At 36.6% G+C, this 121,896-nt stretch overlaps 12 protein-coding genes and 1 pseudogene across 18 annotated transcripts in view; 7 read left to right on the top strand and 6 right to left on the bottom strand.

Annotated features, from left to right (window-relative positions):
* The window catches only part of tom1l2b (target of myb1 like 2 membrane trafficking protein b), a 15,202-nt gene extending 11,485 nt beyond the window's left edge, over positions 1 to 3,717 (bottom strand). For 2 of the 3 annotated variants that reach the window (XM_079397800.1, XM_079397798.1), the window contains exons 1-8: positions 3,618 to 3,717; positions 2,944 to 3,028; positions 2,462 to 2,540; positions 2,220 to 2,369; positions 759 to 893; positions 429 to 599; positions 215 to 331; positions 1 to 77 (exon numbers count right to left, since the gene is read on the bottom strand). The exon at positions 1 to 77 is cut by the window's left edge and continues 57 nt beyond it. In XM_079397800.1, the coding sequence (XP_079253926.1) occupies positions 1 to 77; positions 215 to 331; positions 429 to 599; positions 759 to 893; positions 2,220 to 2,369; positions 2,462 to 2,540; positions 2,944 to 3,028; positions 3,618 to 3,669 (866 nt within the window). In that variant the 5' untranslated portion in view covers positions 3,670 to 3,717. The remainder of the gene's footprint in view (positions 78 to 214; positions 332 to 428; positions 600 to 758; positions 894 to 2,219; positions 2,370 to 2,461; positions 2,541 to 2,943; positions 3,029 to 3,617) is intronic. The other variant, XM_079397799.1, reaches the window with a different exon arrangement.
* Positions 3,718 to 5,877: 2,160 nt separating this feature from the next.
* Positions 5,878 to 8,155, bottom strand: LOC306857742 (ATP synthase mitochondrial F1 complex assembly factor 2-like). Its single transcript, XM_079397866.1, has 8 exons — positions 7,884 to 8,155; positions 7,750 to 7,794; positions 7,492 to 7,640; positions 7,078 to 7,175; positions 6,846 to 6,926; positions 6,637 to 6,749; positions 6,409 to 6,524; positions 5,878 to 6,314 (listed from the first exon to the last, which is right to left on the bottom strand). The coding sequence occupies exons 1-8, from the start codon at positions 8,017 to 8,019 to the stop codon at positions 6,177 to 6,179; spliced, it is 876 nt and encodes a 291-aa protein (XP_079253992.1). The 5' UTR covers positions 8,020 to 8,155; the 3' UTR covers positions 5,878 to 6,176.
* Positions 8,156 to 26,057: 17,902 nt separating this feature from the next.
* On the top strand, positions 26,058 to 29,988 carry noxo1b (NADPH oxidase organizer 1b). Of its 2 annotated transcripts, none has more exons than XM_079397817.1 (8): positions 26,058 to 26,192; positions 26,278 to 26,358; positions 26,436 to 26,508; positions 26,886 to 27,069; positions 27,265 to 27,473; positions 27,568 to 27,684; positions 27,771 to 27,888; positions 28,519 to 29,988. In XM_079397817.1, the coding sequence occupies exons 1-8, from the start codon at positions 26,127 to 26,129 to the stop codon at positions 29,084 to 29,086; spliced, it is 1,416 nt and encodes a 471-aa protein (XP_079253943.1). In that variant the 5' UTR covers positions 26,058 to 26,126; the 3' UTR covers positions 29,087 to 29,988. The 2 variants fall into 2 exon arrangements, with proteins under 2 accessions (XP_079253943.1, XP_079253944.1); XM_079397818.1 differs by having other exon boundaries at positions 27,616 to 27,684; positions 28,519 to 29,420.
* rnf151 (ring finger protein 151) lies at positions 29,865 to 32,731 on the top strand (the record flags this gene model as incomplete). The annotated part of the gene is made up of 4 exons (XM_079398524.1): positions 29,865 to 29,870; positions 31,300 to 31,445; positions 32,042 to 32,138; positions 32,231 to 32,731. The coding sequence occupies 4 exons, from the start codon at positions 29,865 to 29,867 to the stop codon at positions 32,729 to 32,731; spliced, it is 750 nt and encodes a 249-aa protein (XP_079254650.1).
* Positions 32,732 to 32,781: 50 nt separating this feature from the next.
* LOC306857682 (testis-expressed protein 2-like) lies at positions 32,782 to 43,443 on the bottom strand (the record flags this gene model as incomplete). The annotated part of the gene is made up of 11 exons (XM_079397733.1): positions 32,782 to 34,048; positions 34,287 to 34,407; positions 35,531 to 35,743; positions 36,297 to 36,431; positions 37,038 to 37,170; positions 37,962 to 38,061; positions 38,248 to 38,388; positions 39,653 to 39,885; positions 40,586 to 40,874; positions 41,047 to 41,247; positions 42,148 to 43,443. The coding sequence occupies 11 exons, from the start codon at positions 43,441 to 43,443 to the stop codon at positions 33,884 to 33,886; spliced, it is 3,027 nt and encodes a 1,008-aa protein (XP_079253859.1). The 3' UTR covers positions 32,782 to 33,883.
* A 4,827-nt stretch (positions 43,444 to 48,270) lies between these two features.
* LOC306857744 (neuralized-like protein 2) lies at positions 48,271 to 51,121 on the top strand. The gene is made up of 3 exons (XM_079397869.1): positions 48,271 to 48,453; positions 48,558 to 49,281; positions 49,387 to 51,121. Exons 2-3 carry the CDS (start codon positions 48,570 to 48,572, stop codon positions 49,500 to 49,502), a joined length of 828 nt encoding a protein of 275 aa, XP_079253995.1. The 5' UTR covers positions 48,271 to 48,453; positions 48,558 to 48,569; the 3' UTR covers positions 49,503 to 51,121.
* A 255-nt stretch (positions 51,122 to 51,376) lies between these two features.
* Positions 51,377 to 52,666, top strand: LOC306857766 (methionine-R-sulfoxide reductase B1-A-like; annotated as a pseudogene). The gene is made up of 4 exons: positions 51,377 to 51,505; positions 51,685 to 51,827; positions 51,910 to 52,024; positions 52,139 to 52,666. The product of its transcript is annotated as a methionine-R-sulfoxide reductase B1-A-like (transcript).
* Positions 52,667 to 53,799: 1,133 nt separating this feature from the next.
* LOC306857712 (meiosis-specific with OB domain-containing protein-like) lies at positions 53,800 to 58,069 on the top strand. 2 transcript variants are annotated; one of them, XM_079397815.1, is made up of 14 exons: positions 53,800 to 53,913; positions 54,155 to 54,228; positions 54,472 to 54,529; positions 54,628 to 54,759; positions 54,885 to 54,957; positions 55,048 to 55,243; positions 55,377 to 55,477; positions 55,585 to 55,637; positions 55,719 to 55,814; positions 55,938 to 56,036; positions 57,026 to 57,170; positions 57,252 to 57,438; positions 57,523 to 57,609; positions 57,692 to 58,069. In XM_079397815.1, exons 2-14 carry the CDS (start codon positions 54,157 to 54,159, stop codon positions 57,797 to 57,799), a joined length of 1,407 nt encoding a protein of 468 aa, XP_079253941.1. In that variant the 5' UTR covers positions 53,800 to 53,913; positions 54,155 to 54,156; the 3' UTR covers positions 57,800 to 58,069. The 2 variants fall into 2 exon arrangements, with proteins under 2 accessions (XP_079253941.1, XP_079253942.1); XM_079397816.1 differs by having other exon boundaries at positions 53,850 to 53,913; positions 55,938 to 56,021.
* A 30-nt stretch (positions 58,070 to 58,099) lies between these two features.
* Positions 58,100 to 61,551, top strand: LOC306857735 (target of rapamycin complex subunit lst8). Of its 2 annotated transcripts, XM_079397852.1 has the most exons (9): positions 58,100 to 58,230; positions 58,320 to 58,478; positions 59,200 to 59,251; positions 59,346 to 59,508; positions 59,582 to 59,657; positions 59,751 to 59,903; positions 60,030 to 60,154; positions 60,268 to 60,431; positions 61,296 to 61,551. In XM_079397852.1, the coding sequence occupies exons 2-9, from the start codon at positions 58,350 to 58,352 to the stop codon at positions 61,412 to 61,414; spliced, it is 981 nt and encodes a 326-aa protein (XP_079253978.1). In that variant the 5' UTR covers positions 58,100 to 58,230; positions 58,320 to 58,349; the 3' UTR covers positions 61,415 to 61,551. The 2 variants fall into 2 exon arrangements, with proteins under 2 accessions (XP_079253978.1, XP_079253979.1); XM_079397853.1 differs by having other exon boundaries at positions 58,100 to 58,478.
* Positions 61,552 to 62,037: 486 nt separating this feature from the next.
* LOC306857772 (BRICHOS domain-containing protein 5-like) lies at positions 62,038 to 66,411 on the bottom strand (the record flags this gene model as incomplete). The annotated part of the gene is made up of 6 exons (XM_079397904.1): positions 66,180 to 66,411; positions 65,863 to 65,991; positions 65,191 to 65,337; positions 65,006 to 65,113; positions 63,313 to 63,466; positions 62,038 to 62,132 (listed from the first exon to the last, which is right to left on the bottom strand). Exons 1-6 carry the CDS (start codon positions 66,231 to 66,233, stop codon positions 62,038 to 62,040), a joined length of 687 nt encoding a protein of 228 aa, XP_079254030.1. The 5' UTR covers positions 66,234 to 66,411.
* A 21-nt stretch (positions 66,412 to 66,432) lies between these two features.
* LOC306857740 (glycerol-3-phosphate phosphatase-like) lies at positions 66,433 to 68,942 on the bottom strand. The gene is made up of 2 exons (XM_079397863.1): positions 68,166 to 68,942; positions 66,433 to 68,077 (listed from the first exon to the last, which is right to left on the bottom strand). The coding sequence occupies exons 1-2, from the start codon at positions 68,758 to 68,760 to the stop codon at positions 67,752 to 67,754; spliced, it is 921 nt and encodes a 306-aa protein (XP_079253989.1). The 5' UTR covers positions 68,761 to 68,942; the 3' UTR covers positions 66,433 to 67,751.
* Positions 68,943 to 88,182: 19,240 nt separating this feature from the next.
* On the bottom strand, positions 88,183 to 91,076 carry LOC306857730 (palmitoyltransferase ZDHHC4-like; the record flags this gene model as incomplete). Its single annotated transcript, XM_079397845.1, is given in 8 exon segments — positions 88,183 to 88,473; positions 88,579 to 88,662; positions 88,664 to 88,824; positions 89,667 to 89,792; positions 89,873 to 90,051; positions 90,554 to 90,627; positions 90,705 to 90,852; positions 91,021 to 91,076. Coding segments are annotated over 7 exon segments (1,038 nt in total). The 5' UTR covers positions 90,828 to 90,852; positions 91,021 to 91,076.
* A 2,139-nt stretch (positions 91,077 to 93,215) lies between these two features.
* On the top strand, positions 93,216 to 121,129 carry LOC306857676 (delphilin-like; the record flags this gene model as incomplete). The annotated part of the gene is made up of 23 exons (XM_079397719.1): positions 93,216 to 93,300; positions 93,919 to 94,172; positions 95,322 to 95,654; positions 95,733 to 95,887; positions 103,670 to 103,939; positions 107,945 to 108,030; positions 108,837 to 108,906; positions 110,114 to 110,407; positions 111,812 to 111,957; positions 112,044 to 112,169; positions 113,315 to 113,397; positions 113,496 to 113,640; positions 115,067 to 115,380; positions 115,880 to 116,635; positions 116,726 to 116,813; positions 118,258 to 118,347; positions 118,497 to 118,693; positions 118,784 to 118,939; positions 119,091 to 119,177; positions 119,540 to 119,669; positions 120,149 to 120,267; positions 120,374 to 120,538; positions 121,058 to 121,129. 23 exons carry the CDS (start codon positions 93,216 to 93,218, stop codon positions 121,127 to 121,129), a joined length of 4,221 nt encoding a protein of 1,406 aa, XP_079253845.1.
* Positions 121,130 to 121,896: the final 767 nt, after the last annotated feature.

Here is a 121,896-nt window from a genome sequence, read left to right on the forward strand (position 1 = left end):
GTGACTTCCTCATTGGTCACACGTGAGATGAGCTCAACTATCCTCTGCTGCATGGCCCTGCACGTTCTGTTTAACTCCTTAAAAACAAAGGAAGCAAACCATGTAACGCTGAATATTAAAAATGGTCAACATAATGCTGCACCAACACTCCCTCTAGTGGCCTTCAGTAGCTCTTTCAAGCAAGTAAACAAAAAAAAAAATCTGAATGAGAAACCTGCAGAAGCTCATGATCGGAAGGATCCTCTTGACCAGGAACCATCTCGGTCAACATCTCCGACATCACCTTAGTGTTCCCACGCACAATGTCAAGCTCACTGCGCAGCTTGCAAATCTAATCAATGATATTTTAGTAAATCATTATGCAATCTATGAAAACAAATGTTGATCTATACCATATAAAAGAATGGAGGAAAAAGGTTCTACAGTACCTGTTCAGGGGAAGGGTTGATGGGCCCAGACATGTGCAGATTGGGCATCTGTGGGGAAGTGTGAGTCACAGGGGCAGAGAAAGGAGGAGCGGAGGCAGGGTGAGGCTGTGGCTTGGGCTGGACTGGGGCGTTAGATTTCTGCTGGTCCAACTCTGGTCCAACACTTTGCTGCTATTATCAACAGAGCAAGACAATGAACGAAAGTGCAGAGATAAAGAGGGAAGGTAAAGCGATAAAGTTAAGTAAATGACAAGGGGCATAATATTTTAATGGGAGCTGCAATAACCTGTGTGATAAACAAACCATAATATATCTGACATCAACACCTACCCGTTGTGGTGTGTGAATGGGGGACAAGGTCTCCAAGTCAGATTGAGGAAACTCTATACCCTTCCTCTTCATTTCTTCGTAGACGTGGACTACTCCAGTCAAATCTGGACTACTCCTGAAGGCATCTGCCCATGCCTGATGTATAGAGTACATGCCATATGCTTTGAAATCTTGTAATTTAAGATGCATTAGAATAGCTATTAAAGCACACTGCACTACATATGAAAAATATAGATTAAAAAAAATTGTAGCTGCTGACTTTCATAGTATGGCATACCAAATACAAAAAATACTACCCACATTCTTTCAAATGTGACCCTGGACCACAAAACCAGTCTTAACTAGCACAGGTATATTTGTAGCAATAGCCAAAAATACGTTGGGTCAAAATTATTAAAAAAAAATTATGCCAAAAATAATTAGGATGTTAAGTAAAGATCATGTTCCATGAAGATATTTTGTGCATTTTCTACTGTAAATATATCAAAACGTTTTTTGATTAGTAATATGCATTGCTAAGGACTTCTTTTAAACAGCTTTAAAGGGAATTTCTCAATATTTAGATTTTTTTGCCACCTCAGATTTTCAAATAGTTGTAGCTTGCCCAAATATTGGCCTATCCTAACAAACCATACATCAATGGAAAGCTTACTTATTTAGCTTTAAGATGACTTATAAATCTCAATTTTGAAAAATGGACCCGTAAGACTGGTTTTGTGGTTCATTTGTGTTTAACAGAATAAAGAAATTCGTTGAGGCTCCAAACAACCTTAGGGTTTGAGTTGCAAGATTTTTTATGATAATTTGAAAGTGTCTCTCACCAAAGCTGCATTTATTTAGTCACAAATACAGTAAAACCTTACTATTGTGAAATATCATTACAATATAAAATAACTGTTATACGTTCATATTTTAACATGTAATTTCTTCCTGTGATGGCAAAGCTCTTTTATTAACAGCTATTACATAATGTATCATTCTAAAACACTGCTTTGACGCTCAAGACACATTTTGACTTTTAAAAGGTAGTGTTGGTACTACAATAAGGTGACTGTTTTAAATAATGTTGTTTGAATGTCAAACAAAAATGCAAAGCACAAACTCTACTTGCCTAGTGACAAAGCCATTCTAGACATGTTAATAATTTCATAATGAAAAATTTCTAGCATCACATTAGATGCAAGACCAAGCAAATTGAAGTCACCCTTGGTCATCTGAGCCAAACCTAGTAACCTGAGCAACTAGGTTGTAATGAGCTCAACTTCAGTGCCAACGAAACAGTCGGATCTCCTTGACTACAGAGCATCAGGTAACCCGCCTCATGATGCACCTCCTAACCCTCTTTATCATGCCCTTCTTTTTGAAATGCCTCATGTCATAAGTTTCCTTCCCTCATATTGTGTTAAAACCACAAAACAACATTATTTCCTTAAATGAACAATCAAAACATCCAGTCCATACCTGTATCAATGCTAGCACTTTGTCCTGCACTATGGCAGGTGGGGTATTTTTAGGAGATATGATTTTCACCAAAATGCCATCAATGAAGTCCCGGGTGGTGATGAGCGCATGGAACCGGTACCCACAGTTCTTTACACATGACTCAAGAACCTGAACACATTATGGAAAATCAAAATGAACAGGACAATCTAAAAATGTTAGTAAGACTGCAAAGAGAATTGTTCCCACTGCACGCCTCTCACCGTCAGCGTAAGCATCACCTCCCTGTAGTTTTTATTCCCATTAAGCCTCTTCTTCACAGCTCTTATAGCATCCTTAGGCCTATAAATCAGACAAATAATTAAATAACACATCTATGCTGCTAAAAAAGCAATCTATTATGAAGTTTCAATGACAAGGTCAAGTGAATGAATCACTTTCTGCAAGCAAGCATTGCCTGGTTCCATTAATAACACATTGTCATGACTATTCAATTTATGTAACGCCCTGGACTTGCAATGGATTTGAATGGCCACAGAATGACTTGTGGCATGATCATTCAGCCATAAATTAAACATAATTAACATGAAAACATGTGAAACTTTAACAATGACAGCATCTTCTGGATTTGTACAATGTTTGTAGGTTTCTGTACAATGTTTGAAGGTTGATGGAATATGTCAGAACAGAGATTACTTAATCCAACCTGTTAAATGCAATAAATCATCCATCTTTCATGTCTCACCCATCTTCTGTTTCATTGATTATGTCACATATTTCCATATTCAAGGCCCAGTCTTCACTTTGTAGTGAGCCATCTGTGGCCCTTTCTGGGAAAGATATAAAAAAACTGATAAGATAGTCGATTACTGCCTTTCACTAACAAGAGAATCTGATACAACATCGGCACTGATGACATTACACTGAACTGCAAACCGCTGCGCAGTATGTGCATGCTGGTTATCTTCCAAAGCAAGCCGTCAGTTTCCTTTTATAAGTCAGTGTCCATTTATAAGAGTTGAACAATAGTATGAATCATTTACACTCATTAACGTTACCTCAATCTTTTGCTATGAAACTGGGTGTGAGAGATAAACGCAGTGTCCACTGGCTAGCAGGCTAATACCAGCTGGTAAGTGAAAGTAGTATTTCAGCTTACTTAAAAGCGCTTCGCCTCCCTTTAATCGGACATTTAATTCATTAAGTAAATTACTATTTTAAGACGCACATATTGAGAGGTAACTGTAAGTTAGACCAGCTAGCATGAATGAGCATTAACGTTAGCTGTTAGCCAGCTAACTGATAGGCTTTCCATATGTTGAGTTTCTACACAGCGGCTTAGCTAAATGCATCGCTTTAGGCGTTAACTTGTTACTACAGAATTTTTAAGCATCATATAATTTCTAAAAAAAAACATACCAATGCACAGTCCCACCGGAGTACTATATGGGTTTCCCAGCAAGAACTCCATCTTGTCAACATACCCAACGACTAACAGTCAATGAGACAGTAAACACTCAAGCCCCGCCCATGGACGACTCCTATTGGTCGCGTGATTCAGCGCAGCAAAGCTATTGGTCGAACCTGCAGTCAGTTATTGAAATGACACGCCAGCTAATTAAAGGGACAGCAGTGATTCCACTGACGTGACTGTTTTATAGAAAAAGTCTAAATATATTTGAGCCATACATGTGCTCCTAGAATCCGCGTTTTCATTGTTATATGGTAAGGGCGAAGAAACCAAAACAACAGATGCGTCCACGTGTAATCTAACATTATCATCTGACATAAAACAGAATCAAAACTGTGTAACATTATGGAATAAAATGTCAACCAATGAAAAGGTAATAATGACTGTCAAGCTTTGGGGTGTTGATCGACTCCATCTATTTTTTTTATTATCATTCTGAATCCAATTCACAGTTTTTTTTCAGCTTTTTGTTCAATAAGTTGTTTATTAGTTTATTTTTTTATTTATGAAACTTACCCATAATCAAGTTTTTAAAAAAAGAATGCATGAAGCTAGAATAAAATGTGTTTGTTTACAAGCAGAGACCCTGCTCTTTCTTTTGATGTTTTGTATGTTCAGATATTCATATAACAAAATATATACAAATTAATAAATAGGGACATAGTAGTATACTTAAAGTATGATGTAAAGTTCACTTAAAGAAAACCTATGAGTATACTTACCATATAAAACTACGAAACTGGTAGTTTATTGAGACTATACTTCAAAGTGTACTAAAAACGCTACTACAAGTATTTAATGAGTAAACTATCAGTATACCTATAAGTTCACTTTTAGTATAATTACAGTACAAGCTAAAAACTTTGATGTAAACTAGTTGTGTACTCAAAGTTTACTACTGGTATGCTTAAAGTATACTTAAAATTATATTTTATATAAAAGTGGGCCAATTTAGTCCCAATGAGTATTGAAATAGTACACTTACGAGTATACTACTAGTGCACTGCTATTTGCATACTTACTACATAGAGTATACTTAAAAATATACTTGAACTTTACTTAAGTATACTTAATAAAATAAACTTGAAGTATACTACTTTTTTGGTAAGGGCCATTAGGGTCTTCTTGAAATGGTCTCAGTGGTCGTGTAAAACAACACCCTTTTTACCTTGTCAAAAACACAGTGACTCGTTTCGGTGCATATCTCTTTACATGCTAATGAGCACTGCTCATCCTGCCCCTCTCTTCTGTGGAAGTGATCCATGCTTGAGTTTTAACTTTTTAACAAAACCTGCCTTGAATTGTCCATCGTTCAGAAAACAGTCTGGAGTAAAATGATTTGCACAGCCAGGTATAAACGAATTTAATGAAAGTGAAGTGATGTGTGGCCGAGTATGGTGATCCATACTCGGAATTTGTGCTCTGCATTTAACCCGTCCAAGTGCGCACACACTGCAGTGAACACACACCATACACGCACACCCAGAGCAATGTCTCCTTTAAAATTTAAATATTATAATCTTAAAGGGGTCCTATTATGCTTTTTCACTTTTTGAATTTTAGTCATTGTGTAGTGTGTATGTTTGGGCATAAAACGATCTACAAAGTTACAAATCTCAAAGTCCACTCCAAAGGGAGATATTTCATTTTTAAAAATCCTTTTTCAAGAACTACAACGAACGGCTCGTTTGGACTACAAAATTGCTTTCCTGTATTTATGACATCAGAAATTGTAAATCCTGCCTACAGAAATTTGAATGGTTGAGGGGTGGGGGTGTTCGAGCTCTATAGCATAATAGGACCCCTTTAATTCAAGCGATGAAAGATTTAGAAAGTCTGACAGTAATCAGTGTTAAGCACTAATGTAAGGTTAACCCTGCCTGCTTAACATGCTTGAAAATGATTAACAGTTGAAAACATTAGAAATTTAGAAAAGTAGTCAAATGTAATCAGTTACATTACTTCAATAAAGTAATTGAAAAGTTACACTACTTATTACATTTTAAGTAGGGTAACTTGTAATCTGTAACCTATTACATTTCCAAAGTAACCTTCCCAACACTGTATATTACTAATGGTTATGTATCAGATTGCCCTTTCGTACTATGCACTTAAAAACATATGTTTTTTTAATGTGTGATTTTGACTTTAAGGGAACTGCTTGGAAAAACATGAGACTGGGTTAGTAAAAATAAATGAGATGATCAGACATGTGCACATGATTACAATTTATCAATTTATTTTTTTTGTTTCCAACATTTTAGCTAAACAGTTTCACAGCTTTGACATTAAATACTGGGATTTCGTATTTACAGTCTTTCCGTTTGGCAGCTGTTGAAATTAATAATACATATCATGACCTTAGACATCTATATTATTGCTAAAAACATAGCTAAACAGCAACAGCATTGTAACTGGTGTCACTGCAGCTTGCTGTAAAAAGAAAATAGGACGGATATAACAAAAATCACATTTTTTCAGTCTCAAACGGTGCCTTTTTGGCCTTATCAGTCCTGTAAAATTTTTCTCTTGACAGCTGTGCTTTCAGAAGACAGATGCACAAACATTGCACCAGCAGCTGTCCGTGCTCGCAACTCATACAAGTCATAATCATGGACCCATTCCACATTTCCCCATTGCTGGATCTAAGACAGAACAGAACATAAAGAACAGTAAATATTAATATGGGCAAAAAGCTGTAATTACTAAACAGCTGGTACAAACTAAAAACTACCAAACCTGGTATTCTTCCTCAAGTCTGGACAGAAGAACCACTTGTTCCACGCTTAGGTGTCTGTCAATCAGCCCAAAGGACAAGACCAGTGATTTCAGCTGAGTGATCACATACTCAAGTCCTGCAGAAACAAAAAACCTGGACTGTTCAAACAGGCCTATTCTCATAAGATGCAAAATCCTATGTAAAAATGTCAATTTACATAAGATGCAAAAGCACCACAGTATCTTTACCTGTCAGAGACCACAAATTGTAGGACTTAAGGTGTTGACAAAATGTCTCCTTAGTCTCCTCTGGGATTTGAGGTCCCATTATACTGGTGGATGAGCCAATTACTACATTGTACCTAAAAATCACAAGACGTTCATATACGTCATTCATTATTTTTATGGCTATTACATATTCTAGTTAAAAAGCGATAAATTAATCTAGCCAAAATTACCTTTGTTCTATCCAGTTCATTACAGGGTCCCATTCATTTCTCTGAAGTTCTACAAGACCTGGAGGTTCTTCTACTCTGTAGCTACAACAAAGGTATCCGATTTAACGAAAACACACTATGAACAGATGTATTTAGGAAATGTAATACCATTCACCTTTACTGCCTTTACAAGATAATGTTATATAAATCTTGGTTTAATTAATTAAATGCCATCAAGTGAACCTCAAAATACCAGATTGTGTCAGTCTCCAAAAACTTTAGAGCAGCTGAGATAATTTGTTCCTTCGTCCTTTGCATTGGGTTGTCAAGCGCTGTGTTGCAAAGGGTGGTCTGTATGGACAGAAATAAGTCATATTAGCATATGTACAATTTGAGTCAAATCATGTAATTTTTATACATATAAGACTTTACATAAAATCAGGATGTTAATGTTTGTAATATCTTGACACCTTATAGTCACATTAAGCAGAATAGAGCTGGATGATATTATAGTTCACATTTTATGACTGTATAAGCAATTAAAACAGTTGATATTTGAGATGTGGTAGGCATCGCTTGCTGCATGTATGCAGATAATGTTGGATGCATATATTTACTATACTATATCACAAAATGTAAGGACTCTTTATTTAACCATAATGCCTACTAAGTGCATGGTGTAAAACTTCAGCGTGTCCTTCTGAACGTCCCACTCTGTTGCAACAGCTATGGCAAGAGCTTCATTGGGCACTGTGAACAGCTTTCCACTTGGAGTCTTCAGCTTTCGTTTGTCTAGGTTTATTTCATACAACCCCCCTGTAGACAACACAAAAACTATTTTCAAACAGACATAACTTTTTCTTGTTTCTTTTTGAAGTTGCAGATATGTGCTGCTATATGGGCATCAACACTGAATGATGCTCACCTTCACCTTGAGATATCGAGACGTTCTCATAGAACTTCTTTCTCTCTGCAAAATGTGATTTAAGGAACAAGAGATCAAGCATCAATACATTAGATTTGTCCTTCTACAACGTTACTCTTCTGTAATGATCTTACCTGTTGTGGCACTGGCATATCTTGCCTTTTGTAGGCGTGTTGATAAACTGGGAACATGCTGCCCTTGAGGAAGAGAAAATGGCCAAATGACCTGACCAAACTGCCCGTGATACCTACAGATATTCCGTAACATCATATACTTAGAACGCTATGTATTCCTAAAAATGTAAGAGTACTGAAGCATTTAGTCAAGGTTAGAAAGCGGGATCAGGCTTTACAGCTAACTTGACAAATCATCGTTCATGTTACAGTAAGAATACGAAAACACAAGTATTAAGTATAAACAAGGGTAACTCAAATATCTAGGAGCAAATAAATACTCTGACAAGAGATGTCACAGCATGCAGCAACGTGAAACCAAAGCGTGAATCTGATGACTGTGACCTACACAAGGATCGTAAAGGACAATTCATAATAAAAGTCCTAACAGCTTCACCTGTAAACTACTGGAATTTCAAACGTTTGCCTACTTTGATACAAATACACATATATAAAAATATTTTGTCCCTTTCCATATAATCGAATTTAGTGACTTTTTGTCACTCTTTTTATTTATGTTTTCTCATTTGTTTCTTTTTTTTATTGACTTGTAATACTGTTTGTTTTAGATTACCTTAGAATTTAATAGATTGCCTTTTAAAGATACAAATTTATGATGTTAGGTTACTCTTATTGAGTAATAGAAAACACTACACGTTGGTGACCCCTGCTGGTCATAAATGCAACATAAACTCTGGCTGAACGTGCATAAAAACCCATTCCAAATGTTTTATCAAATTAAGTTAATATATTAAGTGAAATTAACAAATCATCAAATACAAATAAATAGGTAGTGTTAGTATAATATGTGTTATTTTATTAAGTTTGTTTTATGAGGCTTTTCTAAACATGCATACAATAGAATTTTAAAACTACTACTCTTCATTTTAATTAGACAAATGTCTCATTAAAATGTCTACAAATGTATAAAACTGATACGAGATCAGATCAGGTAAGCCATAAAGACACAGGTTAACGTTAACTGAGGAAATAGCGTATTTCCTCAGTTAACGTTAGCTGCATTAGCTACCCTTGACGTTAAACCACGATATTACAGGTATGTAATATTCTTAAATATTGTTAAATGTAATGTTTACAGTATGTAAAGTTAGACGTAATCTCTCATGGTGTTTGAGGTCTTTTTACTCTTCCTCTATTTTAGTGAATGCTTTTGTTGCTTTAATCAGGACACAAGAGGTTTATCCAGGTTAATAGTAAGTTAGAGAGGCCATGTAAAGTGTTCTTTATATGTTACTGTTAGAAATAATTTGTATTTGAGATTGATGAATAATAGGCAGATCACTGGATTTCTAGGCTGGCATACTGTATGGTTTTGCTAGCTTTTAACCCAGTTTTCATCCTTATTTTATGAAATAGTAATGTTAAAGGTTTATTTCTGATGTCTTTGTCGAAAGTCAAGGCGATATTACAGGAGCTGCCCCACATTGAACACATTGTTTTCTGTGAGTGTACACAGCAGCAGCACCTCTGCCAGAACATCACTAACATCTACATATTCCTAATAAATTACATTATTTTTGTCTCAGGAATCATTCATGTAGGCTGACTTAAGTCACACTTCAGCCATGCCATTGTCACTCGGTCTGCCTGTGTCATTTGTTTCTGATCCAATCTATTTAAATCCAATCCGATCCAAGCTATTTAAAGGAATGAAGACATTTTCACAGGAAAAATGTTTCAATATGTGATTTTGATTTTGAGATCAGTTTCACAGCTTACACTGTATTATTCTTATGGTTTAGATGCTAAAAGGGAGAGTGCTTTCAAAGTCCTGCCCACTCTGCTTCCCCAATCAATATACAAGAACGGAGGAAAGGTCTTCAGACCCACAACCACAGAATCCTGGAAGTCATTCATTTGATGCACAACCTGTAAGTTTTTTTTTTACTTTTTCTACTCTTTACACAGTACTGTGCAAAAGTTTTAGGCCATTAGTATTTTTAACAGTTAAAATGGTTTTAAGTCAGTTATTTCTATCTTTTTGCTGTAGTGTGTCAGTAGGAAATATCAGTTTACATTTCCAAACATTCATTTTGCCATTAATTGTAATAATCCAGTAATAATTTAGTGCTCCACACAGAGATCTGATCATCAGAGATCTGAGACAGACTAAATCCAGAAGAACTGTGGAAACATCTCCAAGATGCTTCAAGAAACTTACCTGCAAAGTTACAGTGCTGTTAAAAGTTTTAGACACTTGTGAAAAAATGCTTTAAAATGAGGATGCTGTCAAAAATAATGTCATAAATAGATTTTCTTTATCACAGCTTTAAAGCAGCTTTTGCCGTCGGTGCAGAGTTTTTCATGAGCTTTGCAGGGAGGCTTCTTGAAGCATTTTGGAGACGTTGCCACAGTTCTTCTGGAATTAGTCTGTCTCAGTTTATTCTGTTTCTTCATGTCATTCCAGACAGACTGGATGATTATCAGATCAGAACTCTGTGTGGAGCACTGGCTGTTTTCAGACTCTTTGTGCAAACAAAAATCTCACTGGATTATTATATGGCAAAATTAATGTTTGGAAATGTAAACTGATATTTCCTACAGACACATGACAACAAAAATTGAAAACTGACTCAAAACTCTATTATTTAGCTGACTAAAATATTAGTGGCCTAAAACTTTTGCACAGTTCTGTGTATATATAGATATATAATAAATATATATAGGGGGCTTTGAATACCCGTAATTTATTCCATGTTGGTTGGATGAAATTTAGGTAGACAATCAAGAAGTGCCAGTAAGCAGAAAGAAACCTAAATCATTAACACAATAAATATTTAGTTTGAGCAACCTTTACCAGACCCAGTTCACAGGAAAACCCTGATGGTGTGGCTGGCACAATGTTTGGACTGATTCTCATGTGGCAATAATCAATTTCTTAGTGTTATAATACTGCAATGTTGACAAAGAATAGGACTCTACAGTGCCTAGTTTACAAAGTTTTTGTGTTGTGATCTACAAAAACCGTTGTTTTATTTGTGTCTGTAGGGGTTGGATGTAATGTGTAACAGTAGCACCCATTCAAAAATTGTTTTAAAAAGAAATGTGAAAACTCAAATTGATATTTACAGTTGCATTTTTTTGTGTTGTGTAATTGTATTACAGAAAATTAATAATTTTACTTTCCTTTGTGATTGTTATTTTATATGATAATTTATTAAAAATGTAGCCTATAACAATAGTTTTAACATTTTTATGCTTCCCTTACAAAAACATTAAATGGTAATCATAGTTCCCTAAAAACAGTTATTCCTACTACAGTTATTATTAAAACAACAAAACCAAAGGGAAAAGGAAAAAGGAAAAAATACACCATTCAAATGTTTTGGATCAATAACATTTTTATTTTTGAAGGAAAATAAGTATTTTTCAGCAAGGACGTATTAAATTGACCAAAAGTGACAGTAAAGACTTCCATTATTTCAACTTGTGTATTTTTGTTTTATCAAATTATCTTGATAAAAATGTTTCATAGTTTCTACAAAAATATTAAGCACCACAACTCTAATAAGAAATATTTGTTGTGTGTCAGATCAGCATGATGATTTCTGAATGACCTTTAAGACTAGAGTAATGGCTTCTGAAAATTCCGATTTGCCATTACAGTAAAAAAAAAAATAATAATAAAATAAATAAATAAATCACATTTTAAAATATATAAAAATAGAAGTCAGTTGTTTAAAATTGCAATAATGTCATAATACTACCGTTTTTATTGTTTTTGTTTTTTTAATCAAATGCAGCCTTGGTGAGCATAAGTGACTTCTCTCAAAAACAAAATGTTTTCTCCAACCCAAAACTTTTGAACCATAGTGTATACATTTATTTGACAAATAAAGAAAATATTAAAAAATAAAATAAAAATAAATACTTTTTTTTTTTTTAGAGTGATTTATTGTTCTGCTGAACTAGTCATATTTCAGCATGAGGTCTCCTATGTGAACACCGGATGATCAAATGTTTGGCAGAGGTAAGAAACTTACCACATTGTCATTTAGAAAGTAAAAACCGGTCATGTTTGACAGATTTTAAAAAGCCAACACACTCCCTTTACAGGAATATCCAACAATAACAACATTCTTTAATGTGAATTACGAAATAAGAAAATAGGATACCTACGAAGATACTAATGGCACTGGCTGGGTAAGGCTTTATTCTTAAAATACAATACTTCACCTGATAGTAGAACGAAATCAGGGCATGTTCTCATTTGCAGAAGATACATAAGTCTTTAGGAATGTTTTCTTTGTTTGCTATAGTAGGTCTGGATTAAGGTTCAAATCAATAAAGCACTATTTAACATTTCTGGAGCACGTCAAAATGATCCCAGTTTGCAGTTTAGACAAGCAGGTTTCTCACTTTTAAGCTGTGCTGTGTAGGAATGAGACGTGAGGTGCACACGGAAATGATTCATCACAGCTATTTTTGTAATTAGAAGTTCCTGTAACATTCTTGTCAAACGCTGTTGTCCTGTTCCTTGAACTAGACATCATTAATAAATAGCCTGCATTGTGTTTATGCTTATGGTATTTTTTTTTTTTTTTTCTTGGCGGTGCCTGGATTCTACATTTGCATTCAGAGATCCACAGCATGTAGAAGCTTTGAATTGTACTGGCTAGTTGGGTTTAAATGGAAAATTGTATATCCTAAATATGTAATATGTGGAACAATTGTTAATTATTTATATATAAAGTGACATGAATTCAGGTGACCTCAAGGCATTCTGAGGAGAGAGCAATGCAAAGACTGCTGGAATGACATGAACACTGAAAACATCTGTAAAAATAGGGCACAGTGTGTATTTATTATATAAAATAATTTTCCGCATTGCTTTTTTTATTTTACTTGTATTTTGAATGTTGCACTTTTACATATTTGCATTGTGGATGATGATTTTCCCCTTAGTCTGAGTAAACAGCCTCGCCAAAAACACTTTCAAATACTCACGATTCTATTTTACTATTCTATTTGAAGAATAATTTTTTGTTATTTCTGACATTTACTTATTAAACAGTATGTGAGGTTCTGTAGCGTTTTATATAATACAGATTCCCATTAATAAACAGGATAATAACAGTTTTAAATGTCGCAAAATTCAACAATTGTGAAATCAAATTCAATTTCAGCTGTAAAGCAGCTCCATGTTATTCAGCTCAATTTAGTGTTATTTTAGTTCAGTTTAATAACTGTGTGGCAAAGTTAATCAATTATGAAACTAGTTCATTACATTTTTAAGAAGCTGTATACAAGGCATTCATGTTATTATTTAGCTCCAGTCAGTTCAATGTTGATTCAGTTTAGTTCAATAACCGTGTCAATGTTAGTCAAAGTAAATTGTCCAGCTCAATTTAGTTAAAACTTTTGCTTTCATCCTATAAATGTCAGCACAGTTAAATCAATAATATTACTGAATACAGGCTATATTAGTCTTTTAAACCCAAACCGAGCTAGTCACAGTTGACAGTTGTGAGGAACCAAAACTTCAGGTGACAGTATTGGAGAAAAAGCTTGGTTCAGTCATGTATTGCCATAAGCTAACACATATGGATATGGAGGACCAAACCTGCATAAATTAAATATGGATAAATGAATGAACGATTAAATAAATAAATATATTAATGAATAAATAAATAAACGTGATGATAGGAAAATGAATAAACGACTTGATAAAATAAATGATTAATTTGTAATAAAATTCACCCCCCCCCCCTTATTTATTTTCTGCTTTTATACATTTATAAATTTTTAAAAAAAATTTGATACTTATTTTTTCACTAATTCTTTATTGTATTTTTATGTTATTTATACATTTATTTTTTAGATTTATTTATATATTTATGCATTCATTTGTTTTTAATGATTTATTCCCACATGTATTTATTTTTAGATTTATTTATTCATTTATTTGTACTTTTCCGTGTGTAACATGGAAATGAGGAAGGTGGTCCTTATGTAGCTTCAGTGCATCATTGGTTGAGAGCTCACGTGTCGAATTGTCAGGCCAGCTAAGTGATAGAGATCTCCCACAGCATCATCGTCATCGAGTCTGGAACCGTCGACGTCAGACCCTAGGGTGATGACACCCCGAGTCAGACACCCAGTGGATGGTTGGTTTCTAGTCTAATAACTATTCTGTAATCACATTGCCATTTTTTCCCAGTCTCTTTCTTATGGTGGAGTCATGAACACTGACCTTAACTGAGGCAAGTGAGGTCTGCAGTTCTTTAGATGTTGTTGTGGGGTCTTTTGTGACCTCTTGGATGAGTCGTCGCTGTGCTCTTGGGGTAATTTTGGTCGGCCGGCCACTCCTGGGAAGGTTCACCACTGTTCCATGTTTTCGCCATTTGTGGATAATGGATCTCACTGTGGTTCACTGGAGTCCCAAAGCTTTAGAAATGGCTTTATAACCTTTTCCAGACTGATAGATCTCAATTACTTTCTTTCTCATTTGTTCCTGAATTTCTTTGGATCTCAACATGATGTGTAGCTTTTGAGGATCTTTTGGTCTACTTCACTTTGTCAGGCAGGTCCTATTTAAGTGATTTCTTAATTGTGAACAGGTGTGGCAGTAATCAGGCCTGGGTGTGGCTAAAGAAGCTGAACTCAGGTGTGATAAACCACAGTTATGTTTTAAGTATTATGTTTTAATACTTTAAATTTGTTTAAAGATCTGAAACATTAAAGTGTGCCAAACATGCAATAAAAAAAAAAATCAGGAAGGGGGCCAACACTTTTTCACACCACTGTAAATCTAAAAGTAAATGTATAAATAATATAAAAATACATTAAAAAAGAATTAGTGAAAAAATAAAAGTTAAAAAAGTGTTTATAAATGTATAAAATGTATGAATTTTATTACAAATTAATCATATTTATTTTATCAAGTTGTTTATTCATTTAGTTATTTTCCTATTATCACATTTATTTATCTATTTATTCATTAATATATTTATTTATTCATTTATTCATTTATTCATATTTCATTTATGCAGGTTTGGTCCTCCATAAACACACTGCCAAAAAGGAAATACAAAAGAAAACAACAACAAAAGATGTTTTAATTTCTGAAATAACTATCAGTGAGTCATGTGTTGGAAATGTTTGTGAACGTGCACCACAGATCAATGAAGGGTGTTAACCAGACATTTAACAACAACAAAAATAAACAGCAAAATCCCCAGTGTTAAAATCCTGGTGTTGAGGACTTTTGAAGTTAAGTGTTAAAGTTGTGGTGTTGAATTTTAGAGGATTAACACTAACTGTAAACAGCACCCTCTGGCCGGTGTAAAAACAGAGAGTCATCCCTAAAATCGCACTAGGTTACGTATGTAACCCAGGTTCCCTGAAGGGAACGAGAGCTGTGTCCGAAAACGCTATGGGAACGCCTTCAGCGTGACCACGCTCTGAATATCATCTGTAATCAGTCAAAATAGAAGGGCGAGGCGTCACGGGCGGGGTGACGTCATGACCAGGAAGTATATAAGCACGTGAGGCGGAGCCGGCGTCAGCTTCAAATCATGAAGCAAGCGCTGGCAGGGATGCCGGAAGTGTGGCTACGAGACGCAGCTCTCGTTCTCTTCAGGGAACCGGGATTACATACGTAACCTAGTACGTTCCCTTCCAGGAACTTCGAGCTGCGTCCGAAAACGCTATGGGAACGAGATACCAACGCCGCCAGACTGACAAGTCCCTGCCTGGTGTCAGGATGAAAGGACGGAGGAGTCTGGAGTGGCTCGGACGTCAAGGTATAGAACCTGGCGAATGTCAGGGGCGTGGACCACCCAGCAGCGTTGCAGATAGTCCTGCATGGAGACACCTGCCAAGAAGGCCTTGGAGGCCGCCACACCTCGAGTTGAGTGCGCTCTGACTCCCGACAGCGGGGGACGCTCAGAGGCCTCGTATGCCAGATGGATGGCATCCACTATCCACCTACTAAGAGTGGGCTTCGTAGCAGGAAGACCTATACAGTTGTGCCTTTCCTGGTCTGGCTCCCTGAAGGGAGGAGGACAGAAGGCCTGGAGTACGACAGGCTGTGGTACGACCGCTGGTACCTTCGGTACGTACCCCGCACGGGGGTAGAGAAAGACTTTCGCCGAACCGGGCGCAAAGTCAATACACGAAGGGGCCGTAGACAGGGCCTGAAGGTCACCCACCCTCCTCAGAGAAGTGATGGCCAACAAGAAAACGGTCTTAATGGTGAGGAGTCTGCTCCGAGATCTCCTCAATAGGCTCAAATGGTGCCACGCACAAAGCCTCCAGTAGCACAGCCAGGTCCCACGTGGGGACACATGATCGTACAGGCCTCAGCCTCAGCGCAACACGGAGGAAACGTGTAACTAGGGGGTGTCTACCCACTGACTGGCCTTAGTAGTGGAGTGGGTTAACCCTGCGGAAAAACGGGCCTGCAGGAACTCCAGAACTGCGCGAATCGGGCAGTTGACTGGGTCGAGCTGGCGGTCCCCGCACCAAGAAGTGAAGAGTTTCCACTTCAAGGCGTACAGTTTCCTCGTGGAGGGAGCTCTGGATTGGAGGATGGTCTCGACAACCTCGGTTGACAGACCGGAAGCTATGAGTTGTGCCCCCTCAGGGGCCATACCCACAGCTTCCACAACTCCGGGCAAGGGTGCACTATAGTGCCCCTGGCCTGTGAGAGGATATCTCTCCTGATCGGCACCGGCGACGGGGTGCCGTCGGGAAGAGAAATCAGGTCCGAGAACCATACTCGGCCCAGCCAGAACGGCGCTACCAACGGTAGACTGACCTCATCCCGGCGCACTCTCGCCAGAACTCCCGGGAGCAGAGCGATCGGGGGGAGAGACGTACAGACGAGGCCTCAGCCAGGTCTGTACCATAGTATCCAGTCCCGGAGGAGCTGGAGGGGCTACAAGAACCAGAGGGGACATTGTGCTGACTCTCGAGTCGCAAAGCGGTCCACCTGTGCCTGGCCGAAAACTCTCCAAATCTGCTTCACCACCTTCACTCACCTGAGACAAGAACCAAGGATCCCTCCACATGTCTAAGGCACGGACAGCGGCGTGACACTTTGACAGCGTGGAGCGAGTTTCCCCTCAGGGAGACCCCCTTGGTCTTGAGCCACCACTGTAGGGGCCTCATGTACAGCGGGTCGAACGGATCACGTTGGACGCAGCTGCCATGAGCCCAAGCAACCTCAACTGCTTGACAGTGAGTGACTGGCCCTCTCGCACTCTCATGACAATCACACACCACGCCTAGATAAGTGTTTCTCTGAGCTGGAGAAAGCACACTTTTCCTGGCGTTTAGTCTTAACCCCAAGTCTTTCATGTGGGCGAGAACGACATCTCGATGCCGAATCGCCAACCGCTCTGATTGAGCGAGGATCAACCAATCGTCTATATAATTGAGTATGCAGATGCCCTGCAGTCGCAACGGGACCAGTGCCGCATCCACACACTTGGTGAAAGTGCGGGGTGAGAGTGCTAGGCCGAAGGGAAGAACCCGATACTGGTACACTTTGCCCCCGTAAGCGAACCTCAGGAACTTCCTGTGAGAAGGAAGGATGGAGACATGGAAATAGGCGTCTTTGAGGTCTATCGTGACAAACCAGTCCTCGGACCTGATTTGCGACACGACCTGCTTGACAGTGATCATTTTGAACTTCAGCTTTCTGGCTGAGCGGTTCAACAGATGCAAGTCCAGTATGGGCCTCAGCCCCCCATCCTTCTTTGGAACAATGAAGTACCGGCTGTAGAAGCCGGTGTGAACTTCGTGAGGAGGAACCAACTCGATGGCTTCCTTCCTCAGCAAAGTATCGACTTCCTGTTCCAGCACCAGAGCCTGCTCGGGGCGGACCTCAGTCACAACAACCCCGTTGAACGGTGGAGGTGGCCCATCGAACTGGATGCAATAGCCATTCTCTACCGTGTGCAGGACCCAAGGAGACACATTCGGCAGTCGCTGCCAGGCTGCCAAATGATCTACTAGGGGAATCAGTCGCTCGAGACTGACCTAATAGAAGCGGCCAGACCACTGTCTCGATGCGGCGCACCGGAAGGAAACGCGCGATCTGGCGGCTAAGGCGAGTCTCTCAGGCCCGCTGTATTCACAGGCAGAAACCTGAGAGAAATACTCGCTGGGACCCGCTGCGCCCAATGGACAATGGCAGGGTTGGCAGACAAGTCCCTGAAGGGCACTGAGGTGAGACGGTCACCGTGTACCGCGGTGTAAGCCGCTCCACCCCAGTAGGGGTCGCCCTCCACGGTCCTGGGGCTCGCCCGTCAGGACATTTTGCGCGAGGAGCTGGTATGCGGAGGAGGCTGCGCCCGCCCAGCAGCCACCTGAGTTTAGAGAGCGCGCATACCCTCTGCCCATCAAAGATGTTATAAGCAGAGCAGGAGCCTTCAAAGACGATGCCATAGAGGGAGACAGATAGCTTGCAAGCGTCTGCACAACCCGCGGCACCGCCCTGTACCCGCGCTCATTCAGTTCCCACGGGAACGAATAGCCGGGACGAAAGATTTCACCCGCGATCTCGACAACTCGGTGTGGAGATCGGGGGAAAAACGGAAGGCTCCTGTGTAGAAGTGGCTCCTCAAACTGGGGCGAAAGAGGCGGCGAAACCTCGTGAACGCTCGTCACATCAACCTCCTCGGAGGAAGAAAGACGCAGCATCAAGCCCTCGTCTCGGGTGGAAGAGTACCGCTTCCAAACCGAGAGACGGGGCATCAGATCTGGCGGATACGGGAGGAGATAGGGACATGCCCGTCTGACTCTCGCCAACCAGATCAGCCTTTTTTTTTATTTTCTGCGAGCCCTGCGAGCGCAGCCGCCGCTCTGCCTTTTTTTCTCTCTCTTTTTTACGGCAGAAGCGGGACCGGCTTTATTTTTCTCTTATGCTTGTGCAAACACTGCAGCTTACAAAGCTAGGAAGACAAGCGGGACGTCAAGCCCTCTCTCTGGGGGAAGAAACGCGGCTTCCGAACACAGAGAGCGGGCGCTGGATCTGATGATCCATGTGCGAGCCCCATGAGTGCAGCCACCGCTCCGCCTCGGCAGCGCGGGGCCAGCACCGTGAGGAACACTCGCAAAGGCTCCCTCCTCGAAGAGAGCCCTCTGGGTGCGGAGTGTGCGCAGCGAGAGCTGCTCACAGTGCGGGCAATCGGCTCCCTCGAGAGCCGACGCCGCATGCTCCGCACCCAGGCAGACCACGCACAGATTGTGTGTGTCCCCACTCGTGATGTAGCGAGGGCAGGGACTAACACACAACCTGAAACGCGATCTGGGATCGCCCATCGTCTTGGCCTTGGAATTAGGCATCTTTTAGGACAGACAACACTAAATAAGACTCACAAGACACAAAACGGACTGACAACATACAGAGCGCTTGCTGAATGACAGAAAGCTGACGCCGGCTCCGCCGCACGTGCTTATATACTTCCTGGTCGTGACGTCACCCCGCCCGTGATGCCTCGCCCTTCTATTTTGACTGATTACAGGTGATATTCAGAGTGTGGTCACGCTGAAGGCATTCCCATAGTGTTTTCGGACGCAGCTCGAAGTTCCTGGAAGGGAACACCCTTAAAGTCAGCCTAAAAATAGTTCCCGGCTAGGAAACTAGTTGTGATATAGCTGGGGACTACTTTCAGGCGCTGCGTAATATCATTGCGCCAGCTGCACCCATGGTACGGCAGCAAAGTTCCTTGATTATTACGCCGGAATGAGAGTATAGTTCCTAGCCGTATCAGCCTAGAAAATCGCAACTTTTCATTTTCCGTCAGTCTTAGTACACGATGTAACTACAGAATAGTCAAGTTTTAAATAAGAAAATTATCGAAACTCTTTGGTCATTTTTGAGCGAGATGCTAACGGTCTAATCCGATTCAATGATCTATGCTAAACTAAGCTAAAAGTGCTACCGCCAGACTCGGAGATACAACTAAACTGAAGAGTTTTTAAGGCCTTAGACAGTTTTAAATGTTAAATGGTATAAGAAATAATTTTTCAAATTGCCTTAAATAGATTTTTAAGAATTCTGCAGATACCTTGTAAATAGTCAAATAAAACTCTTTCCTTGATATTCATTGATATTTGTGTATTGAAAATGTTTTTGATTGACATTTATGGTCTTTATTTTATTTGGGCTAGTTAAATTAATTTCCGGGCTACCAAAATCTGAAGAGTACCTGCCCGAAGGGCTACCAGGGATTTAGAAATTTTGCGAGCCCTGATACTATTGAACAAATATCTTGACTTGATTGTTGGTCTGTTGAATATGACATAAAAAAAACAATGCATAGAAATCCCCCAAAGAGTATCTGTGTACTTTCTTCACTGAGTTGAATCTTTTTCACCGACTCTGGACCAGAGCTTCGGTTGTCATGTCAGTCAAAATGACAGCTGACAGATGAACGTGATAACTTCCTGTTGCAACGAGCACAGCAGATATATTTACCTCAGAGAAAAAAGCACATAAATTGTATTTCATGTTATGTTTTTATTAGTCTTAATTGTTCACAACTTGTGTACTTTTCCTGGTTGAGTTAGACTGAACTGCTTTGCTAATAGAGTCTCATGAACGCGCATTCATGCACAGAGACCAACAGTCAGGTCAGGATATTCTGCAAATAATATGTTCAGTTTGTTCACCTGAATTGTTGTTCACTTATACTCATGCCGTTCCACATGTATGCCATACAGGTTTGGAATCACATGAGGATAAAAAAAAAGGATGACAGAATTTTTGGGTAAATATTTTGAATAATAAACTATTATTGTAATTGATATTTGTCTCTGATATTTCACCTGTTAATAGTTTTGATATGATTCTGCCCCCCCCCCCTCCCCCTCCAATTTTACAGGAGCAATTTTTGTGATGCTGTAAGTGGGAGTGGATTTTTTGCTTGGCTGAAAACTGCAGAGAACTACATCTTGTCGTGCTGAAAAAAAGAAAGAGACTACTCCAAGGAGGTCCAAATGCCACTGGCACAGACTTTGTTCAGTGAGCATTAACATACATTCAGCGTTGATGGTAATGAATGAGATGCTGTTGTTTAAGCAGATAACTGTAAGCACTATAAACCCAATGGCATTTAGAATACATATGGACCAATAAAGAATATGTATTTTGTGCCTTTGCATTGATTTGCTGACATTACGTTTTAATTGTTGTAAGAACATATTCTTTACATGTATTGAAAACTGAATGTGAAGATATTATGGTGTAGGGAAAAAGATTTGCAATGTTTCAATTAAAATAAATAAATGTAAATATGCATTGTTTCGTGGATAATTTTTTAAATATTTGTTTTGAACTCAGACCACACAATGAACAATGAACTCAATTCAAGTCAAATTTAACACTCCTGAAATGTATATATGACTCCCTCCATTTTGGAGTTAAAATAACACTTGCATACATATATTTCAGGAGTGTTAAATTTGACTCGAATTGAGTTAAATGTACACTGGCTGCTTTTGCTGTAAATGAATGTCGAGTACAAGGAGAGTTGCTGTTACAACCTACCCCACTACAAAAAAGGATAAACTAATAATAATTATAATTATATAACATCTCTAAAAAGGCATTTTGGTGGAAGTTTTGTGTTAAACAAGAGACATGAAATCAACTCTGTGAGTGAATGGAACATTCCTGTTAATTCAGTGAATACAAAAAGGTTCTAACATGTAGGTAATAAAACAAATGCAATGTCCAATCACTGATCTAAGATATAGCCTTAATATAAGAATTTGTCTTAGCTACAGAAAACTGTATAGTTGTAAGACATGCAGAGTTCAAAAGGGTCACTCTGGATAACATCATACCTCAGATCTCAGAAGCCCTCAAATGCCTCCTATCTCATTCACGAGAGTTTATGAGTCAAAATAACACTCAAGCTGTCAAGGCTGATTATTTACTGGTGAAAATGAACCAGGAAGAAGCTTTCCACAATGGTTTCTCTTATATGAGGTACTACGTGCAAACTTTCATTCTCCTGGGCAAGCATTGATATTACATCCATCCTTCCTTATAGAGTCTATGAGAGTTATTATTGGCCCTATCTGTGTCAGCTGCCAGACAGTTGTGTTCTAACATTTCACAAACAACATTGCCTATTGGGCGTATCTTTAAAGAAAGTGCAACTTGGATGGGTTTGGACAATGGCCTTATGTGCATCCAGACTATGGAACCTTGATTTATTTAATATAAAATACTTCATTATCCAGCTTCCTTGGTAAGAAATGCTCAAACACTGTAATGCTTGGTGCTAAGACCACGTTTCATTCTATTAATAAAATTTCTGCGTTGTCTTTTAGAATCCATTTATTAAAAAAGCCTAAAAACAAAGAAACATGTTTACTTGTCAGTATGATTTATTATTCACGATATTCTCTTTTGTCCATTATGTAAATGTAAGGGAAAGAACTGGAAAGTTTGCTTCTCTGCATGTGTTATTTGAGCAGCATTTCTTTGTGTGATTACAGTAATTGTGACCAATGCAGTGAAAGCAAGCCACCTAAAGGACCCAAATGCATGTTACAGGCATGCTCACTCTCAATAATTAACTTATTACAAAATTACAGTATAACATGGTTATTCAAAGACTAATTCTTGAAGATACGTCACAATTCAAAAGAGGATTTTATTGTCTAGCTGTAAAATATCTGGATGATTGCTTGAATATGTATTCGTCCATGTGCACATGTGCAGTATTGCATGTTTACAAACAGACCTCTGTCGCAGGTTTACCATTGGGGTGGGTTTTTGAAAAACAGGTCGTAAACATGGAGTCATTTCTTGGATATGACAAAAGTCCTTCCTGTAACAAGAAATATGATTTACTCTTTTTCCTTGTTTGAGTGTCATAAAGTTTACTTCTCCGGTTAATCACCACTCCGAGAAGCACTTATTTTTATCTCTTATGACAGAAGTCATAAATATTCATCTAATGATACGTTTCTGTGGAATCAATTTATTTGTTTGCACATGCTTTGAGAGTCTTGCATGTAACAAGGGATTATTGCTGCAGTCGTTAATGTACTCAAAAAAGTTGTTTTACTGCTCTGATATCAATTCATTCAAAGGTGTGGAGATTTTCCAATGTATTTGTTAAAGGCAGTTCTCGGTGTCATGGAAAGTCATGGACTTTCTTGAATGACACATGTTTAATTTATCAAGGTTACTGTCAAGTATTGGGCCACACTTTTGTCAAAAATAATCATCTACTTTTGTGCACTACTGTATGGTGCACAGGTGTTTCATGCATAACTGTTACTTACAATGCTGTATTAAGGAACTATTCTATAAACATCATTGTAGAGGTATTTTACTTAATACAGAGTTCAGGCCCAGTCACACCAAGAACAACAACTATAACAATAAACTATTCTCATATAGGCCTAATTAGAATGATTTTTAAAACCTTACCATTATAGTTATAGGTCATTAGTGAGCAGCCCTTGTATTGATATGCAAAAATGGACTTTGGCGCACATATGATACGACCGTATTTGGCGTGCATATAAACCCAGTTTTCGCGTGCATATGATACGAAATTTGTTGGCGTGCATATGATAAGCATCTACCCCACAACCTTAATCCTATCCATCGCGTAGCATATACACGCCAAAGTCTATTTTTGCGTAGCAATAGCACAAGTTTTCGTTTTTATTTGGCGTACTATTTAAATGCACGTTCATGAGATCGGGTACTTTTTTTTAGGTGCGACGACTACAGGGGATGGAAGTGTATGACTCGCATTTTGGCCACAAATGACAGTTTAAAGTCAAATTGCCTTAATGATGGTTTTGTTTCTTATTAAACACACAGCTTTTCACTTTACAAGTCTTTAATTGGTGGACTGGAGTCATGCAGATTACTTATTATTAGCTTTTTGGACTCTTTTTGGATCATTCTGATGGCACTGCAGAGGATCCATTGGTGAGCAAGTAACATAATGATACATTTCTCCAAATTTGTTTAGATGAAGAAACAAACTCATCTAAATCTTGGATGACCTGAGGGTCAGTACATTTTAAGTACATTTAATTTTCATTTTTGGGTGAATTATTTCTCTGTAGAGCTTTTTCTACTTGATGTAATCCATATTGTGTTTTGTTGGTATAAATGAATATAATTACTTGATTGATTGATTTTTTATAATATTTTTGACTTGAAATGATAAATAAAAAGTTTGACTGAATGAACTGATATGGCAGTAAGGTACCAAAAGTAACGATGAAAGTTAGACGTGTAATTCCTGGCCCTTATTAATGCCTTAGTTGCACAACTGTTTTTATCCTCTGATGACTAATTGTAGAAGATATACGTGTAGCTGTCAATCAGTTTTATTTCCCTGGTATGTTCACTTTCAATACATATCTGTTACAGGAAATAAAAAGAGTTTCAATGAATACGTTTGTCATAACATGGACACTAAATACACAGAAATGTTACTTCCCTAACCCCTCCCAAACAGCTGTTTTAAGAGGGCAATTGGCTTCACATCTGGTTTATTAATTTATTACCTGTTTTGTTTCATTGTTGCTATATATATAGGTTGTGTACACATTTTATTTTCTTGACTACAGCATACCACTGAAAGAAGATAATTCATTCAATTGACATGACCATTATTTGCCAGTATTCATACAAAGTGCATGCTCATTTTCTGTTGAATTCTGTTGAGATTTTGAGGACTTTCTTTGGGGTATTTTCCAAGAGGTCATGATTTTGTTCATTACTGCAGCTGGCTCTAGATCAAGTCTGTGGGCACATATTTTCTCCTGGACTGTCCTGGTTGAGTGGGTGGTGCGCGAAAAGCACGTGTTTTGGGCCTTCACCCAGATAGCCAAAACGTGTGTCTGGGGTCCTTTCCCAGGTGATGCTGTTGGCATGCAGGAGGCATGACAAACCCTCACTGTTGATGACCTTGAGCTGATTCTGCAGAGGAGTTTTGGCGGTTCTTCACAGGCCGCTGTGACGCCAGCAGCTTCAGATCAATGTTCTAGCTGTCTGTCCTCTCATCACCCTCAGTTTGAAGACACACCTGTGAGCCTCTCATAGCTTGTCCACCCCCAAAAAACCAACCAGGTCATCATGGAAAAATTACAAAAGGATGACAGCCATGAATGGACTGCTCACGTTGGTTATTTTGATGAAAAGTCATTATCCCTTATGGGAAAAGTCCCGGTTTAAACTCTTGTAGCTGGCCCTGACACAGCAAAATGTCAAAAAGCCGACCAGATACTGTAGATAGATAGATTCAAAATTGTAGCTTGTCAGATAGGTGACTAGTCACGCAGATATACAAATATTGTATACAGGCTATCTATAGGCCTACTATATTGTAGAGGTGTTAGACACTAAATATATAATATTTAGATAAATAATTAATGTCTATATTGCCAGGTACAGTGGTAGCCATTGACACAGATAGATAGATAGATAGATAGATAGATAGATAGATAGATAGATAGATAGATAGATAGATAGATAGATAGATAGATAGATAGATAGATAGATAGATAGATAGATAGATAGATAGATAGATAGATAGATGGATGGATGGATGGATGGATGGATGGATGGATGGATGGATGGATGGATAGATAATTACAGATACTATACAGGCTAAATACTATATTGTATATGGTGACAGACACTAAATAGCCTATATAATATATAGATAAATAATTCATGTTTATATTGCCAGGGACAGTAGTAGTAGTTGGCTGTATAGTCTAGATAGATAGATAGATAGATAGATAGATAGATAGATAGATAGATAGATAGATAGATAGATAGATAGATAGATAGATAGATAGATAGATAGATAGATAGATAGATAGATAGATAGATAGATAGTGTTGTTTGCATCTAAACTGCTATGGTTTGAAGACAACACTGATGTTTATCAGTGACATATTGTGTCATAACTTATCTCAGCTTGGTTTGACGTTTCATAACTGATAAATAATATAAGTATTGTGTAATATCATCTCCCTCCTGGCGCTCAGTTCGCACGTGGGCGCAGCCGCGGTTTGTTTTCGCTCAACTTTCTGTAAGGGTTCACGTGAGATAAACAGCACGCCCAGGTCTGGAAGGCTATAAATGAGGATGAGGATGCTGGTGATGCTGAGAGAGAACCAGGAAGAATAGAGTTCACAGTCACACCGTGATCTCGTTCATCTGAAACCGCTTCAGCTATGAGTGTCCCGCGCTTTCCTGTCGACGTCCGACTTATCGGAGTAATGAAGAAAGACAAGGACAAAGTATGAATATGTTGTATATTCGTAGGATAACATTGAGTATTGGTAAAATAATTTGTTAATTTGTTTGTTTGCTTGTTTGTTACAGAAGTTCATGACATCAGTGCTATGGTCAGACAACACTGAGTTAATTGTGTACAGATCCTTCCGTGACTTCAAAACGCTACATGTAGGTAATTTATATAGCACAAATGGTTACTATAAGTGTAAAAGTCACCTGCTAACGTGATTTTCTTGTTTTAACAGAGGCAACTGAAAAAGAAGTTTCCTGTGGAGAACCATTTTCGTAAAGAAGACAGAGTGCTTCCCAGATTTGGAGGTATGATTGGCAGTTTTTATGTGATTAAAATGTACATAATTTTGTAACATTTAAATATACGCATTTAACTCAAGTAAAAAATAGCCTGTTATTGTAAATATATTGTTTTAAGTCTATAATAGCATGCATAAAGTAACATTAATGCGTTTACGTGATGCTCATTGCTCACATCGCAAGGGCTTTCAAATAATCATGAATGATTATTATTGTTACATAATGTATTATTTTAATACATTTTTATTTTGAAAGAAAACATACAGCTGAACTTTAGTTGCAACTCTGGCCATCAACCCTCTGGTGGGACCTGTTAATCGTGTTTTATCCAAACTGTTGGCTATTTGTTTTATTGTTCAAATATCATTTCTGTTTTTTTGCAGCCCAATTCGTGGTGACTTCATTTCAGCTGAAAGGGTTGGATAAGTCAGTGTCTCGTCTAAGGTATCTGGAGAAATACTGTTCCGACCTGTTGCAGTGTGACACAACTGTGTCACATTCCACAGAAGTTATTCAATTCTTCTTGCCAATTGAGCAGGAGCTTCGGCCAGATTATACCCATAACAGGTATGTAGATTATTCCCCTGCAGCAGATAAGAACAGTTTAAGCTTGCCAAACACATGTATAGTACGCACAGTTGTTCAGTTCATATTTATAACTTGTTCTGTTTATCGTTATGCCAGAGTTTAATGCTAATATGAACCAGCTGGAAAGTGTTTGTGCAGTAAATGTCTGTTAAAGCTGCTCTCCTCTCCCTGCAGTGTGATGATTCTGCAATCAGACAACATCAACACTGTCAGGGGAGGACCTGACTTGGCGAATAAACATCTGAGCAATGGCAACGTGACCCAGCCTTTTGTATCCAAGACATATCGATGTGTGGCTCCATATGAGACCAAAGATACAAAGAACAGGCCATTTAAAGTAGCTGTGGATGAAAGACTGGATGTGCTGATCAAAGACAAAGCAGGTATGTATCTTGTACTATAAACAAGTGAAACGAAAGTGAATAGTAATGTTCTTTACAGTCAATTCATTTTTTTGTGTGGGCGTTGGTTGAACAGGTTGGTGGCTTGTTGAGAATGAGGATAAATGTCTAGCTTGGTTTCCAGCTCCCTACTTGGAGTTATGTGATGAGGAAGAGGATGAGGAAGGGGAGTTGGATTTAGCAACGTTTGAAAGTAAGACACGTTTGTTACATAAACTTTCTGTTGTAATGAATCTCCAAAGATAACCTTGCTTACCAAACATTTTCTTTCTCTACTAGGTTCTCTGTACTGCGCTACAAGAAGTTACACCTCAAAAAAAGAGGATGAGCTCTCTCTGAGCATCGGCGCTGTTGTGGAGGTGTTACAGAGGTCTGATAATGGCTGGTGGCTTATTAGGTAATTAAAGTTGTTAACCCCCCCCCCCCCCCCCCCCCCATTATAAAACAGTATGCAATAATATCATAATTAATATTTTTATAAAAATTACTAAATGGATTGGGACAATAAAGCCCTCCCTACAAAACCCTACCCCTAACCCTACCCGATAAACACCCATAAGGCACTTTATTTTGCACTTTTCAATTATTTCCTGAATTATTTTTACTGAAAATAAATGCTTTTCTGATGTGATATGTGAAAAGGGAAAAGAACGAGTTTGGCAAAAGGTGGATTTGAACTCGGGTCGATCGCACCAGAAAGCTTACGCTACACACTTTACTATACGCCACTGGACCTGCCATATGACAGCCGTCTTTTGTATTGTTGTCTAGTGGGTGGAGTTAGTGTAAATAGCCTATCAATTTTATATGTATTTATTTAAAATAGAAACATAAAATGATTACTGTATTTTTGATCAATTAAATGCTGCCTTGTCAGCATAAGAGACTTCTTATGAAATGTAGTGTATTTCTATATATGAGGGAGAGAAAGGGAGAGGGAGGGAGAAATTAATAATTACTTCTACATGTACATTAAGTTTTTCCCATACAAAACATACTGTAACCTAAATCTTTATTCCTTCTACAGATATAACAGAAAGGCAGGCTATGTGCCCTCCATGTACCTGAAGCTCTACAGCAGCCCCAGCTTTGGCCTTCAGACACTTCAGAGGAAACTTCATGGCTCCACTATCAATCTGTCTGCCAGCAACTCTTTCAAATTGGAGCCTCAGGTCCACTCACGAAACAGAATGAATAGTTTCCTTAAATCAAACTCACTGGAAATGCTGTCAGAGCCGGTACAGCATGAGGAAGCTGGCAGCTTCAGCGATGATGGAACCGACTTCAGCTTCAGTTCCTCAGACACCACCTCCATGAGCCCAAGCATGTCCAGCTCAGAGGGGGAAGAGGGCCTGAGACAGCATTATAGAGAGAGAGACAGCAATGATAGTGGTATGTCCAGTGATCAGTCCAGCCCCACCTGCTCAGACACTGACTACCCAATGAAAGGAGTCGGAGCTCCCAGGGTGCCACCCAGACCACAAACTCAGGAGATCCTACGTCGCTGCACGACCTACACCCGAAAAGTTGCTCTGGCGACCTCTGCACGCCTGGCCCCTGAAAGAGAAGTCATGGTAGATGAAAGGAGAGCATGAAAGGGGTGCATATGACAATGAGAGACTCTTTCCTTTTATACCTTCTTTTTGATCGCCTTTGAGTATGATACAACAATATTAATCTGGGTTCTTTGTAATCACTTTGTAATCCTTGGTATAAATATTGAATTAATCAAATATATTATACGTAACCTGTTTTTTAGTAACCTGTAGTTACAGTGTACATATCTAAAGTTTTATTTTTTCATTAACGTTGTATTCAGACTGTTATCTTTCATCCTGGAGCTAATGGTTTTCCATACTGGAAAAGAAAAAAAAAATATTTGGACTTTGTATATAGATCTGCATAAGTTTCAATAAATGTTTTAACTTCATTTTAATGCTTTTTATGTAATCATGAAATTTATCTAATCATGACTTTTTTCATGGAAACTGGTAATTTAATATATACAGGCACATATTTGCACGCACACATAAAGCATATTAGCACACTTGTATATCAACATATTTAGAATGATTTCTGAAGAACCATGTGATACTGAATTATTCTAAACAACTATACATATGTATAACATAAATATCGATCAAAAAGATGAACCAAGTTCTTGAATAGGCTAACTGAATACAGAAGCAAGCAATCCAGATAATGAAACACTGATAACAACAGAGACCGTCAGTGTAGACCACCTTACGCATAAAACAAACTAAATGATTCAACTCATTGTTACTATACTTTTGGGGTTATTTTAAGAATATAAATGTAATTGTTATCATCATCAAAGAATTGAGTTTGTTTTTGTGAATGTTCCCCTGAATCATGTCAGTAAGATGAAACATCAGCTACCGCTAATAACCTTTAAACATTAACAGAAGGAGTGACTGAGATTTATTTATAGCAAGCTGTATTTACTTATATGAAAAATAAAACCAGACATTCTCAGAAACACTATGTCACCCTTTAATTGCTTGTTTGTTGATTATTAGTAGTCATTTTAGAGTATTCTGCCCGTATTAAAGGATAATGTATCCAAAGTCCTCACAAAATCCCCTTATGTCAACATGGCATAATACAGTATTGAATGCGACAGATAAATAACTTTACAGCCTATCAACATTCGCTCACTACAGTGATTATTCCACTTCCAGTTGTTCTTGTATTCTGGAAATTACAGTGGTTTTGGTTTCATCTAGATTCATTTTTCTGAATTCTGTAATCCACATTAAAATTCCAGTACAATCACACACTGTATATGCTAAATCTGTAAACAAGTGAGTGCCAAAATATACAATGAAAAACATTAAGACAATTGTGTACTCTGTATTTTATACCCACTACCCACTGACAGATCTTACACCATTATGAATGGTGACATAGCAAACTGGTGTTTTCTTTATTGTAAAAAACCTTTTTAGCTTTTGCTTAAGTTTTTCAAATAACATAGTTATTTAGTTTAACTGTTAAATTGTGGGACAGACATACATTCAGTTTAAGTGTATGACACTGTTTATTAACACATTTTTTTCACATATAATGATTTATGATAATATGATAATATATTATATTGTGCAGAGAATGCTGCTGTGTGTTCATTGGCCATTCAGACCTGTGTGTTTAGAGAATAGGGCTTGTAGCCTCTAGAGCAGGCAGTCATTGAAGTTCACTGGTTTCCATAGCAATGCCTTTGTCTAATACAAGTAAAACCTAGATGGTACCAAAACAGGGTCCCAGTGGTTAGTGTAAAAAAAAGTTGTCAGGTGCTAACCACATTCGTGACTTGTGCTAGAATGGAAAAGAAGAGAAAATGGGACATATGTAATGCATTTCTGAATGATCCAGGGTCAAGTGATCTCCTTTGGGATGTTTTGCTGCGTGTTGTTTTGACAGATGCCTGCCTTTTTGCCTCTACAAATTATTCAACATATACGGCATCTGTATGAGCTGTGCCCTGGTATCATAAGTCAAAATGGTGAGTTTTTCCTTTTTTTAATTACATTATAGAAAAATAGATATTTGTGGAATAAAAACATGTACAGTATATGCTGTATTTATATTTTACAAGCTTAAACTTACAGTATTACATAAAAAGTCTGATAATATGCAACATGAACAATTTATAATTAAAAATGGTTTGAAATAGTTTTATTTAATTTGAGTAAATTTAGTTATTATATCAGTTATAATACTAGTATCTATATGACATTAAAATACAAATGAAATGATTTTATATTACTGTATTTTATTTTGGTTTTAGACTGGAGGTTATGAAGTGGAGCAGTTTGTGGATACCCCAGATGATAATTTGATTTGTGTCATCTGTAGAGCAGTTCTACGCTGTCCTGTACGACTTAAATGCAACCATGTCTTCTGCAAGGAATGCATTTTACAGTGGATGAAAAGGTAACAACTTAATATTTGATCAAATAAACCAGATCAAGGGGAAAATAAGGGGGCAAAAAGTAACATTTCCTGTCTACGTTATAATTTGTGACTTAATTGGCATAACCGGTATCATCTGAATTAGCAGGTTCTCTTGTATCTTATATCTTAATTTGATGTATATCATAGATCCTGATGGGAAACCTTTCATCTGCATGTTTTTGAAAAAAGTATCTTATGCTCGCCAAGGCTGCATTAATTTGATCAAATACAGTAAAACCAATATAGTTAAATATTATTACAAATTACAAAAGGTTTATTTTTTAAAAAATCATTAATTCTTGTGATTTTAAGCAGCCGTTACTCCAGTATTCAATGTCACGTGAGCTGATTTGGTGTTCAAGAAAAATTCTGAAAACACTTCTATTTCTGAAGAAACAGAATTTCTTTTTCTTTTTTTCTGGTTCGTTGATAAACAGCATTCGTTTGAAATATAATTTTTTGATTGCATTGAAAATGTTTTTACTGGCACTTTTGATCATTTTACTTAATCTTACTTCTGTTTTGAAGTAGCTCATTGGATGTTTGAGCAAATGTTAAAGTCAGTGTTGTCTCAGACAGGTGAAATGCCCATGTTGTAGGCAGCCTATCGACCAGAACCAAATGCTGGTTTTGTTTAAGCTGAGTAAATCCATTGGCCGTTTATCAATCAAGGTAGGCAAAAAATACCAAGTCTAAAATGCAGTATAGTTAAAGTTCTATTACTTAAACTGTGAATTTGAAACAACTCCATATTGTGTTCTTAGTGTCGAAATGCACAGCAGGGCTGCAGGGCCACTTTCCCGCTTTCTAACGAGTACCTCCACATCTCCAGCTGTCCGTATGAGTGGCAGCTCTGTCCCCATGAGGGCTGTGGGCAGCAGGTGCTGAGGAAGGACGCGCAGGCGCACGATCAGAGCTGCAGCCACTGGCGACAGCTGTGTCCCATGGGCTGTGGGACACTGCTCGTCCGAGAGAATCAGGCCCAACATAACTGCTACCGAGAACTGCAGCAGCGCTATGTAGCCGAGCGGCGGAAGCAAAGGGCCATTGCAGCCAACCTGCGCAGGAAGATGCAGCGCATGCAGAGCCGGATGGCACAAATAAAGAGGCAGATAAACCTGATGTGTGAGAGCCTGGAGGTTGGAGATCTGGAAATTGAAGCAGGGGAGGGAACCAGTGCTTGGACTGATGCTAATGCTGCCAGTCCGAGCGGCAGCAGACGCCGTCACACCAACAGCAGCAGTTCAAGAGTCAGATTTATATAGCGTAAATACCCTTCAGGATTCAAAGAGAGCATTCAAGTTGTTTTTTTTTTCTGTGTGCGTGTTTTATTAAATGTGTCTTTCCTTTTATAATCATCTTAAAGGGATAGTTCCCCCCAAAATTAAAGTTACTGGCATCTTTATTTACTCACTTTGATGCTGTTCCAAACCTATATAACTTACCGTACTTTCTTCTGTGACACATAAAAGAAAATTTTTTGAAGAATGTTTCAACTGTGCATACATACAAGTAAAGTCAAATGGGGTCCAAAACAACATTGTATGGACCCAAAAATCAAAACAAAAGACATCCGTGTGCTCCACCGAGGAAAGAAAATCATGAGTAAATGACAATAAAAAGTTTGTTTTTTGGGTCAACTATCCCTTTAAGGGCAGCACAACACACAATTTTATGGATTTACTGAGAAAAGAGAAAAGCATGATGATAAACAAAATAGTGAAGATTTGCTTTGCACATTCCTTCTACAGCTTTAAGAGGTTAATAAAGTGAGACATTGATGCTAATGCATAAATATTAAAAAGAAAAACAATTTCTGTAACATTCAAATGCCTGCTTAAGTTCAGATATTACAATCTTGAAGTGACACTTGACAAGAAAATGTGAAATCGTACAAAAACGGTCTTTGATATTAAATAATAATTTATGATGTAAAAAGCAAACACTTCTGAAACATGTATTTAAGACTTGTAAGAGTTGTAAGAGTTAAGAGTTGTATTTCATTCTAAATATACATTTTTAAATAAATTCATTATTATTTGATATTTATTGATTATTACTAATGCATATATGTCTAATTTAAGCCATTGTGGAAGTTCAGCAAATAATCAGTTGTCTTCAGGACAATAAAGTAATAAAATGGTTTATTCATACATTAAGCCACTGGTATGATAAAAATAACTGACCTGGATTTCCAGGATTATAGGAATTTTACCAACAGTGCCTTGTAATGACTGTATAAGGAGATGTCTGATACATTTAGAGAGAATATGTATGAGAGCTACTGGCATTTTGCTCTGTGCTGTGATGTTTAAATGAAGCTGAATGAATTAAGCTTACACTACTAGGAGTTTGTTGAAGTTAAATGAGCAAGTTCTGTTACTGGTGTATTGTCATGTCTGTACCACAAGGAGGCACTACTGTAGTTCTGCAGTATGTTCCAGATCACACCTGTCAGTGGAGGCCATAGAGGAATGCTGGGAGAGCTTTGCAGGGTTTTGTGCGAAAGCTGGCGGGTTGTCCATCCCAGAGTGCATCAGCGGCAGGTAAATGTCATCCATGTTGGGCAAAACAAAAACTTTCTGGAAAAATAATTGGACAAGATTTGTTGTGGATCTGACAGTAATGTCGCTTATTCTAAATTCTGATGTTTTTTCATGTAAAACTCTTGATAACATTATAAGTGGACCTCAGAGAACAGTACATAATAATAAATAAAGGCAGTTCATGACCTCTTTAAATTAAATTAGCTGCCATATGCTTAACATGTTCACCAATTGATGGTGAAGCTCCAGACATCATAATATCATCGAAACAAACCTGAAACTCATCCTGCAGCTTTTTTTCAATCCATTCAGTTACATGACAGAAAGTCACTTCTCGCTCTCCCAGTTTGGGTCTGACTCTTAGATCAAGCTTCGGGGGTCCGCAGAAACTGTACCTGAGAGAGAACCAACAAAACACTAATAAATCTGGGGCATGTATCCAAAGACATGTCTGCAAACCTGAATGCACATAATGATTTATAGGCAAAGAGTGGGCCGCTTTCCCACTCTTAAAGTGCACTTATTCTAAAAGCACATGTAAAATACTTGATTAGAATTTTATCTGTTGTGTGTTATTCAATATTACATTAAAGTTAATATATTTGAAATGCACAAAATTGCTTAATCAATAAACTTTATCATTGCAAATGTGTAAGTACAAATGTATCTAAATAAATAATATACAAGTTTCAATAGAATGATGATTAAAGTATGTATTAGTTTGCCAGGGGTTCTTGTTAGTACATTGGGCAGTACACTTTAAACATATTTCAAAGACAACAGAAGTAATTATAAAATTACATAAAAAAGATGTACTAAAGTCTTAATAAGAGTTATAACTCAAAAGTTCAGCTATTTGCATTTAATATACATTTAAACTATAATATTCAGTTTGCACTTAAATGTATTCTTTTAAAGTACACTATTTCCATAGTAAGTAGTATTTTGGTAACACTTTATTTTAAGAACCAATTTTCACTATTAACTAGTTGCTTATCGTGCATGCATATTACTAGCATATTGGCTGTTTATTAGTACTTACATAGCAGATATTAATGCCTTATTCTGCATGACCATATTTTAGATCCCTTTAATCCATACCTAAACATAACAACTACCTTGCTAGCTATTAATAAGCAGCAAATTAGGAGTTTATTGAGGGAAAACCCTTGGTTAATAGTGAATATGTGTTCCCTAATCTGAAGTGTTACCAGTATTTGTATTATTTTACTATTAAATACATATTTTTGCTCCAAAATTCTGCTTCTCATAATTGCACCTGAAACATCAAATATCTTCTGTCTGGCTGCGACTGTGTTACACTTGTCTGTAACCCATAAACCTCAAATTTAAATTTAATTACAACAAAGTCAAACCTTCAAGAGTGAATGACGCCAAACTTTAAGAAGCATGATTGCTCTAGATAATCTCTGCAGATGCTGTTTAAGCTTAAGCAAAGCTTCAGTCCCTAATGCAACATTAACAGCATGTGTTCAGCTGAGTGAGAACGGCTCGTACCATATTCTGTCGGTGGGGGGAGGAGGAATGTTGACAGCAAGTGTTCCAGAGAGCTCTTGAACTTCCACTGCAAGCAGTAGAGGGGTGTTGGACATTTCTTCAATCTTTTTTTTAATGTACTCATTTTCTGTGGCCTTCTGGAAATACTTTGACTTGGCAATCTTGTCGACAAATCTCAAAATCCGCCTACTAGTGCTGCCTCCAGCTGCAGCCCTGTGGGAAGTAAAGAATTTTTTTCATCAGGTGGCCTTGATTTATTTTAAGCTGCATTTATTGTCAAAGAACTCAAACAGATGATGTTTCATTGGCATAATTCACCAAAAAATAATGTAACTGGAAAACCAAAGAAGGTATTTAGCAAAATCCCCAAGCTGCTCTGTTCCATACAATGAAATATGGATCTGTTTTTGCTTGGATATTTTTTTGGAGTTTTTTTGGAAAACAGTTCAGTTTAATAGTGAATGTGTGCTATGTTTTTATTCCTTTTTGTTTTCCTCATCAGCAGCATCAGAACAACTTGAGGGTGAGAATTGATTTTCATCATTTTTTGCATTTTGGGTGAACCACCCCTTTTAAGGACATAATAGAGGACCTCATGAGTGGTGTCAGCAAGACACATACATCTTGATGTTTAATTTACAATAACAGCATTTCTGACATATATACATACTATCCGAATTATAAAGAGTTTCAACTTCCAAACTTTGAGATCTCAGAGAACAATAGTTTAATGAATAATATGAATGGTTCATTCAATAATAATTACCCCTCAACACCAGGTACAGCCTTTTCAGTCAGACTTCCTTGAGTGTCAGCAGATGAAACTTCCTCCTCATCAGAGGATCCTGCACTTGAGGATTCCTCATCACTGTCAGCCAGCACAGAGAGCCTGGACCTGCTACTGCAGAACACATCCGGACAGGACCTCATCATAATGAGATATCATAATAAAACATCACTAGGATGGTACTGAGTCTAAGGAACAACACTGCAGCATACAGTGGGCTCCAAAGTCAATGAAAATGTTTTGATTTTAAAATTGATTTTCTAAATAAATGCAAATGTAAAAAAAAAAAAAAAAAAAAAAAACAAGCATAACATGCTACAGTATAAAATGAATACACTGTCATTCAACAGTTTTGGGTATGATTTTTTTTTCCTTTTGCTCACAAAGGCTGTATTTATTTGACTAAAATACAGTAAAAGAAAAAAAAACATTAATAATGTGTAATAGTTAAATAAATGTTTTCTATTTATATATATTTTAAAAATGTAGTTTATTCCTGTGATGGCATATCTCAATTTTCAGCAACAATAACTTGGTCACATGATGGTGATTTAGTGCTCAAGAAATATTTCTTATTATTATCAGTGTTTTATCAGTGTCTTTAACTAAACCAAATCCAAGCTTTTGTATGGCAGTATAGGTTACATAATAGAGTTTGCAGAGTCTATGCTGTGTTGAGATATGATGACAGTTTTTTTCTCAGAAAATACAAAAACTTACAACACATTAATGGTCTCCAACTCTGTCTCTGCCTCGGGGACTCCCTCCTTCCCAAGTTTGGAGAGGTTGATTTTGGTCTCTAGAGTCATCTGTAGCGCTCCTGTGTACTCCACCTCCAAATGCAACCAAAGGCCTGACACACAAAGACAAGACAAGTTTCTATTTCTCTGTAATGTAATAATAGCAAAAGTTACCTGTTGTTGTTCCAACTGTTTTAACAAAAACTTTTACATTCAGTAATAACTGTTTATTTAAAGAAATTCATGATTTTTTGTGATAACTAGATATAAGATATATATATATATATATATATATATATATGTATATAACATTATATTTTTTCAACTAATCTCATATACATTCATTCACTATTTTAATAATTTAATTAACAATAATGTGAAATCTAAATGTATGTATGTATGTATAGTAGCAGTATTCATTCTGTTTATGAATTAAATGTAAAATAATTATAGTGCAATAAAACGCCCACATATCTACTAACTCACTTTACAAATCCATCAATGGGATGAGACCTGAGCAAGGGAGCCAGACTCTGTCGAAAGCCATTACGTGTTACATAACACCCAGAGATCATGAGGCGGAGAGAAAAAGACGCACGCTGTGCCCCACACAATAATAACTTCACTTCTCATGGGGATAATACATCCCGCATATGCTTTGCAGTGAGCATTAATACAGCTGAGTGCGTGAACAGACACGTGCACATGCTCGCAGGCATGCTGCTATTCGCTGAGGAGAATGATGTGATGTTATGTGCTTCTTTGATCCCTGATATTGCAGAAGGATAATAACATTTCATCTACTGCTCAGTGCAGGAACATAATAACACACACTCAAAACAGTCCTGATGGATGAATGACCTAATCGGCTCTTTTATAAGAGGCTCTTAGGAGCCCCAATCACCTCTGCTGTTGACCTGTGGTAGAGATGTGTCTGTTATCTGGGGCATGCTGGAGCCCATGGCCAGTTCGGTGAGGGTCAATTCATCCATGAAGTAAGGCAACTGTGGAAAAAAAGGGTAAACTCACACAGAAGCACATGCACACAGGGTAGGAACAGGTATATCACAAGCTATTTATTCCACTTTTTCGAAACCATGCTTGAGGAAGATTTAAAAAAAAAAAGAGCATTGCCTCCTCATATTTTATCCAGTTAAAGAACATCCAGTAATTCCTGTGTGTTCTCTTACCCGAATTTTGCTCAGCTTTCGCTGAATCTTCTGTTGGACTTTATCAGTCCAGTACTTCTCATTGAGGACGTCCCAAAAGATCCGACCAATAAGTGCATTCAACCAGTCAGGTTTTGTTTCATCCTCATGGCAACAAAAGGTCTGTCCCAAAAGGAGTAATGGAAGAAAAAACATTGGAGTAATAGACTGAAGATACACTGTGCCACTTTTCAAATAAACTGTACTTTAAGCAAGGATAAATGAGATACGAGAGGTAAAATATTACTACTTAATATATTTCAAGATAATTTCCATTAACTGAACTGAATTGCACCATGTTAGGTGTAAACTGTGCCATGTCAAGAGATATATTATTGGGAAACTTGTGATATATTTGCATTACATTAATACGCTTGCTATATGCTGAATTGTTGGGCACTATGTTAAAGGGATAGTTCACCCAAAAACTGAAAATTCCCTCAATTTGTTCCAAACCTGTAAGACCTTCATTCATCTTCGGAAGATATTTTTGAAGAAATCCGAGAGCTTTCTGACATTGACAGCAATGCAACTGACACATTCAAGGCCCAGAAAGGTAGTAAAGACATTGTTAAAATAGTCCATGTGAAATCAGTGGTTCAAACTTAATTTTACGAAGCTACGAGAATACTTTTTGTGCGCAAAGAAAACAAAAATAACATATATTCAACCATTTCTTCTCTGTGTCAGTCTTCGCCACGCGTTCACGAGAGTACCACAACACATGCGTGTGGCGCTACTGACGCAGGAGACGGGTGAGTAATTAATGACAGAATTTTCCTTTTTGGGTGAATTATCCCTTTAAATTTTTGCATTTTAAAAAGAAAATATGAACAATGAAAAATAAGCAGATTTATAAATCCCATTCCTAACTTTGATGTTTTATAACTTAAATGTTATAAAATAAATGTTTTAATTACATTATAAAAATGTGCTACAAAATAAAATTTTGGAATGGGGTTAATAAATTAGCTTATTTCTCTACTATCCAGGAAAAGCTTAATGTTTTAGAAAATTTAAAAGCAGTAAAATATTTATAAAAATTTTGTAATAGTATTTCCTGCATTTGGAGGTTAAACCCTCTGTCATTTTTAGCCGCTGTCTCTAAGCATCTGACACACTTCTCACACCCCAGAGGAAAAAGCAGCATTTAATAATTCATGGCTGATCTTAGGCCAAATATTTTACCTAGTTTTACACATTAGCAATTCACCAACATGTAAAGCCACCCTTGATAAATGCGCTTTGACATAACTGCCATGTAGAAGATTTATTCTAACATGCTTTGGTAACATTTTTAGCATTAAAAAACACTTTCATCTGCATATCACAGGCTTTTTTACATGGCCATGTGACAAAAATGACACAAAGCCTCTTTGAAGCTCACCTGCTCTTTTTCAGTAGGACTGCCCTGGGTGCTGCTTTGGCAGGGGCTTTGCAGAGGACTGGCCTGCGCTGAGAAGATGAGACTGGTCATGTAAGAAGTATAGTCCGGTAAAATGTTCTCTTTTACTCTGCCAACCAGATCACTATGGAACACATCTTCACTGCTGTCCTTGACTGAGCTTTCACCACCATGTGACAGACCCAAAGGGTTCTCCTCATGCACTGCAGGTTTATCTACAGAGCAAAAGAAAATTCAGAAATAATGTTTTTGTTATAACTTAATGTTGCTTGTGTATCAATATACTTATTGGTATTATTGGTATATTAAAGGGATAGTTCACCCAAAAATGGAAATTATTTCATCAATTACTCACCCACATGTCGTTCCAAACCTGTAAGACCTTTGTTCGTCTTCAGAACATAAATTAAGATATTTTTGATGCATTCTGAGAGCTCTCTGACCCTCCCATAGACAGCAAGGATCCTTACACGATCAAGGCTCAGAAATCTAGCAAGGAGATCATTTAAATAATGGTTCAACTGTAATGTTATAAAGCTACTTTTTGTGTGCAAAGAAAACAAATATAACGTCTCCTCATCCTCCTCCACCATATAACGCCATTTTGGAAAGTATGCAAACAATACTGTTCTGTGTCAGCAGCACCGTACGCAGATATGCTGTTTACGTTGTTTACGCTTTGACCTGAACGCGCACATACGTTGCATACATTGCATAACAATCTCCTTGCTACTTTCTGAGCCTTGATCGTGTAAGGATCCTTGCTGTCTATGGGAGGATCAGAGAGCTCTTGGACTTCATCAAAAATATCTTAATTTGTGTTCCGAAGATGAACGAAGGTCTTACAGGTTTGGACCGACATGAGGATGAGTAATTAATGACAGAATTTTCATTTTCAACTAATTTCAACTTTACTACCAGATATAGATTCAGAATGGTCCTCTTCATTGTGAATGGATGCGGAAAACAGTCGATGAAACCATTCCTCTTTCTCCCGTCCTGTTCGTCCAAAGAGGTATAGTGTGACAGATTGGGACACATTCATCGTAGGGCCAGGGTGTTTTTCTACTTTCTGAGCCTCCCCCTGACCTTCTGCCATCTCGTCTTCCTCCACAGCTCTTTCTCCTTCAGCCAGACTTATGCAGATCGGATACTTCCTGTTCCACACTCTCTTGTGTGCCAAAGCCAGTGGCAGAAGAAATACCTGTTACCAAGACAACAACTTCATTATAATTACGTGACATCTATGCAACATTCTGCCACATTAAAATTCGAGCCATTTGGGTTCAGAGACCATACGCAGAACTGAGTCACACTACCACTGAAGGGCAATGCACGTCTTTCTACTAAGGTGTTAAAATCAGTGGTACACTAACCTTGCTGCCAGTGAGTCGAAATATCCGTGAGTAGGTGAAATGCTTTTCGTAACAGGGCTCGTCAAAAGTAGCCCAGCGGGGAATATTGTTACGTGGGTAGTCAAGCCGCAAACAGGGTCCGTCCAATGTGACATACACAGTGTGCATGAGGGATGGATGGTAGGTCTCTGGATCATATGCGTACATTTCATTCATCCAGCCCTAGAATGCAGAAACATTCAACTCAACTCTGAATTCTCAAAACAAAGTTTTAGGACAGAGACAGACCAACTAAAAAAGTGGGGCATCGGGATAAGCTCTGTAGCTGGCTGTGACAAGCAGTGGGTGTGTGTTATTCTGCATCAGACACTGAAGAGCAGAATTAATCACAGAAGTGAGTGGTAATGAGGGTTTTGCTCAGTCTTTGGAGGCTTACTTTAGACAATGTGACATTCACTGCAGTGTGTAAAAAAAAAAACTGATTCCCGAAGGACATGAGCTTTGACACATTGAAGTGCAGGTTTTGGTTTAATAGCAGTCTGCAAGGCTGTTGTTACCTGCAGTGCTGTTCTATTGCTTTTCTTAGCATTTAACCCTATAATGGAAACCCAACTACATGTCTTCTGCACCCTGGTGGATAATCCATGCTCTTTAGGAAGTAGAATAAATTGGCTGCATCCAAAATTGCATACTCTCATAAGTAGGTACTTGTTTTGAATAAGTAAACACTTTACTATCACTAAAAAAGTATGTTATATTTAGTTATAATGTATTTAGTATGCATTGAATCTGGATGTACTACATTTGCCATGTTGTCATTATTATGTGATCTACCAGGGTCAGTTGCGTCAATTCACTGCCATTCACAAATCCTCTCCTGTGGCCTCATGGGATAGCAGTGTCCATTGTATGCACACAGAATCACAGTAGGTCATCCAGGTATTTTTTGCCTACTCTTTCATGAGCAATGTGAATTCAGATATATTTTTTTTATCACATATTCTTTTTCACGTAGTATATAGTAGGGAAGTATGCAATGCAAGTACAGTAACTTGCAAGTACAGATTATCACGCCAATTATTTTTTACAAAATATATATATTGTAAAACGCATCAAACTCACCTTGAGAGACAGTACGTTGCTCTGTAGAGCTTCAGAGAGAATATTATTACAGGAGGTCCCATGTAGTCTGTGTTGTTGCCTGGTGGGCAAGTGTTTCATGGAGCCCCATCGGATCAGCACAAGCCCCAAAATTAATCCAAACACTAAACCAAGGAACAGGCCAGACCAATACGCTGACAAAGGAAAGATAAAGTAGCAGTATGACAGAAATGCTACATAGGCAAGACCCACTCCTGGCACTGGAGAGGAGCATTGTTCTGTCACATCTTCTGCCAAACCATCTTGATCAGGTCTATTCATATCTGTGCTCTGGAATGCACTGCCATGAGTGCTGGATTCCGTCACAGGCCCAGTGTCTACCTGTCTGCTATGGTGCTCATGGGAAAGCAAGGATTTCTGCAAACACCGTTTGTGATGTCTCACAGGCCAGTTGCACTCTGGTAGAATCTCACTTTCTGCTTTCCTAGCACTTTTAGGAGATTCAGATACAGTCAAGTCAGTGGTCGTTTTCCCAATTCCAAAGCCTTTGTAGCTTGGAGAGTCCACTGATCCTGTGCTCCTTTGGTGCTTGGGGCTTCCAACACTATCTTCACGCATGATCTTACTGAACATGCTCAAAGGTTCCTGCATGGCCTCTGACAGCTTGCGCCGGGTGTCCTCTAGCTCCATTTTGAAGAAGCTGGCTTTGGGCTCTGTGGGGGACAAGTTGACTGGAGATGGAGGGGCGGTGCGGGAGTCTCCGTTGCGGCTTTTGGGCTGGGTGAATTGTGACAACAGATGCAAATTGAGCTTGGAATCAGACCTGGATTGAGACACCTCTGGCTCACTGCGAGAAAGCTCGGTGGAAATTGACTTCACGAGGCTGAGGAGTGGTCTGGGCTTTAGAGAAGACTCTTTCAGCTCCAGTTCTGTAGATAATGACTTCACTAAGCTGGCCAGGGGCCGGTGAGTGGGCGAGAGGAAGCCAGACCCCGGGGGAAAAGAGTTTCTCAAGGAGCCCGGAGAAGATGGGGAGAGAGGAACGTTGAATGCAGGTGAGCTGAGACCCCATTCCCCCTCTGTCTGAATGTCGACTGAACATGGTCTTTGGTTTCGGAGGGAGCTGAGTGACTTTTTGCCATCACAGTCCAAGGTGAATATGAGGTCAGTGTCATCAAGATTGTCCCATTCTCCCTCGGTGTCCGTCAGTTGGATTACTATGCCTCTCTGGTCTGTGTCCTGCTTCAGCTGTAAACCTGGCCTCTGGGTCCCACTGGCCAATTTGTGAGTTCCTTCATTTCCTGTCATCCCTGCCATGATTTATCTCTACAGGGCACAAGTAAAAATCTTTGAGTCAGCAAAAAAGACAATTTAAATATTTTGCCTCAAGATATATGGACAACACAGTAATTTTGCTTCAACTTCCATCAGCAGTTTTTAGAGCATTACAGAGTATTATGACCATGAGGAAGCGCCTTTCATTGGCAATGCTCGTTTTGGACAAAACATTGACTGGATCAGTTTTGTGGTACAACAAAGTAACTCTTCTCCCTCAGCAGCGGTTCTTAACAAAGCTTCTGAAAGAAGGCCCTATACTATACGATGGCTCAAAATTATTTTAATTAATTGTAATAAGATAATAAATCTTAATTAAATGTTTTAAAAACAAACAAAATCATTTTTTATTTTTTCCCTTTGATAGCTAATTATTTTGTTTTTATTCAAGAATGTATACGATTCTTGAAACTTCTGGATTCACAAAATGAATCATGTTTAATTCATTTATTTCAACAGTCACAGATTTTATTAATAAAAAAGTTTGAAAACACTTAGCCTATGAAGGAGCCTTCAAACATCCCGTTGGGCTTTTGAGTCAAAATCTCTATAGGTGACCCCCCTTGAACAATGTCTAGAGTCTATAAATATTACGTAATGCATAAGTAGGGTTTGGGAGAGCTACCTACTCTGAAATTCTATAAAAAAGGGAAGCTCCAACACTATGTTATATAATGATTTAAGAAAGATTTAAGACAGTTCATGAACTTTCTGCCTGATAATATCCTCTATGTATAAGAGGCAAAGTAACAGAGCAAGAACAATTATGCTGAACATTTTCTCTGTTAATGTTATTTCAGCATGTATTTTGGTCCCTAAAGTGCTGAAAATACACTTTCCCATAAGATGTATTGTTTTCTCTCTGTGCTCAATACAAAAGAAAAAACGGTAACACTTTAGAATAAGGTTCCATTTATTAACATTAGTTAACAACATTAGTAAACATGAACTAATAATGAACAATACTTCTACAGCATTTATTAATCTTAGTTAATGTTAATTTCAGCATTTACTGATGCATTATTAAATTCACAAGTTGTGTTTGTTAACATTAGTTAATGTAGTGTGAACTAACATGAGTAAACAATGAACAACTGTATTTTCATTAAACTAACATTAACAAAGTTTAATAAATAGTGTAATAAATGCATTGTTCCTTGTTTGTTCATGTTAGCTAATACATTAACTAATGTTAATAAATGGAACCTTATTCTAAAGTGTTACCGACAAAACAAAGCCAATGGGCACTTTCAGGATAATGATCATTTTTCTTACTCATTGATCATTAGGTCTACTTAAAAGAGGTTATGTAACACTTACAGTGGTGTGAAAAAGTGTTGGCTCCCTTCCTGATTTTTTCTTTTATTGCATGTTTGTCGCACTTTAATGTTTCAGATCATCAAACAAATTTAAATATTAATCAAAGATAACACAAGTAAACACAACATGCAGTTTTTAAATGAAGGGGTTTTTTTATGAAGGGAAAACAAATCCAAACCCACATGGCCCTGTGTGAAAAAGTGTGATGATCTGAAACATTAAAGTGTGACAAACATGCAAAAAAATAAAAAATCAGGAAGTGGGCCAACACTTTTTCACACCACTGTAAATATACAATACACAAACACATTTATAGACCATAACAGAACTGGGTCCCACTTTATATTAGGTGGCCTTAACTGCTGTGTACTTACATTTAAATTAATCATTTGGTACAATGCACTTATTGTGTACATACATGTTTTTACATTGTACTTATATTTTTTTAAATACCTATTTGTAATTACATCTGTAATTAATTTCTGTAATTACATTTATAATTACACTGTTGACCCATCCCTCACACCTTAACCCACCCTTAAACCTACCCATACCACCAAACCTGTCCCTAACCTTACCCGTATCCCACCTCAATAGCAGCAAAAGTGTTTTAAAATACAATATGACCACAATAAGTACATTGTACTTATTATTTGATGCAAGTACATGTAGTTAAGGCCACCTAATATAAAGTGTGACCCAGAACTGATATTCATTTTGTTTTGCCTATTTATTGTAATTAGTTTCCCTGTAGGCTGCAGCATTCTAAAATACTACTTAGTACATCAAGGGAACCACAGTGAGGGACTAAGCTATATATCTCTTAGGAGAAAATGGGGCTTTCTAGTTCAATCAACAGACTGAATTAAAATCAATCTTTCTAGGTCAAGTAAGGCATTTAAAAGTAAGTTAAAGACTGCGTTCTGTGGTTATGTAACCCTGTGACACCAATTCTCCAGCAACTGGCAAACTCTCTTTAATCCCTTCTTCATTCAAAATGGACTGATGAAATAATAAACCAACAGACTGTTCAAGGGCACATCTACGCTATGTGGTATGTCAGACCTCTGTCATGTTGTTAGAGAGGTCGCTCCTTCTGAGCAATCAACAATGCTGTATAGGCTATAAGTGTATAAAAATATGCATAAACCATAATCTGGTGTGGTAGAATAAAATTGGGTTTCTCTAAAATTCTGTTGAATTATGCCTATCAAATTTCAGCTATGATTTACAACAGGGTAAAACCACTATGTATTGTGAAACATTCACCCTCTATAAAACGTTATTGATTATTAATTTAAGCTTAGGCAGACTTGGACACACAATGCCGTTAATCATCTCATCTGAGCTACTGTGTTTGGATGAATAGTAAAAAAAACATGTTGATGGACAGCCTACTGGAAGGCGACCATCTGGACCAAACTATGATAGACAGTAAATAGACGTGTAACTTCCATAGAATTTATTATTGGTAAATAGGAAAATTGCATGCAAATGTGTTTATAATACATCATATTAGCCTATACATAAAATACTTAAATTCTTTTAGATCTGTCTGACACACACACACAAATAGCTCAACAGATTAATAGCACCGCTTAATGTCAGATGAACTGGATTTAAACGCAAGCAAATGTTTCAGATGGATTAAATTCATTAATAATTCTCTGAGACGAGTGCCAATGATGGATACTAATACTGAGCAGTATGATACACTTTAATTTGTTGCAATGAACAGGAAAGATTGCTTTGTAGGATTCGTGCAGTAGCTATATAAAATAGGATACTCGTATTGAAGCAACTTTGTGACATTTTAGAAGCACTGGCAATTGCATTTTCTTTGAATATGGAGATAATTTCAAAATAATGAACTCACCCAATTTCTGCACCATCGCCTGATCTCCCAAAAATGACCAGCTTTTGCGTTCTGTCAGTAACAGTCAGTCGCAGTTCCGTGAATCATTCCCAGAGAAGAGACAAGATGACACTTTCTTAAACCGTCTTGCATGAATCATGAGTCTGCACACAGCTTGACATCAGACTTTATGACACAAGCTACAGTTAAAGAGCAATGTGCGCTTTTATCGTTCATTATAGCCGCAGGGCTGTGCAGATGTGCATGTGTCGCTCGGCAAATCTGGACTACAGTGCGCAGATCCTCCGGAGTTTTGAATTATTACTACACGTACGCAGTGCATCTCTGTTATATCACTGTGAAGCTGTGTATCCCCATAGAAACTAACTCCTCCCCCTCACAGGCTCCATCCAGATGTGATTTTGCGAGCAGCAGCTCCTCAATCTGATTATAGGAAGCATGGCTGGAGTCCACTTTAATCCCGATTAAAAAAATAAATAAAAACTCTGCCCTAACATCCATACGCTTATAAAGCCACAACAAGACACGCCGATGGCCCTAAAAACTCTACATTTGTCCTGAAATTGTAACAGTGACCACGTTTACTTGCACAGCACTTTCAGAATTCGTATATTCTGATTATGCTTGCTGGAATATGTAATGTAATATGCTGCATAATACAAATAATAAACTGCCATTGACTGAAAATACTGGAAATGCTCACTGTTACAGTTTATTATGCTGCATTTTAGTACAACAATTTAATTTTAATTTTAAAAAGTAACTTAAACATGTTCTAATTCATGTCCTTATTTTTTCCCTTTAATCCACAAATCATATACAAACAGTCTTCACTCCAAACATATATCTTATATATCAATATAAATTAATATTCAGCTTAGTTAATTTGTTTATGGGGTACTGCACATTAATGAACAAGACTGTAAATTTTACAGAATTACCCGAAAGCTTATTTTGAGTGTTAAAAAGTCACAAAATGTCTAATAAATAAATAAAATTTATGGTGGATATTCTGAATATGTTTAAATTCTGATTAAAGCCATAGGCCAACTGTCTTATTTTAATTTGTAGAAAGCAGAATATGTGCTTTCCTGTTTCTGGTTATAGAAATCAGGTTAATGCATTTACATGACACAATCATAATGACCACTTTCAGATTAATATCAAAATATTCCTGAGTATATAAACTAGATAAAAGAATCTGACATTAAAATAGTAAAATAATAAAAAAAGAAACTATTTATTTTTAATTTGATACCAAAAAAAAAGAGAAAAATGTATTGCATTCCCACAGTGTAGACTGTCATATTTCACTGTCTCAGACTGTGCTAGGGAGGTGGGGTAAAAGAGGACAATTACTTTGGCCTAGATAAAGCTTTGCAGAGCTCTCTTAGCACAGATCTCTGTACTAAGAAGATCAATGTTACTCAGAAAAATAGACAACACAAGCCCATTCTGTTCCTTATGAGGACCATTCAGTATTTTTTTATTTTTTTTAAATGAACACCGTGATCTATAAGTAAGAGTGGATAGTGAATTGTCAATGAGCAGTTCTGATCTGAAGGCTAAAACTCCTCCCAGTCATTATTCTTCACTCACCATATCTGTCAGCTATTTAAAACCACAAACGACACATGCAGGAGGTCAAAAATAGTCAGCCCTTCAGAACTAGAATCTTCCCAAGCCACAAGGGTACCATGGTAGATGTATCGTTTAAAAAGATCATGCTTTTAACAAGGACTATCTCCAGAGAAGAGGACAGTAAACACTGAGGATAATATAAATATTCTGCTTGAGTGAGTGAGTTTTTAGTTTTTATCCATTGTCCATTTGTTTTACAGGCTACCAAAACATTCAAGCTTGAGTTATTACAAAGTCTCTTATTTTATTTAACTTGTAGAAAACTGTCAAAATGGCAGCGGTTTTGGATCAGTTCATGGAATTCCATTCAGTTCATGGGACAAATGTGAGACTGGACCCCTCGAAGACTCAAGCCACCCGAGTAGAAAGTTTTGCAAATGGCGTCTGCTTCAGTAAAGACCCTTTAAGCCCTGGAGAGATCTTCCTAGTGGAGATTGAAGAGAAAGAACTGGGTTGGTGTGGTCATTTAAGGATTGGACTTACTGCCCACGACCCTCGAACACTGGAAACTGTGCCAGAATACTCTCTGCCTGATCTAGTGGATATGGGAGACAGCTGGGTATTTGCAATAACAAGAAATCATAATAAAGTCATTGAAGAAGAAGTAGAAGGTGGTGAACAGCCAAATGTTGGTGATAAGGCAGAAAACAAGCCTAAAACATTTTTCACAGACACTCACCTGTATATAGAAAACCTGGGCATACCCAGAGACAAGTTGGTAGGACGCAGTCGACCCGGGAGATTCAGTCACATCCTGGATGATCTGTACAAAACCAACGCTCTACCCCCCACTGCTCGTCGCAGTCGGATAGGGGTTGTCTATATACCTAAGGAACAAGGGTATGCCGACATGCACATTATTATCAATGGTGAAGACATGGGAGCCTCTGCCAAGAGGATCCCCACCAATAAACCTCTGTATGCTGTTGTGGATGTATTTGCAGCTACTAAAAGTGTTCGGATTGTCCAGGTGGAATATGGCTGTAAGTTTCAGTTTAAAACTTACTAATATGATTCAATATGATTATATGACTCACATTGTAACAGACAGACTGTAATGATCCCTCTCTTTTTCTCCTGTGTTTTAGTTGCTTCACTGCAGACACTCTGCCGAAAGACAATTCAGAAACACATTGTTCACAGAATGGCTTTGGACTGGTTGGAACTTCCAGAGTTACTTAAACACTATTGCAAATATGAGTGAGCATAACCTATTAAACATCTGAGAAGCAAAGATCTTCAAGACTAAAAGTGGCTGCAATGTTTTTTTTTCTTCTCCCACTTTTTCAACCAAAAAAAAAAAAAGTGAATATGTTCTTCAAGGTTTTTAACACTTACAATGCTGCTAAAATTGCTAATACTAATTTTCAATTATAATTTAGTGAATCGTGAATCTTAGATTCTGATACTGTGATCCTTCAGTGAGCCATAAATGCATATTAGCCCTCTAAAGACTGGCATATTAACCCTAAAAAGAACAAAACCATAAAGAGAAATCAGAAAATGTATTCATTGCTATTTTTCATTATTGGGACTCAAATAATACAATTTCATGATTTTGTTTGGGCACTATACCAAAGATAACCACTGGGTTACACTCAAAATATACTCTATAGAATTTTTCTGATGCAGTTTTCTGTCACAATATCACTTCTATTACAAAACAGTTACCAAATATGGAACCTTGACTGTCAGACTAGATATGTGTTTTGTAAACATTATAAAAAGATTTGATTTTCTAAAACACAAGCCACAAAATCCCAGTCTATATGCTTTTATTTCTTGATTTATACTTGAGTGATGTATCCCCTGAGATAAAAACATTTAAAGAAAGATTACAAAAAAATGTAAGCATTTGATTAATAAAATTGTAATGTAAACATAATAAGCTAATGCTGAATAAGTTTTTAAACAGGCAAGTCCTCTCCAACGTGTGTAAATATGTGAACTAGATCAACTTTTATTAGAGGGTGAGTAGATTTCCCACTACGGGTGGCCATGCAGTTTTAAATGCTTCCTGTTAGCTAAACAAATAAAGTAGAAACAAAAGTCCCCTCATCTAAATATTCACAACAGACACCCTTTCAAAATGAAACCAAGAAATAAGACCTAGACTTTCACTGCTTCTCCCCGCAGCTTCTCAAATGTTTGTATCCCTCAGGATACATAACCCCTTTTAGAGTTGAATAATAGTCAAAATAAATATTTATTACAGTTTAGAACCTTAGATTGAACCTTTAGACAAAATATATCTATACATGATACATCAGGGTTTTATGCCATATACTGATATAATAAGAAAATGGAGCTCATACACATGGAGGAGAAAAAACACAATTTTATTCAGAAGCCCAAACTGAGGAAAATATTCAATTTGCTGCAGGTACTGTTATTTAAAATGCCAAAAAGTAAGATGCAAATTCTGATCATGTAAATCACATATCAGTTGTCGTTCTATATCTCCCAATATGGGCCTATGTCTTATTAAGATAATTATTATAAATATTATTCAGAAACATTAAGCTCTGTGGTCATATTGTGGGGGGTAAAACATATCCTATAATGCAATGCAATACAGTGATATCTGATAAATGTACAAATAAATGTTCCTCAAAAGCCTGATGTGTAATAATTGATACACACACGATTTAATTTTTTTCTCATTTTTCTCATGATGATCATTTAGAGGCCTCTTGTGGATCAAACATGATGCAGAAGGCTTTATAGGGTTAAATGTCAAGATGCCATATTTAAATGTGAACCTGACAGCCTTGACATTTCTTTTGCGTTTGTAAATTAGTAAATAAACATACTTGAATTTTCACTTGTGGTCTTTGACTTTTGAACCCCACTATTTTTCATTACTTTTTTGAAAGGTTGAGGTTTCTTATAAACTAAATTATTGTATTCTTAATGTATGTAATTTATCTTTTAAACGAATCAATTTATTAAAGCACTTGTATTAATTAAATGAATTCATTAGGCCACGTTGACATGAGTGTTGGGTTGATCTGCACTGACACCTAATGGTCGTTCAGAGGAAGTTCAACTACGCAGTTTTGTAATAGTCACGTGACCAGATCATCATAGTCCTTTAGCTTCTCAGCTTGATCTGCACATACACTGTTTTATCTACTGATCTGTGGCAAACAATGTCATTTTGTTCTCTTTTCGGGAAGGAGTATTATAAAGATTATTTTAAACCAGGTAAGTAATGTTTTTCATTATTTACTCTCCACAACCTGCTCCCTTTACCTTGAAGGAAGATTATGATGTAACTGTTTATAAAACTGGTGTAGCGAAATTTGCTTAAATATTACTAAAGCTAAGAAAACAAAGTGTCTGTTTTACAGACTATAGTTAACTGATTTATTGTTTCTCTGCAGGTATATATGTTTGCTCCCAGTGTGGGCATCCACTCTTTTCAAGCAGATCCAAATATGAGCATTCGTCCCCCTGGCCTGCCTTCACAGAGACCATCCGAGAGGACAGTGTAACAAAACACATGGAGACGTTAACAGCCTATAAGGTCAGAATCAGATTAGTTCATATTTACAGACACCACAAATATGTTTCTGTGTGTTTATGCATGTTTCCGTTCCTATATGCAGGTTCTGTGTGGCAAGTGTAGTAATGGACTAGGCCATGAGTTTCTGAATGATGGGCCGGAGGAGGGCTTATCACGTTTTTGAATATTCAGTCACTCGCTTAAGTTTGTCCCAAAAGGTAAGTCACCACATGTAGTTTTCTGTATAATTTGAACAGTATAAAATGGCTTTATTCGTATTTACATGAATAATTAACCATTTTAATTCATACTCCACCTTTTTTTCCAATCAGAAAAGGTTGATAAACAATAAGCGAGGTGAATCCATGTATTTGAGGCTGCTGTTGCACGCAGTGGGAACGGGATGTTCAGCTCATGAAGTGAACAAGGAAAAGCCCCAAGTGGAGATCCTGTTCACAGATATATTTTGACGTCCTGGATGCCACAGAGACTAAAGTAGTTGCTCTATTTTTATACTTGTCTGTATAAGCTGATATGAACATGTGCAAGATGAATGAATGAAATTACTTCATTCACTTGGAATATTGCTTATTTAAAATGGTAATTGTGAACCTTCAGTAATTTCCTAAAGCAATTTACAGCACGGGGCACTATCATGATGGTGATTATTATGAACAAAACTATTTTAACATAGCATGTTGTTTTTTGTTCAACCAAATTTGAATCCGGTTTCTTTATAATTGTATCTGCCATAAAGACATAATATTTTTAAATTCATGTTTCTGTTACATGGAAAGTATGTTTTTGTTTTGTTTTCCACTATTAAAGTATGAATAAAATAAATTCAGCTTGTTTCCGTTATTGTTATTTTATTTATTTACCCTCAAGCATCCTTTGGGACAAATTTGGGCAAAGTCTTTTGTTTTTATTTTTTTTTTATAGTTTACTTAATTTGAGCGGTACAAGGCTTGGCTATTTTTTCAACTAAAGTGGTAGAGGAAAAAATCCTTAATTTGTCCTTCATGGACAATAGTGGGCTCCCATAGGAAATGAATGGGAAATACTAAAATTCAGAGCATTTTTTTATTTGTCCAAAAAAAAAAAATCAATAAATCCAACACAATGCAGTTCATACACATAAATGAAGGGGTGAACCTATACAACAATTCTCATTCTCTCACACACACACCCGTATACCAAGCATTGAATGAGCCTATACTACAGTGGTTTTTTATTTTGTTGAATATAAACACATACAAAACCAAAGAATTTAATTAGCCTATGACTTAGCATTTTTTGTGTGCTAATCAGCCACTGTGACACACACACACTTCAAAGTCAGATTAAAGCCCTACTGCAAGATTGGTTGATGAACAAAGAATGTCTATGCTACTTAATTTTTTATTCTTGTCTGTTTGGCACAATTTTATACCATTTCACTTTTTTGAGGTATTGAAATTAGATGTTTTTTTAATTAAATAAATGTCTCCTACTTTATGTTTTCCTTTTAAGCATGGTCAGATTTGTCTGTAAACATATTTGTATAGTCTCACCCAACACAATTTTTATTATTATTTTTAAAAAATTCTACAATTTTAACTTGTGATAAAATTGAAAAGGTTACGTTCGTTATAACAATGGTTTATAGATTCCAGCCTATATGCAGCCACTGAGTACTACAGCCAGATATTTCGAATTTTTTATACCTTCTTCCTATGTCACCAGATGTCACCAAAATTTTAGGTTTGGGCTTACTGAGATGATTTTTTTTTTTTTTTTTTTACTGAAGTATAAGAAATATTAAATATATAACATAAAAATAAGCATATTTTGCATAAAATATGGCACTTTTAGAGGTAAATAGTTTTTTTTTTTTAAATCTCACAAAATTGTATAAACTTATTTTTTATTTTATCGAAGACAGTGATATGACAATTAAAAAAAAAAAAAAAAAAAATGGGATCATCAAAATTTGTCCACTAATATTCGCAGTGAGGTAAAGCTTTGAACCGCCAAAATGACGCATGTTACATTTCAAACCTCGAGACCCGCCAATTTCTTCATCTGCTTCCTTTGACTGTGTAGGGAGCAAACGAGATTTCCCAAGGTGATTAGTAGTGGCTGTTAATCTTAACGAATAACACCACATTGTTTAATTAATTTATAATGAGTTTATATAAAGTAGAGTAACAATTAGCAACGAAACTGCTTTAAGTAACCTCAGCGTTAGCTCTTCAGGTTGAAATTAAAGTTACTAATGTTAGCATTTTTTGACGACTCTCCTTTGCTAGTTTAGCACTTAATTTATAAGAATAATGAGCGTTTTTTCGTTGTGGCTGTACTTTCAGGTATGCAAATGATGTACGGTCCAATTGGAAACTACGTGCCAATAAGTGACCTAAACATAAACATCACACACTCGGTGAGAAGCTGAGGAAGCAAATGTCAGAAGATGTAGTTTTTGAGTGCCTGGTTATGCAGGTTTCTTAATTTGAATAAATCATTAGCAGTAGGAGAATTACTCATTGTATGATTAATATCTGTTTACTCAGCTTAGTTTTGTCAGATAAGTTGCTCTTTAAAAAACTGGCCTTGTAATAGAATACCTGCAAGGAATATATTTTCAATTTTAAAAATAAATAAATAAAGCCTTTTCATTTTCCAGAAGGTGGTTGGAGTGATAATTGGAAAAACTGATTCAAGAGGATTTCCAGACCGGAAAAGTTGGTTACCATTACATAGATGTTCATGCATTCTATTTCCATTATGTCTTTCTATCTTTATATAGTCTATAATATGTGGTCTTTTATTTTTATTTCAGATGCTGGCTCTGAAAGGTTTACTTTCAGCTTTACCATCAAAGATTTACCAGAACATTTTATCAATGTGTCTGCATGGGGAAATGAGGGATACATACAAGGACTGAGCAGTCGCTTTCAGATTGGGGATTGTGGTGAGATTTTAAGTAGTAATGAGTCATTTACATTCCAGTTACTCTTGTTAACAAAAACACTTCTAATATTAACTTCTAATGCACTGAATTGACACTGTAACCCAAAAAAGCATCTTCTGTTTTAGTTGTAATTGAAAATCCCCTCGTTGTGACCAAAGACTATGAGAAAGAAGAAAGATTTTGCCCTTCAACACCCAGGTAAAAAAATGAAGGGAAAAAAAACACAACTAAGAAACATAACTCTGTCATCATACTGCAAGTTTGTAAGAGATACATATTTTATTTCAGTACCTACAGGCTGTTGCTAACAGAGACTCACTCAAGCATTAGGATATGCTCAGATTTAGAAACAGAGGCCAGGATTCTGCCACTATTCCACATGCCAATTAAAGACTCAAGGGACTTCTATTCGTTGGGAGACATTACTGCAAATGGAGAGAGTCTGGATGGACACATTATTAACATTCTAGCAGCTGTACAATCGGTTAGATTCCAACAATATACTGCTAGCCCTCCTCACTGTCAGGGAAATTGACACAGCCTGGCATTAGTGGCTGGTGGGCAAAAGTACAGATGTGTTTTTTATCCTTTTCAATGATTGGGATTTTATTATTTAGATTGGAGAGGAGAAATTCTTTACAAAATCTGATGGACGCAAAGGACAGAGGCTAGAAATAAAGCTCTTTGATGACACTGGGAAATCATTTCCTTTTGTGTGGTGAGCATAATTATATTCAGTATGATTAAAAAAATGAAATAAATCGACAACAACAAATATCCACTCCAAACACTAAATGGAGTGATTTCATTACTTTTTTCACCCAGCTGGGATAAAGAGACTATTAGGCTGGTACAAACACTGACACAAAGAGAAACAGGTATAATAATGTTTATTTGTCTGTTTATTTGCAATTTCTAATATGTGATGATTGAAATTCATTTGATCTATTTTCTCTCAGTGCTGTTTATTGCAGATGCCCGCATCACTTTTGACAGCTTTCGCAACTGTATGATAGCAACAGCCACCTCAAAGACAATCATTACCCTCAACCCTGGTAGCGATGTGATATGCTAGATTAAAGAATCTATCTAAATACTTAAAATTGTAATACTTTTATTATTGTTATATTTTAACAATTATCATTAAAATCCTAAAATTGTTTTCGTTTACATTGTAGATACAGCAGAAGCCAACCAGCTGTACACATGTATAAGGGAACTGCTAGAAGCAGGAGGACTGGATGACCAAGACATCCTCTCAGGTGACGATGTGCAATGTAAGTCACGTGGTGTATCTGGACCTCTGCATTAACAATGAAGCATGTATAGTGCAGTTCATACAGAAACAAACAGAAACATTTTACAATAAGTTGCCATTAACATTAGTTAATGCATTAAAAGAATGGTTCACCCAAAAATGAACCCGTCCAAGAAATACTGTAGATGAGTTTGTTTTTTTCGTCTGAGTAGGTTTGGCTAAATTTAGCATTGCATTACTTGCTCACCAAATTGATCCTCTGCAGTGAAAGGGTGCCATCAGAATGAGAGTGATAAAAACAAAACTATAATCTACAAGTAATCTTGTGATTACTTATAGGTTTTAAAAACATATCTATCATTTTTAACTTCAAACCACTGCTTATGGCTAAGATACGAGTCCACTATCCATAATACTGCTTTCTCCATTGAAAAAGACTTCTTGTCTCAATCAGAAGAGAAATATGCACAGATCAAATACTGTTTACATGTGAAACAAATATGTTGGTGGATTTGATATGAGAGGACAACATGGGGTGTGATTTTCACTGGAGGAATCATTAGTATGGATTGTGGACTCATTTTGTGGCTTGAGGTGATAGTTTAAAGTTTAGATTTCTTCAAATGTATTCCGATGAAGGAAGAAACTCATATACATTTTGGATGTCCTGAGGGTGAGAACATTTTCATCAAATTTTAATTTCGGGGTGAACTATTCCTAACCATTGACTAACAATGAGCTATTACTGTTACAGTATTTGATAAACTTTGTTAACATTAGTTAACAAAAACACAATTCTTTATTTTTAGTTCATATTAGTTCAGGTCCGTTAAATAATACAACTTTTGATTTTATGAATGTATTAATAAATGCTGAAATTGACATTAAGATGAACAAATACTATAGAAGTATTTTTCTTATTATCTAATGTCGTTAACTAATGTTAAAATATGAAATCTTATTGTAAAGTGTTACCAGTAAAACTGTATCCTTCTATTTATTTCTCAGTGGATTCCATTAGTGATGTTCTGACTGTGGAAAAGCTTAAAGCCAGAAGTCAAGAACATGCTGAGGTCTTTCATTGCATAATATTTGGATTCATCACAATTCTGGAACTAAATTCCTCCATCTCAAAGGTCATACGCAAGAGATGGTAAGTGTGCATGCTTTGACAGTTTTATGCAATGGTCTACTATTCACAAGCCTGAGTTTTAACAAATAACTTCTCCACCAGTGCCAAATGCAAATTTCGAATCAATGAGGAGAGTGAGACATGTTCCAATGATGCCTGTCCAAATCAAGGACAACAGCTCCAGGCCAATGAAGGCTTTGATCTGCTGGTGGACATCAGCGATCACACTGGGACTGTGCAGTCATGCAACCTGGCCGGCACAGTGGCTGAGAAAACCCTGGGCTGTAAAGTGAGCTAAGTCAAGACTGTCTTTATGTGTCCTGATGTCTGTATGTCCTGCAAAGAGTAAACGTAAAATATTTTATGTTGACAGACAGAAGAGTTTTTACGTCTGTCGGAGTCTCAAAGGACGACTCTGAAGTGGACGTTTCTTCTGGAGAGATGCAAAATCTATCTAAAGGTTATTCATGTTTACCATTTGCAACTTATTTAAAAAAACTGAATATTTAAGGATGTAACTCACTCGGCATTTTAAATTGTAGGTTTTTCCATCTGCTAGAAGCAGAAGTGGAATGAGGGCAAGCTTTTTGTCATGTGCACTTGCTGATCCCGTTGAAGTGAAGCAAAACTTTGCCTCCTTTGTGATTTGATGCTGTTTTGCAACACAGCAACCAAACAGCATGGTTCCTCATGTGAAAACAAATAAAATGTAGGCCTACTTGTGCTTTAAGTTCACTTTGGTTTAAATGCATATGTTGTGAATAATTATATATATATTTAACATTGTGTTCCAATGTCCCATTTGATCTCATTGTGTTGAAATTGATCTCTGTAAACGAATTAATTTAGGTGTATCCATGCTTGTTTGTTACAAACTGATTTTACGTAACTGCTATAACAAATAAAAACGTTTAATATCGAATACTTGTGGAACCTTTTATTCAGGAATTGTTTCTGTGCGGACGGTTTTGGAAGGAGCACCGCTTATGTTTGACATCTCTGTAAATAATGCTCAATTCGTTGTTGAAATCATAGTTTTATATTTATCTAATCGGATTTCTAGTGCAATCTTCACCATCAGGTAAGAACAGAGACGCATCAAAGTAACGTTACGTCCATGAAGTTATCATCAGCCTCAGCTAAAACGAGTCTGGAAATCCTCCTGTGAAGCTTTCATTAGGTCTGCATATTGAGCTCATCATGAATGTGAATCAAGGCACCGTCGGCAGTGATCCGGTGATACTCGCCACCGCTGGATATGATCATACCGTTAGATTCTGGCAGGCTCACAGTGGCATCTGCACGAGAACCGTCCAGCACCAGGACTCGGTATCCTTCACGTACTTGCAGATCATGTATTACAGAAATGAAAAGCAATTCAAGTATACTTTAAATATTTTCTCATTTCTTAACACAGTTACACTTTCAAAAAGTGTACACTTTGTAATAATGCCAGTTTAGACGTTTTGGTAACACTTCATTTTAGTTTAAAGTACATTTTAAATCATTATCTATAATCTTTTGTCATGTTTTATAGAAGTACACTTATTTTGATGTTATGACTAAGATACTAAAGCAAGAACTTTATAATTTTAACTGACCTTTAATATAATTATAATTAAATATAATGCAACTTAATTACTACAAATGTGTAATTACACATATTTAAGTACATGACATACCAGTTTTAGTAGAAATTACATTAAAATATATGTTTGTTATCATAAATGGTTGTTAATACGTTTAGCAATACACTTAAACCATATTTCAATAGAAGTAATTATGAAATTACATTTAAAAATGTACTCAAGTCCTAGTGGGTTAAAAAGCACACGCAAGTTTAACTAATTGCATTTAATTTACATTCAATTTAAACATTTTCATTTAATTGCAAACTTTCTTTTTTTAAAGTAAATTACTTCCATAATAAGGAGTCTTATCTGAAGTGTACTTCTTTTTCACAAGGAACTGCTGGTACATCCTGTACAGTAGGATTAGTGAGTTTATTTAGGTGCAAGAATACCTTAAAGATGCTTAACTCAAACACCAGCAGGTAAATTCCCTTGAAGTAACACCTGATAGGAGCATGATTGCTGCTGCTGGTAAGTATAAAGCTGTAAATGATGCAAACACTATTTCTCTTTCATCTCTGCCTGTATAGTTTCCACACTGTACTTTTTTTTTCTTGCTTTTTAGGTTATCAACACATACGCATGTATGATTTAAACTCAAATAATCCAAACCCTGTGATCAATTACGACGGTGTCAGCAAGAACATCACATCTGTTGGCTTTCACGAGGATGGGCGGTGGATGTACACGGGTGGAGAAGACTGCATGGCTCGCATCTGGGACTTGAGGTAACGAATTCTATCTGATGTGTCTATAAACGCTGTTTAGAAATGTGTTTCTTAAAGTACTCTTTTCATTCAGGTCAAGGAATCTACAGTGCCAAAGAATATTTCAAGTCAATGCACCTATTAATTGTGTGTGTCTTCATCCCAATCAGGTCAGTTGGGTAATATTTTATTATCTGCTACTGCTACTACTCACAAGAAAACTAGTCAAAAGTCCATTTTCTTTCTGAATGTATTTGCTTTAGGCTGAATTAATTGTTGGGGACCAAAGTGGTGTTATCCATATCTGGGATTTGAAAACAGACCACAATGAACAGCTCATCCCAGAGCCAGATGTGTCCGTCAATTCAGTCCATATCGACCCCGATGCCAGTTATATGGCTGCAGTCAACAGCTCGGTCAGTAACCAATAACAATCATATTTTATTCAATATTTCACACTACTAATGAGGTTGTACTAATGTGTACTGCATATATTCATATTGTATCAGAATCAGGTTTGTTTGGTTTGTTTTTGGTTGTAGGGCAACTGTTATGTGTGGAATTTGGCTGGAGGAATTGGCGATGAGGTAACACAACTGATACCCAAGACCAAGATCCCTGCTCACAAACGCTACTCATTACGCTGCAAATTCAGCCCAGACTCCACGTAAGTGTCTTACAAAAAAGCTAAACTAAGGAACAGTGAGAGATCAGTGATTTTTGTTTTTTTTTACAATTATTATATAAATCAGTTTATCAATGTTTTCAACTCTTTGCTAGATTGTTGGCCACATGCTCTGCTGACCAGACCTGTAAAATATGGAGAACCTCCAACTTCTCTCTGATGACAGAGTTGAGTATAAAGAGTAACAACCCAGGAGAGACGTCCCGAGGATGGATGTGGGATTGTGCCTTCTCTGGAGATTCACAATACATAGTTACAGGTGAACATACACAACATACACAGTTCAAACGTTTTACTAATACAAGAAGATCATAAGTTTAAATGACCATTGCAGAATCTTTGGTCCCACTTTATATGAGGTGTCCTCTATAGCATTGTTCACCTGAAAGTGAAAATTCTGTAATCATTTACTCACCCTCAAGATGTTGCAACCCTGTATGAGTTTCTCTCTTCTGTTGACTGCAAAAGAAGATATTTTCAAGAATATTGGTAACCAAAGAGTTGTCGATAGCCATTGACTTCCATAATATGAAAAAAATAAAAATACTATGGAAGTCAATGGCTTACCAATATTTTTTAAAGGATTTTCTTTCATGTTCAACAGAAGAAAGGAACTCATACAGATTTGGAACAAGTGGAGGGTGAGTCATTTATGGACGAATTATCCCTTTCTACTTGCGTCAAAAAAATTATAATTATTTGCGTTTAATCGATTTGGCAGCACTAGTTTCTACAGATACTACAGATTTAGTTACTCGTAGGTATTTTTCAAATATAAGTACAATGTGAAAATATGTTTGTAAGTACATTGTATCAAATGATTAATTTAAATGTTAGTAGCTAGTAGTAAAAGACAGATGTAAAATGGGTCTGAGTCTTATAGATGTTTAATATTTATAACAATAAGAGATTTGTTTTCATATTCTGCAAGATAAAGTAATACTTTTTCTTAATATCGTAAGAAAATATTGACTCTTGGTGCATTTGACTGTTCAGTTGACTGGAGTATCAGTCCCTCAGTTGTCCTGAGTTTGCAGACTGTTAAATTTTTTCACAACTGTATGTTGCTGTCAGTAGAATCTTGTGAAGAATTTGTTTATATGTTTATTTTTATATGTTTCAGCCTCCTCAGATAACCTTGCACGTCTGTGGTGTGTGGAGACCGGTGAGATCAAACGGGAGTACAGCGGCCATCAGAAGGCCGTGGTGTGTTTGGCCTTCAATGACAGTGTGCTTGGATAGTATGCAGAAGAAGCTCGTTCTGCTGGTCATAACACCTGACATCAGCATATCATAACCATCCCCATGGTATTCAGTGGACTGCATACAAGTGTAAAAATCTAAGTTTTTGTTGCATTAAAGAAAACCCTTAATTATGATGACTGATCTAAAAACTGTTGTATCCTTATTGTAGCAAATTCAAATGTATTGTCGGATGCATGTACTCAGTTGTATGCAAGTACAAGAGTTGTCAAATATATTTAGCTTTTGATTATTATCCAGACACCACTGAATTTATTCCCTTTCTAGAATTAAATACTCATTCAAATATCTATGAATGTTTGAACACAATGGTGCTTTATTGTAGACCAACAGTGTTTTCCATTACTCATCTGCATCAGGTTACAAGATACAAGCTGGAGTGAGTCTTAGAGCCGAGTCATGTTCAAACACCACTGGAAAAGGGGCTAAATACTACAGAATGCGAAGATAAGGATTTAGCAGATAACATGAAAAGATGGTCCTTCCTTCATGGCCAGACTTGCATTAAATATGGCATTCGTGTAGCCTCTCCAGTTGCTCTCATTGATGTGAACGCATTTGTTTGTTTCCCTGGTGTGTGCTGATACACCGTCAGTGGAATGTCACTCTGGCAAGTAGTAGAAGCACACAGAAACACAAATGTTGCTGGGAAAGCAGATGTCGATGCAGAAGTAAATAAGTCTTTGTTTCCCGGGACCTTCAGGAAAAAAGGAAAGAAATCTCAAGGTTCTTATTTCTATTGATGTGCCGATGACAATCATAATCAATGTCCTGTTCCTCGTTCATGCTCTGCTGGTTGCAACTCTAAAAAAGGTCACAACTCCATCTCACCGCACTACTGGATTAGGTTTCTGTCACACTGTGCTCTTTAAAGAGCTACTCAGCATGTTCTTGGCTTCTCCTATACATTCTCTCGACACAAAAATCAGATCATCCAATGTTTAAACAAGGAATATTCAGGCTACAATTTTAGCTCAATGCAGCATTTTGATTAACACAAAACTTTTTCTTTAAAAACTTACACAAGATGTGAATGGGGCCAGTTTGTAAATGTTAAATTATTCACTGGTTCAGTAATATAGCAACGAGATACAGTATAAACTATATGCGTTTTAACATGATTTCAGTGTAAAAAATTATATCATTTCTAGCTTTTCTATGTGAAGTTGTATCCAAATGTACAACTTAATCACAATTGAACTAATCTTAACCCCTGGTTTCACAGACAAGGCTTAAGCCTACTCCCAGACTAAAATGCATGTTTTAATTTAAATCTTAAAATATCAGTGCCATCGTTTTGTCTCAAGATGCACACCAGTAATGTTTTTTCTAAGGCACATTTATAAAAGATACTTAAATGTCCTAGTTGAACTATGGCCTAATCCTGTCTTAACCTAAACCCTCTCTGTGAAAACAGGCCTTAATCTTACAACGTCATCATAACGCAACTACTTTACAAATGACAAACTACTTTACCCATTAAATAATATAAAAATGTATAATAATAAGTATTAATTGGTGCCTTTTTCACATCTATTGTAAGTGTCTGTCATTGTAATCTTGTCTTCTGTGGTAATCGATATTATGCCACAAATGTGGCTGATTGATCATAACTCCTTCAAAAGTTTGGGGTCAGCAAGTTTTTGATAGAAGTCTCTTTGGCATTTATTTTATACTGATATTAAGTGTCACATGATTCTGCAGAAGTCATTATAATATGCTGATTTGGTGTTTTAAGAAAAATTGAAAATTTTGCTGCTTAATACTTTAGTGAAAGCATTTCACTTTCATCGTTTGTAAAAGTATAAATGTCTTGACTTTCACTTTTGATCAGTTTAGTGTAACAATGTAATACTGTAGTACTGACTTACTCTTACCCTCAGATCTTCTAGTCCAGTACACAGAGGCCTGCTGACAGAGGGACTGAAGAGGTTCTTGAAGGGAGGAGGCTTCCACACGACTGCCAGACAGCACTCCCAAAAACTCTGTGTGTTTTTCAGTCTGATTTCCCACCACCCAGACCTGACGAACCTGTGAGAATCATCACATATCTCACTGTATATCACTGCCGAGTAAATTATCCTCTAATGATGTGATGCAGGCTCACTATATTGTTCCTGTGTGAACGCATACGCAGTATAACTCCCAATCGTATAATTGTGTCTTGAGGGTTTTAAGTGTTTCCTCTAGTACAAAAGGCATTTGTAATTACACCACTTACTCCTCTGAGAGATCAGATAGACACTTGCTGAAGCAGAGTAATGCTTGAGTGAGTCTGCGACAGGCAGTTTATGCTTCTCAATAGCTCATTGTGCAGCAAAAATTGGAAATCTTGTTCAAAAGGCTATTGACCATGGATTGAGTTTCCAAAAAGTTTTCTAATGGCTTTAATCAAGCGCAATGATGCAAAAATCTCAACTGAGACCAAGATTTTAAGTGGTCAGCGATACTTATGGGTTCGTCAACCCATAGATCATAACCCAGCGCATGAATCACCTTGTTAAGTGCTGAGAGAAGTGTGTCCAACACAGGTCTCTGCTCTGTTTGTGGAAGGGAGCTCTGCCTTTCCAGTAGTGACTTATAAGAGGAAAAAGCCAACAGAGTGGCCATTGTGCACCCTGTGGTCCCATCCTGTAATGCGATCCAGCCAAGGTGGATCAGATGGTCTGTGGAATTCGGACTCGGCTACACTAAAGCCCTCCTGAACTGGTGCGGTCCATTACTCCCTTTCTGGAGTCACGGAGGAGAAAGCAGCCAAAAGAGCTCTCTAATCTACCCAAGAGCACTGGGGTGGTGCCGCGTTCAAGTGTCAGTTAAGTGCCAGCCACCTTTACGTTTAGGTACATATGGTGTATAAGTTCCTAAAAAGCTGCTGCGTCCGAAAGAACAAGATCCGGGTAAATACACCAAAGAATATCACACACACATTCTCGTTCATATGGTAAAAATGGGAGACTTGACTATTTATTTCTGTGATGGCAAAGGTGAATTTTCATTTTTCAGTGTCACATGATCTTCCAAGAATCATTCTAATGTTACATTTCTTATCATTATCAATATTTAAAACAGCATTTATTTGAAAAAGGAATTTTGTTACATTATAAAATAGTCATTTTTTATTCATTTATTACCTATATGCTGAATAAAACAAAAAAATCTTACTGACCCAAACTTATGAATAGTACACTCTCAAAAATAATAAAGGTTCTTTATTGGCACCTATGGTTCCATGAAGAACCTTTGACATCCATGGAACCTTTTCCACTGGACAAAAGGTTCTTTACAATGGAAAAGGTGCTTAGATACTTAAAATGTTCTTCACACTAAGAAAATAAATGGTTCTTTTATGAACTGTGCACTGAAAAGTTCTTCGAAGAAACCAAGATGGATCTTCCATGGCATAGCTGGATGGGAAAAAGCCCTTTTAGAACCCCTTTTATTTTGTTTATTTTTTTAAAGTGCAGTGTATATATTTAATATTATGTAATATTGTAAGATTAGTTTGCCATAATCACACAATCTTCTGGCCCATTACAAAAATAGGAGACTCGTCAAGCAGAAGTCTTTTACCTGTTGCTCTGACTTGTTTAGTTGAGATTGCACATTCTCGTAATCCAAACTTTCCATCCGGCGAAGAAAGCAGCTGTCCTGGTTGTCAGGTTTATAGCATACCAACCTCTGAGGAAGAGCGATAGGGAAATGTAACTGAGCTTCAGTGGAAAAGCCTAATCCGTAGAGAAAGAAAAGGGCCTTACGTGTCTCATGTCAAAAATCACTGTGGAGCTGTGGTTGACATGGGAAGTCACAGAGTAGGTCACTATGCTGTTGTGCTTGTCAATCAGAGCCGACTGATTGATCAAGTCAACCGTGTGATCGGGAATTCTGACAACCTGCAATGAAGACTGTACGGAAAAGTTTCGTTTTCAGAGCTAATGTTTAAAGCAAGACACTGATGTCATATCACCATATTTTCCTTGTTGATTAAACACAGTACATCAAAACAAGTATTTTGCTTTTGCAAAGGTTTTTGAAATGTTTCATTTAAATTTGAAAATAAGGAATTGTGTAATTAAATAGGCACTAATTTGGAAAGATTTAAAGAAAACTGAACATTGGATAAAGCCAGATTCATTGTTTCATTTTGATATATTAAAGGTTTTTACAGAGGGGATTTTGGATATTCATGACTCCATAAATCCGAAAATACTGTCAAAATACAACTACATTTTCATTGTGTTTTTAGAAGTAAAATGGTATATAAATCAGCCAGGCGATGATATATGAACCATAAGAAAAAAATTGGATATTTTCTTTCCACTAGTATGAAAGAAAAGTTATAAAAGCAAAAAATGTTTCCAATGCAAACAATGGTTTACTGGTGTCTTGCCTTAAAAATGCTTGAAAATTGGAAATGCCTGGATTCTTACTTGTGTCTTGTGCTGTAGTCCTAGATGCGCGGTCACACCGAGAGCGATGATAACAATGAGCAGCATAGCAGCAATACTCCCCCAGAGAAATTTGTGAGGAACCCTGCAGAAGCTCATGGGACCACAGTGCTAGAAAATCCAAGCACACAATCATCTCCCTCCATGCTACATTTAAAGCACATTCACATTAAATAATATTTGTGGTTTGTACACATAAGCAAGCAATAAAACACAGCTAAGCAAAACACAAACTGACATATTTGTGCTATAATCTGAAGTATGTGTACTGCTAATGGAAAACAGTAAAGAACTCTCACCATGTTCTGTGGGTCCTCCAGACTGGCTTCTGAATGCTTCCAGCACCTCACCATTCTGCCCTGTTTTGCTTCTCCTCACGGTACCTGTCTTACTTCTTTCTGTATAAGGCAATGTTCATGACCGAGACTGACCAGCGGTGCCTGCAGTATAGGTGTCTAACTCCTTTCTGCCATCCTCTGCCCCCCACCTCTTACCTCACACCAGGTAGTCCAACCCACTGGCTGACTACCCCTATACCAGACAATAGACAAAGAATCAGAATGAGCTTTATTGGCCAAGTATGTTTACACATACAAGGAATTTGTTGTAGTGACAGAAGCTCCACAGTGCAACAGAAAGACAGCAACAGGACACAGATAATAAAAGAATAATATACAAATAGGCAATGTACAAAGCAGCAAAAACACAATATATAATATAGACAACTATGTATGTACAGGTCAAGTATGTGCAAATTAGAAATAAAAATAAAATAAGAGTGTGGTGAATGGATAATGTATTATAGTTGTGTGTTCCACGTTTATTGTTGAGTGTTCATGAGATGGTTTGCCTGAGGGAAGAAACTGTTTTTTCGAAGGGGACAGATAGATCAGCACTGTGGACAGGGCTTTTCGTCGCAGAGCCAGTTAAGGCATCGACTGGTCATGCCCTTAGGCTGCTGACTGACCAAGGTGACTCCAATAACTTCAGAGGTGGTTACAGTGAGATAACTGAAGTGCAGTCTCATAACAGGGAACCCAAAAATTAAAACGGTCTCATCATTTACTCACTCTAATGTCGTTCCAAAACTGCGTGACATTTCTTCTGGGGAATGTGAAATAAGACATTTAGATGAATGTCGATAACCATACAGTTTTCGAAATATAATTTCTTAAAACATTGTCTTTTATGTACCCCAGAAAATAAAAGTAAGCTTGGATTTGTGTAAGGGTGTGTGGTGAATTTTCATCCATTTAAGTACAACATTAAGAAAAAGTAGAACACTTTTCATAAACAATTCTTATTTATTATATCAGTCAAGAAAAATGAACACTTTGTTCAAACTATGGTGAGAAGTAAAATCCTACCAGGTTTATAGTTTAGTGAGTGACAAAGCTGTCAAGTGCAAAATATAATAATTAAAAATATTTATAATATTCTCTCACTCATTATGTTACAAGTACAGTGAATTAACAGTACATAATTAAACAAGTACTTCTGATATAATAAAAACAAACGGCACAATTTTGGGGGTCACTTGTTTTGTAGCACCCGAGTGTTACTGACCAGAAAATACATATTACAATTTTTTTTTAGACAAGATACAGAAACACAACAAAACAAACATTAACACTAAAATAAAAGTATTGCCCTTATATTACCTTAAAACAAAAAAAACAGTGATATATTTAAAAAAAGAGGTAGGCCAGTTTGAAATGAAGCCTTGATGACAGTAAATCATACTGCATATATTTGTAGAGACAAACTACTTCTATTAAACCCATTTAGATTAACTGTGATATTAAAATATTAATACCCATATATTGATAAATATTCTCTATTAAAGTGGGTAAATTCCAAGCAAACGCTGACTATGCTTGTAGTGCAGGTAAAATGTCAGCAATGCTCTCTATATAGTAGTCAGGCACCATTTTCTGCCTTTGTGGACATTCGCTCTTCTGGTTTGCCTCAGCTTCTGCTACAGTAGAAACTCCTGTGAGGGTCAGCAGGGTCTTCAGGCCACAGTTTGAGCCTAGCATGATATCCGTGTCCAGCCTATCTCCGACCATCAGACACCTCTCAGGGTCCAGACCGAACTGGCCGGCCACACACTCGAACATGAAGTTGCTGGGCTTTCCGACCACTTGAGCTTGGCGCTGCGCTGCGGTCTCTACCGCCCTTAAGAGGCACCCTGTCCCTGCAGACAAGCGGAACACAAGGTTGTTGTGATAACATGACACGATTCAAGGTAAAGGATTTTTGTTATGTCATTCATATCTGCTTACCTGGGACCGCTTTGCCTCCCTCCAGAGGCAGCCTCGTGTCCGTGTTAGTTCCCACGAACTGACAGTCGGGGTTGCACAGGTACTGCAGAGCTCTGTTGAGCTTCATGTAACTGAAATGCTCATCAAAGCCGACCAGTACAGCTCGGACCTCATTATCGAGAGGAACATTCGCCCAATCTTTCTGAACTCCTGAGATGGGGTCAGGCCCAACACCGATCGGCCGGATCCCCACGTCCTCGAGCTCCTGCCTCATCGCATTGCTCCCAATTAAATAGACTTTCCCGTCGAGTTTACACACATTTTTGAGGTACATCGCCGAGCAGTACGCCGTCCCGAACACCTCGTCCGCGGAGGCATCGAAACCGAGCTTGCCTAATTTTTCCGCGTACATTTGTCGGGTTTTCGTGCTGTTGTTTGTGACAAAAAACACTCGTTTTCCGTTTTTCTTCAATGAATTGATAACCTCGGGGGCTCCGGGAATGGCTTGGTCCCCTCTCCATATTACTCCATCGCAGTCAAACAGCACACTGTCCACCGAGTCCAGTAACTCTCTGCTCAGAGCTCCAGTCAGTCGAGTACACTTAGATGCAGCCATTCCTCAAGTTACTCTCGGTCTTCTTTCTTGTCCTCGGTCCGTCCTAAAATAACATTTGATCTTCAACTATATACGAATAGTCCGCTGACTAGACGGAGATCAGCTTATGTCAGATGATAGAGAATGGCAGCGAACTGGAAATTACTAGCTGCTGCAACCGAGCGGCACACTGCCTTGTGCTCGTTTGACAGCGTACGTGACGCTTTATACTACTAAAGCACTTCCGCACCGGTTTAAAGGGCCAGTGACCCTATGAAATGCTATGAAAAAGTTTTTGGGTAGGCACCATTTTATCATTTTAATGAAAACTAGGCTGTGAGGAAAACATGTACAGCACTTTATTCTCTTATCCACCTTATTCTTCAGCCGTTTTCTGTGAATGTGCAAGTTTTTTTTTTTTTGCTCCAAAAACCATCAAGATTACAAATGTGATTTTATAACCGTTCAATAAACAAGAAGTTAATTAAGAGACTTACGTTTTAGACACCATATTTCTTGTTTTTGCTCTGTTTCACCAACAAAAATAATTCCAAATAATTCCGTCTCTGAGCAACATGACGGTGATTCGTGAATGAATCAACCTTTTAAATGATTCGGTTCAGTCGCAATGAATCACTTATTAACAGTGACTTAATGCCACCTACTGGTAGTTTTAATTTCACATTTACAGTATTTTTTTTAAATAATTTAAAAAATCAGTATTCAACGTTTTATAAATCAAAACATTATTTATTCATTTGTAACTGCAGATTAAAGCATTCAGTGTCTCTCAGAGCTGCATTAACAGTGGGTACACATATATATATATATTCCACTTCAGATGCAGTTTCTGTGTTTCCTCTACATTGCAAAGATTAATTTTGTTGATACTGATTTCATTTGTTTGGTAACAGCCCAAATGTCTTATTATACTAGTTGACTGATTAAATTGAACTCTAATTAAAAAAAAATTATAATTTAAGTTTGAAAAATCATATATAAAAAAGTAAATATTAGCATTTTATGTTTAAGTTTAATATAAAATACTTGTATTTGTAATTAATACTCCCTTTTTATTTTAAAATATAATAGTATTATCACACTTTATTGTTTTCATTATTTGATTTAAAAAGAAAAATCTAACTAAATAAACTAAATGTGTTTCGTATAACTACAATAATTATATTTATAATGTAAATCATTTAGAAATGTTGCAACGTCTTCCCTAAATGCATAATGAAAATTGACACTCAATGTAAAAATAGCATTTTCTTTTCAATGGCTATTTTAACTTTTTGATTTAGATTTCCAGGCATCCTCAAGTTCATTTTATTTTTTCTAAATCCAACACAATCTGGCAGTTTGTTACTACTTTGTTTTACTGAATTAGGGGCTATTTTGTATAAATTTGTACATTTTCATTCAATCTGCTTATGCCCCGTTGACGGTTAAGATTTAGTGGGTTATGGGTGGACCTTTATGCTTTCTTTTTTTCTAAAAATCATGCATGTAATTTAATATGAAATCATATTAATTCATACAAAATCACAACCTAGTAAAATACACATTTTATAGCAAGATTGGGTTGTGCAGTCCACAACTGACCTTGACCAGATATCGAAATTACACCTCGAGAGGATACTGTTCAAAAAGTGAAAGTAATACAATGATACAATGTGAAAAGATAAATGTGGAAATTATGGTGCAGCAATGACAGTAAACTTTGCTTTAACAATAAGTTGTGGGAAAGGGGAGGACATGCAGAAACACCTGGGGCAGCCGTGGCAGGAACAGCTTTTATATGGAGCATGGAGGGATGGATGGCCTCTCAAGTCAGATCACTAGCTGACTCTGGAACTGTGGCAGTAAATAATGCAAATAAAGTTTACATTTCATTTGCACGATTTACATTTTCCTTCTGTCTTCATGTATATTTGATTACCTGCTATGAAATAAAAGTACTCAGCATTATTGTCTGATTATTAGCTAAACTTTACATCTGCTGTCTTTGTATTAAACTGTAGGATTTGACTATTCCAAACTGTGCAGTCAGAAAATCAAGAAAAATTCCTTCGCCATAAAGCTTTCTTTTAAAAAGCCACTTAGCTTGGGTGTTACTCTTCTCGCCTTTTTTTATGATTTAGAACAGAGGGTTCAATCCTGTTTCTGGAGGGCCAATGTGCTGCAGAGTTTAGCTCCAACTCCAATTAAACACACCTGAACCAAAACAATAAAGGTATTTCTTTAGTAATGCTAGAATCTTCCAGGTAGGTATACTGAACACACAATTGGTCTTCTTATTTGTGATGAATGCCATCTCACCTTTTGACAAACCAGGCTCCCACCAGATGTCATCATTTATCATCTGCTTGTCTCTGGGTTTTGGAAAGCGCCCACACACTAGTCTTAATAAGAGCACTCCCAGTGTTCCTGAAAGAAAACGATTTGTCTGATGGATAAGCTTGAAGTACAAAAGCATGCTGTCTCTGTAACGTGCAAAAAATATGTCTGGTGTTATTTGAGATACGGTTTATAGGATACAGTTTAACTTGTCACTATAATTTAAATCCTAAAGGTTTATGGCAGAATACTTACCACAGAACCTATATTGCAGCCAAATTATTGCAGGAGATCCCTGCATCCGAAGTCAATCAGTATGACTTTAAGAGTTTCTGTGTTGATCAGAAGATTCTCCAGCTTAATGTCACGGTGGAACACTCCATGGCGACAGCAGATGTCAGCGGCCGCTGTTATCTTTGCCCCGACAAACAATGCTATGTCCTCAACAAGGGAGCCTCCAGGGACCTTCAAAACATACCATAGATCTTTGCAGGGTGAGGGGCATTCCAAGACCATTATGTAGTGTCCTGCCAGTCCAGCAGCTGAATGATATGTGGAACTCTCATGCTCTTATTAACAAGGATTAATAGTGCAACATCTAATGGAAGGGGTTTGAGATGACCAGGCTAGAAGAAAGATCATTGTTCGATGTCAGTGCTTTCCCAAATAAGGATTTTTGTGGCATCTATAAGCAAAGAACCTTTAACATCCGAGGGACCTTTTAAGTGGACAAAAGGTTCACTATAATGGAAGAAGATTCTTCAGAGTTTTAAAATGTTTTTCAAACTAAGAAAAATAAATGGAACTGAACTGTTCATAAACGGTTCATAAATGGTTCTTCTATGGCACTACTGTGATAGCTACCTTTTGTAGACTTTATTTTTAAAAGTGTAAACCAGGGGTCCTCAACTCTGGACCTCGAGGTCCACTTTCCTGCAGAATTTAGCTCCAACCCTAATCAAATACTTCTGAACAAGCTAATCAAAGTCTTCATAATTACTACAAAGTTGCAGGTAGGTGTGTTTAATCCAGGTTGGAGCTAAACTCTGCAGGAAAGTGGATCTCGAGGTTCAGAGTTGATGACCCTTCTTGTAAACCATTGGTCTCAAACTCCATTCTTGGAGGGCCACAGCTCTGCACAGTTTTCCTCCAACCCTAATCAAACACACCTGATCCAGCTAATCCATGTCTTCAGCATTAGAAGCTTCCAAGCAGGTACGAGTTTGAGCTGGTTGGAACTAAACTCTGCAGAGCTGTGGCCCTCCAGGAATTGAGTTTGAGACCACTGGTGTAAACAGTGAAAATATATAGTAGAGCATATATATATAGAAATATATAGAGTGTAGCATACTTGCAACGTAGAAGTATTTTTTTATGTTCCCTGGCTTTCTGGCAATTTTCACTGTCACCTGATCAACAAAACATTACAATTACTTTTGAACATCTCAAGTACACAAAATAGTGGACATACTATACATTAAGAGGACTTGTAATGGGCATAGTGAGACAAAGCAATTGACTATAGCTAAATATTGTAAAAAAATTATGATACCTCAAATCCATCCTTCAAGCATTTCCCTTCGTAGACAGAAGTATTCTTGCTCACCATGCATTTTGCCGATGTCATACCGGCTCAAAAATAATTGTGGTTGATATGAAATATCAAATTGACAGCAGTGTGTGTAACGAAACTTACTCCCAATTCTCAAGTCCACTTTGTCGTTGTGTCGTGATGCTGAACTGACTGGACTGTGGTGGACTGGAGATGGAGGGGTTTGAACATGAACTGGCTTATCTTCATGAAGGGGGATTTCAAGGCCACTGGAAAGAGCTTCCCGAAGACCATTATCTTTTAGAGAATTTTGATCTAAAATGGGGAATATCTGTTCATGGCCTTGTTCAGTATTCAACTTTGATATATTTAGATACAATGTGTGATGGTGTGGGTTTGTAACATATTGTATTGTCACACTTCATCCTAGGGAACAGAACAATTCCCCTAATTTAGAATTAGGTTTCCAATAATGGATACTCTTAACTAGCTGAAAAATAATGTATATTTTATGATTCAAAGAGATTTAGTAAAAAACAGGTACTCTTTTTCAAATGGTCATTTGATTTACCCTTAGGGCTTATTTTGGCCCCTCGGAGTGTCTAATTTGCTCCATCCGTACACTCCCTCCCTATTTCCGTTTTTAGGTCTCCTTTAAACATACATATTCTCTCAAACTTTCAATATTCCCTGACCACTGGTTTGATCATAAGTTTTATTTCTGTATTTCTCCTAGTTTTATTTTGTAATTCTTGTTTTACTTTTGCACAGCCCTTTGTTTAACCTCGGTTGTTTTTAAATGTGCTTTATAAATCAATATTGTAGGTTACATTGCCTTATACATTACACAAACACAAACTGTGCATGTTCATTCATGAAACTTATTCAGAAAACCTTAAGTTGTCTATTTTTTGCTTAAATGTTTTTATTATATTATATATATATTTTAAACTATATTTAATAAAAAGTCCCACTTTACCCTTTCACTTCAAAATAAAAATATTTTTATTCTAAATGTGTAAGTTACTGTGTCCACAAATACAAAATGGAATTCAACAAAAAATAATTTCACAGACCACTATTATCCAATGACAAAAAAAAATATTTAAGCTTAATTATTTAGGTTGTATCAATTCAAATCATGAAGAATCACAATTAATAAGAGAATGACCTTTAAAAAACAATGTGTTAAGAAAACCCTGTACGCATGTATACAATATATGTGGTTAAGGTCTTTAAATTTTAGTAGTTTTATATTCATGTTGAAATTTATTTTTAGAAAATGTTGAAATCTGACGCTCTCATCCTAAATAACAGTAATAATTTGCTCATTTCAAATACTTGTGACAAAAACTATGAAATGCATGAAGTAAAAACTGTGACTTTATATTGTATGTGACTTTAAGATAGCTATTGAATGGACTGTATGGCTATCCTTGACAGCCTCATTTTCATTCACTGTAAATTTGTGTAAAACAATTGGAAAATATAGCTGCGAGCAGCGATGACGGGCCCAAGCCGTCAGCATACGCCACCCCGGTGGCATCGATAAAACGGTGCCCAGCGAGCACAAGCATCACAGTAACCCTCTGGCAGTTTGGTTTTAAGGGATACGGCAATTAAAGGGTTAATCCAAACCATCAACTCTGTGAAACACACACACACAGAACAACATATAAAACTTTAAATTCTGTGAAAATATATTTTTCATTGGTAGTTGATGTTAGTTAATGCATTTACTAATGCTAACAAATGAGAAATTATTATAGTTACCAAAGGTTTTAATGATTTATTTTTCCATTAACTAACATGAATAATTTTTTCTAACACAAATGAATAAAGTAAAAAATATATTGTTAATATTTAATGTTATTTGTGCATTAACCAATGTTAAAAAACAACATTATTTAACTGTTGTTAATTTACATCATTAATAAATATATACCATTTAATGTTGATCAAAATCAATTCCAAAATGTGTTAATATATTATTACATTTTAAAGTTTTATCTTTTGAACATGACTATTTTTCTAATATTAAAAATATTTTGTTCATTGTTAGTTCATTGTAAGTTCATACTATCAATGAAGAATTAACATGCTGTAAAAAATATATTTTTCATTGTTAGTTCATGTTAATTAATGCATTCCCTACTGTTAACAAATGAGACTTAATTATAAAGTGTTATCAAAACCTTTAATGCTTTATAAGCATTTTTTAAGGATTTTATTGAGAAGTTTAAACAGACCCTCTCTCTCTCTCTCTCTCTCTTTCTCTCTCTCTCTCTCTCTCCCCCTCCACATTCACTGAACTCACACGGTCAGTCACCCACCGCACACATTAGGAGCGCAGTGACAGGAGATCTCTGATAGTTTTAATTTTCTGCTCTCCATAGTGTATTGTAAATTCATGAAATTAATCACATATCCTCAGACGGTCTTGTTCTGTGTATGTAATTTTTTCTGAAGTGTTTGGAAGCTGCTCTTTAAAGATAAAAAAAAAAAAAAGTGTTCTTTTTTACTGTAACTTTAATAAATTGCCATTAAATCACCGTTCAAGATATCCTAAATCGGTCCGCAATGTAGCATCTTCAGTATCTTGGAAGCATGTGAAAAAATGTTTGGTGTGAATTTTTGGTTTCTGCTTGAAGGAGTATGAATTTGTTTACAGCCCGTTTTAAAAAAAAAAAAACACATAAAAAAAAAAATAGCCGATTTCCTGTTGGTCGTAGCTAATGACTGTAAATTAGAAAGTTGTCCGGATTAATAAGAACAATTTATGTACCGAGTTTGGTGTCTGTAGCTATCATTATATATATATATAATCATTAATAATTATATACCATTTAATGTTGATCAATATTAATCCAAAATGTGTTTATATATTATTAAATTTTAAAGTTTATCTTTTGAACATGACTATTTTTCTAACATTAAAAAGATTAATAAATGCTTTAAAAAAAATGTTCTTTGTTAGTTCATACTATCATGGAAGAATTAACATGCTGTAAAAATATATTTTTCATTGTTAGTTCACGTTAATTAATGCATTTCCTAATGTTAAGAATTGAGACCTTATTATAAAGTGTTATCAAAATCTTTAATGATTTATAAGCATTTTTTAAAGATTTTAAAAAACAGACCCTCTCTCTCTTTCTCTCTCTCACCCACTGCCTCAATCCACACAGTCACTCACACAGTCACTCACACACCACCCCCACCCCTCACTCAGCTGCAGGCTGGCAGGGAGCTCTAACTCAAAAGCAGCTCTGATAGTTTTTTAATTTTCTCCTCTGCATAGTGTATTGTAAATTCATGAAATTAATCACATATCCTCAGACTGTATTGTTCTGTGTATGTAATTTTTTATGAAGTGTTTGGAAGCTGCTCTTAAAAGATAAAAAAAATAAAAAATTATCTTTTTTACTGTAACTTTAATAAATTGCCATTAAATCATCGTTCAAGATATCCTAAATCCGTCCGCAATTTAGCATCTTCAGTATTTTGGCATCATGATAAAAAATGTTTGGTGTGATTTCCGTGTTTCTGCTTGGAGGAGTATTAATTTGTTTACAGCCCGTTTTTAAAAAAAACCCACATTAAAATAAATATAGCCGACTTCCTGTTGGTCGTAGCTAATGACTGTAAATTAGAAAGTTGTCCGGATTAATTAGAACAATTTATGTACCGAGTTTGGGGTCTGTAGCTAAAACTAACCCCCTCATTTTTGACAAAAGGTGGCGCTATAGAGTGCCTCTTCCACGCCCGTTTATGAGCTTTTTCCAGTGTCTAACTATCATTAATACTCATATGTGTGTTGAGTTTCATGACATTCTAAACATGTTATCTGCCTCAAAATCACCAGAAACGAATTTTCAACTTTGACACGTTGCCATGGCAACATAATTTTAGATATCAATATTCCCTTCACAGTTTTACATCGGCCGTGTTTTGACATTATTCTGGTGAAGTTTGAAGCAAATCGAGTAAAAATAAGATGCTGAATTCAAAGCATTTTGAAAACGACACACTTCCTGCAGCCAGTTGGTGGCGCTATAACTTTCAGTCATAATAGTCACATCTATCCGATCGGCATCATACAACGAACAAATCACTGAAGTTTGATCTACATCATACAATGTATGTGGACGTTATTAGGCATTTCCTGGGTCTCATTTTTCGCCATAACTTCATCGCCTCGCCACGGGCAAACCGTTCGACATATCAAAAATATCTTCGCAATTTAGCGTCCCCAATGTCTTGAGATCATGTTCACCTAGTTTGGTGGCAATCGTATGGAAATCCTCAGAGGAGTATATCAAATTCCAGAGCATGCGCTTTTTAAACAGCCCTGAATAGCCGACTTCCTGTTGGGCGGAGCCTAAGACATGCAGCGTGAAAGTTGTTCGGCTCAATGAGTTCTATATGTGTACCGAGTTTCATATGAATACGTGCAAGTATGTGTGAGCTATACATCAAGTTTTCTGACAATTTTCCAGGGGGCGCCGTAGAGCCCCTGTGCCACGCCCGGGTCCCAGCCTCAGCGGCGTCCTAATGGCCGCAGGTTCCAATGTGCGTGCCGATTTTCGAGAGTTTTCGGGCACGTTAAGGCCCCCAAAAGTGCCCGGATGATTGAAATAAAAAAAAAAAAAAAAAAAAAAAAAAAAAAAAAAATATAGCTGCAAGCAGCGATGACGGGCCCAAGCCGTCAGCATACGCCACCCCGGTGGCATCGATAAAACAGTGCCCAGCGAGCAAACGCATCACAGTAACCCTCTGGCAGTTTGGTTTTAAGGGATACGGCAATTAAAGGGTTAATCCAAACCATCAACTCTGTGAAACACACACACACACAGAACAACATATAAAACTTTAAATTCTGTGAAAATATATTTTTCATTGGTAGTTCATGTTAGTCAATGCATTTACTAATGCTAACAAATGAGAAATTATTATAGTTACCAAAGGTTTTAATGATTTATAAGCATTTTTTTAATGATTTATTTTTCCATTAACTAACATTAATAATTTTTTCTAACACAAATGAATAAAGTAAAAAATATATTGTTAATATTTAATGTTATTTGTGAATTAACCAATGTTAAAAAACAACATTATTTAACTGTTGTTAATTTACATCATTAATAAATATATACCATTTAATGTTTATCAAAATCAATTCCAAAATGTGTTAATATATTATTACATTTTAATGTTTTATCTTTTGAACATGACTATTTTTCTAATATTACAAATATTTTGTTCATTGTTAGTTCATTGTAAGTTCATACTATCAATGAAGAATTAACATGCTGTAAAAAATATATTTTTCATTGTTAGTTCATGTTAATTAATGCATTCCCTACTGTTAACAAATGAGACTTAATTATAAAGTGTTATCAAAACCTTTAATGCTTTATAAGCATTTTTTAAGGATTTTATTGAGAAGTTTAAACAGACCCTCTCTCTCTCTCTCTCTCTCTCTCTCTCTCTCTCTCTCTCTCTCCCCCTCCACACTCACTGAACTCACACAGTCAGTCACCCACCCAGTCACCTACCGCACACATTAGAAGCACAGTGACAGGATATCTCTGATAAGTTTTAAATTTTCTCCTCTCCATAGTGTATTGTAAATTCATGAAATTAATCACATATCTCAGACTGTCTTGTTCTGTGTATGTAATTTTTTATGAAGTGTTTGGAAGCTGCTCTTAAAAGAAAAAGAAAAAAAGTTTTCTCTTTTTTACTGTAACTTTAATAAGTTGCCATTAAAACACTGTTCAAGATATCCTAAATCCATCCACAATTTAGCATCTTCAGTATTTTGGCATCATGAGAAAAAATGTTTGGTGTGATTTCTGTGTTTCTGCTTGAAGGAGTATGAATTTGTTTACAGCCTGTTTAAAAAAAAAACCACATTAAAATAAATATAGCCGACTTCCTGTTGGTCGTAGCTAATGACTGTAAATTAGAAAGTTGTCCGGCTTAATAAGAACAATTTATGTACCGAGTTTGGTGTCTGTAGCTATCAATATATATATATATATAAACATTAATAATTATATACCATTTAATGTTGATCAATATTAATTCCAAAATGTGTTAATATATTATTAAATTTTAAAGTTTATCTTTTGAACATGACTATTTTTCTAACATTAAAAAGATTAATAAATGCTTTAAAAAAAACAGTTCTTTGTTAGTTCATACTATCATGGAAGAATTAACATGCTGTAAAAATATATTTTTCATTGTTAGTTCAGTTAATTAATGCATTTCCTAATGTTAAGAAATGAGACCTTATTATAAAGTGTTATAAAAAATCTTTAATGATTTATAAGCATTTTTTTAAGATTTTAAAAAACAGACCCTCTCTCTCTCTTTCTCTCTCTCACCCACTGCCTCAATCCACACAGTCACTCACACAGTCACTCACACCCCACCCCTCACTCAGATGCAGGCTGGCAAGAGCTCTCACTCAGCAGTCTAACAGCTTTCTGATAGTTTTAAAATTTTCTCCTAAGCATAGTGTATTGTAAATTCATGAAATTAATCACATATCCTCAGACTGTATTGTTCTGTGTATGTAATTTTTTATGAAGTGTTTGGAAGCTGCTCTTAAAAGATAAAAAAAAAAAGTTTTCTCTTTTTTCTGTAACTTTAATAAATTGCCATTAAAACACCGTTCAAGATATCCTAAATCCGTCCGCAATTTAGCATCTTCAGTATTTTGGCATCATGATAAAAAATGTTTGGTGTGATTTCCGTGTTTCTGTTTGGAGGAGTATGAATTTGTTTACAGCCCGTTTAAAAAAACAAAAAACCCACGTTAAAATAAATATAGCCGACTTCCTGTTGGTCGTAGCTAATGACTGTAAATTAGAAAGTTGTCCGGATTAATAAGAACAATTTATGTACCGAGTTTGGTGTCTGTAGCTATCATTATATATATATATAATCATTAATAATTATATACCATTTAATGTTGTTCAATATTAATTCCAAAATGTGTTAATATATTATTAAATTTTAAAGTTTATCTTTTAAACATGACTATTTTTCTAACATTAAAAAGATTAATAAATGCTTTTAAAAAAAATGTTCTTTGTTAGTTCATACTATCATGGAAGAATTAACATGCTGTAAAAATATATTTTTCATTGTTAGTTCACGTTAAATAATGCATTTCCTAATGTTAAGAAATGAAACCTTATTATAAAGTGTCATCAAAATCTTTAATGATTTATAAGCATTTTTTTTAAGATTTTAAAAAACAGACCCTCTCTCTCTTTCTCTCTCTCACCCACTGCCTCAATCCACACAGTCACTCACAGCCCACCCCACCCCACCCCCACCCCTCACTCAGATGCAGGCTGGCAGGGATCTCTCACTCAGAAGCAGTCTTAACAGCTCTCTGATAGTTTTTTAATTTTCTCCTAAGCATAGTGCATTGTAAATTCATGAAATTAATCACATATCCTCAGACTGTATTGTTCTGTGTATGTAATTTTTTATGAAGTGTTTGGAAGCTGCTCTTAAAAGAAAAAAAAATAATAATAATTCTCTTTTTTACTGTAACTTTAATAAATTGCCATTAAATCATCTTTCAAGATATCCTAAATCCGTCCGCAATTTAGCATCTTCAGTATTTTGGCATCATGAGAAAAAATGTTTGGTGTGATTTCCGTGTTTCTGCTTGGAGGAGTATTAATTTGTTTACAGCCTGTTTTTAAAAAAAACCCACATTAAAATAAATATAGCCGACTTCCTGTTGGTCGTAGCTAATGACTGTAAATTAGAAAGTTGTCCGGATTAATAAGAACAATTTATGTACCGAGTTTGGTGTCTGTAGCTAAAACTAACCCCCCCATTTTTGACAAAAGGTGGCGCTATAGAGTGCCTCTTCCACGCCCGTTTATGAGCTTTTTCCAGTGTCTAACTATCATTATTACTCATATGTGTGTTGAGTTTCATGACATTCTAAACATGTTATCTGCCTCAAAATCACCAGAAACGAATTTTCAACTTTGACACGTTGCCATGGCAACATACTTTTAGATATCAATATTCCCTTCACAGTTTTACATCGGCCGTGTTTTGACATTATTCTGGTGAAGTTTGAAGCAAATCGAGTAAAAATAAGATGCTGAATTCAAAGCATTTTGAAAATGACACACTTCCTGCAGCCAGTTGGTGGCGCTATAACTTTCAGTCATAATAGTCACATCTATCCGATCGGCATCATACAACGAACAAACCACTGGAGTTTGATCTACATCATACAATGTATGTGGACGTTATTAGGCATTTCCTGGGTCTCATTTTTCGCCATAACTTCATCGCCTCGCCACGGGCAAACCGTTCGACATATCAAAAATATCTTCGCAATTTAGCGTCCCCAATGTCTTGAGATCATGTTCACCGAGTTTGGTGGCAATCGTATGGAAATCCTCAGAGGAGTATATCAAATTCCAGAGCATGCGCTTTTTAAACAGCCCTGAATAGCCGACTTCCTGTTGGGCGGAGCCTAAGACATGCTGCGCGGAAGTTGTTCGGCTCAATGAGTTCTATATGTGTACCGAGTTTCATATGAATACGTGCAAGTATGTGTGAGCTATACATCAAGTTTTCTGACAATTTTCCAGGGGGCGCCGTAGAGCCCCTGTGCCACGCCCGGGTCCCAGCCTCAGCGGCGTCCTAATGGCCGCAGGTTCCAATGTGCGTGCCAATTTTCGAGAGTTTTCGGGCACGTTAAGGCCCCCAAAAGTGCCCGGATGATTGAAATAAAAAAAAAAAAAAAAAAAAAAAAAAAAAAAAAAAAAAAATAATAATCCTTAGAAGAACAATAGGGCCCTGCGCCTTACTGGCTTGGGCCCTAAATATAGCTGCGAGCAGCGATGACGGGCCCAAGCCGTCAGCATACGCCACCCCGGTGGCATCGATAAAACGGTGCCCAGCGAGCACAAGCATCACAGTAACCCTCTGGCAGTTTGGTTTTAAGGGATACGGCAATTAAAGGGTTAATCCAAACCATCAACTCTGTGAAACACACACACACAGAACAACATATAAAACTTTAAATTCTGTGAAAATATATTTTTCATTGGTAGTTGATGTTAGTTAATGCATTTACTAATGCTAACAAATGAGAAATTATTATAGTTACCAAAGGTTTTAATGATTTATTTTTCCATTAACTAACATGAATAATTTTTTCTAACACAAATGAATAAAGTAAAAAATATATTGTTAATATTTAATGTTATTTGTGCATTAACCAATGTTAAAAAACAACATTATTTAACTGTTGTTAATTTACATCATTAATAAATATATACCATTTAATGTTGATCAAAATCAATTCCAAAATGTGTTAATATATTATTACATTTTAAAGTTTTATCTTTTGAACATGACTATTTTTCTAATATTAAAAATATTTTGTTCATTGTTAGTTCATTGTAAGTTCATACTATCAATGAAGAATTAACATGCTGTAAAAAATATATTTTTCATTGTTAGTTCATGTTAATTAATGCATTCCCTACTGTTAACAAATGAGATTTAATTATAAAGTGTTATCAAAACCTTTAATGCTTTATAAGCATTTTTTAAGGATTTTATTGAGAAGTTTAAACAGACCCTCTCTCTCTTTCTCTCTCTCTCTCTCTCTCCCCCTCCACACTCACTGAACTCACCCACCCAGTCACCCACCGCACACATTAGGAGCGCAGTGACAGGAGATCTCTGATAGTTTTAATTTTCTGCTCTCCATAGTGTATTGTAAATTCATGAAATTAATCACATATCCTCAGATGGTCTTGTTCTGTGTATGTAATTTTTTCTGAAGTGTTTGGAAGCTGCTCTTTAAAGATAAAAAAAAAAAAAAGTGTTCTTTTTTACTGTAACTTTAATAAATTGCCATTAAATCACCGTTCAAGATATCCTAAATCGGTCCGCAATGTAGCATCTTCAGTATCTTGGAAACATGTGAAAAAATGTTTGGTGTGAATTTTTGGTTTCTGCTTGAAGGAGTATGAATTTGTTTACAGCCCGTTTTAAAAAAAAAAAAACACATAAAAAAAAAAATAGCCGATTTCCTGTTGGTCGTAGCTAATGACTGTAAATTAGAAAGTTGTCCGGATTAATAAGAACAATTTATGTACCGAGTTTGGTGTCTGTAGCTATCATTATATATATATAATCATTAATAATTATATACCATTTAATGTTGATCAATATTAATCCAAAATGTGTTTATATATTATAAAATTTTAAAGTTTATCTTTTGAACATGACTATTTTTCTAACATTAAAAAGATTAATAAATGCTTTAAAAAAATTGTTCTTTGTTAGTTCATACTATCCTGGAAGAATTAACATGCTGTAAAAATATATTTTTCATTGTTAGTTCAGTTAATTAATGCATTTCCTAATGTTAAGAAATGAGACCTTATTATAAAGTGTTATAAAAATCTTTAATGATTCATAAGCATTTTTTTAAGATTTTAAAAAACAGACCCTCTCTCTCTCTTTCTCTCTCTCACCCACTGCCTCAATCCACACAGTCACTGACAGCCCACCCCACCCCCACCCCTCAATCAGAGGCAGACTGGCAGGAGCTCTCACTCAGCAGTTTAATAACTCTCTGATAGTTTTTTAATTTTCTGCTCTCCATAGTGTATTGTAAATTCATGAATTAATCACATATCCTCAGACTGTCTTGTTCTGTGTATGTGCATGTAATTTTTTATGAAGTGTTTGGAAGCTGCTCTTAAAAGATAAAAAAAAAAAAAAAAATCTATTTTTTACAGTAACTTTAATAAATTGCCATTAAATCATCGTTCAAGATATCCTAAATCCGTCCGCAATTTAGCATCTTCAGTATTTTGGCATCATGATAAAAAATGTTTGGTGTGATTTCCGTGTTTCTGCTTGGAGGAGTATGAATTTGTTTACAGCCTGTTTTAAAAAAAAACCCACTTTAAAATAAATATAGCCGACTTCCTGTTGGTCGTAGCTAATGACTGTAAATTAGAAAGTTGTCCGGATTAATAAGAACAATTTATGTACCGAGTTTGGTGTCTGTAGCTAAAACTAACCCCCCCATTTTTGACAAAAGGTGGCGCTATAGAGTGCCTCTTCCACGCCCGTTTATGAGCTTTTTCCAGTGTCTAACTATCATTAATACTGATATGTGTGTTGAGTTTCATGACATTCTAAACATGTTATCTGCCTCAAAATCACCAGAAACGAATTTTCAACTTTGACACGTTGCCATGGCAACATAATTTTAGATATCAATATTCCCTTCACAGTTTTACATCGGCCGTGTTTTGACATTATTCTGGTGAAGTTTGAAGCAAATCGAGTAAAAATAAGATGCTGAATTCAAAGCATTTTGAAAATGACACACTTCCTGCAGCCAGTTGGTGGCGCTATAACTTTCAGTCATAATAGTCACATCTATCCGATCGGCATCACACAACGAACAAATCACTGAAGTTTGATCTACATCATACAATGTATGTGGACGTTATTAGGCATTTCCTGGGTCTCATTTTTCGCCATAACTTCATCGCCTCGCCACGGGCAAACCGTTCGACATATCAAAAATATCTTCGCAATTTAGCGTCCCCAATGTCTTGAGATCATGTTCACCGAGTTTGGTGGCAATCGTATGGAAATCCTCAGAGGAGTATATCAAATTCCAGAGCATGCGCTTTTTAAACAGCCCTGAATAGCTGACTTCCTGTTGGGCGGAGCCTAAGACATGCTGCGCGGAAGTTGTTCAGCTCAATGAGTTCTATATGTGTACCGAGTTTCATATGAATACGTGCAAGTATGTGTGAGCTATACATCAAGCTTTCTGACAATCTTCCAGGGGGCGCCGTAGAGCCCCTGTGCCACGCCCGGGTCCCAGCGTCTGTGGCGTCCTAATGGCCGCAGGTTCCAATGTGCGTGCCAATTTTCAAGAGTTTTCGGGCACGTTAAGGCCCCCAAAAGTACCCGGATAGTCGAAATAAAAAATAATAAAAAAAATAATAATCCTTAGAAGAACAATAGGGCCCTGCGCCTTACTGGCTTGGGCCCTAATAATAATCCTTAGAAGAACAATAGGGCCCTGCGCCTTACTGGCTTGGGCCCTAATAAATATAGCTGCGAGCAGCGATGACGGGCCCAAGCCGCCAGTGCATACGCCACCCCGGTGGCATCGAAAAACGGTGCCCAGCGAGCACACACAATACAGTAACCCTCTGGCAGTTTGGTTTTAAGGGATACGGCAATTAAAGGGTTAATCCAAACCATCAACTCTGTGAAACACAGACACACAGAACAACATATAAAACTTTAAATTCTGTCAAAATATATTTTTCATTGGTAGTTGATGTTAGTTAATGCATTTACTAATGTTAACAAATGAGAAATTATTAGTTACCAAAGCTTTTAATGATTTATAAGAATTTTTTAATGATTTATTTTTCCATTAACAAACATGAATAATTTTTACTAACACAAATAAATAAAGTAAAAAATATATTGTTAATATTTAATGTTATTTGTGAATTAACCAATGTTAAAAAACAACATTATTTAACTGTTGTTAATTTACATCATTAATAATTATATACCATTTAATGGTGATCAATATTAAAAAAATTTAAAGTTTTATCTTTTGAGCATGACTATTTTTCTAATATTAAAAATATTTTGTTCATTGTTAGTTCATTGTAAGTTCATACTATCAATGAAGAATTAACATGCTGTAAAAAATATATTTTTCATTGTTAGTTCATGTTAATTAATGCATTCCCTACTGTTAACAAATGAGACTTCATTATAAAGTGTTATCAAAACCTGTAATGCTTTATAAGCATTTTTTAAGGATTTTATTGAGAAGTTTAAACAGACTCACTCTCTCTCTCTCTCTCTCTCTCTCTCTCTCTCTCTCTCTATCTATCTCTCTCTCTCTCCCCCTCCACACTCACTGAACTCACACAGTCAGTCACCCACCCAGTCACCTACCGCACACATTAGAAGTACAGTGACAGGAGATCTCTAAGTTTTAAATTTTTCTCCTAAGCATAGTGTATTGTAAATTCATGAAATTAAGCACATATCCTTACACTGTATTGTTCTGTGTATGTAATTTTTTATGAAGTGTTTGGAAGCTGCTCTTAAAAGATAAAAAAAAAAGTTTTCTCTTTTTTCTGTAACTTTAATAAATTGCCATTAAATCATCGTTCAAGATATCCTAAATCCGTCCGCAATTTAGCATCTTCAGTATTTTGGCATCATAAGAAAAAATGTTTGGTGTGATTTACGTGTTTCTGTTTGGAGGAGTATGAATTTGTTTACAGCCTGTTTAAAAACAAAACCCACATTAAAATAAATATAGCCGACTTCCTGTTGGTCGTAGCTAATGACTGTAAATTAGAAAGTTGTCCGGATTAATAAGAACAATTTATGTACCGAGTTTGGTGTCTGTAGCTATCATTATATATATATAAACATTAATAATTATATACCATTTAATGTTGATCAATATTAATTCCAAGATGTGTTAATATATTATTACATTTTAAAGTTTATCTTTTGAACATGACTATTTTTCTAACATTAAAAAGATTAATAAATGCTTTAAAAAAATTGTTCTTTGTTAGTTCATACTATCATGGAAGAATTAACATGCTGTAAAAATATATTTTTCATTGTTAGTTCACGTTAATTAATGCATTTCCTAATGTTAAGAATTGAGACCTTATTTAATGATTTATAAGCATTTTTTAAAGATTTTAAAAAACAGACCCTCTCTCTCTTTCTCTCTCTCACCCAGCTCCTCAATCCACACAGTCACTCACACAGTCACTCACACCCCACCCCACCCCACCCCTCACTCAGCTGCAGGCTGACAGGGATCTCTCACTCAGAAGCAGTCTAAGAGCTCTCTGATAGTTTTTAAATTTTCTCCTAAGCATAGTGTATTGTAAATTCATGAAATTAATCACATATCCTCAGACTGTATTGTTCTGTGTATGTAATTTTTTATGAAGTGTTTGGAAGCTGCTCTTAAAAGATAAAAAAAAATAAAAATTATCTTTTTTACTGTAACTTTAATAAATTGCCATTAAATCATCGTTCAAGATATCCTAAATCCGTCCGCAATTTAGCATCTTCAGTATTTTGGCATCATGATAAAAAATGTTTGGTGTGATTTCCGTGTTTCTGCTTGGAGGAGTATTAATTTGTTTACAGCCCGTTTTTAAAAAAAACCCACATTAAAATAAATATAGCCGACTTCCTGTTGGTCGTAGCTAATGACTGTAAATTAGAAAATTGTCCGGATTAATAAGAACAATTTATGTACCGAGTTTGGTGTCTGTAGCTAAAACTAACCCCCTCATTTTTGACAAAAGGTGGCGCTATAGAGTGTCTCTTCCACGCCCGTTTATGAGCTTTTTCCAGTGTCTAACTATCATTAATACTGATATGTGTGTTGAGTTTCATGACATTCTAAACATGTTATCTGCCTCAAAATCACCAGAAACGAATTTTCAACTTTGACACGTTGCCATGGCAACATAATTTTAGATATCAATATTCCCTTCACAGTTTTACATCGGCCGTGTTTTGACATTATTCTGGTGAAGTTTGAAGCAAATCGAGGTAAAAGAAGATGCTGAATTCAAAGCATTTTGAAAACGACACACTTCCTGCAGCCAGTTGGTGGCGCTATAACTTTCAGTCATAATAGTCACATCTATCCGATCGGCATCATACAACGAACAAATCACTGAAGTTTTATATACATCATACAATGTATGTGGACGTTATTAGGCATTTCCTGGGTCTCATTTTTCGCCATAACTTCATCGCCTCGCCACGGGCAAACCGTTCGACATATCAAAAATATCTTCGCAATTTAGCGTCCCCAATGTCTTGAGATCATGTTCACCTAGTTTGGTGGCAATCGTATGGAAATCCTCAGAGGAGTATATCAAATTCCAGAGCATGCGCTTTTTAAACAGCCCTGAATAGCCGACTTCCTGTTGGGCGGAGCCTATGACATGCTGCGCGGAAGTTGTTCGGCTCAATGAGTTCTATATGTGTACCGAGTTTCATATGAATACGTGCAAGTATGTGTGAGCTATACATCAAGCTTTCTGACAATTTTCCAGGGGGCGCCGTAGAGCCCCTGTGCCACGCCCGGGTCCCAGCCTCAGCGGCGTCCTAATGGCCGCAGGTTCCAACGTGCGTGCCAATTTTCGAGAGTTTTCGGGCACGTTAAGGCCCCCAAAAGTGCCCGGATGATTGAAATAAATAAAAAAAAAAAAAAAAAAAAAAAAAAAAAAAAAAAATAATCCTTAGAAGAACAATAGGGCCCTGCGCCTTACTGGCTTGGGCCCTAATAATCCTTAGAAGAACAATAGGGCCCTGCGCCTTACTGGCTTGGGCCCTAACTACATAAAAAAAAATCAGAGAAAACAAAAAGAGACACCATATAGAGACTCAAATAGACAGTTAAAAATAAGTACAATACTGCACTCTCTCTAGTTTTCTTTTTTCTGAACAGGACATAAGGGCCAAAAGATTTCCCCAAGGTTTTTGAGGATTCCCCTGTGATAGAAACCTCTAAATGGATTGTATGAGGTCCGGCAGTTATGTGCGGAGTATGGATGGCAATGCTGGCAGTTGTGACCTTTTCCTTTAAACCACTCATTGGAGGTTTGATTTATCAAAGCCAAATACATGTGAAACATGAAATAACCCGCCAAGAGGAAAAAGACAAATACCAAGAAGCCCAGCATGAAGACGATCCTTGGAAATGTCAGAAAGAGATGCTGTAACAAGAAATGCAATGGAAAATAATTATTAGAGAGACAATTAATGTACCAAAGCAAAATTACTCGTTTTACTTGACCATTTCTGTGGTAAGTTATTATTACCTGGATGATAAAGAACGGTCCAGCGGGCTGTTGCTCACCCTGCTCGTCAATGTAGTGAGCATGCAGGAGTCCAGTTCGTAGAACAAGCTTGTAGTAGCATGTCTGCTGTAAGCACTGCAATATCGCCTGCCATGGCGCACACACTCAGAAGGTACAGAAGGAAGTATCTGGTGTTCTGGGCACCGATGCAGTTATTCACCCACACACAATGATGGTCGAATCTCTGGACACATCGTTTGCAAACCCCTGTACAAATTAGATCATTAGCATTTGTTGCATAATGTGGGGGAAATAAATAAATAAATAAATGCCACTTACACTAATGGTGCAATGGGCCATTATTAATAATTTTAATAATATTATGAATTATAATAATAATAGCTTGTTTCGCTCATATTATTGCTTCTTTTTTGTTTTTAAACTAAGGGACAAAGGAAATTAGTTTGTGATTAACAACAATGCCACTTAACAGAAAATTATTTAGTTTATGTGATATAAAATGGGTTTTAGTAATAGCTGGTTCACAGCTGTAATTAGTAGCGAAACATTTCTATTAGGATACCTTTACCAGTTACCAAAAAAATTTAAAAATCATGAAATTTATGGGTTAAAAAATATGGCAGCAATGTTTTGAGCTTTACAAATTAACTTAATTAAATCATCATATGTTTATATCATCGTACAAAAATGAGTTTTGTACCTTTAATAATTTTAAAAAAGTGGTAGAGAGAAAGCCACATGACGGCTATATTGCAAGCAGCTTTTCCACAAACTAAGAGAAATAACAATACCAAGGGCACAGCGTCATACACATGAATACAAAGTAACACGCAACACTAAAATAATGAAATAAACATTAATTTAACAACATACATCGTAAAACAAAATACTTATGTACATAACTGATTAAAAAACGGAGAAGAAACAACTTATAAAATGAAAACCATGTCAATGTATGGGTTTTCACTGTAGATTATACAATGACTTGATCTTTTTCACTTCCGGAAATTGTACATTCAACAGTATTTTACTGTAAAGTTACATGAAATGTAATCTGATGTTTAAAGGATGGATAAACCTATACTTACTACAGTGTTTGGATCGTGCAGGTTTGACCAGCTGACAGGTTGAACACTTGACTCCCTGCTGGAACAGTTTTTCATCATACTGATAGACCTTCAGTTGTGCAGTATGGTTTGCCTTTGTTAATGTGCCTTTAAAAGAAAACTCAAATTAAATGTACAGATATTTGATTTATTTTTAATGGAAATGGGACAGTTGTTCATTTGCGAACCTGGGTCTCTGCTACAACACAGGTAGAACAGATACGACTTCACTGCAAGGAGAACGTAAGGAATGCACAAACTGATTGAACTTGTGCCCATGTCCAAACAGAAGCCAAAGACCTCATAGGAGAATTCTCCATACACAATCACTTCAAGTAACAGGTGCAAGTAAAGGAAGAAGTTGTTCCTGATTTGAAAAATGAACAGACATAGGATTAGAGGAAATATACGTGACAGTTTGATGTTCAGGGAACACATATAAAATGTATACCTTGAATACACTGCATTCTCTAAATAGATGTATGTCACTTTGGATCAAAATTTCCGCCAAATGCATGCATGTAAAAATTCCTTAAATGTGTCAAGTAGATATATAACAGACATTTTTTTTATTATTATTATTTTATACGTTTATTTAACAAGGAAGGACAGTGCACATAAACATTATTATAAGTAATAATGTAAACTCTATTATAAGTAATAGAGTCAGTTATGTAGTCTTCTAAATATGTTTAATATACACTACCATTCAAAGGTTTGGGGTCAGTAAGGGGTTAATGGGGGTTAATTTTTAAATACATTAATACTTTTATTCTGCAACGACGCATTAAATTGATCAAAAGTGAATTTTACACAGCTACAAAATTAAATAAATGCTATTCTAATGAATTTTCTATTCATCAAAGTACCTTTGATGGAACAGCCTGTGCGTAGTTCTGTAGCAAATGCTTTGGAGACATTGTGGGATCCATAGAGAGACAATCTAAAAGAAAACATGATACAAGTTCTATTTTAAACAACAAAAGAAATCATTTTTCAAGTTTGCAGGAGTTTACTTACCCCTGTGAACTTGTCCAAAAGCAGACCGAGAGGAGTCTGCTGATGTCCTGAATACTTACAAACCAGAGCAATGCAGGTGAGCACCACCGCCACATATACACCAAACAGAGTGAGGAAGTCCATTTGCCATTACCTGAGCAGCACAGCACTGTGAGGGAGTAATTCATTTCACTTATTACACGTAGTAACATGTAAAATATCTATTTATGTAATAAAACCACACTGTGCTTAAGATTTGTATTTTTTTAAACAATGCTGGACATACATTTGCACTAAAGAAAGAGGCAAGCAAAGGAGTTTATTAACCTTTATTCACCTGAACACTATTCTCACATCTTTTTCCCTGTAGACCATGCTGTGGTGAAGTAGACACTGTTGCTCCTCACAAAACAAAAAAACCTGTTCTGTCAAAACATACAAACTTGCCTTATCAAATAAGTAGATATGTAATTATATAATTTTACATACAGTTATTTAAAAGTTGTACACTACTGAATTCTGGGAATAAACTACCAGCAGATACTTTTTCAGCTGTAAACAATCCCAAAGCGGATATGGCAACACTGATACGGAACGTAGCCTACTCACTAAAACTGTGCTGTCAAAGTAAAAGTCCCAGCCTTTTTTTTTTATTCTTTAACCCCCCCCCCCCCCCCCCTTTTTTTTTCTGGCTCTCTATTTTGAGGTCATTCCATCTTTCAGTATAGACTTTACATTGCTTATTCCTATTTTAAATAAATTAGGATTTAATTTTCTTTTTTGGGGGGGGGGGGGGTTATTATATTAATATTTGGATAATAAATATTAAAATGCAGCATGCAATATTGGTCTGCTAGCATACCAACTTTATGATTACAATACAGCCTTTATTTTTTATTTTATTCTGAACTTCAGTTTGTCCACAAGTTTATTTGTCCATCAAAAACTTTGAATTATTTTACAATTTTCGTCATTCATTACAGAAGCAGGTGGTTGATAATGTTAAGTGCACTTGTTTTCAGTTCAGGTTTGCCATAGCCTTCTAACTGTTGCCCCTTACAGTTATCATGTTACAGACCTGCACATTCACTACAGTGGTGATGCCTCAAATGAAAGGGATACCACTAAAGCCTTTCGAGAATACTCCACCAAGCAAAGGAAGCAGGTATTCCCTTTTAAAGTATGCGTGCATTTGTAAATATATGAACAATATCTTCATGAATATAAACAACGTGTTCTATGTGTTTTTAAAGTCGGTCTTAATTGCACTTTTGGTTGTACATCATTAACATACTTGGAGCTAACACAAATCATGAAGGATGTACACTGCTATTATTTTTGGATGTTTAAATTTCAGTTACCAAACTTCATTTTTAATGTTTATGGACTGTACTGTAATATCTAAGTTATTCTGTTTTGTAATATGTTAAATTATGTCTAATTTATTTCTGCATTTATAAAAGACAGAGGTCTTTATTATTTCAAAATAATAAAAAGAGCATAGAGTCCTTACAGTCATTGCAAAATGAAACAAAAAATACTGTTTTATTGCAATACAGTCATATTTTTCTACATACACAACCACTTTTACGTTGTATTGGTAAGTTGAGATGTTGATTGAGGAACAGTGTGTTTGAAGATACAAGCATTGGCTCTAAATAATTCAGTTAGCTCTGTATAGCTTGTCTTTGCTTCAGTCCTTTACATAATACCTCTATTACGTTTTACTGCTAGTTATACTGTTTCCCCATTCAGATTGTAGCCTTGAAAGTGAAACTGTGCTACACTTTGTCATGTGTTTATACTGTGACTTGGTCATATTTATTATCTGCCTGGGCCAGTACTCAAAAAAAAAAAAAAAAAAATACTTTGGAAGCCCCCGCTTTGCACCTGAGCTGCATGTCAGCTCACTCAGTAAATTAATCTTTCCTCCCAAATTCCCCCCAGATACATGACAGCATGTGTCCTTCCATGTGGCACGAGAGATCTCGAGATGCAGCATTTAATCTGTCTAATCCAGAGCAAGAGCTTTAATAGCACTGCTCCTGTTCAAAGATGTGTGACTGCGCTCTTCAGTGCATTCAGACGTTCTAATTATCCACCATCATCCTGACGGATCCCCAAGCTGAAACTGGGCTACTTTTTGTCCCTTGGAGAGACAGCTCGAAGAGAGAGTATGGGAAGGAGGTATTTATAGAGAAATGGGGCCTCACTTTACCCTTTTTGGAGAGAGAATCATTAAGGAGCTGTGCTAGGTGTCCCAGTTTCTTGATTTGAGCTCTGCAGGCAGGACTAGCAAGGCTCACCAGAGATGCAGAGTCAACTCATCGACAACATCACTCTGGCACTCGATGCAGTGTCACCCTTTTTTTAAGTGGCAGTGCTCTGCATGCCACACGACGATGGGGGGCATTCGAAAGGCGTTTCCCCTGAAGCGTGGTGCGGTGCAGTAAGAGTATCTCGTACAGCTTGGAAGACGTGGACCAGGCATTTTGCTCTCCGAATTTTTGATATCTGTTGAATTACGACAAAATGAAGAAATTCCTCCAGAATAAGAAAGGGAGATATTCCTTACGGCAGAACAAGCCGGGTCCTCGTTATCCGCCCAAAGATATTTGTAAGTGTTTAGTGTTCAAGAATTTATTTGTAGGATGATGATGATGACTTTCAGCAGCACATTTAAAGTCTGTTAAGGAGTGTATGGAGGCTAATGTTTTGATAAATGACCTTCGTCAGTCATAATTGGGAATGTTGATGTGTGAATGTTCTGGTTTTACTAGAAAGGACTTGCTATGCTACAAACGTGAGTCCCATGCTGCTGATGCTGTGTTCAGGCACATCTGTGCTCTGATATCGGATGATTTGGGAGCCTCTGTTCCTTTTTCAATGAGGTCAATGTTACTGGGAGGTCTAATGTGTCAGCTGAGACTCTGTATTTAGTGAAGGTTGTATGGCTCTCTTTATGTGAGACTGCATTACTTTGTCTTGTCAGTATAGGCAAAAACTGACTTATCTTGACATATTTTAGCAAGAGTGTAGGTGTATATATTTTAGGTGCTTGATAGATTTTAGTGTCTGTTCAAGCATGTTATGTCCAGCAAATTCCATTTTTCTCAGGAGGCTTGATCATTTTGCTGTGTGTATGTAGGTCTTGTTTACAACTGGCTGACCAAACATTTGAGCCTAGTTGCTCATTAGAGACCACATACCCTCTTATTTGACATCTTTCTCACAGTCCTCACCATGCCAGCGTCCAACCAGGGCTGGCCAGAGGAGTTTGGCTTTCAGATAGGGGGGAATGGGCCCAGCTACATCCTGACTGTGGAGGAGGGAAGCAGTGCTCATCTGTCTGGACTGCAACCTGGAGACCAGGTATTGGAGATCGAGGGCCAGAACGTTTCCAGTCTTAGTGCTCAAGAGGTCATTGTCCTTGCTCAATCACAACGAAACATCCCACCCAGTATTGGAGTAGTTTCACGCATCCAGCAGGTGGGTTAATGACATGCTCCTTATTTTTTTTATTTATTTTTTTTGTCTGAATGGATTCATTTTTTTATTGTAACACCAGGGTTATTATCGTTAATTAAAATAAAACTAGATGAAAAATAAATAAAATTAAATGAAATAAAAATGAAAATAAAAAATAAAAGCTATTTTTAAAAAATCTAAATGCCAATACAAACTATAATATACAATTTATACATACATTGATTTAAATACACCTATTCTATGATTTTTTTTTTTTGAGGGCATTAGGTGAAAAAAAGCCTAATTAAAATGATGATATTCTTAAAACAATTCACACAGACACACACACACACACACATACATATATTCATATATTTATATTTTATATATATATATATTTTTTTTTTACAAAGCAAAGTTAGTTCAGGTTGTAAAATGCACTAAAATTACGAACTGGAAATAAATGAAAAGTACAACTGAACTGAACTGAACTAAAAATAAAATAAAAATAAATTAGTAAATAATAAATAGTATAAAGCCTAAATAGTAATATTAAAATATCTAATAAAAATGACAAAATGACTAAATAAAATTACAAAATATTGACCTATTACCTATACAATTACAATGAAACCTGAGAAAATAAAAGCTAATTAAAAAAACACAAAATGCCAATAAAAACTATAATATAACAATTCATACATTGATTTAAATACAACTATTCTATGAAAAAAAAATTGTGGGCATAAGGTGTTATGATATCAATGAAGAATAAAACCTGATTAAAATAATTAAATTATTAAAAAACAATTCACACACACACACACACACACACACACACACACACACACACACACACACACACACACACATATACACAGGCTGTAACCTAACTAACCTTAGTTCAAGGTTGGTTCAGGCTGTAAAATGTCATGATGTGTGACTCTCCAAAAATCTAAATGTTATTCATGAATTAATAATTCAACAAAAAAAATTATATGTATAAAAAATCATTCTCTTAAAAATGCACCAATACTTCCCTTTAAAAATATATAAAAATCTACTAAAATATAAGTTTTTCAAAACCTTCAGAAACCAACATGTATACAAACTATTAATTCTGTCTATTACAATATTTACAATCTGTTGCATTTCAATAACTGTCTGCAGATGGATATCACTCCAGGCCCTGATGGTCGCTTCGGTTTCACTATCGTGGGAGACTGCCCCCTGCTGGTGGAGGATTGCTCCCCCTGCTCCCCAGCGGGTCGTAGTGGTCTCAGAGCTGGAGATTATGTTATGGAGGTGAATGGGATCCCAGTGAAGCACCATGAGATGGCAGCCGCTTTGATAAAGGCCTCTCAGGGCCGCACACTGCGTCTTGGGGTGCTGTGTATGGGCAGTCGCCAGAAACGCAGCAGCGGGAGTCTAGAGGACTCTCATAAAGACATAGATGGCATGCGTCAGGACCGCAAACACAAGGCTCTGGAGTTCAATAGGAGGGTGAGTTTATTGGACAGACTATGTTTTTTGAATTTATAAAATGAAAGAGGTGCCAAATCAGAATCAATCCTGCTTCAGGTTGAGGAGATTTTGAGAAATGAACCAGAGGTGAAAGAGAAACTGTTTGCTGTACTGAAACAGTTTGCTGCTGAGAGGAAGGTGGACTGGCTTGCTTCCATTCTTCCTGACATCTTGACAACTGAAGAGCAGCAACAGCTCATCTCAAACATCAGGTACCATGACAACCCCATCTGCCACCTACAGCGCTCATTCATTTTTAACCTTCATCTCAGGGCCACTCTGACCCAGATGTTTTCAGCTGCTGTATTTAGTCATGCAGAACAGTTTGAAGGCCACCAGAGGGCATGAGTTTAATGTAGGTTTTGCTGAATATTTGAATAGAATTTTAGTACTGTACATTCTTTGCTGTTCTTATTGTTCATGTTCTGGAAGGTCACACTATGATGCACATATTTGCAGTAAACATAAACATGCTTTCATTTCTATGTGTCTGGTATAGTATTAAGCAGTGTGGCTTTCAGCATAAACTGGTATGACCTAATAAGGCCACTGATAGATGTGTCTCCATCTGGTGCTGCCATGTAAACTGATAATCTTCAATCCCTCTGATGTGTGCTGGCACAGATAATAGTGAAATTCCTTTTCCAGTCCAGCCTATGCCTTAATGCCAACTGGGTCAATAACATAAGACGGCACTCGTCAGAGAATTTAAGTGTTGATCCATTTGTCGGCTTGTCTTTGGGCATGGTCAAGCTGTTTAGTGGGACAGTTTATGTGGAATAACAAGCGAGGTGTTTTCACATGATTAGTTGTTTGAATATAATATACACTAATGTTCAAAAATTTGGGCTCAGAAGTCTCTTATTCTCACCAAGGCTGCATTTATTTGATCAAAATATGAAAAAAAAAAAAATAATAATATTTTGAAATATTATTACTGTTTAAAAATGCTTTCTATTTTAATATGTTTTGAAATATAATTTATTTCTGTGATGGCAAAGCTGAATTTTCAGCAGCCATTACTCCAGTCACATTACTTGTATCACACGATTCTTCAGAAATCAATGTTGTATGCTGATTTGGTGCTTAAGAAACATTTCCTAGTATTATTAATGCTGAAAATAGTTGTGCTGATTAATATTTTTGAGGAAACTGTGATACATTTTTCAGGATTGTTTGATAAATTGTTTAGAACAACAGCATTTATTTAAAATAGAAATCTTTTGTAACATTATATAAATGTCTTTACTCACTGTAATGTATGATGAATTTAATGCGCTTGTGTTGAATAAAAGTATTAACGGTAACACTTTAGTGTAGGGACCTTATTTATTGTAGTTGACTATGACTATTAGCATGCCTGTGATTAACATATTGGCTGTTTATTAGTTCTTATAAAGCACAAATTCTGCATGACCATATTCTACATCCCTAATACAACTCAGTACCTAAACTTAACAATTACCTTATTAACTATTAATAAGCATCAAATTAGGAGTTTATTGAGGCAAAAGTTGTAGTTAATTGTTTGTTAATGGCGAGAATTGGACCTTAAAATAAAGTGTGATCAAAAAACCCAAACCACAATCTTTTGAATGGTAGTGAATGCTATTGCAGTTATTAAAAAAATGTTAGTATAATAGATTTTGTCTGGTGAATGTGCTTAATGTGCAAGAGAAATATACTGTATTTTACATGTTCACTTATAGGTTGCATTTTGCAAGGCAGCTCTCCTCAATTTATCAGAGAAAGAACATCAAGGTTATATACAGTGTTCAATATTGTGTTTGCTAAATGGAGACAAGCTATTCCCTCCACGCAGTAAGTGTTGTTCCTTTGTATTATGAGATAATAACCTTTGTCATTGTATAATCCTCTTTAGAGAGATATCTGGTGAAGGGTGGTGAATGGGGATGTCACCATGTGTTCAGCAGCGCGGGGATCTTAAGTTCCTTGGGATGTACTTCTAAAGGGATGTAATCCTAAATATGCTGTAGTTGAACTAGAATATAAGAATATGACACATGGAACTTGTAAAAGGAAATTTACCATATTGAACTGTTGGTACTTAGTATAGTCAATCTTTTTTGATCTAGTACATTTGAATATTATCTAGGACAGATTTGAAGCCGGTCTGGGTAGATTCAGTTTGTACTGGCCTACTGGGACATTAGCCAGTTTCCAATTCAGTTGAGAAATGCTCTTTTAGTTGGCACTAAAGATGTATCTGGGCACAATCATCATCATTTCTAGAAATCCTTTATTTAGGTTACATGGCAAGCCATGGTTGTTCAGTTTAAGATGTGACTGTCTATTTTGCCATCTTAGAGAAGTAATCACAAGTTCTTATTCATTATTCATCAAGAAACTGAATGCTCTGAAGAAAGAAAAATATTTCAAACAACATTTTAAAATGACACACTACTGTTCAAAAGTTTGGGGTCTGTTTTTTTTTTTCATTTTTAATGTTTAAGATTTTTAAATGGTTTTGAAGTTTCTTATGCTCACCAAAGTAGCACTTAAAATCATAATATTGTGAAATATTGTTATAATTTGAAATAACTGTTTTATTTTTGAATATATTTTAAAATGTATTTTATTCCTGTGATGGTAAAGCTGAATTTCAGTGTCAGTGTCACATGATCCTTCTGATATCATTCTAATATGCTGATTTGGCGCTAACTTATCTATTATCAACATTGAAAACAGTTTTGCTGCTTAATGCTTCTGTGAAATCTTTTGTAACATTTGAATGATTTTACTGTCACTTTTGATCAATTTAGTGCATCCTTACTGATTAAAAGTGTTTATTTATTTATTTATTTATTTATTTTCTTCAAATGTTTGAACGGTAGTGTAAGCCTAATGCATTTTTCATGTACATTTAACAAATATACAGGTGCATCTCAAAAGAATTTGAATATCCTGAAAAAGTTAATTTTAAATTTTTTTGTAATTTATTTAAAAAAGTGAAACTTTCATACAGTATATTCTAGATTCATTACATAAAGTAAAACATTTCAAAAGTTTTTTGTTTTAATTTTGATGATTAGAGCTCACTAAAGTCAAGAATCCAGTATCTCAAAATATTAGAATATTTACATTTGAGTTTCATTAACTGACCATCCCTACAGTATATAATATATTCCCCGTATCTCTTGTTCTTTGAAACCACAATAATGGAGAAGACTGCTGACTTGGCAGTGGTCCAGAAGACAATCATTGACCCCCTCCACAAAGAGGGTAAGTAACAGAAGGTCATTATTGAAAGGGGTGGCTGTTCACAGAGCAGTGTTGTATCAAAGCATATTAAATGCAAAGTTGACTGGAAGGAAGAAAATGGGAAGGAAAAGGTGCACAAGCAACAGGGATGACCGCAAGCTTGAGACTACTGTCAAGCAAAGCCGATTCAAACACTTGGGAGAGCTTCACAAGGAGTGGACTGAAGCTGGAATCAGTGCATCAAGAGTCACCACGCTCAGACGTCTTCAGGAAAAGGGCTACCAAGCCACTTCTGAAACAGAAACAACGTCAGAAGCATCCTACCTGGGCTGTGGAGAAAAAGATCTGGACTTTTGCTCAGTGGTCCAAAGTTCTCTTTTCAGATAAAAGTACATTTTGCATTTCACTTAGAAATCAAGGTCTGGAGTCTGGAGGAAGACTGGAGAGGCACAGAATCCAAGCTGCTTGAAGTCTAGTGTGAAGTTTCCGAAGTCAGTGATGATTTGTGGTGCCGTGACGTCTGCTGGTGTTGGTCCATTGTGTTTTATCAAGTCCAAAGTCAATGCAGCCGTCTACCAGGAGATTTTGGAGCACTTCATGCTTCCATCTGCTGACAAGCTTTATGGAGATGCTGATTTCCTTTTCCAGCAGGACTTTAGCATCTGCCCACAGTGCCAAAACAACTTCCAAGTGGTTTGCTGACCTTGATTTTACTGTGCTTGATTGGCCAACTCGCCTGACCTGAACAACATATAGAATCTATGGGGTATTATCACGAGGAAGATAAGTAATATCCCACCAAACAATACAGACGAGCTGAAGGCCGCTATCAAAGCAACCTGGGCTTCAATAACGCTTCAGCAGTGCCACAGGCTGATCGCCTCCATGCCATGCCACACTAAAGCAGTAATTCGTGCAAAAGGAGCCCCAACCAAGTATTGAGTGAATTTTGTAAATCTTTTTTTTTATTGATCTTTGAGAAAATATTCAAATTTTTTGAGATACTGTATTTTTAATTTTCCTAAGCTGTAAGCCATAACCATCACAATTAAAACAAAAAAACTCTTGCAATATTTCAGTTTGTGTGCAATGAATCTAGAATATAAGAAAGTTTGCTTTTTTTTTATTAAATTGCAAAAAAATAAAGACCTTTTCCATGATATTCAATTTTTTTGCAATGCACCTGTATTTACAACATACAGTAGCTTGTTTCCTATAACCTGTCCTGCCCAATTAAACACATGAATTGGTAAAATAATATCACTGGTCTCATATAATTCTCACATATAAATTAATCAGCCTTGTCTCACTATATTAGGTACGTGTCTCGGTTTCTGCCAACACATAATCTCACTCTCTCTCTTTGTGAATCTCATGGATTTTCTGCTCATTATTCGGAACTGATCTTCTGCAGGTCAATGTGAGAGGCAGCGGTCTCTAGACAGTTGTAGTCAATGGCTCTTGGTGGCTCAGAGGCTGTTAAATTACTTACCTCTGGGTTAAAGTGACACTCATTTTTCTGAATATATCTCTTAAGTAGCCACTTCACTTTCATCTTGTTCTGAGTCATGATAAACTGAAAGATGAGTTGCTTTGGGTGAGTAATTTTCATTAAACATTAAAATCCTTCATTATGGAATATGTCCCTTCAATATACATTATTTTACTAAGAAAATCATTGTGATTTGATTTGTTGATTCATTTTGTCTCTGTTATAAGACTGTTTAACATGTCTAAGATTTGAACTTGTCATGTATGAAAGGTTTGTGAGCAGACTGTTTGTGTTCATTGCTGCTAAATCAGGCATGTTGTGTCAGTTATACAGTGATGTTTTAGAGATAAACATCTGTTCAAAATTTTGGAGGTCAGTAGGATTTTAATTTTTTTTGTTTTAGATAACTGTCTTATATGCTCACCAAGGCATTTATTTCTCAAAAATTAAGTAAACCCACTATTATTGTGAAATATTATTACAAATTATTAACTATTGTAAACCATTTTAAAATGTAATATATTCCTGTGATGGCAAAGCTGAATTTTCAGCAGTATTAATATAGTTTTAACATGATCCTTCAGTTAAACAATCAATTAAACAATTAAGTTCTTTTAATAATAATAATAAAACTTACTCATCCTAAGCTTTTGAATGTTAGATTCCATGGCGTATTACGTTTTTGTTTAATGTTCACTAGTTTAGTGATTCATATTTTTCCTTTTATTCTGTCCACAAATAAAGAGCTATATAAACCATTTTTAATTAAATATTACAGTGAACTAATAAAGAATTAATAATAACTTTAATTTGTCTGTACTTAAAATATCAAAACAGAGCAACTCATATTAACCTTTACTCAAAATTTCCCATTCAAGTGTTTTTTTATTTCTCTCAAAAACAAATAGGCAAAGCATGGTAGCATCTGACCTCCTCAAATGGATTTACAAATGCTAACATAGTCTGGCAATGGTAGTTCCATCCACATTTTCTGAAAAGCACAATTAATGATACGGAGTGTCTATTTACACTCAGTGAAAATAGCCCGCCTTGTTGGCAGAGGCTATTACACTAACTCTGCCCACCAGCGTGTGATTGGGCTAGTCAAGAATACTAAAGACGGTTGGTGATCATCAGCTCCAGTGTCGCTGATGGTAAAAAGTGTGTCGTACTCCTTTTGACGCGATCGACCCGGGTTCGAATCTGCCTTTCGGCTAACTTTTTTTTCTCCCTTTTCAAATTTCAAATCACATCGGAAAAGCATTTATTTTGAATAAAAATCAAGGAAATAATCAAAAAGTTGAAAATAAAGTATCGGGTTGGGTTAGGGTAGGTGTAGGGAGGGCTTCTGTCCCAATAAGGTGGCATCCATTTAATAATTTGAATTAAAATGAAAATTTACACTCAATAAGTTATTATTGCATACTGTTTTATAATGTATTACAATACTGGGGTGCAGATAATTGCCACTATTTGCAATAAGTAGTATAAATAGTGGAAAATCCTGCTATTTTAACATAGTGTAAATAGAATCTATAGCTATTTGCGCTTAGTGTTTTATACTTTATATTTATACTTAGTGCAAATAGCCGCTGCCAAATGTTAATGTGTTGTGGTGTATGCTGTCATTTATAATACTGACAGTAGTGCTTTAGTACTCTAGGAAATCTAAGGTTTGTACTCTAGTGGCCTCTAATAGGGCACTTCATTCTTTATTTTATTCTTGTCTGCTGTCTGGAACTGCTGCCATTAATGCAGTGTTTGGCCACTCAATTAAGTCACTGTGTCTCTCTCTGTGCCTCTATAATAATGTGAACCTGAGGCAACTCTGCACTCTAGAATTGTCTAATGGTGTGGTTTTGTCAATACTGTCATCCAGGCAATGGGGAGAGAAATGTGATATTGTGAAACTGTATAATTTTAAATCATATTTCCAGGTTGCGATTATATAGTATCTGTGTGCAGGGTGTTTGTGTCCTTCAGAACGATAGAGACTGAAATCAAGAAAACAAATGTGTATGTTTTACTTAAAGGGATAGTTCAAAAAAATTATATTTGTGTCATCGTTTAGTCAGCCTCGTGTCTTTCCAAACATTTTTTTTTAAATGTCTCTGTGTTTGATAGGGTGAGTAAATGATGACAGAAAAGCACTATAGATAGTCCCCTTTCTGTGCCTAACTCTGATATGTTTAGTATTAAAATAATGTCTGATCTATGGAAAAGAAAATTAGTTACATTCAGTTTGTGTTCATAATCCATTAGCCTGATTACAGCCTGTCAGTGACAATAAGAAACTTACAAATATCAGGAGAATTAATGGCGTGACTCAGAAAATGAATGTGCTTTTTATTTGATAAACACATGGACTTATTTTAAATGCTAATGTCGGTACATCACCTTCAGAGAACAAAGCAGATAGAATTGCGTTGACGTTACACTTGTCGAGGTTACTAAGGTTATATTTGCTGAGGTTTTTCAATTGAGGTCTTTTTCTGGTTCCCTGGTGGGCGGCATAACAGGCTTTTCCATATCCGCCAGCGTTGCATAAATGTGACAAAATGGCCTTATTTCTATTTAGAATCCCATAAAGGTGAAGCTATCAGAGTTAAAATTGTAATTGTCTCCTCTCTGCCAAATGTCCTCCCAAACGTTTTTGTCTAGCCATTTTTCCCACTTCAAATCTCACTGAATTCAGTATGTGCTGAATCTTTTCAATTATATTTCGAATGTCATGCTACGAGTTTTGAATTTGCTCTGTTGCATATGAGATTTGATGCTGTTGCCAGAGAGCATGGCACATCAGGAACAGCAAAAAGAGAATGAGGAAAGAGAGAGTGAGAGAGCGAGTGAAAGAGAGAGAGAGGCGGTAGTGTGATGTACTCCCACACCTTTGCTATTGCTAGATTCTGGTATCTGTTCCAGAGCTTCTGGAGGGGGAGTTTCAGATGAAGACAGCACTCAGAGAGGCTGCTACATGTTGGAGTTCCTCACAGCTTATATGAAATATCAGGATTGCCTTCATTATTTGGCTTTCTTTGAGTTTTTTTATTTTTTATCTCTGCCATCCTTTGCTGTTTTCATGGATTTTGAACACCATGAATGAACGCAGTGGACTCAAGATCTGAAGCGCCTTCACTTTGGGTCGTGATAGAAACCATTAGATTGGAAAACTGATTGGCTGAGCTGAACTAGCAACCTTTAAAAAGTCTTTATGATAATGGCTCCTCGTAGCTGATTTAGACCTTTTTCTCTGTTGCCTTGCTGTGACCATGTTTGCCAGGATCTTCATTCCCAAGAAGCATCGGCAGCGCTTTGACGAGGCCGTTTCTCAGAGTCTCCTCAACCGCATGTGCCGTAGCAAGAGCCTGGGCGAGCCCCAAAACAGGCTCCGCCGAAGCCGAAGTCAAGACCACCATGAGCGTCCGCAAGGATCGAAACGGGCCAGTTCTGTGCCCAGAGATACCGGCGATGACCCGGTCCAACCTGAGCGTGGCCTTAGGAAGAGCACCACCATGATTCCCAGCCACTATGTCACTGGAGCCAACCAGAGGTACGTATCGTACACCTCTTTCATATGTGTTCCTTTTCCATGTCCTATTATTTATGATAAAATTATCTTTTCAATCTTTCATTCTGGTTTGAAATGACAATTTTATCCCAAAACACGGCAGGAAACCTCTTCAAATGCTTAGAACACTGTGTGATATGTGGGAGATTTTGTGTGTGGGTGGGTGAGAGAAGCACTATTGAGTTGTGTTTGTTTCTGTGCCTCATGCTTTCCCTACTTACACACACACACACACACACACACACACACACTCATGTACGTACTGTCCACATCACAAGCATTTTTTTATATTGTGATCTACTAATTGGTTGTTTTAGAATTCAGGATATATAATCAGCTTATATTGCACTATTTTAATCATTAAAATCATGACTTAACCTAAAAGGAAGATTGGCATCATATCATATTCAAGCCAGGAAGCTTCTTATCCGAATTTGAGCCAGAACAGAAGCAGATCCTCTTGTCGTCTGGTTTAAATTATTATTGCTTTCTATATGATGTCATTACAATCTATCAATATTCTTTATATTTGAATTGAAATTGATATCTAAAATATTACCGGAGAAGTATCACCCAGAGTGTTTAGGTTATTAAATACTACAGTAAGAGTGGATATGATGTGCTGATACCCTGTAGACTGTATTTTTCATCTCATAAGCTGCTGCTCTTCAATAAATAATGCTTCCTTGGCTCAGTCCTTATGTAATTTCCATTCAGAGTTCTTATGTCTTTGTTTATCTGTCACCCCCTTTCTAATCTGCCATCAGTGTTTGGTTTGGTGGCCCACCTTATATAAAATGGCACTGCGACAAGAAGCGAATGTCTCTACTGCTTTCCCTTGTCTCTGTTTACTGAAAGGTTCCAGTGTCGCCTTGAGGTGTTGCCACAGCAACCACTAAGGCTAGCTATACACTAATGATATGTCATAGGTTTTCTCTAAAAAGCAGGGATATCTTAAATCTTCTTCTTAAATAGCTTTTCGAGTGGTGCTTCAGTATACTTGTCTGTTTGGTTTAGGATGAATCATAAGTTGGGATAAATTAATATTTGGATGTTCGGCCTTTGAAATACATTGGTCATATAGTGTAAAAATATACTGTAGGTTCATATTTTACTCATTGAGGAGATGTGTACTATTATTTTTTTACATATGTTTTGACTGGTGCATTATACAACTCTTGAAATATCCCATAAAGATTTATTGGAAGGACTTGGTGAGCCATTTCAAAGGACATGAATATATCAGAGACTTGGGCCAGTAGAATCCAACTAGAACACCCTAGCAACACCCTAACAACCATTTAGTACACCATAACAACTGCTCTTTTGACTTAAGCCAGTAAACAACCACCTAGCAACCACCCAGAACACCCTAGAACAGGTGTGGCGGTGTCCGGCAGCCTATGAGAGCGGAGTGGAGCGCCAACAATTTCCCCTCCGTGCTCCGAGCATTTAATAATCACAGCTCCGCTATGTGGTATGTTTGAAATACCACAGTTCTGTTCATAACGTATATTAAAAAATAAAATAAATAAAATAACAGGAGAGTTTCAATGTGGCTTATTGGAACACTAGTGTGCACACTTTTTTTCCTACCAAATGACAAGCTAATAACATGGTTGTCAGCATAAAAGTTTGCGGTGCAAATTTTGTTTGTGATGAAAATAGCAGTACATTTCCGTTAGTTATTTTACCTATGGATCGATGCATTTCTTACAGATTTCTGCTCATTCAAAAATCGGATAGAGATGAAGTAGCACTGTAAGATTACATTTGTTTGAATGCATTATTGAGAGAGCGATTGCGTGTGAATGAATAAGTGTTGTAGTATCTACTTGTTTATTTCATGCTTTCAGCTGAAAATATTCAGTAGCCTATCTAGGAACAAACAAATTCCTTGAGAACTATCATAGCCTTCACATTCTTTCTGATTTGAGTGATCCTACTCTATCAAGCTAGCTACTTATGTTTAACGTGAATTCTTGCTAAATATGCAGCTATATTACAGGTCGTTGGCCTGAATTTGTAGGCTACTGATGGAGCGCTCTTGGAGCGAGTGAAAACCACGATGCTCCGACTTTTAAAAAATCCGCTCCTTGCTCCATTCAAAATCACACCGCTCCACTCTGCGCTCTGCTCCGCTCACATACTCTGATTGTGAGTAACAGTTGCTGTCATGACAGATCTATTTCAGAACCAGCCGCTATGAAAATAATCCGACTGCAGGCGCTGGCCAGATATTATTGCTGGCCGGCCAGTTTTGGCCCGCGGACCGCCTGTTGCCGACCACTGCCCATGACAACTGTTTTGACCTGGGCTAGTAGGTAACCACTAGGGGTGTAACGGTTCAAATTAATCACGGTTTGATTTGTATCACAGTTTTAGAGTCATGGTTTCGTTACGGTTTGGTATGTGCTATGTTTAGGGAAAAGGACTATACTGTCAATAAAAAGAAAAAAAGAAAGAAAATAAGAACAAATAATCTGATTACAAGCAACAGCACAAATAAATACAATAGAGCAAAGATACAAGTTAAAATTATTTTCAGGTTTTTTAGGTAGGTTTAACATTAGTTTTTAGGTACAGAAATTGAATAAAGTAATCAAATGTAAAATAACATTGCATATTTGTCTGTATAAATGAAAGAATAATCCTTATTAAGTTACAAAAGCTATTTAGTCAAGAGCAGTGAGTGATTTCCTTGTCTTTTGTTGTTTGATTAACATTAAAAAGTGCAGTCACTTTAAGACAATGCACAGATCCAGTACACTGAAACTGTACGTTCAACCAACTATGTCTGCTAGTAGTATACTTACCAAGATGGGCATGTTGACATATTTTTTGTGTGAATTTGTCCATTTAAGCACAAGACTTTAAAACAAACTCAATATTTGTGCGTTCTGAGACGTGGGTTAACGCACTGCGGATGAGCGCACACAGATCTTCTCACTGCGCATGAGTTCTCCTTCGTGTCTTCTGGCTCTTTAATATTTAAACTGGCAAGGTTTAAATGAGTTTAGATAGCAACGTGTGCTGATCTGGTCTCACATGCGCATACGTGCTATAAGCACCCGGGTGTTGACGGCATAAATGACTGTTCATATTTGAGCATGCAGCACTCACATTGCACAAAGTGTGACTGGTTTGTCCACGTTTTTTTCATCGCAGTTATTGTAATGTATTGGGAAGCCAGAATGCATATCCATCGACAAACATATATTAGCTGAACTCTGTCTGTTTTACGTGTTATTATTATTATTATTATTACTTTTTAAAGATTTATTTTTGGCATCTTTGCCTTTATTATGATAGGACAGATCAGAGCTGACAGGAAGCAAAGTGAAAGAGAGAGAGGGGGGAGGGATCGATAAAGGTCCTTGAGTCGGGATTCGAACTCGGGACGCTCATTACGCAATGGCACTGTATGTCGGTGTGCCGACGTGTTATTTTAAACAAACCATATTACAAATGTGTTGTCATATTTAAGTTGAACCGCATTGCAAGTGTGTGCCGAACCATGGGTGGAGAACAGTACGGTCTGATTTTTTATCAAGAACCGTTACACCCCTACTAGCAACTGCCTAGAACACCCCAGCAAAGCCCTACAGTAGCAACCACCCAGAACAAACTGCAACGTAACACCATGACAACTTTTTGACCTAGGCTACTAAGTGAACACCCCAGCAAAGCCCTAGCAACCACCGAGAACACCCTAGAAACTGCAATGCAACACCATGGCAACTGCTATTTTGAGATGGGCCAGTAAGCATCCACACAGAACACTTTAGCAACATGCAAAAAAATCACTCAGAACACCTTAGCAACTGCATGGGTTACACTGTGGCAGTAAGTTTTGTGCAGACAAGTCATTTTCTCAAAGAAAAAATCTTTAAAAAAAATGATATAAGTATTGAATATTAAATGAGTATTTAACATACCTACAGTCAGTCAGTACAGTGAGTGATGCCTCTCTTGCTTCCTCTGCAGAACCATCCGTGTGTACAGGGGTAAGAAGAGTTTTGGGTTTACTCTGAGAGGTCACGCTCCTGTGTGGATTGACTCAGTAATGCCAGGTGCGTATGAATGATCGTGACGTCTACCCATAAGCACTTGCAACCTTTCATTATTAATCAGAGTGAAAAAAACACTGACTCTCAGGTTCTGAGGGTTTCTGATCTGAACCAGAATTATACATCCTGCCACCTAGCATACAGATCTAGTGCTAGAAATTAATTTTTACGATCATATTTTTGCCACCAGCCATTGATCAAGTAAAGATGCTTTTCTTATATAAATCACCATCTTCCAGGACACGGCTGTGTTTTGTTACTTAGAATTTGTGCCACGCTGAGGGTCATATCGCTGTAGGCTACAGAGGAGGCTGTAATAAAAAGGCACATGGAAAGCACAGCTGGGGTCAGTGGTTTGTTTTCAAGGGGAATGGAGTGTTTTTTTTTTTGGTGCATTGTGTAAAAAAGGAAGGAGTGGGCTGTTGTACTGATGAGCAAGCTTTGGGTACATTTGTATTGAAGTCTGCACGATTGTGCGTTCTGAGTGGAGAGAGGCGGTAAGTGTGTGAGTGTCTGTATGACGATATTCGCCCACTGCAGGCCTGTGCTGAGGCTAGTTAATACTGACTCAGCCACCCGTGTGGGGCAGCTTATAAAAACAAGTAGGAGTCTAGCATCGTGATGAAAAAAACAGATTACATTCCCTTTCAGACTTACGATGTAGTAACTATAGTGTTTTAATTACAGCCGATTACAAAGGACAGCAATACTACACATCGACACAGATTGCCTGTGGCTTTGGGTGTATTATTCACCTCTAGTGTCTGAGGTTTCATTCTTAGTCCCAAACCCATGTTTTCCTATTACAGGTAGTCCAGCCGAGGCGTGTGGCCTTAAACCAGGAGACCGCATATTGTTCCTCAATGGCCTAGACATGAGGTGTGTTTATTTTTGTTATGCTGTGATGATGCTTTAAAAGTTGCATATCAGTGAAGTGATATTACAATAGATACTGTGGTAAACATATCTAGAATACACAATTAAAGAGAATACACAATTATTTTTTTTTTTAATGATTGTGTGAAAAAGTGATTTCTCAGAAATATGTAACCAAGTTAACCTAATGTGTAGCAATTTCACCTAACCTAAACATAACCATTTGCACTGTACCACTCAAAAGCTTGGGGTCATAAATGTTTTTAAATTAAGTCAACTTTTGTTCAGTAAGGACACATTCAAATTATCAACAGTGACAGTAATGACATTTAGAATGTTTTTAAAAATTGTGTTTTATTATTGTAAATTTTTTTGAATTCAGTCACAAGAATAAATGGCATTTTACAATATTAAAATGTATTATATGTTATTTTTAATTAATTTAAATATTTCACAATATTAAATTTTTTCCTGTATTTTTGATTAAATAAATGTAGCCTTGGTGAGCATAAGAGACTTCTTTCAAAAACAATAAGAATCCTACTGACCCTAAACTTTTAAATTACAGTGTGGCTACTTGCAAGTAGATTTAACTCAAATGTGCCATTTAAATACTGTTTTAACTAAATAATTTTAATTGATTTGGCTTAAGCACAAGTTAAACATTACTGAGGCTAGGGGGTTTTCAGCTTCCAGCATACTTTGTGTGCTACTGGATGGGAAAATGTTTTATTTATTTATTAATATGTATTTTTAATTAGTTGGGAAAGACCTAAAAGTTATTTTTTTAGTACTTATCTGTGCCTGTTCTATGATGATTTGAAGGGAGTTATTATGAGAGAGACAATGTGGTGATGAGTTCAAATGGTAATTAGATTGGAAGCAAGCTATTTTTAGTTTCACTATATTTACATAATGCATTTATATTATTCTGCTACTCCTTAACAAACAGCTTTCACAGTTTAGGCCTAAATGTAAATCAGTTTCCTGCGGCCATGATTTAGCTGTTTCTTGGCTGTATAGTTAATCTCAAGAGCATGGCGATTTACTTCATACCGCTTCCGGTGAACTGAAACGATATAATTATGTCAATAAAAAAATTCCACCAACTGTACATTTATTTATAAGTGTTATTTAAGAGAACATGCTATTTGAACCCCATTTTGTCCAATCTTATATTACACATGAATTCTATTCTATGTACATTTAGGAACTGCTCCCATGGGAAGGTGGTGTCCATGCTGCAGGGCAGTGGTGCCATGCCCTCTCTAGTGGTGGAAGAGGGCCCTGTAGATTATCCGCTCTCGGATTCAGAGCCGGAGGATACCCCCACCATCCCGCGCTCGCGCTCCCCGGCCCTCAGCTCCCTGCAGTGGGTGGCCGAGATCCTGCCTCCCAGCATCCGCGTGCATGGCCGTACCTTCAGCCAGCAACTTGAACACCTCCTCACCCTGCAAGAAAGATATACCATTTGCAAAGCTCTGGAGACCTTCTTCCAGCACAGGTGAGGTCAAAATGCATCATGGCTGAGTGGGAGCAGACACATGACTTATTACTTGAGGTTGGCAGTACTGAGATTAAATACTGTCTTATCAAAACAAAAATGAGTTGTGTGTGTGGCTCACAGCATGGATGTGATTAGTGATCAGATTTGGTGGTCTGATTTGATTGGGTCTCAACTTCGACTGTAACAACAGTACATATGCAGGTCAAGAGTTTGGAATAATTCAGTTAGATCATTTATATAGTGATTTTTTCAAATGGTGTTGAAGGCTCTTTTGCTCACGAAGGCTGCATTTACTTGATGTACAATATATATATGGCATCACTGAATTTTTAGCATTCATTACGTCAGTCTTCAGTGTTACATGATGCATCAGAAATCATTCTAATATGCTGATTTGCTGCTCCAGAAACATTTCTTCCTATTATCAACGCTGAAAGCAGTTTTTGCTGCTTAATATTTTTGTGTAAGTGATACACTACTATTCAAAAGTTTTGGGTAAATAAGAATAAAAAAAGAGAAAGCAACACTTTCAGGCCACAAGGAAAAATTTAATTGATCAAAAGTGACAGTAAAGACATTTATAATTTCTATAATCTTCAAATAAATGCTGTTCTTTTCATCTTTCTATTCATCAAAGAATCTTGAAAAAATGGATCATGATTTCCACAAAAATATTAAGCAGCAAAACTGTTTTTTATCATTGGTAACAATAAGAATCATTGGCAATAATTGAGTACCAATAATAATAATTGAGCACCAAAATCAGCATATTAGAATAATTTCTGAAGGATCACGTGACACTGAAGACTGAAGTAATGTGGCTGCTGAAAATTCAGCTTTGTCATCACATTACATTTTAAAATATATTCCAATAGAATACGGTTATATTAAATTGTAACAATATTTCACAATATTACTATTTTCCTGTCTTTTTAACCAAATGAATGCAACCTTGGTGAGACTTATTTCAAAAGCATCAAAACATTGTAATTATTCCAAAGTGTATTTCTTTTAATTAAAGATATAATTGTGTTTTATAGTCATGACTTAAGTGACCAATGCAGTGTTTGACAAAAACATACAAGTTAGAAATGTGTTAGCCAATTATTGGCAACAGAGCTAATTAACACTTATAGACTGTCTGTAAACATCCTGCATATGATTACAAATATCATAGCATGCTGTTCCCACAGCGAGGGATTTTCTGTCGCTTGGCAGCAACAAGGCAAATGTGAAAAGCATTCAAAAATAGCTTCAGCCTCAAGCACAAATAGATACTCACAATCAAGAACAATCTGTGGGTTCTTCCAAATTTAATAAATAATGTTCACTGGTGCGACTGCTTGCTGAGAGAGCAGCCCAATTATTTCTAAAATGGCTCCCTCTGTTGCATGTAAACAGGAATGTGGATACACTCATTGTAGATGTGTTTCCTGTGCTGGACACTCCAGCCAAGCAGCTGATTTGGCAGTTCATTTACCAGCTGCTGACCTACGAGGAACAGGAACACTGCAAGAGCAAGATCGCCCGCTTCTTGGGTTACAAGAGTGCAGGTTAGCTGTGGGTTTACTGTGTGATCGTCAGTGGTTTTCTGTCCTGATTGCATTCTGACTGTGCATTTTTATTACCGCAGAACCAGAGATAGGCCCAGAAACCCACAGACGGAGCAGCTCCATGCGAGTGTCAGGTACCTCTCACAAAAACACTGTGAGAGAGAGAAGCTCAGACGACTGCATTATCGGCACTCACCTGGGAATGGGTATGACATTTTCCCTCATCAGTGTTTTGGATTAAGACTAAAAAGCAGGGTCCAAAATTAACTTTTTCCACACTGAATATTTAAATACATGAAAATTGTATAATATAATATAATATAATATATTTTTATTTGATATATTTATATGTACACTATAAACTCAAATGTTTTGGGGGTTGCTAAGATTTTTTCCTATTTTAAAAAAAAGTCTCTTATGCTCACCAAGGTTTGCATTTGCTTGATCAAAAACAGTAAATATTATTACAATTTAAAATAACTTGTTTATATTTTAATAAATTTTTTAAAGTTATTAATTCTTATGGCAAATATGCATTTTTAACAACCATTACTCTAGTCTTCAGTGTCACAAAGAAATTATTCTAATATGCTGATTCTTGTTATTATCGATGTTGAAATCACTTGTGCTGCTTAATTTTTTTTGTGAAATTTTTTTTATTTTGTGATAATTTTAGTGATTCTTTTTTTCAAGATCATTTGGTCAATAAAAAGTTCAAAAGAACGTTTAATTTGAAATACCTTTATGTTTATTTTTAAAAAATCATTTGAAAAATATTTTGTAACATTATAAATATCTTTATTGTCACTTTTGGCTAATTTAATGAATCGTTTCTGAATAATTTATTTCTCTCTCTCAAAAAATTGCCTTTTGAATGTTAGTTTACGTTAGTGTAATATAAATATGTATTATAATATAATATAATGTAATGTAATATAATATATTTATTTATTTTACTTGCCAAAATCAATTTGTTACTCTTATTTGATGCTTCACACTTGTTCATTTTGGATCCTGCTCATAGTATGAAGTAGAACTGATATAGGTCAATAAGTTCATATAGAATACTGTTTATGCTATGCATTGCTCCATTGTTTTAGATAGCCATGCCATTCTGTCACTCTTTGGGGTAAACAAGCAGTCAGAACTGTTCTCAGTCATGTTTATGATTCACCAGCATCTATTAGGCTAAAGCTATAAACTGCTTGCAATCGCTGTTCGCCTCTCAGCCAGCTACCGCCCAGACCCACTGCTGAAGCTGACTGCCCTCAGTCTCTTTTTAGCTCCTGGAGGGCAGGCAGCTTTCTGTGCACATGCTCTGTTTCTGGACTGCGCTCTCTCTGTGTCTCAGGAACATTCACTGACCCTGTGACTCCAGAAGAAAGACAGTGTGGGGATGGGACTTCCTTCCCAGAGTCCCCAGATCTCAGCCACGTGGGTACCATTTACTGCTCATCCGCAATTCATTGCACTCTCATCACTGCTATTATGAAATCATGCATAGTCTCATCTAACCACGCCCCCACCCATAGATGTCAGGAGTGTACACGGAGCTTGAGAACATGTTTCCCGGGAAGAGCAACCAGTCTCTCCAGAGTCACTCCTCACCAAGGGCTGTCGGCATGGGCCACGCTGAGAACAATGCATACACTCAGTCTTTCACACACACTAACGCAGGTATTCTGAGCTTATTCTGACATCCACAATTGACAAATGGTGCACCAAAAAAAAGGCTGTTTGGGACCTGTGTGACAATTTGACACTAAATGTGCCTGCTTATGTAGATAATTTAAGATATACATTAAAACAGGGATTTTCAAACTGGGGTCCAGGGGTTAAATGTTTTTTCTTTTCTTTTTTTTTCTTTGAGAGTTAAAGGAATTACTAAATATTTTTGGAGGGCTTTTAAAGTTAACACACTAACTGAAGAGATTAATTAAATCTGTTTTATACATAATTTTGGCAACACTTTATAACAAGGTTCCATTTATTAACATCAGTTAACTACATTACATGAACAATGAAAAACCGTGGCCTAATGGCTAGAGAGTCGGACTTGTAATCCAAAGGTTGTGGGTTCGAGTCTCGGGCCGGCAGGGATTGTAGGTGGGGGGAGTGAATGTCCAGCGCTCTCTCCACCCTCAATACCACGACTGAGGTGCCCTTGAGCAAGGCACTGAACCCCCAACTGCATTATGCCGCAGCATAAATGACTGCCCACTGCTCCGGGTGTGTGTTCACGGTGTGTGTGTGTGTGTGTGTTCACTGCTGTGTGTGTGCACGTTGGATGGGTTAAATGCAGAGCACGAATTCCGAATATGGGTCGCCATACTTGGCAGTTTGTCACTTCACTTCAAAAATACTTCTAAAGCATTTATTAATCTTAGTTAACATTAATTTCAACTTTAATCTTAATAAAAAAAAAATCTGTTAACATTAGTTAATGAACCTAAGATGACATGAACTAGTTGTATTTTTATTAACTAATATTAAAAAGACTAATATATACTGTAATAAATGTATGGTTCATTGTTAGGTAATGTTAGGTAATGCATTAATGAGTGTTAACTAACAATTTATGGTAAAGTGTTACCATAATTTCTTTAACATTATTACTCTTATTAACTGTAATGATATTATTATTGTTATTACTATTTATTTATTTATTGACAATAATAGCATTTGAGAGTAAGAAATGTAAAAATAAAATCTAATTTGGATATTACAAGTTGACAGAAAAAATAAATTTTTATTGTGCACATGATTATTAAATTTTTTTTTAATTGTGAATGTTTCTCTTTAGATTTGGATGCTAATTCTAAGTTTAAAAGTGAGTGTACTCTCCAATTAAATGTAAATATTTTACAAATAGTATTGTAGTGGTTTGTTTTGTAATGACAATATAAAAGCCAATTATTTTTATGGCCTTACAAGTAGGGCCATGGCATCAACAAGTTTGAAAATCCCTAGTTTAATGTATTAGCATGTTATAGTTCTTTATTTTGATCAATTTAAAACTTTTTAGAACATTTAGAACAATACAATCTCTGATAAGTATTCCTATGTAGTACAAATGTTCCTCATGATTTTGTTCATTTTGCAGGGAACCGTAAGTCAGGCCTCTCATTTTCATGGACTGAATCCTTTCCTGGCCCTCAGTTTGAGCCTTACCAGCAGACTGTTCCTTCTCCAGACAGTGTGGACTCTAATCCTTATGTTAGTTTAGACAGCCCCCCTGCCTCCCCTCTGCCTTCTGATGAACCCAGTCCTCTGCCCCAGCGCAGGAAGCTCTTCACCTTCTCACGTCCACCTCGCAGCCGAGACACCGACAAGTTCCTGGATGCACTGAGCGAGCAGTTGGGACACCGGGTCAATATCGTAGATGACTTTAAGGGAGGGGAGAATGACTATGAGGAGGTTTGTATCAGACACAGAAAGAGGTTACTATATCCTGGACAATTAAATATCACAAAAATATAATAAAATATTCACAACATTTTTTATTATAGAATTATACACAAAATAGTTTTTGGTAAAAATGCTTCTGTCCAGTGCTCCAAAATTGGAGGGTCGCATTTTTTTGTTTTGTTTTGTTGTATCCATATGTTTTCCAAATCTCTTGTCCTCTAAGGTCACATTGCTTATTTTTATTTTATTTTATTTTCATCATTTTGTCAAACCTCTTGTCCTATGCAAGATCACATTTATTTATTTATTTTATATTTTTGATATATACATTCTTTAAATGCTTCCCATATGTGAGGTCGCATTTATTTATTTTAAGTCTTTAAACAGATATGTAACATTCAATTTTATTTTATTTTATTTAGTTTTTTTTAGGAAGAGCATTATATACATTTTGGGTACACTATACTGTTGTTTTTTTAAGTCCTAATTGTTTTTGTGACACTGGCAGATGAGTTTCCAGGATGACCAGGAAGTGAACATGCTGCCTCACGAGTTAAGCAGTGCTAGCAGTGAAGACCACAGCAGCAGCGATGACTCCACCTCAGTCTCCTACTCCTCAGGCTCTGACCACATCCCTCCTCCCCCTCAGAGTCCTCCGCCTCCGCCACCTCCCATCCAGTTCATCGACCCGCCCTCGCCCCTTCCCCTCACCCCACAGCACTTGCCCCAACCTCCCCCAGCCTTCCAGCACCACCCCATCATAGCTCCGCCCCCACCTCCACCTCGCCCCTTCCTCACTAACCGCCCCTCATTGCACAAGGAGCTCAGGGCCCAGCACACACATACCCGACGCTCCTCTCCCCAGCCCAGCGCTCCACCCGTTCTCCAGCTGCACCAACCGAAGGCTCACCCCATCCTACAGTCATCCCCGCGCACCTCCCCTCAACCACCACACGCAACCTTACAGTACACTCACCTACGACGTCCCACCCAGTCCATCTACCAAAGCCAGCAGACCTCTGCTCCTAGAACCTCCCCTAACCTGACCAAACAAAAGAGCCTCCATTCCCAGCCTTCCCAACAAAGTTATGATGGTACGCTCTCGACCAAGGTTCCCCCACCACCGCCACCTCCTTTACCCCCACCTTGTGATCCTCCACCTTTGCCCAAAGCCAGCCCGAAAGCCTCTGACAACAACCACATGAGCGTGAAGAGACTGCGCTGGCAGCAGGTGGAGAACTCTGAAGGAACTATCTGGGGACAGGTTGGTTAGTGATACATAACAACCACAGTGTGCATCAGAACCATGTTGAAGTGATGAGATGTTATTAAGTACAGATGATCTGTTTTCTAGCTTGGAGATGATCCTGATTATCATAAACTCAGTGATATGGTCAAGTACCTGGATCTGGATCTGTACTTCGGCACACAGAGGAATTCCAGTAAGTTCTCTATTTTGTTATAGCTGCTTCATCATCCCCTTTTCATACAGTGCTGTGAAAGAATGTTTTTTGCCCCGTCTGATTTTCTGTGGTTTTTTACACTAAATGTCTTTAGATCATCAACCAATACTAGGAATTTTAAATCAAAACCCTTTATGAACAAAAAACACAACAACGTGTATCTTTCATATATTTAAATGCTTCCTGTATTTATTTTCTGAATATAAGTAATTAATTATTATGTAATTATTTAATGCAATGTAACTTTATATTTATCATATATTTATTAATTTATTTATTCATTTATTTAGTAATTTATTAAAATAATACATATTTATTAATTAATTAATTCATTTATTTTGTAATTTATTAAAATAATGCAATTTATTACACTACCATTACCAAGATTTTTTAATGTTTTTTTTTGTTGTTTTTGAAAAAGACACTTTTTAAATTTGCTAAATTTAAAATAACTCTTTTCTATTTTAATATATTTTAAAATGTTATTTATTCCTGTGATGGCCCAACTGAAATTTCACACCTTCAGAAATCATTCTAATGTGCTGATTTGGTGCTCAAAACTTTTTGTTGTTATTATCAATGTAGAAAACAGTGGTGTTTCTTAATATATTTCTTTGTAACATTACACATATCTTTACATTCAGCTTTTATTTAATGCATCCTTGCTGAAAAATTAGTACATTAGTATAATAATTAGCATAATATGTATTAATTTCTTAAATAAAAATCGATAACACTTTAGTATAGGGACCAATTCTCACTATTAACTACTTGCTTATTAGCATGCCTAACATATAGGCTGTTTATTAGTACTTATAAAGCACATATTCTCCATAACCATATTCCACATCCCTAATCCTACCCAATATCTAAACTTAATAACCTTACTAATTGTTAATAAGCAGCAAATTAGGAGTTTATTGAGGTAAAAGTCATATTTAATGGTTTGATAATAGCAAGAATTTGACCTTAAAATAAAGTGTGACCAAAAAGTCTTATTGACCCCAAACTTTAAATGGTAGTGTACTGTATTTGATATATATATATATATATGTATATATATGTATGTATGTATGTTTGTAATGACATATCATTGACACTAGAAATTCAGACGGAGGCAAAGACTTTTAGGAACATTTGACATTTATCTAAACATTGTCTGTATATTGCTGTCTTCATCCACATGTGGCATCCGTTTTGTCATTTTGATGGTGAAAATGAATGCAATTACCCTGTCTATTTTTGTACTTTTCAGCTCATCTCTCATGGAGAGCTTCTGTATGTCTGTCTCCGATCCCATCATTCTCATCCAGTTATTGGCATCTTACAGTCTCTTTTCAGTCTCATAACCCTCCATACAGTTTATTGTCTCCACTACTGGTGCGAGGAGAGCTCATCCTTACACTGTTATTAAATGTGTCAGTCTCTCTTCCAGAGCCCACTTTCCTGCCCGAGAATTTTAAAAAGAAAGACGTGGTCGAGATTCTCTCCCATAAAAAGGCCTACAACGCCTGTGAGTATGAGTCGTCTTGTGTGACGTAGATGTGTAGGAGTAGGTTAAAGAGGTGCTGTAGGTATTTGCTGCTGTAGCAACTGTGTGGGAATTTTCCTAATGAGAAGGTTAAGATTCCATGTCTCATCACATCTGGCTGCCCTGTTCAGCTATCCTCATAGCGCATCTGAAGCTGTCCCCGAAGGAGCTGCGAGAAATCCTCATGACCATGAGCACTGAGCGTCTGGAACCTGCACACATTAAACAACTGTTGCTTTACGCTCCTGATGACGAGGAGGTCAAACAGTTTCAGCATTACGACCAGGACCCCGCCAAACTTAGTGAGCCGGACCAGTTTGTCCTACAGGTGCTGTTTTACTTGAGTTCCAGCTGTTTTATCAGAGTTCTGTTATAATTCATGTAAATATTAATGGATTATTTTGGGCTTGTTTTACAGATGCTACTAGTTCCTGAGTATAAAACCAGACTGAGGAGTCTTCTTTTTAAGACCACTGTGCAGGAGAAAACAGAAGAAATGAGAGGCGCATATGAATGCATATATAAAGCATCATTAGAGCTTAAAAACAGCAAGAGGTTGGCCAAGATCCTGGAGGTAAAACACTTAATTCAGCAGATATGACTGAATTATAAATGTTATATCTTTTAGAAATCTTCTGCAGAGGAGTTGGTGTTTTCGGAGCCATTCATTTGAAAAAATTTGCTCTTTATTATTCTTACGGTATGTACACTTTTTGTGTTTTTAGTTTGTTTTAGCAATGGGAAATTATCTGAATAATGGTCAACCCAAGACGAATAAAACAACAGGATTCAAAATTAATTTTCTTACTGAGGTATGCGTGCAATAATTACAGACAAAACATTGCAATGTTTTGTAACACTTTAGTATAGGGACCATTTCTCACTATTCACCAGTTGCTTATTAGCATGCCTATTCTTAACGTATTGGTTGTTTATTAGTACGTATAAAGCACATATTCTGCGCGACCATATTGTACATCCATAATCCTACACAATACATAAACTTAACAACAACCTTACTAACTATTAACAAGCAGCAAATTAGGAGTTTATTGAGGAAAAAGTCGTACTTAATGGTTTGTTAATAGTGAGAATTGGACCTTAAAATGAAGTGTTTTTATTAAACGTTCATATTTTTATGTTTCTCCTAATAATTAATTAAAATACTCCTCAGCTGAACACAACAAAAACAGTTGATGGAAAGTCGACTTTCCTCCATATTCTTGCCAAATCATTATGCCAACACTTCCCAGAACTCCTCGACTTTGCCAGGGACCTCATAACAGTGCCACTAGCTGCCAAAGGTAAGAACAATGTCCTGTTAGATATAGAAGTTTGGGGTTGGTAATTTTTTAATGTTTTCTAAATAAGTCTCTTATGCTCACCAAGGCTGCATTTAGTTGATCAAAAATGCAGCAATAATATTGTGTAATACGTTGAAAAAAGTTGTAAGTGATGCTTAATATTTTTGTGAAAACCATGGTAAAAAAAATTTCAGGATTGTTTAAAGAATAGAAAGTTTCAAAGAACAGCATTTATTTGAAATAGAAATCTTTTGTAACATCATAAATGTCATTACTGTCACTTTTGATCAATTTAATGCATCATTGCTGAATTAAAAAACTTTAAAAGAATCTTACTGACCTCAAACATTTTATCTCTTTTGGAAAGTCATTCCTTTTTCTTTTCTTTTTTTACAGGAATGCAGACATAAAATTTGCAACTATGTCAATTAAATGTATTGATGAATGATTGTTGTTCCTGTATTTCACTGTAAATGCAGTCAATCAGAGGAACATTACTGCTGAGCTTAGTGACCTTCACTCCACCATCCAGGACATAAGAACCGCCTGTGTGAATATCCCAGCTACTGCAGAGGATCGCTTCGCATCGGTTATGAGTGTATCCACCAATCCAAAACCCCATTTTAGAAGAGTTTGCTATCCTGTGAGAATATATGTATGTTGAACTTCCATTGCAGTGTATCAGCCCTTAACTCTGATATTAGAGCTTTCTGGAAAACTGTCATCCAGCTGTGCAGTCCCTAGACTCCTTGCAGCAAAGAGCAATGGATGAGTTTCATAAAGTGGCCTCCTACTTTGGAGAAGACAGTAAGGCTACGACCACAGAAACCTTCTTTGGCATCTTCGCTGAATTTATCTCCAAATTTGAAGTGAGTTTCTTAAATGTTGCCATTTTCACAGATGTAATTACACTCTTAAAAACAAAGGTGCTTAAAAGGTTCTTCACAGCGATGCCATAAAAGAACCATTTTTCTTTAAAGAACCATCTCTTTCTTACCTTTTTATAATCTGAAGAACCTTCTTTCGCCACAAAGAACCTTTTGTGAAACAGAAAGGTTCTTTAGATGTTAAAGGTTCTTTATGGAACCATTTAGACAAAAAGGTTCTTCTATGGCAGGGGTGGGGAACGTTGATCCTGGAGGGCCGGTGTCCCTGCAGAGTTTAGCTCCAACCCTAATCAAACACACCTGAACCAGCTAATCAAAGTCTTCAGGATGCAGTTAGGTATTTTTTCTTCTTCTCAGGGTTAGAGCTAAACTCTGCAGGAGAGTGGCCCTCCAGGATCAACTTTCCCCACCCCTGGTTTTATGGCATCATGAAGCACCTTTATTTTTAAGAGTGTACTCTAAAGTTGTGAAGTAAGAGTTTGCTGATTTTGTATTCAACAGAGAGCACTGAGTGAGACACAAGGAACAGAAAACCCCAGAAGCCCCCGAATAGCCTCACCGCTGGCATGGTGAAACCAACAGCATCTGCTCTTTCTATCCCAGAACGCCCATGTGCCAATAAAAACAGGGAACTTGATAGCATGAAGGGAAATGAACCTTACTTTAAACGTCTTAGATGAATTACACATATATTTAAAATAAAAATATATATATATTTTATACAGAACTTCAGCGTGTTTATCGAGAAAGTATATTAATATAGCCTAATATGAATCATTTTGTTTTGAGATTTCCAGCTGCTAGAGAATGTAACGGGAACATGCACACTTCAGGTGAAGAGGATTGATGGTATTTTTGATGGTGTATTTTGGTACCGAGGTGAATGTATGTTTTCATGATGAACTTACTCATCCTCAAGCCAAATGTATTTTAACACACACACACACACACACACACACACACACACACAATGTTTCAGATGAGTTTTAAAGTCTTCACAGTATTAGTGTTTATTGTTGCACTCCGTTGTGATACGCCGATACTATAGCAGAACAAGAGTGCACCCTTCATAAGTGAAGATAAAACTATTTTCCAAATCAATGATCATTTGTATTTTATTGCAATATTAGTTGTACAATTGATCGGTGGTTTTATCTGTGGTAGGTTTTACATCATGAAATTGGTTTTCAACTATGAAAAGAAGATGCAAAAGCTTCACATTATTAAATGGCAGAAGGGTACACATATCATCTGTGTTCTTTAAAAATGAGTATGTAGCTTGTCTGACTTTTTTAGGTACTATTGTTTAAGATAACCCAATGCATTTCTTCCTGACATCT

Source organism: Barbus barbus (genome assembly GCF_936440315.1).
Source record: "Barbus barbus genome assembly, chromosome: 38".
NCBI lineage: Eukaryota > Metazoa > Chordata > Actinopteri > Cypriniformes > Cyprinidae > Barbus > Barbus barbus.

Excerpts from the sequence above, each read along its gene's own strand:
- LOC306857712 (XM_079397815.1), top strand. The coding sequence starts at position 54,157 with ATGCAAATGATGTACGGTCCAATTGGAAACTACGTGCCAATAAGTGAC. Across the intron at positions 54,229-54,471 it reads ACATAAACATCACACACTCG|AAGGTGGTTGGAGTGATAAT; the intron begins GTGAGAAGCTGA and ends TTCATTTTCCAG. Across the intron at positions 57,439-57,522 it reads AGAAAACCCTGGGCTGTAAA|ACAGAAGAGTTTTTACGTCT; the intron begins GTGAGCTAAGTC and ends TTATGTTGACAG.
- LOC306857742 (XM_079397866.1), bottom strand. The coding sequence starts at position 8,019 with ATGATGTTACGGAATATCTGTAGGTATCACGGGCAGTTTGGTCAGGTC. Across the intron at positions 7,795-7,883 it reads ATATGCCAGTGCCACAACAG|AGAGAAAGAAGTTCTATGAG; the intron begins GTAAGATCATTA and ends CACATTTTGCAG. Across the intron at positions 6,750-6,845 it reads ATGAACTGGATAGAACAAAG|GTACAATGTAGTAATTGGCT; the intron begins GTAATTTTGGCT and ends TGTGATTTTTAG.
- LOC306857735 (XM_079397853.1), top strand. The coding sequence starts at position 58,350 with ATGAATGTGAATCAAGGCACCGTCGGCAGTGATCCGGTGATACTCGCC. Across the intron at positions 59,252-59,345 it reads GAGCATGATTGCTGCTGCTG|GTTATCAACACATACGCATG; the intron begins GTAAGTATAAAG and ends CTTGCTTTTTAG. Across the intron at positions 59,658-59,750 it reads TGTGTCTTCATCCCAATCAG|GCTGAATTAATTGTTGGGGA; the intron begins GTCAGTTGGGTA and ends TATTTGCTTTAG.
- noxo1b (XM_079397817.1), top strand. The coding sequence starts at position 26,127 with ATGAGTGTCCCGCGCTTTCCTGTCGACGTCCGACTTATCGGAGTAATG. Across the intron at positions 26,193-26,277 it reads TGAAGAAAGACAAGGACAAA|AAGTTCATGACATCAGTGCT; the intron begins GTATGAATATGT and ends TGTTTGTTACAG. Across the intron at positions 27,889-28,518 it reads AATGGCTGGTGGCTTATTAG|ATATAACAGAAAGGCAGGCT; the intron begins GTAATTAAAGTT and ends TTCCTTCTACAG.
- LOC306857740 (XM_079397863.1), bottom strand. The coding sequence starts at position 68,760 with ATGGCTGCATCTAAGTGTACTCGACTGACTGGAGCTCTGAGCAGAGAG. Across the intron at positions 68,078-68,165 it reads GGGAGGCAAAGCGGTCCCAG|GGACAGGGTGCCTCTTAAGG; the intron begins GTAAGCAGATAT and ends GCTTGTCTGCAG.
- LOC306857744 (XM_079397869.1), top strand. The coding sequence starts at position 48,570 with ATGGCAGCGGTTTTGGATCAGTTCATGGAATTCCATTCAGTTCATGGG. Across the intron at positions 49,282-49,386 it reads TGTCCAGGTGGAATATGGCT|TTGCTTCACTGCAGACACTC; the intron begins GTAAGTTTCAGT and ends CCTGTGTTTTAG.